The 144179-nt window shown below is 41.4% G+C and overlaps 6 non-coding genes across 6 annotated transcripts; 1 reads left to right on the top strand and 5 right to left on the bottom strand.

The window, feature by feature from the left end:
* Positions 1-14450: 14450 nt before the first annotated feature.
* Positions 14451-14558, bottom strand: LOC112798944 (small nucleolar RNA R71). The gene has a single exon (XR_003200538.1). It is a non-coding gene; the product is annotated as a small nucleolar RNA R71 (small nucleolar RNA).
* Positions 14559-44348: 29790 nt separating this feature from the next.
* LOC112798476 (small nucleolar RNA R71) lies at positions 44349-44456 on the bottom strand. Its single transcript, XR_003200086.1, has one exon. It is a non-coding gene; the product is annotated as a small nucleolar RNA R71 (small nucleolar RNA).
* An 11793-nt stretch (positions 44457-56249) lies between these two features.
* Positions 56250-56357, bottom strand: LOC112798544 (small nucleolar RNA R71). The gene has a single exon (XR_003200153.1). It is a non-coding gene; the product is annotated as a small nucleolar RNA R71 (small nucleolar RNA).
* Positions 56358-75243: 18886 nt separating this feature from the next.
* On the bottom strand, positions 75244-75351 carry LOC112799364 (small nucleolar RNA R71). Its single transcript, XR_003200941.1, has one exon. It is a non-coding gene; the product is annotated as a small nucleolar RNA R71 (small nucleolar RNA).
* A 9592-nt stretch (positions 75352-84943) lies between these two features.
* Positions 84944-85051, bottom strand: LOC112798771 (small nucleolar RNA R71). The gene has a single exon (XR_003200368.1). It is a non-coding gene; the product is annotated as a small nucleolar RNA R71 (small nucleolar RNA).
* A 6987-nt stretch (positions 85052-92038) lies between these two features.
* Positions 92039-92146, top strand: LOC112799026 (small nucleolar RNA R71). Its single transcript, XR_003200615.1, has one exon. It is a non-coding gene; the product is annotated as a small nucleolar RNA R71 (small nucleolar RNA).
* The last annotated feature ends 52033 nt before the right edge of the window (positions 92147-144179 follow it).

Consider the following 144179-nt stretch of genomic DNA (forward strand, 5'->3'; position numbering starts at 1 on the left):
TAGCTACCGAACATGTTGGGTTTGGCTGTATAACCGACAGATGATATCATCGGCCATAGGGCAGACATGTATCATATGCACTTGTATGTTTTGTTTGAGTATGCATTTGTTTGGCTTGCCTAATTGCTTATCTATAACTAACTGCTATTTGATCTATTTGCCGTATCTGTTTCTATATTTGTATTTCTCCTTGTTTGTGTTTGTTTTCTGAGAGATTCCTCATCATACTGGTGGAAGAGACGCTGAGGGTTGTTCCACATGGTAAAATAGAGGTCTGTAGAGAATAGGAAGTGAGGAATTAGATTAGATTCCATAGATATAGTTACCCTATTATGGTTTAGAGAAAACTTTAAGATATAAATATGGGTTGTTGGAGGTTTGGAATGCCTTTGGCTTTCCAAGACATTATTTATTATCAATGCAAACACCATCACCATACTGAGAACCTCTGGTTCTCATTCCATATGTATTTGTTATTTTTCAAATACAGGATGTGAGGCAGCACGCTAAGTGTGCTGGAAACTCTTCCAGAAGTAAAGATCTACTTTTGGAGTTTTTATATTATATACTTAGCTTTTATATACATGCATATTCTCCACTGTTGTATTAAAATTTGTATTGTCCCTCCTAGAGGTTGACTCGAAGAATCAGGAGTTGTATTTTCTATTTTTGGTTATCTTTTGCAGGTTGAGTCTATAGCTTGTTTATATGTCTTTTAGTTTTCTGTATAATCTTTCTGTCTTATTATATTTTCATACACAATGCATCTTCAGATTTGTTTTGATCATACCATTTTCTTTTAAGACTCCTAGCTATATTATCCTTGATATGTATGTATGTATGTATGTATGTATGTATGTATGTGTTTCACTTTTAGAGGTTGTAGTGCCTCGCCACCTCTGATTTATGTCCTAGGCGTAAAGTTCTGTGTGGTAGGTGTTCCGAGGGTTACTTGAAACTGTAGGTCGATCTCGGACGAGAACTTCTGTGCTGGTTGGAGCTGTTGTGTCCGACTTGATGATGGTGGCTGGAGCTGCCGTGTCCGACTTGTTGGACTTGGTGATGGTGCTGATCCTTCATCCCCGGAGGGTGGGGGGTACCTGCAAGGGACTCCGATGCTTAAGTTAGCAAGGGTATTAAGCAGGTATTGAGTAGAATCAGAGTATGCGTTATACCTGGGTGCTCCAGTGTATTTATAATGGTGTGGAGTGACCTTTTGGATAAGATAAGTTAGTTATCTTATCTTATCTTATCTTTTGAGTGAGGTCATCTTATCTTCAAGGGAACCGCCTTTTTCTTATAGGCTTGGGCTGCCTTAGGATCTGGGGCGTGTTCCTCTATTTGGGCCCTTTGTTTGGGCTTTCTCATGACTTGGTCGAGCTCTTTGAGAAGAGGTCGGATTGATCTGACCTGAAGAGGTCGGTCGCTTTGTCTGTTGAACATCCCGGGTCAGGTAGCTCGACCTTGGGTATGAACAGTGCCCCTGCTTGAGCTCGGTCTTTTTTGTTGAGGTCGAGTTTTTGACTTCGGTCCTTCTATGACGAAGCCGAACTCAAGCATTTTGTCGATTTCTTCCTTTTGTAGAATCTTTTTGAATGTAGAACGTTTTCCTCTAGAAGCGCGCGCTTTTATATCAGTGCTTTGCCTTTGGGAACGTGAGAGGGTTTAATACCTTCATTAATTGGTATTAATTGCCCCGTTTTCTCCTGGTTTTTATTTTGAATTTTCTTCAAAAAACCGTTTCTCTTCTTCGCTCTTCTTCGTAACTTCTCCCTTTACTCTCTCATTTTCTGTTTCTTTTGTGATTTCTTTCTGCAACGTCTGTTCCATCACTGCTTTTCGTGGAAGAGGGGTTATTTCCAGATTTTCTTCTTCTATCTCCGCAGTTTTCCGCTTCAAGGGGTTTGCTTTTGCTCTTCGGCTTTCTTTTGAGGGTTTCTTCTGTTTCTCCAGGTTCAATTTTTCTTCCTCTGTTTCTTTGTAGAAAGTTTGAATTTTGCTCAGAGAAAGTTTGGATCTTTCTATTTTTACTGTGCCTAATTGTTGCATGTTCTGGAATTTCTTTGTTTTTGGTGCGAGTCTTTTTGCTTTTCTCGTTGCTTGAATGTTGTCGCCGCTTCTGGTTGCGCTTTTGATGATGGTTTTTGCTTAATTCTGAAAAAGTTTGCGTCTTTGATGATTTTCTGCTTGGCATTTTTTATTTTCGACAGTGCTTTTTGCTGATAGACTGTAGAAAGGTGGTGTTTTTGCGTTTCTTGCTTCTTTTGTTTCTTTCAGGATTTTATTTTCTTTTTTATGGGTGCCGGGATGTAGGCTGTAGAAATAACTTGAAAACCTTGCCTGTTTACTGCCTCCAAGGGATGCCCCCAGACTTTCTTGAGTCTTGGGGTTTTCCCTTTCTGTTTGTCGAGATGTTTTGCTCCCCATCCAGGATGTTTTTAAGTAATCCATTCTTCTCTTCTTTTTGTAGGATTTAGTTGACCTTATGTCTTTTCGAAATAACGTTGTAAAGATGCCTTCCCAGGTTCCTGCGGGTATGGCCGATTGGGTGGACTCCATGGTTCTCATGTGTGTCTCGCTGGTTGATTCTGAGTTTTGTGCTCAGCTTAGGCAGTTTCATAGTGTCTGTAGTAGGTCTGGTGATGAGAAGAATTATGAACTTGTCCCTCCCTCTTCTGACGAGAGAGTCTGCTTTTCATCTCGGGTTATTGATGTTCGCCCTTTCTTTTATGCTTATGATTTTTTCTTTGGTCAGCTGGGTATTACCCTTCCTTTTACTCAATTTGAAACCGACCTGTTATGGTCTCGTAATGTTGCCCCTTCTCAACTTCACCCCAATTCCTGGGGTTTCATAAAAATTTTCCAATTGTTGTGCAATAGTTTTGGTATTCCTGCTTCCTAATCTCTCTTTTTCTACTTGTTTGTCTTGACTAAGCCCGGAGTGGTGAAAAAGAAGGCAGCTTGGGTCTCCTTTCATTCCACCCAGGGGAAGAAGGTCTTTTCCATGTTTGACGAGTCATTCCGTGATTTTAAAAACTACTTTTTCAAGGTCCAAGCTGTTGAAGGAATTCGGCCCTTTTTCTGGATGAAAATGATGAGCCTGACTTTCCCTTGGAATGGCAAAAAGACGTGAGGGTCTCCAGGTACTCTTGGGAAATATTGGATGAGGCTGAGCGAGCCTTTGTTACTATTTTGGAAGAACACTGGGGTCAACCTCCCCATCTTGATACAAAGAAATTTCTAACCAATCCTTCTCTTCTTCAAACTGAACTGGGTATCTTGTGTTTCTTTTATTATCTGTTGTTGCTTGTAGCTGTCTTTCCGACTTGTCCAACTTGTAGCTTAACTTTCTATTTTATTTGCAGAGGCAATGAAGAATAACGAATCTATGAAAGCTTTTAAGAGGGCGCAAAAGGCGACTGCTGCCAGAAATATTGCTGCCAAGGCGGCTGGGGAGGGGTCCTCCCAGGTGCGCGAGAAGCCATCAGTGCCGGGTTCCCCCGGGGTGAAGAAGGTGATCCCAACACCTCGGGTCCGCTTGGTGGATCCTCATCCTACTTCTGCCGCTCCCTCTGCTGTTCCTTCTGGTGCTCCTCCCAATAAAAAACGAAAGACCTCTGAGCCTTTTGACCTCAATTCTCCTGATTTTAATGCCATTGAATTTGTGGATCAGCAAATTGCTCCCTATGGTTCCCTTTTGATGGACGATGTGTCTATCCTCCACCATTTGGAATTTATGGCCTGAAATCATGTACAAATGGCGTTTATGTCGGCTGCTATACATCGGACTGCTCAGAATCTTCCTCTTCATGCCACCAAAGCCTTTATGGAAGAGGCGAAGCAGGAGTTCGACCGGATGAAGGGGCTGAAGGAGGAACTGAATCAAAGGTGACCAAGTTGGAGAAGGATCTAGAGAATGAGAAGGCGAGTTCCCTTTCACTGGCGGCTTCTTTGAGGTTGGCCGAAGACACAGCCCTGATGCATAAGGATAGTTATGTTACAACTTATCGGGAGGTGATGCGTCTGAGGGGGGAGTTGGACAGTGCTCGGGAGGATTATTCTGAACTCCAAGGTCATCTTGTCGGCAGCGTGACTGTTGCTTACGAGAACTTGAAGGAGCAAGTTCGGGTCATTGCTCCCGAGGCCGATCTCACCCTTTTCATTTTAGACAACGTTGTCAGAGATGGCAAGATTGTCCTTGATGACGAGGGTGATGCTGATGCTGATCCTCCTCCTGTGTCTTCTGCCAAAGTGTCGACCTCTTCTGTTCCTCTGGTTGCACCTGATTTGGATTGCCAAGTTCTGAACTGGGAGGATGGAACTATAGATGCCGTGCCTATTCAGACTCGTCCTCCTTCTCCTTGTCCTGATGATGCCCAGAAGGCTCCTGATGCTTGCTAATCTCTTTCTAGATATTTATGTAGTTGGCCCGGCTTGTGGGCTTTTTAAAACTTTGTTTGTTTTGTTGACGGTTTTTAGTTGCTTTGTTTTAGCAACTTTATTTTGATAAACAAAAAGTAGCAAGCTAAAGAGGTAGCTTTTCAGTTTTCTACTGATGTTTGAAATCTTGCATCTCGACCTCCTCGGATTGCTTTATTTTGTAGCTTGGATCCTTTTGAGGTTGTGACTTATGGGTCCAACTTGTTTCTTGGTGGTTCTTTTGCGCTGGTCCCCCTTTCAGTTATTTCTGTAATCCTCTTTCTTGGACCTTTTGTCAGGTCTCTTTCGGGGATTACTTTTATAACTTATTTGTGGGAGATCAATTTCGTTAGGTCGACCTCTTTCCAAGTTATTTTTGTAATCCTCTTTCTAGGACCTTTGTCAGGTCTCTTTCAGGGATTACTTTGATAACGTTTTAGTGGTAGGAGTCCGACTTGGTTATGTCGGTCTCCTTTAAGTTATTTTTTGTTAGTCCTCTTCTTGGATCTTTGTCAGATCTCTTTTAGGGACTACTTGTATAACTTTTTAATGGTAGGAGTCCGACTTGGTTATGTCGGTCTCCTTTAAGTTATTTTCTGTAGTCCTCTTTCTTGGATCTTTGTCAGATCTCTTTCAGGGACTACTTGTATAACTTTTTAATGGTAGGAGTCCGACTTGGTTATGTCGGTCTCCTTTAAGTTATTTTTTGTAGTCCTCTTTCTTGGATCTTTGTCAGATCTCTTTCAGGGACTACTTGTATAAATTTTTGTTTTGGGCTGACTTTGTTATGTCAGGCCCTTCTAAGTTAAAGTAATCCTCTTTAATAGGGTTGGCCAGACCTCTTTCCAGGGTTTACTTATAACTTGGGTTGACTTGGTTCGTTCAACCAGTCCTTAAGTTATTATTTTAGCGATCCGTAAGACCTTGTCAAGTTCTTTTTTAGATCACTTTTGATAACTTCTTACATTATTCTGTGTTCATCTTTGCTGATTTGTAGAAAGTGGTTGGCATCTTTAGATCGTCCTTTGGGTGAATCGCGTTTTCACCTTTATCGGACGATTTATCTTTATCGTGGTCGTGCAGTGAAATTGTTTTTCACTTTCTGCCGACCTATCGCTTTATAATCGGACGATGAATACTTCAGATTAATGCGTCTTGGATTCTTTGTAGAATATCTAAATAGACTTTATTCAAAGAAAAAATGCAAATATATACATGCGGGAATTTTCTTATTCCTTTAAGTCGGGCATGACCTAGATCTCAACATGGTGCCTCATTAAAAAACCTTTTTCAGGAAAAAGAGTGCATCAAATGATGAGATCTTTTGTCTTTTCTAACTGTAGTACCTTCTTAGGTTGCAGGCGTGCCATGACCTAGGAAGCTCTCGTCCATCGAGTTCAGACAGTCTGTAGTAGCCTTTTCCAAGTACTTTTATGACTCGGTAGGGTCCTTTCCAGTTTGCTGCCAGCTTTCCTTCTCCTGGTCGAGTTGTTCCAATATGATTTCGGATTAGGATGAGATCATTCTCTGCAAAACTTCTCGGCACTACCCTTTGATTGTATCTGGAAGCCATTCGGTGCTTTAGAGCTTCTTCCCTGATCCAAGCTTTTTCTTGGATTTCGGGTAACAAGTCGAGCTCTTCTCTCTGAAGTTGGGAGTTTGCTTCCTCATTGTCGTGAACTACTCTAGGCGACCCTTCCTCAATCTCTACTGGAATCATTGCCTCTATTCCGTATGCTAATCGGAAGGGGGATTCCTTCGTGGTGGAATGTGGCGTTGTTCGATATGCCCATAGGACTTGTGGGCTTCCTCCGCCCAGGCTCCCTTTGCGTCTTGTAATCTCCATTTTAATCCGGCCAATATGACTTTGTTAGCAGCTTCAGCCTGTCCATTGGCTTGCGGATGTTCAAAGGAGGTGTACTGGTGCTTTATATTCAAGTCTGCCGCTAGTTTTCTGAAGCCTGCATCTGTGAATTGAGTGCCATTGTCTGTGGTTATTGAATATGGAACCCCGAACCTTGTGACAATGTTTCTATATAAGAATTTCTGGCTTCTCTGAGCGGTGGCATTGGCTAGGGGTTCTGCCTCGATCCACTTTGTAAAGTAATCTACCCCTACTATGAGGAATTTAACTTGTCCTGATCCCTGTGGGAAGGGGCCGAGAAGATCGAGTCCCCATTTTGCAAATGGCCAAGGCGAGGTCACGCTAATGAGCTCTTCTGGCGGGGCGATGTGAAAGTTGGCATGTTTCTGACATGGTGGACATGTCTTTACAAATTCTGTAGCTTCTTTCTATAGAGTTGGCCAATAAAATCTGCCCGGAGTACTTTTTTGACGAGAGCTCGTGCTCCGAGATGATTGCCACAGATGCCGCCGTGTATTTCTTCTAGCACTTCCCTTGTGTTGGAGTTTGGCACATATTTTAGTAAAGGTGTTGAGATTCCTCTTTTGTACAGGATGTTGTTTATGATGGTGTAGTACTGTGCCTCCCTTTTTAACTTCTTTGCCTCCTTTTCTTCTGCGGGGAGCGTTCCTGTTTTGAGGTAGTTGATTATGGGGGTCATCCATCCTTGGTCCTAACTTGTTATAGTCAGGACTTTTTCTTCTTCCGAGATTGACGGTTTTTGTAACATTTCCTGGATGAGGCTCCTATTGTTGCCCCCTGGTTTGGTGCTGGCTAGTTTTGAGAGTGCATCAGCTCGGGCGTTTTGTTCACGGGGTATGTGGCAGATTTTATACTCCCCGAGTTGTCCGAGCTATTCCTTGGTTTTATCCAAATATTTTTTCATGGTAGGATCTTTGGCTTGGTAGCTCCCTGTTATTTGTGATGTGACCACTTGTGAATCACTGTAAATGTTGAGTTTTTGAGCTCCGACCTCTTTAGCCAGCTTCAAACCAGCTAATAATGCTTCATATTCTGCCTGATTGTTTGAGGCCGGGAACCCAAATTTGAGGGAGAGCTCAACTTGGGTTCCTTGGTCGCTTTCTATTATTACGCCCGTGCCGCTTCCAATTTTATTTGAAGAACCGTCCACGTAAAGATTCCATTCTGTGGGGGTTTCTAGGGCATCTGTGAATTCTGCGATAAAGTCGGCCAGATACTGTGATTTGATGGCCGTCCGAGCTTCATATTGGAGGTCGAACTCTGACAACTCGACTGCCCATTGTAGAATTCTGCCTGCCAGATCTGTTTTCTGTAATATTCCTTTTATGGGCTGGTTAGTTCGAACCTTAATGGTGTGAGCCTGGAAGTTCGGGCGGAGTCGTCGAGATGTTAGAATGAGGGTATAGGCAAAATTTTCTATTTTCTAGTAGTTCAGCTCGGATCCCTGTAGCGCTTTGCTAATGAAGTAGACGGGTTGTTGCCCATGTTCGTCTTCTCTGACTAGTGCTGAGGCTATTGCCCGGCTCCCTACTGCGAGATATAATATGAGCGGTTCTCCTTCTCGTGGTCGAGATAGGATAGGTGGCCGTCCTAAGAATTCCTTGAAGTCTTGGAAGGCTGGCTCACATTCTGTCATCCATTTGAACTATTTTCCCTTTCTTAAAGTACCATAGAAGGGGAGAGATCTTATTGCAGCTCCTGCTAAGAATCGGGATAGGGCGGCCAACCTGCCATTGAGTTGTTGTACTTCTTTGACACAGGTTGGGCTCTTCATGTTGAGTATGGCTTGGCATTTGTCTGGATTTGCTTCAATTCCCCTTTGTGTGAGCATGAAGCCTAAGAATTTTCCTGCTTCTACTGCGAAGGTGCATTTTGCGGGATTGAGCCGTATGTTGTGCTTCCTTATAGTGTAAAATACTTGAGTCAGGTCGGATAATAATGTATCATCGCTTTGTGTCTTTATCAACATGTCGTCCACATAAATTTCCATAATTTTTCCGATGTGATTTGAGAAGACTTTATTCATTAGCCTTTGATAAGTAGCTCCTGCGTTCTTAAGACCGAAAGGCATTACGATGTAGCAGTAGTTTGCTTTCAGTGTTAGGAACGAGGTCTTTTCTTGATCTGGTGGATACATGGGGATTTGATTGTATCCCGAGTATGCGTCCATAAACGATAGATATTTGTACCCGGAGGAAGCATCTACTAAAGCGTCAATACTTGGGAGTAGGTATGGATCTTTTGGACAAGCCTTGTTGAGATCGGTGTAATCGGTGCACATTCGCCACTTCCCATTTGATTTTTTCACCAAGACAACGTTGGCTAGCCATAGCGGGTATTTGACTTCTCTTATGAATCCGGCTTCCAATAGTGCCTGTACTTGCTCGTCCACAGCTTGGGATCGCTCTGGCCCAAGTTTTCTTTGTCTCTATTGCACCGGTCGAGATCCTGGATAAACTGCCAACTTATGACACATTAGCTTAGGGTTTATGCCTGGCATGTCTGTGGCTTTCCATGCAAAGAGATCGGCGTTATCTCGCAAGAATTGTATTAGTAATTCTTTTAAATCTCCTTTTAGAATTGTGCCGATATTGGTCATTTTTTCCGAGGTATCCCCGATTTGAATCTTTTCTATCTCGCCTTCTGGCTGGGGACGAAGTTCTTCTCGTCGGTGAACTCCGCCCAACTCGATTGTATGGAATTCTTCTCCTTTGCCTCTGAGGTTTAGGCTTTCGTTATAACAGCGACGTGCTGTCTTTTGGTCTTCTTTTATCGTGGCTATCCCTTTTGGGGTTGGGAACTTCATACATAGGTGTGGGGTCGAGACTATTGCGCCGAGTTGGTTGAGTGTTGTCCGTCCTATGAGAGCGTTGTAAGCCGAACTTACATCGACTACGATGTAGTCTATTTTGAGGGTCCTGGATTGGTCCCCTTTTCCAAAGGTTGTATGTAGTGGTATGTATCCGAGTGGTCGAACCGGGGTATCTCCTAGCCCAAACAGGCTGTTTGGATATGCTTTAAGTTCTTTTTCTTCCAAGCCGAGCTTATCAAAGGCTATTTTGAATAAAATGTCGGTAGAGCTCCCTTGGTCTATTAAGGTGCGGTGTAGGTTGGCGTTTGCCAATATGATGGTGATAACCATGGGATCATCGTGTCCTGTGATAACGCCGGATGCGTCTTCTTTAGTGAATGTAATTGCCGGAATGTTGAGTGTTTTATCCTCTCCTTCGACATGATATACTTCTTTGAGATATCTTTTGCGAGAGGATTTGGAGATCCTACCTGCTGTGAATCTGCCGTGTATCATGTGGACATGTCTTTCTGGTGTCCGAGGTGATCGTTCTGTTCGTTCGGTATCTTCATCCCTTCGTCTCTTTCTTTGATCATCATCTCGGGTGGCCAGGAATCGATCTAATTTTCCTTCTCTCACCAATTTTTCTATGATGTTTTTTAGGTCGAAGCATTCATTTGTGGAGTGTCCACGGACTCGATGGTATTCACAATATTCCTTTCGGTTTCCTCCTCCCCTTTTGCCTTTGAGTGGCCGTGCTGGGGGGATTTTTTCCGTATGGCAGACTTCTTTGTATATCTCGACCAGGGATGCCCTGAGAAGGGTGTAGTTATGGTATTTTTTGATTTTCTCCCCTTGTCGATCTTCTTTCTTTTGGATTCCTTGTCTTTGTCTCGGTAGGAGGCCCCCGATTTTGAGGTTTCTCCTAACCAAGCGTTCTCCTCCATGTTGATATACTTTTCTGCTCGTTCCTGCACTTCGTCTAAGGAGGTCGGGTATTTTTTTGATATACATTGGCTGAAAGGTCCCTCTCGTAGGCCATTGATGAGTCCCATGATGGTGGCCTCCGTTGGTAAACTTTGTATGTCCATGCATGTTTTGTTGAATCTCTCCATGTAGCTGCGGAGGCTCTCCCGATCTCCTTGTTTGATCCCTAGTAAACTGGGGGCGTGCTTGGCTTTATCTTTCTGAATGGAGAATCTGGCTAGGAATTTTTTAGCTAAGTCATCAAAGCTTGAGATGGACTTCGGGGGTAGGTTGTCGAACCATCGGATCGGTGTCTTTGTGAGAGTTGTTGGAAAAGCCTTGCAGCGAACAGCATCAGGGGCGTCGGTGAGGTACATTCTACTTCTGAAGTTGCTGAGGTGATGGTTGGGATCCATGGTGCCATCATCATACAGGGTCATATCCGGGAGTTTGAAGTCTTTTGGAATTTTGGTTTTCATGATTTCCCGGGTGAACGGGTCTTGCTCTTTGTGTGAATTTTCCTCGAGATTAGCCCGCGGGGCTTTTGATTTGAGATCGGCTTCTAATTGCTGTAGTTTTTCTTCCAACTCCCGACGTCGCCACACCTCTCTTTGGAGATCTTTTCCAATTTCCTGTTGTTGTTGGGTTTCTTTTTCCAGTTGTTTTAGATGATCCAGGAGCGCTTCTATTGCCCCTGAATTTGGTGAGTCTTTGTCTTTGTTGGTTTTCGGAGTGTTTTGCAGCGTGACATCCGCATTTTTGTGCGGCGTCCGATCCTCTAGACCTGAATCGTGGTCGTTGTCATGGTCGTCTCCCATGGTGATGGGATGACTTCCAGGTCCCCGGCAACGGCGCCAATTGATGAGCGGATAATTTGTACGCTTTTTGGCATTGTTTTTAGAATGTTTTAGTTAGTTTTTATTATATTTCTATTAGTTTTTAGTTAAAATTTACTTTTTTGGACTTTACTATGAGTTTGTGTGTTTTTCTATGATTTCAGGTATTTTCTGGCTGAAATTGAGGGACCTGAGCAAAAATCTGATTCAGAGGCTGAAAAGGACTGCAGATGCTATTGGATTCTGACCTCCCTGCACTCGAAGTGAATTTTCTGGAGCTACAGAAGCCCAATTGGCGCACTCTCAACTGCGTTGGAAAGTAGACATCCTAGGCTTTCCAGCAATGTATAATACTCTATACTTTGCCCCAGATTTGATGGCCCAAACCGGCGTTCCATATCAGCTCAAAACTGCCCGGCGTTAAACGCCGGAACTGGCACAAAAGCTGGCGTTTAACTCCAAGAAGAGTCTCTACACGAAAATGCTTCAATGCTCAGCCCAAGCACACACCAAGTGGGCCCGGAAGTGGATTTTTATGTCATTTACTCATCTTTGTAAACTCTAGATACTAGTTCTCTATAAGTAGGACCTTTTGCTATTGTATCTGGCAATCTTTAGATCTTTGAATCTTTTGATCACATTTTGGGGGCTAGCCTCTCGGCCATGCCTAGACCTTGTTCTTATGTATTTTCAACAGTAGAGTTTCTACACACAATAGATTAAGGTGTGGAGCTCTGCTGTACCTCGAGTATTAATGCAATTACTATTGTTCTTCTATTCAATTCGGCTTATTCTTGTTCTAAGATATCACTTGTTCCTCAACTTGATGAATGTGATGATCTGTGACACTCATCATCATTCTCACCTATGAACGTGTGCCTGACAACCACCTCCGTTCTACCTTAGATTGAGTGGATATCTCTTGGATCCCTTAATCGGAATCTTCGTGGTATAAGCTAGAATTAATGGTGGCATTCAAGAGAATCCGGAAGGTCTAAACCTTTTCACTGAATAGCCGTGCTGTGACAGAGCGCGTTGAACATTTTCACTGAGAGGATGGGAGGTAGCCACTGACAACGGTGAAACCCTACATACAGCTTGCCATGGAAAGGAGTAAGAAGGGTTGGATGAAGATAGTAGGAAAGCAGAGAGACAGAAGGGACAAAGCATCTCCACACGCTTATCTGAAATTCTCACCAATGAATTACAAAAGTATCTCTATCTTTATTTTATGCTTTATTCATAAATCATTCATAACCATTTGAATCTGCCTGACTGAGATTTACAAGATGACCACAGCTTGCTTCATACCAACAATCTCCGTGGGATCGACCCTTACTCGCGTAAGGTTTATTACTTGGACGACCCAGTGCACTTGCTGGTTAGTTGTGCGAAGTTGTGGTAAAGAGTTGAGATTGCAATTGTGCGTACCATGTTGATGGCGCCATTGATGATCACAATTTCGTGCACCAAGTTTTTGGCGCCGTTGCTAGGGATTGTTTGAGTTTGGACAACTGACGGTTGATCTTGATGCTTAGATTAGGTACTTTTCAGAATTTTTAAGAATGAATTCTAGTGTTTCAAGGTAATATTCTTATCATCACCAAAGCTGATTGATCTTCATCAATTTAGCTCTTGAATGCAATGTCCTGCTGAAGCTTGGCTAGCCATGTCTAATTCCTTTAGACTGAAGCTTTAGACTAACATTGCATGATTCCTGGAATTCTTATTAAAAAATTTGAATCTCTTTATTTTCTTTTTCCACATAATTTTCGAAAAAAAAAACCAAAAAAATTACAAAATCATAAAAACCAAAAATATTTCTTGTTTGAGTCTAGTGTCTCATTTTAAGTTTGGTGTCAATTGCATGTTTCTGTTCTTCTTGCATTTATCATGTGTCTTCATTGATCTTCAAGTTGTTATTGATGATTTACTTGCTCTGATCTTTAAATTCTCTTGTTTTGTGTGTTTTGTTGTTTCTCATATGCATTCTCAATTTGTTAGTGTCAGTAGTATACAAACTTTTAAGTTTGGTGTCTTGCATGCATTGTTTATTTGATTTTAGTTGCATTTTGATTATTCCTCATTACTAAAAATCCAAAAAATTTTTAATTTGTGTCTTTTCAAGTCAATAATACAGAGAATTGAAGATTCAAAACATACAGTAGAGGAATTACACAGAAAAAGCTGGGCGTTCAAAACGCCCAGTGAGGAAGGAAAACTGGCGTTTAAACGCCAGCCAGGGTGCTTGGCTGGGCGTTTAAATCCCAAAAGGGTAGTGTTTTGGGCTTAAACACTAGAATGTGCACCATTCTGGGCGTTTAACGCCAGGATGGCACAAGAGGGAAGATTTTGTTTTCAATTCAAATTTTTTCAAGTTTTCATAATTTCTCAAAATCAAATCTTTTTCAAATCATATCTTTTTCAATCATGTGTTTTCAAAATTAATTTCTTTCCATTTTCAAAAATACTTGCTAACAATTAATGATTTGATTCAACATTTCAAGTATGTTGCCTTTTCTGTTGAGAAAGGTTTAATGTTTGAATCATATCTTTTCTTGTTAGCCAAGTCATTGATTTTAAAAATCAAATCTTTTTAAATTGTTTTTCAAATCATATCTTCTCAATCATATCTTTTTAAAACTATATATTTTCAATCATATCTTTTTAATCACATCTTTTTCAAAATAAGTTTTCAATCATATCTTTTTTATTTCTAATTTCAAAATCTTTTTCAAAAATCAGTTTATCTCTTTCCCAATCATATTTTTCGAAAATCATTCCTCAATTTTTCAAAATGTTTTTAAAATCCTTTTAAATTTATTTTCGAAAATCTCGTCCCCTCTTCTCACATCCTTCTATTTATGGACTAACATGTACAATTCGAACTCTATCTTTCTAAGTTCGAATTCTTCTACCTCTTCCTTCTATTTTTCTATTCCTCTGACACCTCAAGGAATCTCTATACTGTGACATAGATGAATCCATATTTTCTTGTTCTCTTCTCTTTCATATGAGCAGGAGCAAAGACAAAAGCATTCTTGTTGAGGCTGACCCTGAACCTGAAAGGACCTTGAAGCAAAGGCTAAGAGAAGCTAAGGCACAACTCTCTGTAGAGGACCTAGCAGAATTCTTCAAAGAAGAAGACATGGCAGCCAAAAACAACAACAATGGCAACAATGCAAGGAACGTGCTGGGTGACTTTACTGCACCTACTCCCGACTTCTATGGGAGAAGCATCTCTATCCCTGCCATTGGAGCAAACAACTTTGAGCTTAAGCCTCAATTAGTTTCTCTAATGCAACAGAATTGCAAGTTCCATGGACTTCCATTGGAAGATCCTCATTAGTTTTTATCTGAGTTCTTGCAGATCTGTGACACTGTCAAGACCAATGGGGTTGACCCTGAGGTCTACAGACTTATGCTATTCCCTTTTGCTGTAAGAGACAGAGTTAGGATATGGTTGGACTCACAACCTAAAGAAAGCCTGAACTCTTGGGAAAAGCTAGTCAATGCCTTCTTGGCAAAGTTCTTTCCACCTCAAAAATTGAGTAAGCTTAGAGTGGAAGTCCAAACCTTTAGACAGAAGGAAGGTGAATTCCTCTATGAAGCTTGGGAAAGATACAAACAATTGATCAGAAAGTGTCCGTCTGACATGCTTTCTGAATGGAGCATCATAGGTATCTTCTATGATGGTCGGTCTGAACTGTCCAAGATGTCATTGGACATCTCTGCTGGAGGATCTCTTCATCTGAAGAAGACGCCTGCAGAAGCTCAAGAACTCATTGAAATGGTTGCAAATAACCAATTCATGTACACTTCTGAAAGAAATCCTGTGAACAATGGGATGAATCAGAAGAAAGGAGTTCTTGAGATTGATACTCTGAATGCCATATTGGCTCAGAACAAAATATTGACTCAGCAAGTCAATATGATTTCTCAAAGTCTGTCTGGAATGCAAGCTGCACCAGGTAGTACTAAGGACGCTTCATCTGAAGAAGAAGCTTATGATCCTGAGAACCCTTCAATGGAAGAGGTGAATTACATGGGAGAACCCTATGGAAACACCTATAATCCTTCATGGAGAAATCATCCAAATCTCTCATGGAAGGATCAACAGAGACCTCAACAAGGTTTCAACAACAATAATGGTGGAAGAAACAGGTTTAGCAATGGCAAGCCTTTTCCATCATCTTCTCAGCAACAGACAGAGAATTCTAAGCAGAGCCACTCTGACTTAGCAACCATGGTCTCTGATCTAATCAAAATCACTCAAAGTTTCACGACTGAAACAAGGTCCTCCATTAGAAACTTGGAGGCATAAGTGGGTCAGCTGAGTAAGAAAGTTACTGAACTCCCTCCTAGTACTCTTCCAAGCAATACAGAAAAGAATCCAAAAGGAGAGTGTAAGGCCATAAACATGGCCGAATTTGGAGAGGAGGAAGAGGCAATGAGCACCACTGAGGAAGACCTCAATGGACGTCCACTGGCCTCCAATGAGTTCCCTAATGAGGAACCATGGGAATCTGAGGCTCACACTGAGACCATAGAGATTCCATTGGATTTACTTCTGCCATTCATGAGCTCTGATGAGTATTCTTCCTCTGAAGAGGATGAAGATGTCACTGAAGAGCAAGTTGCTAAGTACCTTGGAGCAATCTTGAAGCTAAATGACAAGTTATTTGGTAATGAGACTTGGGAGGATGAACCTCCTTTGCTCACCAAAGAATTGGATGACTTGTCTAGGCAGGAATTACCTCAAAAGAGACAGGACCCTGGGAAGTTCTCAATACCTTGTACAGTAGGCACCATGACCTTCAAGAAGGCTCTGTGTGACCTAGGGTCAAGCATAAACCTCATGCCTCTCTCTGTAATGGAGAAGCTAGGGATCTTTGAGGTGCAAGCTGCAAGAATCTCACTAGAGATGGCAGACAATTCAAGAAAACAAGCTTATGGACTTGTAGAGGATGTTCTGGTAAAAGTTGAAGACCATTACATCCCTGCTGATTTTATAGTCCTAGAGATTGGGAAGTGCATGGATGAATCCATCATCCTTGGCAGACCCTTCCTAGCCACAGCAAAGGCTGTGATTGATGTTGACAGAGGAGAATTGATCATTCAAGTGAATGAAGAATCCTTTGTGTTTAAGGCTCAAGGATATCCCTCTGTAACCATGGAGAGGAAGCATGAAGAGCTTCTCTCAAAATAGAGTCAAACAGAGCCCCCACAGTCGAACTCTAAGTTTGGTGTTTTGGAGGCCACAACCAAATTCTAAGTTTGGTGCTGAACCCCCACATTCAAACTCTAAGTTTGGTGTTGGGAGGTTCCAACATTGCTCTGAGTATCTGTGAGGCTCCATGAGAGCCCACTGTCAAGCTACTGACATTAAAGAAGCGCTTGTTGGGAGGCAACCCAATGTTATATTTATCTATATTTCCTTTGTTATTTTATGTTTTCTGTAGGTTGATGATCATGGAAAGTCATAAAATCAATTGAAAAAGAAAAAACAGAATGAAAAATAGAAAGAAAAACAGCACACCCTGGAGGAAAACTTTGCTGGCGTTTAACGCCAGTAAGGGCAGCAAATGGGCGTTTAACGCCCAGTCTGGCACTATTCTGGGCGTTTAACGCCAGAAAGGAGCACCAGACTGGCGTTAAACGCCAGGAAGGGGCAAGAAGTTGGTGTTAAACGCCAGAAATGGGCACCAGCCCGGCGTTTAACGTCAGAATTGGCATAAAGAGCATTTTTGCTTGCCACTTGGTGCAGGGATGACGTTTCCTTGACACCTTAGGATCTGTGGACCCCACAGGATCCCCACCTACCCCACCACTCTCTCTCTTCTTTACCCATTCACCAATCACCTCAACACCTCTTCCCCAAAAACTCCTCACCTATCAAATCCCATTATCCCCTTCACCACTCACATCCATCCTTCATAAAATCCCACCTACCTCACCATTCAAATTCAAACCACTTTCCCACCCAAACCCATCCTCACATGACCGAACCATACACCCCCTCTCCACTCCTATATAAACCCATCTTCACTCCTTCATTTTCACACAACCTAAACACTACTTCTCCCCCTTGGCCGAACCACAAAGCCACCTCCATCTCCTCTATTTCTTCTTCTTCTACTCTCTTCTTTCTTCTTTTGCTCGAGGACGAGCAAATCTTCTAAGTTTAGTGTGGTAAAAGCATTGCTTTTTGTTTTTTCATAACCATTTATGGCATCTAAGGCCGGAAAAACCTCTAGAAAGAGGAAAGGAAAGGCAAAAGTTTCCACCTCCGAGTCATGGGAGATGGAGAGATTCATCTCAAGGGTGTATCAAGACCACTTCTATAAAGTTATGGCCATAAAGAAGGTGATCCCCGAGGTCCCTTTCAAACTCAAAAAGAGTGAATATCCGGAGATCCGAAGAAGAGGTTAGGAAGTTCTTACCAACCCCATTCAACAAGTCAGAATCTTAATGGTTCAAGAGTTCTATGCCAATGCATGGATCACTAAGAACCATGATCAAAGTGTGAACCCGGACCCAAAGAATTGGCTCACAATGGTTCGGGGGAAATGCTTAGATTTTAGTTCAGAAAATATAAGGTTGGCATTCAACTTGCCCATGATGCAAGGAGATGAACACCTTTACACTAGAAGGGTCAACTTTGATCAAAGGTTGGACCAAGTCCTCATAGACATTTGTGAAGAGGGCGCTCAATGGAAGAGAGATTCAAGAGGAAAGCCGGTTCAACTGAGAAGGCATGACCTCAAGCCCATGGCTAGAGGATGGTTGGAGTTTATCCAACGCTCAATCATTCCCACTAGCAACCGGTCTGAAGTTACTATAGACCGGGCTATCATAATTCATAGCATCATGATTAGAGAGGAAGTAGAAGTTCATGAGGTTATATCCCAAGAACTTTATAAGGTGGCGGACAAGTCCTCTACCTTGGCAAGGTTAGCTTTCCTTCATCTCATTTGTCACCTTTGTTATTCAGTTGGAATTGACATAGAGGGAGACATCCTCATTGATGAAGACAAGCCCATCACTAAGAAGAGGATGGAGTAAACAAGAGATCCCACTCACCATGAAATCCCTGAGATGCCTCAAGGGATGCACTTTCCTCCACAAAACTACTAGGAGCAAATCAACATCTCCCTAGGAGAATTGAGTTCCAACATGGGACAACTAAGGGTGGAGCACCAAGAACATTCCATTCTCCTCCATGAAATTAGAGAAGATCAAAGAGTCATGAGAGAGGAGCAACAAAGGCAAGGAAGAGGCATTGAGGAGCTCAAGCACTCCATAAGATCTTCAAGAGGAAGAACAAGCCGCCATCACTAAGGTGGACCCGTTCTTTAATTTCCTTGTTCTTTATTTTTCTATTTTTCGAATTTTCATGCTTATGTTTATCCATGTTTGTGTCTTATGATCATTAGTGTCTTAGTGTCTATGCCTTAAAGTTATGAATGTCCTATGAATCCATCACCTTTCTTAAATGAAAAATGTTCTTAATTAAAAAAGAGAAGAATTGCATGAATTTTAAATTTTATAACAGATTAATTATTTTGATGTGGTGGCAATACTTTTGATTTCTGAATGTATGCTTGAATAGTGCATATGTCTTTTGAATTTGTTATTCATGAATGTTGGCTCTTGAAAGAATGATGAAAAAGGAGACATGTTACTGAGGATCTGAAAAATCATACAAATGATTCTTGAAGCAAGAAAAAGCAGTAAAAAAAAAAAAAAAAAAAAAAAAGAAATCAGAGAAAAAGAAATAATAAAGTTGTGATCCAAGGCAAAAAGAGTGTGCTTAAGAACCCTGGACACCTCTAATTGGGGACTCTAGCAAAGCTGAGTCACAATCTGAAAAGGTTCACCCAGTTATGTGTCTGTGGCATGTATGTATCCGGTGGTAATACTGGAAGATAGAGTGCTTTGGGCCATGGCCAAGACTCACAAAGTAGCTATGTTCAAGAATCACCATACTTAACTAGGAGAATCAATAACACTATCTGGATTCTGAGTTCCTAGAGAAGCCAATCATTCTAAATTTCAAAGGATAAAGTGAGATGCCAAAACTGTTCAGAGGCAAAAAGTTAAAGCCCCGCTCATCTAATTAATACTGATCTTCATAGATGTTTTTAGAGTTCATTGCATATTCTCTTCTTTTTATCTTATTTAGTTTTTAGTTGCTTGGGGACAAGCAACAATTTAAGTTTGGTGTCGTGATGACCGGATAATTTGTACGCTTTTTGGCATTGTTTTTAGTATGTTTTAGTTAGTTTTTATTATATTTCTATTAGTTTTTAGTTAAAATTCACTTTTCTGGACTTCACTATGAGTTTGTGTGTTTTTCTATGATTTCAGGTATTTTCTGGCTGAAATTGAGGGACCTGAGCAAAAATCTTATTCAGAGGCTGAAAAAGACTGCAGATGCTGTTGGATTCTGACCTCCCTGCACTCGAAGTATATTTTCTGAAGTTACAGAAGCCCAATTGGCGCGATCTCAACTGCGTTGGAATGTAGACATCCTGGGCTTTCCAGCAATGTATAATAGTCCATACTTTGCTCGATATTTGATGGCCCAAACCGGTGTTCCAAATCAGCTCAAAACTGCCCGGCGTTAAACGCCGGAACTGGCACAAGAATGGGAGTTAAACGCCCAAACTGGCACAAAAGCTGGCGTTTAACTCCAAGAAGAGTCTCTACACATGAAAGCTTCAATGCTCAGCCTAAGCACACACCAAGTGGGCCCGGAAGTGGATTTTTATGTCATTTACTCATCTTTGTAAACCCTAAGCTACTAGTTCTCAACAAATAGGACCTTTTGCTATTGTATTTTCATCTTTTGATCACTTGAATCTTTTGATCATGTTTTTATGATTGAACCCTCTTTGGGGGGGGGAGGGGGCTGGCCATTCGGCCATGCCTAGACCTTGTTCTTATGTATTTTCAACGGTGGAGTTTCTACACACCATAGATTAAGGTGTGGAGCTCTGCTGTACCTCGAGTATTAATGCAATTACTATTGTTCTTCTATTCAATTCAACTTATTCTTGTTTTAAGATATCACTTGTTCCTCAACTTGATGAATGTGATGATCTGTGACACTCATCATCATTCTCACCTATGAACGTGTGCCTGACAACCACCTCTGTTCTACCTTAGATTGAGTGGATATCTCTTAGATTCCTTAATCAGAATCTTCGTGGTATAACCTAGAATTGATGGCGGCATTCAAGAAAATCTGAAAGGTCTAAACCTTGTCTGTGGTATTCTAAGTAGGGTTCAAGGATTGAATGACTGTGACAAGCTTCAAACTCGCGATTGTGGGGCGTTAGTGACAGACGCAAAAGAATCACTGGATTCTATTCCAACATGATCGAGAACCGACAGCTGAATAGCCGTGCTGTGACAGAGTGCGTTGAACATTTTCACTGAGAGGACGGGACTGTAGCCACTGACAATGGTGAAACCCTACATACAGCTTGCCAAGGAAAGGAGTAAGAATGGTTGGATGAAGACAGTAGGAAAGCAGAGAGACGGAAGGGACAAAGCATCTCCATATGCTTATCTGAAATTCTCACCAATGAATTACATGAGTATCTCTATCTTTATTTTATGCTTTATTCATAAATCATTCATAACCATTTGAGTCTGCCTGACTGAGATTTGCAAGATGACCATAGCTTGCTTCATACCAACAATCTCTGTAGGATCGACCCTTACTCGTGTAAGGTTTATTACTTGGACGACCCAGTGCACTTGCTGGTTAGTTGTGCGAAGTTGTGATAAAGAGTTGAGATTGCAATTGAGCGTACCATGTTGATGGCGCCATTGATGATCACAATTTCGTGCACCAAGTTTTTGGCGCCGTTGCCGGGGATTGTTTGAGTTTGGACAACTGATGGTTCATCTTGTTGCTTAGATTAGGTATTTTTCAGAATTTTTAAGAATGAATTCTAGTGTTTCAAGGTGATGTTCTTATCATCACCAAAGCTGATTGATCTTCATCAATTTAGCTCTTGAATGCAATGTTCTGCTGAAGCTTGGCTAGCCATGTCTAATTCATTTAGACTAAAGCTTTAGACTAACATTGCATGATTCCTGGAATTCTTATTAAAAATTTTGAATCTCTTTATTTTCTTCTCCATATAATTTTCGAAAAAAAACCAAAAAAATTACAAAATCATAAAAATCAAAAATATTTCTTGTTTGAGTCTAGTGTCTCACTTTAAGTTTGGTGCCAATTGCATGTTTCTGTTCTTCTTGCATTCATTCATGTGTCTTCATTGATCTTCAAGTTGTTCTTGATGATTTACTTGCTCTGATCTTTAAATTCTCTTGTTTTGTGTGTTTTGTTGTTTCTCATATGCATTCTCAATTTGTTAGTGTCAGTAGTATACAAACTTCTAAGTTTGGTGTCTTGCATGCATTGTTTATTTGATTTTAGTTGCATTTTGATTTTTCCTCATCATTAAAAATCCAAAAAATTTTTAATTTGTGTCTTTTCAAGTTAATAATACAGAGAATTGAAGATTCAGAACATTCAGCAGAGGAATTACACAGAAAAAGCTGGGCGTTCAAAACGCCCAGTGAAGAAGGAAAACTAGCATTTAAACGCCAGCCAGGATACCTGGCTGGGCGTTTAACGCCCAAAAGGGTAGCATTTTGGGCATTAAACACCAGAATGTATACCATTCTGGGCGTTTAACGCCAGGATGGCACTAGAGGGAAGATTCTCTTTTTAATTCAATTTTTTTCAAGTTTTCATAATTTTTCAAAATCAAATTTTTTTCAAACATATATTTTCAAAATCAATTTCTTTCCATTTTCAAAACTACTTGCTAACAATTAATGATTTGATTCAACATTTCAAGTATGTTGCCTTTTCAGTTGAGAAAGGTTTAATGTTTGAATCATATCTTTTCTTGTTGGCCAAGTCATTGATTTTTAAAAATAAAATCTTTTTAAATTGTTATTCAATCATATCTTCTCAATCATATCTTTTTAAAACCATAACTTTTCAATCATATCTTTTTAATCACATCTTTTTCAAAATAAGTTTTCAATCATATCTTTTTGATTTCTAATTTCAAAATCTTTTTCAAAAAAAAAAACACTTTCTCTCTTTCCCAATCATATTTTTCGAAAATCATTCTTCAATTTTTCAAAATATTTTTAAAATATTTTTAAATTTATTTTCAAAAATTTCTTCCCCTCTTCTCACATCCTTCTATTTGTGGACTAACATGTATAATTCGAACTCTATCTTTCTAAGTTCGAATTCTTCTACCTCTTCCTTCTATTTTTCTTTTTCCTCTGACACCTCAAGGAATCTCTATACTGTGACATAGAGGATTCCATATTTTCTTGTTCTCTTCTCTTTCATATGAGCAGGAGCAAAGACAAAAGCATTCTTGTTGAGGCTGACCCTGAACCTAAAAGGACCTTGAAGTGAAAACTAAGAGAAGTTAAAGCACAACTCTCTGTAGAGGACCTAACAGAAATCTTCAAAGAAGAAGACATGGCAGCCGAAAACAACAACAATGCCAACAATGCAAGGAACGTGCTGGGTGACTTTACTGCACCTACTCCCGACTTCTATGGGAGAAGCATCTCTTTCCCTGCACTATTCTGGGCATTTAACGCCAGGATGGCACAAGAGGGAAGATTTTGTTTTCAATTCAAATTTTTTCAAGTTTTCATAATTTCTCAAAATCAAATCTTTTTCAAATCATATTTGATGACAAGTCATCATATACCCATTTTTCAAGCTAATTTCACTTGTTTTATTAGTCTTTATGCACTTTCTTGCATCCTAAGTAAGTGATTTGGAGTGAAAATGCATAACTTCTTTAAATCAAACAACCACCATGAAATTAATGTTAAATCATGAGGTTTAAGCTAATTTTAATTGAATTTTAATTGATTTATAAGCCTTGTGAATTTAGTGATACTTGGAGTGGTTGTTTTGGTTTAATGTAGGTGAAGAAAAGAATAAAAGAGAAAAGCGTGGCCTAAGAAAGCGTGACCAAAGGAGAAGAAAACATGGTCAAAGGAAGGAGAAGTGTGCCGCATGTAAAGAGGGGAGGCAAGCATTGCCCTCCACAAGGGCACACTGCCCTTTAGGAGGGCAACATAAGGGAACAAAGCATAAAAGGCAACTCTGCCCTGCCCACTACAAGGGCAGAGCACAAATCTGTGCCTTGGAACCAAGAAGAAGAAAATGTTGCCCTGCCCTCCACAAGGGCAGTATCGGGCTCACAAGGGAAGAAAATCAAAGGAAAATATCTACCAATGCTTGCCACAAGAGTTGAACACGGGACCATGAGGAAGTAAGGAATTAAGCCTCACTTTGGTACCAAGAAAGCCAAGGAAAATGGGTAGCGTGTGTAGCATCCAAGTTTCGAACTTGGGACATCAAAGTGGAAACACTGCCCTGCCCTCCGTGAGGGCAGGGTAGCATTTTGTTGTGGCATGAATCTGGCGCACCAAGGCACGATTCTGGCGCACCAAGGCACGGGTCTGGCAGCACCAGCAGCGCACCACAGCACAATTCTGGCACACCAATTTTTTCTGCCCTGCCCTCCGCGAGGGCAGGGCAGCATTCTGCGCACCAAGCCTGCACCACGCCGCACCACGCACGCACCAAGCACCAAATCCTGCCCTGCCCTCCACAAGGGCAGGGCAGCCTCCTGGAAGCTATTATTTTTGGGCTAAAAATTGAATTAAAAATCCAATTTAATTCATTTCTTCACCAAATCAAAAGCCCATCCAAATCCCAAAATCCAAGAATAGAAAGTGTATAAATAGGAGCTAGTTTGATGTAATTAGGACCTTTTACTTGATTTTTGAATTTTGCATTTTCTTGGAGCTTTGAATTTTATTTTTGCACTTGGGAACTTCTCTTGGTGTCTTCACTGAGATTTCAGAGAATTGGGGAGGAGAATTGATCTCTCTTCTTCCTCGTTCTTGCTTAGGCCATTTTAATTTCCTTGCTTTTGAGTTTTAGCTGTGAAGAATTGAGGAAATTCTGTCTCAATCTCCATTCAAAATCTCTTTAAACATTTTTCTGCATAATTGAGTTTAATTTCAATTTTCTTTACTGCTTCTTCTTTTATTTCTTGTCAATTGCTTTGAGAACTTGGATCTAGGAAGGTAATTGAGATCTAGGCTCTGCTACCTAGTCTCTGGAGTCCTGAGATCCCAATTTTCTTTTGGTTCTTCTGTGAACCCTGCTGCACTTAACTTTCAATTTCTGTTTGAGTTCTACTTGCTTCTAATTCAATTTCTGCTCTATTAACTGTGGCAATTCAATTCCTCTTTGTTTAGCTTCTGCAATCCCAGTCCTCAATTCCCTTTTACTTTTAAGTAATTTACTTTTCTTGCTATTTAAGTTACTGCAATTTACATTTCTTGCACTTTAAGTTTCAGTTATTTAATTTCTTGTCCTTTAAGATTCAGCAAGTTTATTTTCCTGCCCTTTAATTTACTGCAAATTCCCCCTCTCCCTTTACATTCCAAGCAATTTAGCTTCTGTTAAATACAACCCACTCAACCAAAACTTGATTCGCTGGACTAAATCAACCACTAAACTAAAATTGCTCAATCCTTCAATCACTGTGGGATCGACCTCACTCATGTGAGTTATTATTACTTGATGCGACCCGGTACACTTGCCGGTGAGTTTTGTGTTGGATCGTTTTCCACACATCAAGTTTTTGGCGCCGTTGCAGGGGATTGAAATAGATTGACATTGATTAAGTGAAGTGGAGATCTAGATCAAGCACTTTTTCTTTTCTGTTATTTTAATTTTGACTAACACACTAACTGTTTGAATTTTTGCTTAAACTAACTAAAACTTCATTCTAGCTATAGATTGAAGTTTCATTGGTTTTCTGGATCTGTGTGTTTATTGTTGTGTGTTTGTACGTCAGGTATAGGAAGATCTTCCCCTGTCCTCTCTGAAATTGACCAAAGAACTCTTCGGAGAATAAGAAGAGCCGAAAGAGGGAAGAACGTTATTGGAGAGGAAGAATCTGAGGAGGAATTCCAAGAAATAGAAGGAGATCTCAATTAACCAGGAGGAGGGGCCAACAATAACCAACAACAACGAAGAGTCCTGGCTTCATATACTTTTGCAAATGCTAGACACTGTGGAAGTAGCATTCTTCCTCCTAATGTCAATGCAAACAATTTTGAACTAAAGCCACAACTCATCACTTTGGTTCAAAACAACTGTTCTTTTGGAGGAGGGCCTTTGGAGGACCCAAATCAACATTTATCCACCTTCTTGAGAATCTGTGACACTGTGAAAACCAATGGTGTGCCTCCTGATAGCTACAAGTTGTTGCTCTTTCCATTTTCTCTCAGAGATAAAACCACTCAATGGCTAGAGACCTTTCCAAAAGAAAGGATCAACACTTGGGATGACTTGGTAAGCAAGTTTCTTGCCAAATTTTATCCCCCTCAAAGAATCCTAAGATTGAAGACTGAGGTGCAGACATTCACTCAAATGGAGGCTGAAAACTTATATGAAGCATGGGAAAGATATAAGGCACTATTGAGGAAATGTCCACCAGAGATGTTCACTGAGTGGGACAAGTTGCAGAACTTCTATGAGGGACTCACTCTTAAGGCTCAAGAAGCACTTGATCATTCAGCTGGAGGCTCTTTGCAACTCATGAAAACTACAGAGGAAGCTCAAAACCTCATTGATATGGTGGCCAATAATCAATATTTCTTTGCTCATCAAAGACAACGCCAACCTTCACAAAGAAGAGGAGTAATAGAGTTGGAAGGAGTGGATTCAATTCTAGCTCAGAACAAGATAATGTAGCAGCAGATTCAACAACAGTTTGAGCAAATGGCCAAAAGAATTGATGGCTTGCAAGTGGCATCAGTGAGCGCCACAAGCCAACCACCAACTACTTGGGTGCAAAGTGAAGAAACTCAAGAGGAGCAACAGCAAGAGCAAGTCCAGTACATGTATAACCAAAATCCTGGAACAAATGAAGTCTATGGTGATACTTACAATCCATCTTGGAAGAACCATCCCAACCTCAGATGGGGAGACAACCATAATCAAAACCAACAACCATGGCAAAGAAACTCAAGTCAGAACAATTGGAAAAGCACAAACCACAACCCCCAGCCAAACACTAACCAAAATACATACAGAAAACCACAAAATAATTACCCCAACTCTAACCATTATTCACCTAATAACCACCCAACAAATCAAAACACCTATTGTTCCGAGGGTTACCTGAAGTGAGTAGCTCGGTCGTCTTGGTGAGGCCCGAGGTGGGGGTCAGGAACCCGAGCTTGATATGTGGAGTGGTTGGTGGTTGTACCTGCAATGACACTCCGATGCTTAAGTTAGCATGGGTCCAAGCAGATATTGAGTAGAATTAGAGTATGAGTTATACCTGGGTGCTCCAGTGTATTTATAATAGTTGGCCGTGATCTTCCCTGATAAGATATTCTTATCTTATCTTATCTTTTGGGAGTTTTATCTCTATCTTTGTGGAACCGCCTTTCCCAGGCCTTTTCGGCCTTTAGGTTTTGGGCTGTGTTCCTTTTGATGGGCCTTCTTAGCTTTTGCTATCCGAGGTCCGACCTCAGGTGTGGGCCTTGGGACGAGGTCGGACCTTTCATGGATTTCGCCGAGTTTGGAGGAGCTCGGTCAGGGTATGAACAGTGCCCCTGCCCGAGTTCGTCCTTTTTGAGAGGTCGAGCTCGGGCATAGTAGTTTTTCAAATTTCAAAAGGTGGCCGTTCCTGCATTTATTGCATTTTACCGTTTCTCCTCGATTTCCGTTCGGGCTTTGGTGAAGGTACTATTTATTTGCCCCTTTCCTCCTTTTCTTCGTTTATTCTGTTCCCTTCCTGTTTTCTGAGTTTTCGTCATCTCTTTTTCGAGCATCGCTTCTTCTTTCTCTTTGTTCTTCTTCCCCGAATCTTTCTGTGCGTTTTTTCCGGGGTTCCCTCTGCGCCGCCGTTTTCGTTCTCCTTGCATCGGAGCTCGTCGTCTTCTTCCTTTCTTCCAGGTTTGTTCCCGTTTTTATCTTCTTTGTGTGCATATGCTTCTGTTTTTGTGTGGCTCTTTGTTTGTTTCTTTTTTCTCTATGCCTGGGTTGCCCTGAAAAGAGGCGCCGCCATTTGCTTTGTTCGTTTGTACATGGGGGGGGGGACTCTTTTTTGTTCTCTGGTTTTTTGCTCCGGGTTGCTGTATTTTCTTCTAAAAGATTTTTGTTTTCTTGCTTTGCTGGATGGGTTTTCGCTGTCTGCTTTTATGTGATTTTTGCTTTGCTGTTGTATTCTTCTTTGTAGGCAAGAATTTTATGTCTCGAAAGGTTCTTCAAGCGATGTCGACCAAGATTCCAAGTGGTCTTGGTTGGGTAGATCCTGTTCCTCTAAGAGTCCCTTCTGTGGTAGATTCTGAGTATTTAGCTAGGTTTCGTAGGCAATGTAGCATATGTGAAGATAGAGAGTCTGAGAGGGATTATGAATTAGTAGCCCCGGATTCCGAGGAGAGAGTTTGCTTCCCGCCCTTAGATAGTTCCGAGAAGCTCTTCTTTTACGCTTATGATTGTTTTTTCTCTAAGCTGAGTGTCCGACTTCCTTTTACCGACCTGGAGTCCGAGGTGTTGTGGTCTTGTAACCTTGCCCCTACGCAGCTCCATCCAAATTCTTGGGCATTTTTGAAGCTGTTTCAACTTTTGTGTCAGTTTTTGGGTGTTGCTCCCTCTATTTCTCTTTTTTCCTACTTGTTTGTGTTGACGAAGCCGGGGTCGGGTGGAGGGAAGGTATCTTGGGTCTCTTTTAGGGCTAACCAGGGAAGAAAGTTTTGTACCCTGTATGATGAGTCCTTTCACGATTTTAAGAACTTTTATTTCAAGGTCCGGGCTACTGGAGACGTCCGACCTTTCTTTCTAGATGAGAGTGGGGAGCCTTCTTTTCCTCTTTGTTGGCAGGAGAATGTAGTGTCTGTTAAGTATACCTTTGAGAGTCTAGATGAGGTGGAGCAGGCCTTTGTGGGTGTGGTGAGCAGTTTATGGGGTCGGGCACCTCACTTGGACACGAAGAAAATGTTGGGGGATCCAAGCCTTCTCCGTTCCGAGTTAGGTAGTTCCCGACCTCTTCCGAGATTCATCTTTTTAGTACTTTTAGTTTTGCTTGTTTTTGCTGGAATTTCTGTTGTGGTAATCCCTTTCTTTATTTCTTGTAGAGATGTCTTCTCAGGCGGATTCCATGAAGTTCCTTCGTCGGACGAAGAAGTCTGTGGCTGCTCGGAATATCGAGGCCGGGGAGGCTTCTGCCCGATCTTCTCCGCAGAAGACTACTGGGGGTGTTCAGACTCGGTCGAAGACTATTCCGACTCCCCAGTTCCGAGCTATAAGTCAAGATCCTCCGACCTCTGGGCCTGTTCCTTCTTCTCCTCTTTCGACTTCGGGTCCTCCTCCCAAGAAGCAGAAGACCTCTCAAGAGCTTGCGGGTTTTAACGATAAGGATTTCGATGCTCTTGGTTGGATTGAACAGCATATTCTCCCTCAGACTTTCATTTCTACTGACGATGTGTCTATGGAGCACCATTTTCAGTATATGGCGCGGAGCTGTGTCCGGATGGCCAGTCTTCATGCTGCTATTGCCCGGGAGTTCAAGAAATCCCCCCTTGGGGCGACCAGCTCCCGACTTGAGAAGGCTCAGTCCGAGCTTGATAAGATTAGTCAACTGAAGGCTGCCAGGATTACTGAGCTGGAGGCCTTGTTGGAGAAAGAGAAAACTAAAGCTACCGCGGCTGTGGCGGCGGCGAAGACGTCTGAGGAGATGGCGAAGGCGGCTACGGAGAATTATACTCGGCTATATGCCGAGCTTGTGGAGACGAAGGAGAAGTTGCAATCTGCTCGGGATGATTTTTACGAGCTAGAAGGTCATGTGGCCAAGGGTATGGATGCTATGTTTGAGAATTTGAAGGCTCAGGTCTGGGTTCTTGCTCCCGACCTGGATCTGAGCTTATTCAGTACGGATAACATTGTTGTGGAGGGAAAGATTGTTCTTGCTCCTCCCGAGGATGAGGTTCCGATGTCCGACCCCAAAGTTCCGATTGAGAACCCGACTTCACCTTTGGTCGGGGATGGGTCTGGTGTGGAGGTTCCAAACCGGGATGACGTTGCCGTCGATGCAGTCCCGATCTCTATGTTTCCTCCGCAGTCTGCTGTTGATGTGGAGTCCGGAAAGGACCTCGATCCTCTGTAATCTTTTTGGTGTTTTGCCCGGCTTGTGGGCTTTTTTTGTTTTTGGATGGTTTCTGTGAACGCTTTGGACACCTTTTGCTTTATTTAGCTACTTGAAGTAACTTTATTATGCGGTGTTTTTGTTCGCGTTTTGACTTTTTTGTTTCCGCTTTTGTGCTTTTTAGTTGTTTTCGGATAACAACTTTTTAGCTAGCGTCTCGAAACTTCCTTTGCTTTCGTTCTTTTGCTTGTACTTTTTAGTTGCTTTTTGTAAAGCAACTTTTTTAGTAAGCATTTTCCGAACTTCCTTTGATTTCGTTCTTTCGCTTGTACTTTTTAGTTGCTTTTTGTAAAGCAACTTTTTTAGTAAGCGTTTTTCGAACTTCCTTTGATTTCGTTCTTTCGCTTGTACTTTTTAGTTGCTTTTTGTAAAGCAACTTTTTTAGTAAGTGTTTTTCGAACTTCCTTTGATTTCGTTCTTTCGCTTGTACTTTTTAGTTGCTTTTTTGTAAAGCAACTTTTTTAGTAAGCGTTTTTCGAAATCTTGGTTTCCTTTCGTTTTAAGGCTTCTTTCTTGGATCCGAGCTTTTTCTCGGTCCTCGGGCGCTCGAGTACCTCCTTTTGGTTGGGTCCGACTTTGTCGTTGGTCGGCCCTTTTGAGTTATTTTTGTAATCTCTTTTTATTTGGCTTTTTGAGCCATTTCAGAGTTACTTTATAACTTTCCCTTTGTTGGGTCCGACCTTGTTGTTGGTCGGCCTTTTAAGTTATTTTTGTAATCTCTTTTTATTTGGCCTTTTGAGCCTTTTCAGAGTTACTTTATAACTTCTCACATTAATTTGAACCTCGTCGCTTCATCTTTGCCGACCTTGTGTGGTCTCTTGGCAAATGATTTTTTGCGTTTTGCCGAGCATAAATTAATGCGCCTTGGTGGGGTACTTTCTAGGATTCGTTTCATCATGAGGAAAAGGAAAAGAAAATAGAGAAATTTGATTAGTATTAAAAAAGAAAGAATGTTTACAGAGTGTTTACCCTTTTGACTAGGTCGGGTGTCTTACTTAACCGGGTGTCTCATTAAAAAACCCTTGTAGGGAAAAAGAGTACACCTCGGGTTAAGGTTTTCTAGCTGTAGTACCGTCTTAGATTACAGGCGTGCCAGGCCCTGGGCAGCTCATTGCCTTCTAGGTCGGATATTTTGTAGTAGCCTGTCCCTAAGACTTCTGTTACCTTGTAGGGTCCTTTCCAATTTGCAGCTAGCTTTCCTTCTCCCGACTTTTGTGTTCCGATGTCATTTCGGATTAGAATTAGATCGTGGATGGAGAAGCTTTGCTTTATTACCTTCTGATTGTATCTGAGGGCCGTTCGCCGTTTTAAGGCTTCTTCTCGGACTCGGGCTCTTTCTCGGACCTCGGGGAGGAGGTCGAGTTCTTCCTTTTGTGCCTGTGGGTTGCCTTCTTCGTTGTAGAAGATGACTCTGGGTGACCCTTCGTCTATTTCGATAGGAATCATTGCCTCCATCCCGTAAGCTAGTCGGAACGGTGATTCTCCTGTTGTAGAGTGTGGGGTTGTCCGATACGCCCATAGTACCTGGGGGAGCTCCTCGGCCCATGCCCCTTTGGCCTCTTGGAGTCTTCGTTTTAACCCTGCCAAGATGACTTTGTTTGCAGCCTCTGCTTGTCCATTGGCTTGTGGGTGCTCGACTGAGGTGAATTGCTATTTGATTTTTAGTTCGGCTACTAAGTTCTGAAAACTTGTGTCCGTGAACTGTGTTCCATTGTCCGTTGTGATGGAGTAGGGGACTCCGAACCTTGTGACAATGTTTTTGTATAGGAATTTGCGGCTTTTCTGAGCCGTAATGGTGGCTAAAGGTTCAGCTTCGATCCACTTTGTGAAGTAGTCGACCCCTACTATGAGGTATTTGACTTGCCCCGGTCCTTGGGGGAACGGGCCGAGTAGATCAAGTCCCCATTTTGCGAAGGGCCATGGTGCGGTGATGCTGATAAGGTCTTCGGGTGGTGCCTTGTGGAAATTGGCGTGTTTTTGGCAGGGGGGCATATTTTCACGAATTCCGTCGAGTCTTTCTGCAAGGTCGGCCAGTAGAACCCGGCTCGGACTACCTTTTTGGACAATGCCCGAGCTCCGAGATGGTTCCCACACATGCCTCCGTGGACTTCTTCGAGGACGTTCTTTGTTTCTGAGGTCGGGACGCACCGAAGGAGGGGAGTTGTGAATCCTCTTCTGTATAATACGTCGTGAATTAGTGTATAATTCTGGGCGTCTTTCGTGAGTCTTTTGGCTTCCTTTCTTTCGGGGGGAAGAGTTCCCGACTTCAGGTAGTTGAGTATGGGGGTCATCCATCCTTGCTGTTGGTTGGATATGCTCAGCGTTTCTTCCTCTCTTAGCACGGAGGGGGATTGTAAGGTTTCCTAGAGGAGACTTCTGTTGTTGCCTCCGGGCTTGGTGCTGGTGAGCTTTGAGAGGGCGTCTGCCCGGGCGTTTTGTTCCCGAGGTATGTGCTGAATCTGTATCTCTGAAAAGTGGCGCAGTTGTGCCTGTGTTTGGTCTAGGTATTTTTTCATAGTTGGGTCTTTGGCCTGGTAGCTTCCATTCACTTGTGACGTGACGACCTGGGAGTCACTGAAGATTGTGATTCTCTGGGCTCCGACCTCTTCGGCTAGCTTTAGACCTGCTAGTAGGGCCTCGTATTCGGCTTGGTTGTTCGAAGCCTGCAACTCGAATTTTAGGGATAGTTCTATCCGCGTTCCTTGGTCGCTTTCGAGTATAACACCGGCTCCGCTTCCTGTTTTGTTTGAGGACCCGTCGACATATAGGTTCCACGAGAGTGGGTTTCCAGGGGTCTCAGTGTATTCTGCGATGAAGTCGGCTAGATACTGAGATTTTATGGCAGTCCGGGCTTCATAGTGGAGGTCGAGCTCGGACAGTTCCACCGCCCATTGTAGGATTCGTCCTGCCAGGTCTGTTTTTTGTAGGATGTGTCTCATGGGTTGGTTTGTCCGGACTTTGATGGTGTGGGCTTGAAAGTAGGGACGGAGCCTCCGAGCTGTGAACACTAGGGCGTAGGCGAATTTTTCTATTTTCTGATAGTTTAATTCGGCCCCTTGTAGTGCCTTGCTTACAAAGTATATGGGGTGTTGTCCTTGGTCATTTTCTCGTATTAATGCTGAAGTGACTGCCCGATGTCCGACCGAGAGGTATAGTACGAGCTCTTCCCCTTTTAAAGGTCGGGTTAGGATTGGTGGCTGCCCGAGGAATTCCTTGAATTCTTGAAAGGCTTTTTCGCACTCCGGGGTCCACGAGAAGGGTTTCCCTTTCTTTAGGAGTGAGTATAGAGGTAGTGATTTTATCGCTGATCCTGCCAAGAATCTTGATAGGGCGGCCAGCCTTCCATTTAGTTGTTGTACTTCTTTGACACACGTCGGGCTCTTCATATTGAGTATCGCTTGGCATTTGTCCGGGTTTGCTTCGATGCCCCTTTGAGTCAGCATGAAGCCTAAGAACTTTCCGGCTTCTGCGGCGAAGGTGCACTTTGCCGGGTTAAGTCTCATGTTGTGCTTTCTGAGGGTGCCGAAGACACTGGTAAGGTCGGTCAGCAAGTTTCCGTCTTCTTGTGTCTTTACCAGCATGTCGTCGACGTACACCTCTAATTGTAGTCCGATGTGCTCTGAGAACACTTTGTTCATTAGCCTCTGGTAGGTTGCCCCTGCGTTCTTCAACCCGAAGGGCATTACTACGTAGCAGTAGTTTGCCCTTGGGGTTATGAAAGAGGTCTTTTCTTGGTCGGGTCCGTACATCGGGATTTGATTGTATCCCGAGTATGCGTCCATGAAGGAGAGGTATCTATAGCCTGAGGCGGCGTCTACTAAGGCGTCGATGTTTGGTAGTGGATATGGGTCTTTGGGGCAGGCTTTGTTGAGATCCGTGTAATCGACGCACATCCTCCATTTTCCATTGGGCTTTTTTACCATGACCACGTTTGCGAGCCATAGGGGGTATTTTACTTCCCGAATGAACCCTGCATCTAGTAATGCTTGTACTTGTTCCTCTATTGCTTGCATGCCCTCAGGCCCGAGCTTCCGGCGTTTTTGTTGGACAGGTCTGGACCCCGGGTATACTGATAGCTTATGGCACATCAGGTCGGGGCTTATGCCTGGCATGTCGGAGGCTTTCCAGGCGAAGAGGTCGGAATTCTCCCTTAAGAGGTTTATGAGCTCCTCCTTTAGGCCTGCTTCGAGGTTTGCTCCTACGTTGGTTATTTTTTCAGGTGTGTTCCCGATCTGGACTTTTTCGGCTTCTCCCTCAGGTTGTGGCCGAAGGTCTTCTCGGGCTTGAACTCGCCCGAGTTCTATTGTATTGACCTCTTTCCCTTTTAGGCTCAGGCTTTCGTTATAGCATCGCCGTGCCAGTTTTTGGTCGCCTTTTAGGGTAGCGATTCCTTTTGTGGTAGGGAACTTCATACAGAGGTGTGGGGTTGAGACTATAGCTGCTAGTCTGTTTAGGGTTGGTCGCCCAATGAGGGCATTGTATGCTGAAGTGACGTCGACTATAATGTAGTCGATGCTTAATGTTTTAGATTGCTCGCCTCTTCCAAAGGTGGTATGTAGCGAGATGTATCCTAAGGGATGGATCGGGGTGTCCCCTAGTCCAAATAAGTCGGTGGGATAGGCCTTTAGCTCTTTTTCTTCAAGTCCGAGTTTGTCGAAGGCCGTTTTGAACAGGATATCTGCTGAGCTTCCCTGGTCAACCAGGGTTCGATGTAGGTTGGCATTTGCTAGGATGATGGTGATTACCATTGGATCGTCGTGCCCGGGTATTACCCCTTGAGCATCTTCTCGGGTAAACGAGATAGTAGGTAATTCGGGCAGGGGGCTGTCTTCTCGGACATGATAGACTTCTTTGAGGTGTCTTTTGCGCGAGGATCTGGATGTTCCTCCGCCTGCGAAACCTCCATTTATCATGTGAACATGTCTTTCAGGGGTTCGTGGGGTTTGTTCAGCCCGATCTTCATTATCTCCCCTCCTTCTCTTCTTGGTCTCTTCTCCTTTCTCTGCTATGTATCTGTCGAGTTTTCCTTCTCTGGCTAGCTTCTCTATAACATTCTTTAGGTCGTGGCAGTCGTTAGTAGAATGACCATAGAGCTTGTGATATTCACAGTATTCGGACCGATCTCTCCCCGCTCTCTTGTGTTTTAGCGGTCGAGGTGGTGGGATCTTTTCGGTGTGGCATACTTCTCTGTAGATGTCTACCAAGGAGACTCGGAGGGGGGTGTAACTGTGGTACTTCCGTGGCTTGTCCGAGTTGGTTTCTTCCTTCTTCCTCTGTTCCCGATCTCGATCTCGGAGTGGGTAGGTCGATTCCTTCCTAGAAGAGTCTCTTAACTGGGAGGTCTCCTCCATGTTGATATATTTTTCTGCTCGCTCCTGCACCTCGTATAGGGAGGTCGGGTATCGTTTGGATAGGGATTGGCTAAATGGTCCCTCCTTTAGGCCGTTTGCTAGTCCCATGATGGCTGCTTCAGTCGGCAAGTGTTGTATGTCCAGGCAGGCTCTGTTGAATCGCTCCATGTACTCTCGGAGAGTTTCTTGGTTACCTTGTTTGATCCCGAGTAGACTGGGGGCATGTTTCGTTTTGTCCTTTTGAATAGAGAACCTTGTCAGGAATTTTTTGGTTAGGTCTTCGAAGCTGGTGATTGATCTTGGTGGCAGGTTGTCGAACCATTTCATGGCCGACTTGGTGAGAGTGGTGGGGAAGGCTTTGCATCGAATCGCATCGGAGGCGTCGACTAGGTACATTCTGCTTCTGAAGTTGCTGAGGTGGTGACTTGGATCGGTGGTGCCGTCGTAGAGATCCATATCGGGTGGCTTGAAGTTTCGTGGTACCTTCTCCTTCATGATCTCTTGCGTGAAGGGATCATGGTTGCATTCGGGGTGGTGCCGCGTTCTGTCTGGTCTTTCAGATTGGCCTCTATTTTCCGTAGTTTTTCTTCTAGTTCTCTGCGCTTTCGAGCCTCTCTTCTCAGCTCTTGTTCAGTTTCCTTTTGCTTCTTTATATCCTCTTCGAGTTGTTTCAGTCGGTTTTGTTGTGCCCGAACTGCTTCTAGAATTTTCGAGCTCTTTTCTTTTTCGGGATTTTGTGGATCTTTGTTTTGGAGTGATGTCTTTGGGCGATTCTGTTTGTTTCCTCCTGGAGTGCGCGGTGATAGAGGGCTGTCCGGTCGTTCTCCGGTGTCAACTTCATCCTCTTGCTCTGATGCAGCGTGGTCATTGTCAAGAGGGTCGTCCGCCATGGTAAAGGGATGACTTCCAGGGTCCCCGGCAACGGCGCCAATGTTCCGAGGGTTACCTGAAGTGAGTAGCTCGGTCGTCTTGGTGAGGCCCGAGGTGGGGGTCAGGGACCCGAGCTTGATATGTGGAGTGGTTGGTGGTTGTACCTGCAATGACACTCCGATGCTTAAGTTAGCATGGGTCCAAGCAGATATTGAGTAGAATTAGAGTATGAGTTATACCTGGGTGCTCCAGTGTATTTATAATAGTTGGCCGTGATCTTCCCTGATAAGATATTCTTATCTTATCTTATCTTTTGGGAGTTTTATCTCTATCTTTGTGGAACCGCCTTTCCCAGGCCTTTTTGGCCTTTAGGTTTTGGGCTGCGTTCCTTTTGATGGGCCTTCTTAGCTTTTGCTATCCGAGGTCCGACCTCAGGTGTGGGCCTTGGGACGAGGTCGGACCTTTCATGGATTTCGCCGAGTTTGGAGGAGCTCGGTCAGGGTATGAACACCTATCATCATCCATCAACAACCCAAAACCAACCAATTTCACAAGAATCCCAGAGGATCACTAATCTAGAGCTGCTCATGGAGAAAATGATGAAGAACCAAGAATTGACAACAAAGAACCAAGAAGCTTCCATGAAGAACTTAGAAAGGCAAATTGGGCAAATCTCCAAACAGATTTCTGTTGAAAAACCATCAAGCTCACTACCAAGTGACACCATTCCCAACCCAAAGGAAGAATGCAAGGTCGTGCAACTAAGAAGTGGAAAAATGTTAGTGGATGGTAACCAAGGAGCAACCAAGAATAATGACAATGAGCCAACAAAGAATGATGAAGCCATCAACAAGGACATGATAAGCAAGAATGTCCCAGAAAAACTCACAGAGGAAAACAACGAACCACAGAATCTAAAGAAAGGAAAGCAGATCATGGAAGAACCAAATCCAAAACAACATCAAGTGGAGAAGAGCTCAACACCACCACTACCGTATCCACAGAGATTCCACAAAGAGACAAAGGATCAGCATTTCCATAAATTTCTTGAGACTTTCAAGAAGCTGGAAATCAACATACCTTTAGCTGAGGCATTGGAGCAAATGCCTCTGTATGCCAAGTTCTTGAAGGAGCTCATCAACAAGAAGAGAAGTTGGAATGAAAAGGAGACTGTAATGCTTAGTGAAGAATGCAGTGCACTCATTAAAAAGGGACTCCCTCCCAAGCTTGAAGATCCTGGAGGTTTCTTCCTACCCTGCACTATTGGAAACCTATTCATCAACAAGGGGATGTGTGATTTAGGAGCAAGCATAAATTTAATCCCATCTTCTTTAGTGAAAAAGCTTGGCATAGAGGAGGTGAAACCAATACAGATGTCCTTGGAGTTGGTGGACCAATCAGTAGTATATCCTAAAGGGCTGGTTGAGAACCTTTTAGTTAAGGTTGACAAGTTCATCTATCCTGCAGATTTTGTGATCCTGGATTCTTCAGAAAATGGAAATGACTCCATAATACTTGGTCGACCATTTTTGGCCACTGCTAGAGCCATTGTGGATATAGAGCAGGGAGAGTTAACCCTCAGGATGCATGAGGAGAGCATCACCTTGAAAGTTTTTCCAGAATTACAAAGGAATGAAGAAACAAGTAAGACGAGTGGTGACTTCCTTCCAAAGCAAGCAACCAACAAAATAAAAGAACAGAAGAGTGAGCTTGTACAATGAGAAAAAGGAATTCAAAAGGAAGCAGGGGTGATAAACAAGAAAGAAGGTATCACAACCCAAGTCACTGTCAAGAAAGAAAGATTAACAAGAAAGAAAAAGATGAAGAGCAAGAATAAGGCTCACAAAGGGTGGAAGAACAAGAAAATTCCAACTGAGGGATTTTCCAAAGGTGACAAAGTACAATTAGTATATCAACAGCTAGGAACAGAAGATTATTACACTGTCAACCAAGTACTTTCTCTGGAGCATATAGAAATTGAGCATCAAGGCACACAGAGAAAGCTTACAGTGAGAGGTGACAAGTTGAGACATCACCAACATCAACCACCCTAAAGGGAATTCAATGTCAAGCTAGTGACAATAAAAGAGCGCTTCATGGGAGGCAACCCATGATTTAAGATTTCTGTCTTCTCTTTCATTTAATAAGCTATGATTCCTCTGAGTATGATTTTGAATTTTCATGCCTGATAAATACATACATTGTTTTGAAGCACATGTCAAACTTCTAAGTTTGGTGTACCTTAAGGCACACCCAAGTTCATTTTTCAAAAAAAAAAAGGGGATTATTCTTAGAACATATGCATAATTCTTTTGATGAAGCATATGACCAAACACTAAGTTTGGTGTCTGCATGTGTAACAATGTTCAGAAGATCATTTCCCTATTTATGGAATCAGAACCATACAGAAAGGGATCATGCATCAAATTTTTATCATAAAATACATCAATTGTGAAGAATGGGTTGTATTGATAAGCCGTCCCCTCAACAAAAGAGAAGTTTGGTGTTCACCAACTTTTAGCATTTTCATTTAGGGACACAATTGATCACAAAAAAAATCAAATAACAGTTAAACAAAATAGAAAAAAAAAAAATTTCTTTATTTACAAGTCAATAGCTAACGTTTATATTAATATCTAAGACTAGTTGTTTTGGTTTATGTAGATCTTGACAAAAGCAAGGAGGGACCACGGCTAGGACAAGCTAAGAGAGGAATGGTCACATGTGCCTAGGGAGATGTGCCCCTTGGGAAGCAGAACATGCATGCATGCATCATTGAACGCCTAAATGCATGCAGCCAATGGGAGAAGGATCCTTGTCAAAGCCTCAACAATGCATGCAGACCGTCCATTCCATGAACCCCTTAGATGAACAACTCAATCTCAACCTTTCATGAGCACTAACGAGCTCCTTCTTCATTCATTGTGGTTTTGTTGGAAAGCTTGAAGAATCTGCCTATTAATAGCCGTAGCACTAAACGGTTCACACACTCATTCAAGCTACCTTCATATGAAAACCATAATCCCCTTTACTCCTAAAACCAACATAATTCCCTTATCTCACAACAGAACCGAACCAAAACTCTTCCCAAACACAACACATACTTCTTCTATTCTCACTTTTCCTTTCTTTTCACCTCAAATCCAATGGCCTCTTCAAGTTCAAAAAGAAGGCCGGGAAAGGAACCTATGGTAGCCGAACCTCCATCATTTGATGCAAACAAATTTAGATCCCAATTCCATGAAGGGAGATATCATAGGTTCATGAAGACAAAGAATGTCATCTATGAGAAGGGTCTTGATTTGAGGGAAGGAGAATACCCCATCATGAGGCAAATCACTAAAGAAAGAAGGTGGAAACTCTTATGTGCTCCTCTTGTTGACATCAGTGCAGTCATGATCAGGGAGTTCTATGCAAATGCTGTAAAAGAAAACAAAGATAGTGCCCCTTACACAAGTTATGTCAGAGGAGTTGAAGTGAGTTTTAGCCTAGCTGCCATCACAAGGGCCCTCAAGTTGAGAACCAAAGCTTATGCAGAGCCCAGTTATGAAACCAGATTGCAGATGGAAAACAATCCTGATGAGATCTTGCAAGGGTTATGTGTGGAGAATTCAGATTGGGAAAGAGATTCAAAGGGAGTTCCAAGTCACTTGAGAAGGATAAATCTTACTCCTGTGGCCAAGGGATGGTATGAAATAGTGAGGAGATCTATCCTTCCTACTGGAAACGCCTCTTGGGTCACAATCAAACGAGCATTCTTGACATATTGCATCTTACATGGAGGTGAAATCAACCTTGCACAAATCATAGCCGACAGCATTCAAGAGATGGCCAATAGCACAAGCAAATCAAGTGGTCTTGGACATCCAAGTACCATCCTCAGGCTATGTGACAAAGCTGGAGTAATCTTTGAAGATGAGGACACAAAAAAAGTGAAAAAGGGGAAAGGAATCACCAAGAAGAGTATGGAGGGAATGAATGAAGAAGAAGATCAAGAAGGGGTGGTAGCTCCTAGACAAAGGAGATCACAAAGAGAGGAAGGACGAAATCAAGCTCATGATGCCATAGATATGAGCCAATTACAAAGATCAATTGAAGAACTATCTCAGCAACTCATGCAGGCTCAACAAAGTCAAAATCAGGGGGGCCGAGAGAAATATCTAGAGCCCCATCCAGAATTTATAGAGCAATATTTGAAAGATAAAGAGGAACGAGAAGCTTGGCAGCATCAAATGGAGGAGAAACAAGAGAGATGGCAACAACAAATGATGACTCAGCAGCAAGAATTTCAAGCACAGATTCTTGAAGGACAAAAAGAGCAATATAAAGAATTCAAAGAATCATATGATAAGCTGTATTTTAGTCAAGCTAAAGCAGGGGAATATAGTCACAACCTGTATCAATGGAAGAATGTTCATCACACCATGGGAGAAGTTAGATACGCACAGAGAATGGAGAATGATGAAAACATGCAAGCAAGGTTGGAGTATTTGACCCATAATTTGCCAACACTCAATCCTGAGATCAAGCCATTTGAGCAATGCCCTGAATTTGTAGCCAAGCAACAGGCAAGATCTCATCAATATACCGAGGCAACTTTTAAAAGATTGGAAGAAGTTGGGCTCTCAGGACTCTTAGATTCTGTTTGGGGTAGAAGATGTCCTGGTGAAGAGATCCGAGATTATTCCAAGACAGGGAAGAGAAAGAAGAAAAAGGGAGAATCAAGTAGCAGCCACGACCATTAGAAGGTGGCAAAGTTCTTTCATACTCCCTCTTTCATATCTCTAATAAGGAGATGCATGTCTGAAACATGATATGCCTCCATCGTCTATTTCTTTTTACTTCATGCAATTTTTGTTCTTTGTTTTCATTTTAGTTATTTAATAAATAGCTAGAGAAATGCTAAATCTGCATAATGCTTGTTATCCATCACTTAGCTTGAAATTTGTTTTGTTTCCCATATGCTTAAATAAAAGAGAATTGTTTGAATTGAAAAGTGAAATATCCAATGTTGCATAAGTAAGAATGGAAGTTAGTGGTGGTATATGTGTTTGATTAAATGCATAACTCATGAAATAAATGTTGCATAATATCATTCTCATTCAAGTGTGAGTTAGCTTGCTGTTACAAAGACTCTTATCAATAATGAAAAAGCCCTTGGGAACAAAAACAGAAAGAAAAGGAAGAAGAAAAAGCCAAAATGGCAAGAAAAACAAAGAATAAAGGTTGGACACCAATAGCTTGGACCCTAGGACATATGCCTGTGGTGTTCTTGTACTAAGATATGCTTGGATGAGTAAATTCTAAGGGGTATTTCAAAACCCGGTCACTTAGATCAACTGATTTGGGATGGCCAATTGAAAGTCCACAATAAAGAGCAACTTAGATACAGAACATTTAGTTATCCAAAGAGAGGCTGGGCATCAATGATCCTAGGAAGAATTAGTGAGCCATGTGTCTGTGGTGGAAAGATGTTGAGTAAAAGAAAAAAATAAAGCCAAAGGCTACTACTGCAACATTAGACACCAAACCTCTAAAAGAATAATAAGCTTGTAAAGCATTATAAGCCAAGAAAAGTTAGCAAGGGAGTAATTAAAAAGTGAGTCTTCTAACAGCAAGATTAATAAGCTTTTGAGGAAAGATGTACATTATGTAACAGCAATAATAGTTGAGTTATCATTGTCTGCATAAAGATCCCATAAATCAAGTTCTGCTATATGCCTAATAAGGATATGTATTCTTTTCTTATTCATTTCAATTGCTCTTAATTTTGATGCTTGCTTGGGGACAAGCAAGATTTAAGTTTGGTGTTGTGATGACAAGTCATCATATACCCATTTTTCAAGCTAATTTCACTTGTTTTATTAGTCTTTATGCACTTTCTTGCATCCTAAGTAAGTGATTTGGAGTGAAAATGCATAACTTCTTTAAATCAAACAACCACCATGAAATTAATGTTAAATCATGAGGTTTAAGCTAATTTTAATTGAATTTTAATTGATTTATAAGCCTTGTGAATTTAGTGATACTTGGAGTGGTTGTTTTGGTTTAATGTAGGTGAAGAAAAGAATAAAAGAGAAAAGCGTGGCCTAAGAAAGCGTGACCAAAGGAGAAGAAAACATGGTCAAAGGAAGGAGAAGTGTGCCGCATGTAAAGAGGGGAGGCAAGCATTGCCCTCCACAAGGGCACACTGCCCTCTAGGAGGGCAACATAAGGGAACAAAGCATAAAAGGCAACTCTGCCCTGCCCACTACAAGGGCAGAGCACAAATCTGTGCCTTGGAACCAAGAAGAAGAAAATGTTGCCCTGCCCTCCACAAGGGCAGTATCGGGCTCACAAGGGAAGAAAATCAAAGGAAAATGTCTACTAATGCTTGCCACAAGAGTTGAACACGGGACCATGAGGAAGCAAGGAATTAAGCCTCACTTTGGTACCAAGAAAGCCAAGGAAAATGGGTAGCATGTGTAGCATCCAAGTTTCGAACTTGGGACATCAAAGTGGAAACACTGCCCTGCCCTCCGCGAGGGCAGGGCAGCATTTTGTTGTGGCATGAATCTGGCGCACCAAGGCACGATTCTGGCGCACCAAGGCACGGGTCTGGCAGCACCAGCAGCGCACCACAGCACAATTCTGGCGCACCAATTTTTTCCGCCCTGCCCTCCGCGAGGGCAGGGTAGCATTCTGCGCACCAAGCCTGCACCACGCCGCACCACGCACGCACCAAGCACCAAATCCTGCCCTGCCCTCCACAAGGGCAGGGCAGCCTCCTGGAAGCTATTATTTTTGGGCCAAAAATTGAATTAAAAATCTAATTTAATTCATATCTTCACCAAATCAAAAGCCCATCCAAATCCCAAAATCCAAGAATAGAAAGTGTATAAATAGGAGCTAGTTTGATGTAATTAGGACCTTTTACTTGATTTTTGAATTTTGCATTTTCTTGGAGCTTTGAATTTTATTTTTGCACTTGGGAACTTCTCTTGGTGTCTTCGCTGAGATTTCAGAGAATTGGGGAGGAGAATTGATCTCTCTTCTTCCTTGTTCTTGCTTAGGCCATTTTAATTTCCTTGTTTTGAGTTTTGGGTGTGAAGAATTGAGGAAATTCTGTCTCAATCTCCATTCAAAATCTCTTTAAACATTTTTCTGCATAAATGAGTTTAATTTCAATTTTCTTTACTGCTTCTTCTTCTATTTCTTGTCAATTGCTTTGAGAACTTGGATCTAGGAAGGTAATTGAGATCTAGGCTCTGCTACCTAGTCTCTGGAGTCCTGAGATCCCAATTTTCTTTTGGTTCTTCTGTGAACCCTGCTGCACTTAACTTTCAATTTCTGTTTGAGTTCTACTTGCTTCTAATTCAATTTCTGCTCTATTAACTGTGGCAATTCAATTCCTCTTTGTTTAGCTTCTGCAATCCCAGTCCTCAATTCCCTTTTACTTTTAAGCAATTTACTTTTCTTGCTATTTAAGTTACTGCAATTTACATTTCTTGCACTTTAAGTTTCAGTTATTTAATTTCTTGTCCTTTAAGATTCAGCAAGTTTATTTTCCTGCCCTTTAATTTACTGCAAATTCCCCCTCTCCCTTTACATTCCAAGCAATTTAGCTTCTGTTAAATACAACCCACTCAACCAAAACTTGATTCGCTTGACTAAATCAACCACTAAACTAAAATTGCTCAATCCTTCAATCCCTGTGGGATCGACCTCACTCATGTGAGTTATTATTACTTGATGCGACCCGGTACACTTGCCGGTGAGTTTTGTGTTGGATCGTTTTCCACACATCAATATCTTTTTCAATCATGTGTTTTCAAAATTAATTTCTTTCCATTTTCAAAAATACTTGCTAACAATTAATGATTTGATTCAACATTTCAAGTATGTTGCCTTTTCTGTTGAGAAAGGTTTAATGTTTGAATCATATCTTTTCTTGTTAGCCAAGTCATTGATTTTAAAAATCAAATCTTTTTAAATTGTTTTTCAAATCATATCTTCTCAATCATATCTTTTTAAAACTATATATTTTCAATCATATCTTTTTAATCACATCTTTTTCAAAATAAGTTTTCAATCATATCTTTTTTATTTCTAATTTCAAAATCTTTTTCAAAAATCACTTTATCTCTTTCCCAATCATATTTTTCAAAAATCATTCCTCAATTTTTCAAAATGTTTTTAAAATCCTTTTAAATTTATTTTCGAAAATCTCGTCCCCTCTTCTCACATCCTTCTATTTATGGACTAACATGTACAATTCGAACTCTATCTTTCTAAGTTCGAATTCTTCTACCTCTTCCTTCTACTTTTCTATTCCTCTGACACCTCAAGGAATCTCTATACTGTGACATAGATGATTCCATATTTTCTTGTTCTCTTCTCTTTCATATGAGCAGGAGCAAAGACAAAAGTATTCTTGTTGAGGCTGACCCTGAACCTGAAAGGACCTTGAAGCGAAAGCTAAGAGAAGCTAAGGCACAACTCTCTGTAGAGGACCTAGCAAAATTCTTCAAAGAAGAAGACATGGCAGCCAAAAACAACAACAATGGCAACAATGCAAGGAACGTGTTGGGTGACTTTACTGCACCTACTCCCGACTTCTATGGGAGAAGCATCTCTATCCCTGCCATTGGAGCAAACAACTTTGAGCTTAAGCCTCAATTAGTTTCTCTAATGCAACAGAATTGCAAGTTTCATGGACTTCCATTGGAAGATCCTCATCAGTTTTTAGCTGAATTCTTGCAAATCTGTGACATTGTCAAGACCAATGGGGTTAACCCTGAGGTCTATAGACTTATGCTATTCCTTTTTGCTTTAAGAGACAGAGCTAGGATATGGTTGGATTCACAACCTAAAGGAAGCTTGAACTCTTGGGAAAAGCTAGTCAATGCCTTCTTGGCAAAGTTCTTTCCACCTCAAAAATTGAGTAAGCTTAGAGTGGAAGTCCAAACCTTCAGACAGAAGGAAGGTGAATCCCTCTATGAAGCTTGGGAAAGATACAAACAATTGATCAGAAAGTGTCCTTCTGACATGCTTTCTGAGTGGAGCATCATAGGTATCTTCTATGATGGTCTGTCTGAACTGTCCAAGATGTCATTGGATAGCTCTGCTGGAGGATCTCTTTATCTGAAGAAGACGCCTGCAGAAGCTCGAGAACTCATTGAAATGGTTGCAAATAACCAATTCATGTACACTTTTGAAAGGAATCCTGTGAATAATGGGACGAATCAGAAGAAAGGAGTTCTTGAGATTGATACTCTGAATGCCATACTGGCTTAAAACAAAATATTGACTCAGCAAGTCAATATGATTTCTCAAAGTCTGTCAAGAATGCAAGATGCACCAGGCAGTACTAAGGACGCTTCATCTGAAGAAGAAGCTTATGATCCTAAGAACCCTTCAATGGAAGAGGTGAATTACATGGGAGAACCCTATGGAAACACCTATAATCCTTCATGGAGAAATCATCCAAAGCTCTCATGGAAGGATCAACAGAGACCTCAACAAGGTTTCAACAACAATAATGGTGGAAGAAACAGGTTTAGCAATGGTAAGCCTTTTCCATCATCTTCTCAGCAATAGACAAAGAATTCTAAGCAGAGCCACTCTGACTTAACAACCATGGTCTCTGATCTAATCAAAACCACTCAAAGTTTCATGATTGAAACAAGGTCCTCCATTAGAAACTTGGAGGCACAAGTGGGTCAGCTGAGTAAGAAAGTTACTGAACTCCCTCCTAGTACTCTTCCATGCAATACAGAAGAAAATCCAAAAGGAGAGTGTAAGGCCATCAACATGGCCGAATTTGGAGAGGAGGAAGAGGCAGTGTGATGAGCGGATAATATATACGCTTTTTGGCATTATTTTTAGGTAGTTTTTAGTAAGTTCAAGCTACTTTTAGGGATATTTTCATTAGTTTTTTTGATAAATTCACATTTCTGGACTTTACTATGAGTTTGTGTGTTTTTCTGTGATTTTAGGTAATTTCTGGCTGAAATTGAGGGACTTGAGCAAAACTCTAATAGGAGGCTGACAAAAGGACTGCTGATGCTGTTGGAATCTGACCTCCCTGCACTCGAAATGGATTTTCTGGAGCTACAGAATTTCAATTGGCGCGTCTCAATGGTGTTGGAAAGTAGACATCTAGATCTTTCCAGCAATATATAATAGTCCATACTTTATTCGGAAATTGACGACGTAACTTGGCGTTGAACGCCAAGTACATGCTGTCATCTGGAGTTAAACGCCAGAAACACGTCATGATCCGGAGTTGAACGCCCAAAACACGTTATAACTTAGAGTTCAACTCCAAGAAAAGCCTCAGCTCGTGGATAGATCAAGCTCAGCCCAAGCATACACCAAGTGGGCCCCGGAAGTGGATTTATGCATCAATTACTTACTCATGTAAACCCTAGTAGCTAGTTTATTATAAATAGGACTTTTTACTAGTGTATTAGGGATCTCTGGATGCCTAGTCCTTAGACCATGGGGGCTGGCCATTCGGCCATGCCTGAACCTTTTACTTATGTATTTTCAATGGTGGAGTTTCTACACACCATAGATTAAGGGGTGTGGAGCTCTGCTGTACCTCAAGTTTCAATACAATTACTATTATTTTCTATTCAATTCTCTTTATTCCTATTCTAAGATATACATTGCACTTCAACTTGATGAATGTGATGATCCGTGACACTCATCATCATTCTCACCTATGAACGCGCGTGATTGACAACCACTTCCGTTCTACTTTAGGCCGAGCGCATATCTCTTAGATTCCCCAACAGAATCTTCGTGGTATAAGCTAGATAGATGGCGGCATTCATGGGAATCCGGAAAGTCTAACCTTGTCTGTGGTATTTCGAGTAGGATTCCAGGAATCCGGAAAGTCTAACCTTGTCTGTGGTATTCCGAGTAGGATTCTGGTATTGAATGACTGTGACGAGCTTCAAACTTCTGAAGGCTGGGCGTTAGTGACAGACGCAAAAGAATCAAGGGATTCTATTCCAACCTGATTGAGAACCGTCAGATGATTAGCCGTGCTGTGACAGAGCATTTGGACCATTTTCACTGAGAGGATGGGATGTAGCCATCAACAAGGGTGATGCCTCCAGACGATTAGCCGTGCAGTGACAGCGCATAGGACCTTTTTCCAGAGAGGAAGAAAAGTAGTCATTGATGATGGTGATGCCCTACATACAGCTTGCCATGGAAAGGAGTAAGAAGGATTGGATGAATGTAATAAGAAAGTAAAGATCCAAGAGGAGCACAGCATCTCCATATGCCTATCTGAAATTCCCACTATTGATTTACATAAGTATTTCTATCCCTTTTTATTTTATTTATCTTTATTTCTCCAATCTAATCACATTTGACTTTATGAGTCCACTTAACTGGGATTTACAAGATGACCATAGCTTGCTTCATACCAACAATATCCGTGGGATCGACCCTTACTCACGTAAGGTATTACTTGGACGACCCAGTGCACTTGCTGGTTAGTTGAACGGAGTTGTGACTTCAAATAGAGCCAATTATTAAATTTCATAAAATACAAAGAGTATGTGATCACAATTTCGTCCACCACAGTGATCGCCACTGAGGAAGACCTCAATGGACGTCTACTGGCCTCCAATGAGTTCCCTAATGAGGAACCATGGGAATCTGAGGCTCACACTGAGACCATAGAGATTCCATTGAATTTACTTCTGCCATTCATGAGCTCTGATGAGTATTCTTCATCTGAAGAGGATGAAGATGTCACTGAAGAGCAAGTTGCTAAGTACCTTGGAGCAATCTTGAAGCTAAATGACAAGTTATTTGGTAATGAGACTTGGGAGGATGAACCCCCTTTGCTCACCAAAGAATTGGATGACTTAACTAGGCAGAGGTTACCTCAAAAGAGACAGGACCCTGGAAAGTTCTCAGTACCTTGTACCATAGGCACCATGACCTTCAAGAAGGCTCTGTGTGACCTAGGGTTAAGCATAAACCTTATGCCTCTCTCTGTAATGGAGAAGCTAGGGATCTTTGAGGTACAAGCTGCAAGAATCTCACTAGAGATGGCAGACAATTCAAGAAAACAAGCTTATGGAATTGTAGAGGATGTTCTGGTAAAAGTTGAAGACCATTACATCCCTGCTGATTTCATAGTCCTAGAGACTAGGAAGTGCATGGATGAATCCATCATCCTTGGCAGACCCTTCCTAGCCACAGCAAAGGCTATGATTGATGTTGACAGAGGAAAATTGATCATTCAAGTGAATGAAGAATCCCTTGTGTTTAAGGCTCAAGGATATCCCTCTGTAACCATAGAGAGGAAGCATGAAGAGCTTCTCTCAAAACAGAGTCAAACAGAGCCCCCACAGTCAAACTCTAAGTTTGATGTTGGGAGGCCACAACCAACTTCTAAGTTTGGTGTTGAACCCCCACATTCAAACTCTAAGTTTGGTGTTGGGAGGTTCCAACATTGCTCTGAGTATCTGTGAGGCTCCATGAGAGCCCACTGTTAAGCTACTGACATTAAAGAAGCGCTTGTTGGGAGGCAACCCAATGTTATATTTATCTATTTTTCCTTTGTTATTTTATGTTTTCTTCAGGTTGATGATCATGGGAAGTCACAAAATCAATTGAAAAAGCAAAAACAGCATGAAAAACAGAAAGAAAAATAGCACACCCTGGAGGAAAACTTGCTGGCGTTTAAACGCCAGTAAGGGCAGCAAATGGGCGTTTAACGCCCAGTCTGGCACCATTCTGGGCGTTTAACGCCAGAAATGGGCACCAGCCCGACGTTTAACACCAAAATTGGCATAAGGGAGCATTTTTGCTCGCCACTTGGTGCAGGGATGAATTTTCCTTGACACCTCAGGATCTGTGGACCCCACAAGATCCCCACCTACCCCACCACTCTCTCTTTTCTTCACACATTCACCAATCACCTCAACACCTCTTCCCCAAAAACCCCTCACCTATCAAATCCCACTATTCTCCTCACCACTCACATCCATCCTTCACAAAACCTCACCTACCTTACAATTCAAATTCAAACCACTTTCCCTCCCAACCCACCCTCACATGACCGAACCCTACCCCTCTCTCCGCCCCTATATAAACCCATCTTCACTCCTTCATTTTCACACAACCAAAACACTACTTTTCCCCCTTGGCCGAACCACAAAGCCACCTCCATCTCCTCTATTTCTTATTCTTCTACTCTCTTCTTTCTTCTTTTGCTCGAGGACGAGTAAACCTTCTAAGTTTGGTGTGGTAAAAGCATTGCTTTTTGTTTTTCTATAACCATTTATGGCATCTAAGGCCGGAGAAACCTCTAGAAAGAGGAAAAAGAAGGCAAAAGCTTCCACCTCCGAGTCATGGGAGATGGAGAGATTCATCTCAAGGGTGCATCAAGACCACTTCTATGAAGTTGTGGCCATAAAGAAGGTGATCCCCGAGGTCCCTTTCAAACTCAAAAAGAGTGAATATCCGGAGATCCGACATGAGATCCGAAGAAGAGGTTGGGAAGTTCTTACCAACCCCATTCAACAAGTCAGAATCTTAATGGTTCAAGAGTTCTATGCCAATTCATGGATCACCAAGAACCATGATCAAAGTGTGAACCCAAACCCAAAGAATTGGCTTACAATGGTTCGGGGGAAATGCTTGGATTTTTGTCCAGAAAATGTAAGGTTGGCATTCAACTTGCCCATGATGCAAGGAGATGAACACCCTTACACTAGAAGGGTCAACTTTGATCAAAGGTTGGACCAAGTCCTCATAGACATTTGTGAAGAGGACGCTCAATGGAAGAGAGATTCAAGAGGGAAGCCGGTTCAACTGAGAAGGCATGACCTCAAGCCCGTGGCTAGAGGATGGTTGGAGTTTATCCAACGCTCAATCATTCCCACTAGCAACCAGTCCGAAGTTACTATAGACCGGGCTAGCATGATTCATAGCATCATGATTGGAGAGGAAGTAGAAGTTCATGACGTTATATCTCAAGAACTTTATAAGGTGGCGACAAGTCCTCTACCTTGGCAAGGTTAGCTTTCCCTCATCTCATTTGTCACCTCTGTTATTCAGTTGGAATTGACATAGAGGGAGACATCCTCATTGATGAAGATAAGCCCATCACTAAGAAGAGGATGGAGCAAACAAGAGATCCCACTCACCATGAAATCCCTGAGACACCTCAAGGGATGCACTTTCCTCCACAAAACTATTGGGAGCAAATCAACACCTCCCTAGGAGAATTGAGTTCCAACATGGGACAACTAAGGGTGGAGCACCAAGAACATTCCATTCTCCTCCATGAAATTAGAGAAGATCAAAGAGTCATGAGAGAGGAGCAACAAAGGCAAGGAAGAGACATTGAGGAGCTCAAGCACTCCATAAGATCTTCAAGAGGAAGAACAAGCCACCATCACTAAGGTGGACCCGTTCTTTAATCTCCTTATTCTTTATTTTCCTGTTTTTCGAATTTTCATGTTTATGTTTATCTATGTTTGTGTCTTATGATCATTAGTGTCTTAGTGTCTATGCCTTAAAGTTATGAACGTCCTATGAATCCATCACCTTTCTTAAATAAAAAAAATGTTCTTAATTGAAAAGGAGAAGGATTGCATGAATTTTGAATTTTATAGCAGATTAATCATTTTGATGTGGTGGCAATACTTTGACTTCTGAATGTATGCTTGAATAGTGCATATGTCTTTTGAATTTGTTGTTCATGAATGTTGGCTCTTGAAAGAATGATAAAAAAGTATACATGTTACTGAGGATCTGAAAAATCATAAAAATGATTCTTGAAGCAAGAAAAAGCAGAGAATTCAAAAAAAAAGAAGAAGAAAAAGAAAAAATAAAGTTGTGATCCAAGGCAAAAAGAGTGTGCTTAAGAACCCTGGACACCTCTAATCGGGGACTCTAGCAAAGCTGAGTCACAATCTGAAAAGGTTCACCCAGTTATGTGTCTGTGGCATGTATGTATCCGGTGGTAATACTGGAAGACAGAGTGCTTTGGGCCACGACCAAGACTCATAAAGTAGCTATGTTCAAGAATCATCATACTTAACTAGGAGAATCAATAACACTATCTGGATTCTGAGTTCCTATAGAAGCCCATCATTCTGAATTTCAAAGGATAAAGTGAGATGCCAAAACTGTTCAGAGGCAAAAAGCTAAAAGCCCCGCTCATCTAATTAATACTGATCTTCATAGATGTTTTTGAAATTCATTGCATATTCTCTTCTTTTTATCTTATTTGATTTTCAGTTGCTTGGGAACAAGCAACAATTTAAGTTTGGTGTTGTGATGAGCGGATAATTTGTACGCTTTTTGGCATTGTTTTTAGTATGTTTTTAGTATGTTTTAGTTAGTTTTTATTAAATTTTTATTAGTTTTTAGTTAAAATTCACTTTTCTGGACTTTACTATGAGTTTGTGTGTTTTTCTGTAATTTCAGATATTTTCTGGCTGAAATTGAGGGACCTGAGCAAGAATCTGATTCAGAGGCTGAAAAGGACTGCAGATGCTGTTGGATTCTGACCTCCCTGCCCTCAAAGTGGATTTTCTGGAGCTACAGAAGCCCAATTGGTCTGCTCTCAACTGGTTGGAAAGTAGACATCCTGGGCTTTCTAGATATTTGATGGCCCTAACAGGCGTTCCAAGTCAGCTCAAGAATTCTGGCGTAAAACGCCGGAACTGGCACAAGAATGGGAGTTAAACGCCCAAACTGGCACAAAAGCTGGAGTTTAACTCCAAGAAAAGTCTCTACACATGAAAGCTTCAATGCTTAGCCTAAGCACACACCAAGTGGGCCCAGAAGTGGATTTTTATGTCATTTACTCATCTTTGTAAACCCTAAGCTACTAGTTCTCAACAAATAGGACCTTTTGCTATTGTATTTTCATCTTTTGATCACTATCTTTTGATCATGTTTTTATGATTGAACCCTCTTTGGGGGGGCTGGCCATTCGGCCATGCCTAGACCTTGTTCTTATGTATTTTCAACAGTGGAGTTTCTACATACCATAGATTAAGGTGTGGAGCTCTGCTGTACCTCGAGTATTAATGTAATTACTATTGTTCTTCTATTCAATTCGGCTTATTCTTGTTCTAAGATATCACTTGTTCCTCAACTTGATGAATGTGATGATCCGTGACACTCATCATCATTCTCACCTATGAACGTGTGCCTGACAACCACCTCCGTTCTACCTTAGATTGAGTGGATATCTCTTGGATTCCTTAATCAGAATCTTCGTGGTATAAGCTAAAATTGATGGCGGCATTCAAGAGAATCCGGAAGGTCTAAACCTTGTCTGTGGTATTCTAAGTAGGATTCAAGGATTGAATGACTGTGACAAGCTTCAAACTCGCGATTGTGGGCGTTAGTGACAGACACAAAAGAATCACTGGATTCTATTCCGACATGATCGAGAACCGACAGCTGAATAGCCGTGCTGTGACAGAGCGCGTTGAACATTTTCACTGAGAGGACGGGACTGTAACCATTGACAACGGTGATGCCCAACATACAACTTGCCATAAAAAGGAGTAAGAAGGATTGGATGAAGACAGTCGGAAAGCAGAGAGACGGAAGGGACAATGCATCTCCATACGCTTATCTGAAATTCTCACCAATGAATTACATAAGTATCTCTATCTTTATTTTATGCTTTATTCATAAATCATTCATAACCATTTGAGTCTGCCTGACTGAGATTTACAAGATGACCATAGCTTGCTTCATACCAACAATCTCCGTGGGATCGACCTTTACTCGCGTAAGGTTTATTACTTGGACGACCCAGTACACTTGCTGGTTAGTTGTTGATGAGCGGATAATTTGTATACTTTTTGGCATTGTTTTTAGTATGTTTTTGGTATGATCTAGTTAGTTTTTAGTATATTTTTATTAGTTTTTAGTTAAAATTCACTTTTCTGGACTTTACTATGAGTTTGTGTGTTTTTCTGTGATTTCAGGTATTTTCTGGCTGAAATTGAGGGACCTGAGCAAAAATCTGATTCAGAGACTAAAAAGGACTGCAGATGCTGTTGGATTCTGACCTCCCTGCACTCGAAGTGGATTTTCTGGAGCTACAGAAGCCCAATTGGCGCGCTCTCAACGGCGTTGGAAAGTAGACATCCTGGGCTTTCCAGCAATATATGATAGTCCATACTTTGCCCAAGATTTGATAGCCCAAACCGGCGTTCAAAGTCACCTCAAGAAATCCCAGCGTTAAACGCTGGAACTGGCACCCAAATGGGAGTTAAACGCCCAAACTGGCACCAAAGCTGGCGTTTAACTCCAAGAAGAGTCTCTACACGAAATTTGCTTCATTGCTCAGCCCAAGCACACACCAAGTGGGCCCGGAAGAGGATTTTTATGTCATTTACTCATTTCTGTACACCTTAGGTTACTAGTTTCTTATAAGTAGGACCTTTTGCTATTGTATTAAAAATCTTTGGATTATCTTTTGATCTTTTGATCTTTATATCTTTGAACAATTTTAGTTCTTAGATCATTGGGAGGCTGGCCATTTGGCCATGCCTAGACCTTATGCTTATGTATTTTCAACGGTGGAGCTTCTACACACCATAGATTAAGGTGTGGAGCTCTGCTGTACCTCGAGTATTAATGCAATTACTATTGTTCTTCCATTCAATTCCGCTTGTTCTTGTTCCAAGATATCACTTGTTCTTCAACTTGATGAAGGTGATGATTGACGCCCATCACCATTCTCACCCATGAACAAAGTGACTGACAACCACTCTTGTTCTACAAGCATTCGAGGCTTAGTGAATATCTCTTGGATTCCTGATTGCACGATGCATGGTTGATCGCCTGACAACCGAGTGCTCGCCTGACAAACGAGCCAGCCATTCCGTGAGGTCAGAGTCTTCGTGGTATAGGCAAGAACTGATGGCAACATTCAAGAGAATCCGGAAGGTCTAACCTTGTCTGTGGTATTCTGAGTAGGATTCAATGACTGAATGATTGTGACGTGCTTCAAACCTGTAACTTACTGGGCGTTAGTGACAGACGCAAAAGAATCACTGGATTCTATTCCAGTAGGGGAGGGAACCACACCGGTGATTGGCAGCACTGTGACAGAGTGTGTGCATTAGCTTTCACTGCGAGGATGGGAGGTAGCTGCTGACAACAGTGAAACCCTACACGAGCTTGCCATGGAAAGGAGTAGGAAGGATTGGATGAAGGCAGTAGGAAAGCAGAGAGACGGAAGGGAAGGCATCTTCATGCGCTTATCTGAAGTTCCCACCAATGAATTACATAAGTATCTCTATCTTTACCTTTGTGTTATTTTCGTTCATCACCATTATCAATTGAGTCTGCCTGACTAAGATTTACAAGATGACCATAGCTTGCTTCAATACTAACAATCTCCGTGGGATCGACCCTTACTCACGTAAGGTTTATTACTTGGACAACCCAGTGCACTTGCTGGTTAGTTGTGCGAAGTTGTGTAATGCCATGGTATTGAGCTACCACGTTTTTGGAGCCATTACCGGGGATTATGAGAGTTGTGAAAAAGTAATGTTCACAATTTCGCGCACCAAGTTTTTGGCGCCGTTGCCGGGGATTGTTCAAGTTTTGAGCAAGCTTTGGTAACATCAGTGCCAAGATCCGGCAACAACATCAAGTTTTTGGTGTTATTGCCCGGGATTGTTTAGGCTGGACAACTGACGGTTCATCTTGTTGCTTAGATTAGGTATTTATTTTTTTTTCGAAATTCTTGAAGATGAATCCCAGAGTTTCATGATGATTTGTTGAAATCTGGCTGGCTGAGAAGCCATGTCTAATTTCATTGGACCGAGGTTTCAACTCATCACCACAAGAGCTTGTTGATTTCGTATCAATCTTGCTTTTGGAGCAGTGATTTGCTAAGGCTTGGCTGGCCTCTGGCCATGTCTAGTGTTTTGGACCGAAGCTTTCTATGAAAGCTTGGCTGGCTGTGAAGCCATGTCTAATTCCTGGACTGGAGTCTTAGACTAGCATTGCACTGATTCCTGGAATTCTCATCAAAGAATTTTGATTTCTTTTTCCCATTTAATTTTCGAAAAACACAAAAAAAATTACAAAATCATAAAATCCAAAAATATTTCTTGTTTGAGTCTAGAGTCTCATCATAAGTTTGGTGTCAATTACATGCATTCATGTGTCTAAGTGATCTTCAAGATGTTCTTGATGATTTACTTACTCTGATCTTTGAATTCAATTTGACTTGATTGTTTTGAGTGTCTCATATGCATTTTCATTTTGTTAGTGTCAGTAGTTTACAAACTGCTAAGTTTGGTGTCTTGCATGCATTGTTATTTGATTCTTGTTGCATTTTGGTTTGTCTTTATTATTAAAAATCCAAAAATATTTTTAATTTGTGTCTTTTCAAGTCAATAATACAGAGAATTGAAGATTCAGAACATACTGCAGAGGAATCACACAGAAAAAGCTGGGCATTCAAAAATGCCCAGTGAAGAAGACAGACTGGCGTTTAAACGCCAGCCAGGGTGCCTGGCTGGGCGTTTAACGCCCAAAAAGGTAGTAGTTTGGGCGTTAAACGCCAGAATGTGCACATTCTGGGCGTTTAACGCCAGGATGGCAAAGGGGGAAGATTTTGTTTTCAAATCAAATTTTTTTTTTCAAGTTTTCAAAATCTTTTCAAAATCAAATCTTTTTCAAATCAATTTTCAATCAAATCCTTTTCAAAATTAACTCCTTTCCTTTTTCAAAGATACTTACTATCAATTAATGATTTGATTCAACATTTCAAGTATGTTGCCTTTTCTGTTGAGAAAGGTTTAATGATTGAATCATATCTTTTCTTGATAGTCAAGTTTTTAATTTTCAAATCATCTTTTTAAAAAGGTTTTCAAATCATATCTTTTAAAGTTGTTTTCAAATCATATCTTTTTAATCATATTTTTTTTTCTTCAAAATAAGCTTCCAATCAAATCTTTTTGATTTCTAATTTCAAAATCTTTTTCAAAAAATCACTTGATTTCTTTTCCAATTTCATTTTCGAAAATTAAGTGATGTTTTTCAAAAATGTTTTCAAATTTCCCACTTATGTTTCGAAAATCACTTCCCTCCTTCTCACATCCTTCTATTTATGGACTAACACTATCCCTTAATGCAAAATTCGAACTCCATTCTCTCTGACAAGTTCGAATTTTCCCACTCCTGTCTTCTACTCTTCTTTTCCTCTGACACCTAAAGGAATCTCTATACTGTGACATAGAGGATTCCACATTTTCTTGTTCTCTTCTCTATCTTATGAGCAGAAGCAAGGACAAAGGCATTCTTGTTGAGGCTGATCCTGAACCTGAAAGGACCTTGAAGAGAAAGCTAAGAGAAGCCAAAGCACAACTCTCTTTAGAGCACCTGACCGAATTCTTCAAGGAAGAAGAACACATGGAAGCCGAAAACAACAACAATGCCAACAATGCAAGGAAGGTGCTGGGTGACTTTACTGCACCTACTCCCGACTTCTACGGGAGAAGCATCTCTATCCCTGCCATTGGAGCAAACAACTTTGAGCTTAAGCCTCAATTAGTTTCTCTAATGCAACAGAATTGCAAGTTCCATGGACTTCCAATGGAAGATCCTCATCAGTTTTTAGCTGAGTTCTTGCAAATCTGTGACACAGTCAAGACTAATGGGGTTGACCCTGAGGTCTACAGACTGATGCTATTCCCTTTTGCTGTAAGAGACAGAGCTAGAACATGGTTGGATTCTCAACCTAAAGAAAGCCTGGACTCTTGGGAAAAGCTAGTCAATGCCTTCTTGGCAAAGTTCTTTCCACCTCAAAAATTGAGTAAGCTTAGAGTGGAAGTCCAAACCTTCAGACAGAAGGAAGGAGAATCCCTCTATGAAGCTTGGGAAAGATACAAACAATTGATCAGAAAGTGCCCCACTGATATGCTTTCTGAATGGAGCATCATAGGTATTTTCTATGATGGTCTCTCTGAACTGTCCAAGATGTCTTTGGATAGCTCTTCTGGAGGATCTCTTCATCTGAAGAAGACGCCTACTGAAGCTCAAGAACTGATTGAAATGGTTGCAAATAACCAATTCATGTACACTTCTGAAAGAAATCCTGTGAACAATGGCACTAGTCAGAAGAAAGGAGTTCTTGAGATTGACACTCTGAATGCCATTTTGGCTCAGAATAAAATATTGACCCAACAAGTCAATATGATTTCTCAAAGTCTGTCTGGAATGCAAAATGCACCGAGCAGTACTAAGGAAGCTTCATCTGAGGAAGAAGCTTATGATCCTGAGAACCCTTCAATAGAAGAGGTGAATTACATGGGAGAACCCTATGGAAACACCTACAACCCTTCATGGAGGAATCATCCAAATCTTTCATGGAAGGATCAACAGAGACCTCAACAAGGTTTCAATAACACTAATGGTGGGAGAAACAGGTTTAGCAATAGCAAGCCTTTCCCATCATCTTCTCAGCAACAGACAGAGAGTTCTAAGCAGAATACCTCTGACTTAGCAACTATGGTCTCTGATCTAATTAAGACCACTCAAAGTTTCATGACTGAAACTAGATCTTCCATTAGGAATTTGGAAGGACAAGTGGGTCAGCTGAGCAACAAAATTACTGAACTTCCTCCAAGCACTCTCCCAAGCAATACTGAAGAAAATCCAAAAGGAGAGTGCAAGGCCATCAATATGGCCGAATTCTGGGAGGAAGAAGAGGCAGTGAACGCCACTGAGGAAGACCTCAATGGACGTCCACTGACCTCCATTGAGTTCCCCAATGAGGAACCTTGGGAATCTGAGGCTCAAACTGAGACCATAGAGATTCCTTTAGACTTACTACTGCCATTCATGAGCTCTGATGAGTATTCCTCCTCTGAAGAGGATGAGTATGTCACTGAGGAGCAAGTTGCTAAATATCTTGGAGCAATCATGAAGCTAAATGACAAGCTATTTGGAAATGAGACTTGGGAGGATGAACCCCCTCTGCTCACCAAAGAACTGGATAACTTGTCTAGGCAGCAATTGCCTCAAAAGAGGCAGGATCCTGGGAAGTTTTCTATACCTTGCACCATAGGCACCATGACCTTCAAGAAGGCCCTGTGTGACTTAGGGTCAAGTGTGAACCTCATGCCCCTCTCTGTAATGGAGAAATTAGGGATCTTTGAGGTGCAAGCTGCAAAAATCTCACTAGAGATGGCAGACAACTCAAGAAAACAAGCCTATGGACTTGTAGAGGATGTTCTGGTTAAAGTTGAAGACCATTACATCCCTACTGATTTCATAGTCCTAGAGACTGGGAAGAGCATGGATGAATCCATCATCCTTGGCAGACCCTTCCTAGCCACAGCAAAGGCTGTGATTGATGTTGATAGAGGAGAGTTGATCATTCAAGTGAATGAAGAATCCTTGGTGTTTAAAGCTCAAGGATATCCCTCTGTCATCATGGAGAGGAAGCATGAAGAGCTTCTCTCAAAACAGAGCCAAACTGAGCCCCCACAGTCAAACTCTAAGTTTGGTGTTGGGAGGCCACAACCAAACTCTAAGTTTGGTGTTGAACCCCCACATTCAAACTCTAAGTTTGGTGTTGGGAGGGTCCAACACGGTTCTGAGCACTTCTGAGGCTCCATGAGAGTCCTCTGTCAAGCTAATGACATTAAAGAAGCGCTTGTTGGGAGGCAACCCAATGTTTTATAATTAATTATTTTCCTTTGTTATTTTATCTTTTTTGTAGGTTGATGATCATAAGAAGTCACAAAAACAATGAAAAAAGCAAAAACAGAATGAAAAACAGGAAGAAAAACAGCACACCCTAGAGGAAGATGCTGCTGGCGTTTAAACGCCAGTCAGCCTAGCAGTTGGGCGTTTAACGCCCAGTCTGGCACCCATCTGGGCGTTTAACGCCAGAAAGGGGCACCAGACTGGCGTTAAACGCCAGTAAAGGGCAAGAACCTGGCGTTAAACGCCAGGAATGGGCACCAGCCCGGCGTTTAACGCCAGAAATGGCTCAAAACGTGGATTTTGATGCCATTTGGTGCAAGGATGCCTTTTCCTTGACACTACAGGATCTGTGGACCCCACAGGACCCTACCATCACTCTCTCTCTTCTTCCCCCATTCACCAATCACCTCAACACCTCTTCCCCAAAAACCCCCCACCTATCAAATCCTACCCTTCTCTTCACCACTCACATCCATCCTTCATAAATCCCCACCAACCTCACCCTTCAAATTCAAACCACTTTCCCTCCCAAAACCCACCCATAATGGCCGAACCTTTACCCCCCTCTCTCCTATATATACCCTTCTTCAACCCTTCATTTTCACACAACCTAAACACTACTTCTCCCCCTCTTTGGCCGAATTCACCACCATCTCCCTCTTCCTCATTTCTTCTTCATCTACTCTCTTCTTTCTTCTTTTGCTCGAGGACGAGCAAACATTTTAAGTTTGGTGTGGTAAAAGCGTTGCTTTTTCGTCTTTCCATAACCATTATGGCATCCAAGGCCGGAGAAACCTCTAGAAAGAGGAAAGGGAAGGCAAAGGCTTCCACCTCCGAGTCATGGGAGATGGATAGATTCCTCTCAAGGGTGCATCAAGTCCACTTCTATGAAGTTGTGGCCTTGAAGAAGGTGATCCCCGAGGTCCCCTTTTCACTCAAAAAGGGTGAATATCCGGAGATCCGACATGAGATCCGAAGAAGAGGTTGGGAAGTTCTTACCAACCCCATTCAACAAGTCGGAATCTTGATGGTTCAAGAGTTCTATGCCAATGCATGGATCACCAAGAACCATGACCAAAGTGTGAACCCGAATCCAAAGAATTATCTTACTATGGTTCTGGGGAAATACTTGGATTTTAGTCCGGAGAGTGTGAGGGTGGCGTTCAACTTGCCTATGATGCAAGGAGATGAACATCCTTACACTAGAAGGGTCAACTTTGATCAAAGGTTGGACCAAGTCCTCACAGTCATATGTGAAGAGGGCGCACAATGGAAGCAAGATTCAAGAGGAAAGCCGGTCCAATTGAGAAGGCATGACCTCAAGCCCGTGGCTAGAGGATGGTTAGAGTTCATACAACGCTCAATCATCCCCACTAGCAACCGGTCCGAAGTTACCATAGACCGGGCTATCATGATCCATAGCATCATGATTGGAGAAGAAATAGAGGTTCATGAGGTTATAGCCCAAGAACTCTATAAGGTGGCGGACAAGACCTCCACCTTGGCAAGGTTAGCCTTTCCTCATCTCATCTGTCACCTCTGTTATTCAGTTGGAGTTGACATAGAGGGTGACATCCCCATTGATGAGGACAAACCCATCACCAAGAAAAGGATGGAGTACACAAGAGATCCCACTCATCATGAGATCCCTGAGATTCCTCAAGGGATGAATTTTCCTCCACAAAACTATTGGGAGCAACTAAACACCTCCCTAGGAGAGTTGAGTTCCAACATGGGACAACTAAGGGTGGAGCACCAAGAACACTCCATCATCCTTCATGAGATTAGAGAAGATCAAAGAATCATGAGGGAGGAGCAACAAAGACAAGGAAGAGACATTGAGGAGCTCAAGCACTCCATAGGATCTTCAAGAGCAAGAAAGAGCCGCCATCACTGAGGTGGACCCGTTCTTTGATTTCCTTGTTCTTTATTCTTCTGTTTTTTTTTTTTCGAATTTTATGCTTATGTTTATCCATGTTTGTGTCTTGTGATCATTAGTGTCTTAGTGTCTATGCCTTAAAGTTATGAATGTCCTATGAATCCATCACCTTTCTTAAATAAAAATGTGCTTAATTGAAAAAGGAAGAATTGCATGAATTTTGAATTTTATAACAGTTTAATTATTTTGATGTGGTGGCAATATTTTTGTTCTCTGAATGTATGCTTAAACAGTGCATATGTATCTTGAATTTGTGGTTCATGAATGTTGGCTCTTGAAAGAATGATGAAAAAGGAGACATGTTACTGAGGATCTGAAAAATCATTAAAATGATTCTTGAAGCAAGAAAAAGCTATTCAAAAAAAAAAAGGAAGAAGAAAACGAAAAAAAAAAAAGAGAGAAATAAGAGTTGTGATCCAAGGCAATAAGAGTGTGCTTAAGAACCCTGGACACCTCTAATTGGGGACTTTAGCAAAGCTGAGTCACAATCTGAAAAGGTTCACCCAATTATGTGTCTGTGGCATGTATGTATCCGGTGGTAATACTGGAAGACAGAGTGCTTTGGGCCACAGCCAAGACTCAATAAATAGCTATGTTCAAGAATCATCATACCTTACTAAGAGAATCATTAACACTATCTGGACTCTGAGTTCCTAAAGAAGCCAACCATTCTGAATTTCAAGGGATAGATTGAGATGCCAAAACTGTTCAGAGGCAAAAAGTTAAAAACCCCGCTCATCTAATTAGTACTGATCTTCACAGATGTTTTTGGAATTCATTGCATATTCTCTTCTTTTTTATCTTATTTGATTTTCAGTTGCTTGAGGACAAGCAACAATTTAAGTTTGGTGTTGTGATGAGCGGATAATTTGTATACTTTTTGGCATTGTTTTTAGTATGTTTTTGGTATGATCTAGTTAGTTTTTAGTATATTTTTATTAGTTTTTAGTTAAAATTCACTTTTCTGGACTTTACTATGAGTTTGTGTGTTTTTCTGTGATTTCAGGTATTTTCTGGCTGAAATTGAGGGACCTGAGCAAAAATCTGATTCAGAGACTAAAAAGGACTGCAGATGCTGTTGGATTCTGACCTCCCTGCACTCGAAGTGGATTTTCTGGAGCTACAGAAGCCCAATTGGCGCGCTCTCAACGGCGTTGGAAAGTAGACATCCTGGGCTTTCCAGCAATATATGATAGTCCATACTTTGCCCAAGATTTGATGGCCCAAACCGGCGTTCAAAGTCACCTCAAGAAATCCCAGCGTTAAACGCTGGAACTGGCACCCAAATGGGAGTTAAACGCCCAAACTGGCACCAAAGCTGGCGTTTAACTCCAAGAAGAGTCTCTACACGAAATTTGCTTCATTGCTCAGCCCAAGCACACACCAAGTGGGCCCGGAAGAGGATTTTTATGTCATTTACTCATTTCTGTACACCTTAGGTTACTAGTTTCTTATAAGTAGGACCTTTTGCTATTGTATTAAAAATCTTTGGATTATCTTTTGATCTTTTGATCTTTATATCTTTGAACAATTTTAGTTCTTAGATCATTGGGAGGCTGGCCATTTGGCCATGCCTAGACCTTATGCTTATGTATTTTCAACGGTGGAGCTTCTACACACCATAGATTAAGGTGTGGAGCTCTGCTGTACCTCGAGTATTAATGCAATTACTATTGTTCTTCCATTCAATTCCGCTTGTTCTTGTTCCAAGATATCACTTGTTCTTCAACTTGATGAAGGTGATGATTGACGCCCATCACCATTCTCACCCATGAACAAAGTGACTGACAACCACTCTTGTTCTACAAGCATTCGAGGCTTAGTGAATATCTCTTGGATTCCTGATTGCACGATGCATGGTTGATCGCCTGACAACCGAGTGCTCGCCTGACAAACGAGCCAGCCATTCCGTGAGGTCAGAGTCTTCGTGGTATAGGCAAGAACTGATGGCAACATTCAAGAGAATCCGGAAGGTCTAACCTTGTCTGTGGTATTCTGAGTAGGATTCAATGACTGAATGATTGTGACGTGCTTCAAACCTGTAACTTACTGGGCGTTAGTGACAGACGCAAAAGAATCACTGGATTCTATTCCAGTAGGGGAGGGAACCACACCGGTGATTGGCAGCACTGTGACAGAGTGTGTGCATTAGCTTTCACTGCGAGGATGGGAGGTAGCTGCTGACAACAGTGAAACCCTACACGAGCTTGCCATGGAAAGGAGTAGGAAGGATTGGATGAAGGCAGTAGGAAAGCAGAGAGACGGAAGGGAAGGCATCTTCATGCGCTTATCTGAAGTTCCCACCAATGAATTACATAAGTATCTCTATCTTTACCTTTGTGTTATTTTCGTTCATCACCATTATCAATTGAGTCTGCCTGACTAAGATTTACAAGATGACCATAGCTTGCTTCAATACTAACAATCTCCGTGGGATCGACCCTTACTCACGTAAGGTTTATTACTTGGACGACCCAGTGCACTTGCTGGTTAGTTGTGCGAAGTTGTGTAATGCCATGGTATTGAGCTACCACGTTTTTGGAGCCATTACCGGGGATTATGAGAGTTGTGAAAAAGTAATGTTCACAATTTCGCGCACCAGTTGTGCGAAGTTGTGATAAAGAGTTGAGATTGCAATTGAGCGTACCATGTTGATGGTGCCATTGATGATCACAATTTCGTGCACCAACAACCCGAGATTTAAATACTTCAGTTATTATTTTTATTGGATTTGCTTTAGTGACAAACAAATTTTTGTATGAAAGGATTATTGTTGGTTTAGAAACTATACTTGCAACGAGAATTTATCGTGAATTCTTTACCATCAAAAAAACCGATCATCAAAATGGCGCCGTTGTTGGGGAATCGCAAACGTGTGCCTTATTATTGGTTATTGTAAATATTTGCTTTTTGCTTGTTTGTTTGTTTTTTGTTTTTAATTTTTATTAGCTACTATGAATTCTCACCCCCTGTCGCTATGAGTTTGGTTCAAATAATGTTGTAGGGAATGGAAGCTATAATGAGAACATGCATCAAAGTTAGAGCAATCAAAGATGGGAGGAGCCACAAGGATTTGATCAACCCTCTTGGCGACAACCCCCTCCAATGCGCTATAACCAATACCATTCTATAATGCATACCAAGACGATAGTTATGGTGGACCTTTTCGTGGCAACCAACCTCCACCAAATTACTATGGTCAAGAGCCATTCCAGGGTGCGTACCAAGATGATGAATATGGTGGACCCCCTTGTAGTTACCAACAAGCCCCACCATATGCCTATGAACCACCTTCTCAATATAACTCTAAACCACCATACTCATAAGCCCCCTATTACCAAACACCCTCATATAATCCTAACCCATATCCACCATACCAATCACCCTATGAGCCATATGAACCATATATGGAACCACCCCAATTCCAACCCAATTACTCCTAAGAACCACCACCTCCATATATACCATGTCCATATCCATCAATCCAAGAGCCATATGATCCTAATCATGCAATTCAAGCTGGACAAGAGTCAAGAGATCATCTCAAGAAAATAATAGATCGCTTCCTCCATAAATTAGAGCGAGTGGTAAGCCGAATAGCACCTGAAGCTCTCGTGGTTAAGGAATCTCAACTTGAGAACAGGGAATTGAAGTGTGTGGTACAACAAGTGGACAAGATGGAGAGTGATGAACCACCACATCCTTATCATGAGAAACCACCCTCTTATCATGAACCTTTCCTCCCAAGTAATGAGCCCTCATATCCATCTCAATCTCCAATGCATAACACTCTTGATGTTCCTCTTCAAGGGCAAAGAGAGACGAAAAGGGAAGTACTAAAATTCACGGCTGCCTTAACCGAGGCAGTAAATCGATTAGCTTCCCAACATTTGGACACTCAAAGTACTCCCATGGCTGCATGTGGAGAATCATTACAAGAGCCTAGCACGAAAGAGACACTAGAAACTCCGGTGGACAATGAGGAACGTGGCTTTGTATTTAAACAAGTGGAGAAAGCCATAATAGTTGAAGAGGAGGAAGTGGTTGAAGACTTAGGAGACACTGAACCTCCATGGGAATTTAGAGTTGTAGAGTATTCCTCCAATAAGCTTGAAATTGATGTTGAGGAGGATAGTGCACAACCTCCAAGGCATGTTCCTTATAAAGAATTGGACAGAATAGATCAAGAGGCAAGTTTCCTTGGTGATGATGATCATGAATCAAGCCCTCCTAGTGATGAACTTGCATCCGCAATTGAACCCCTTGAGTTTAAAGAACCTTCTCCAAGTGAATCTGAAGATGATGTGGAGGTAGACTTTTCTCAACCTCCAAATTATGACCTGAGTGACGGGGAAGAATTAGAAGAATTTGATGAGGTTGTGGTTGAAGTTGAACAGACTTGCAAATAGGTGGAAGAATTCAAAGAAGAGCACAAGGGAGTGGAGCCTGCAAGGTTATTAGAAACACCCTCCCCAAAGCCATCACCATCCAATACAACATTCAAGTGGGTAAAATTCATGTCCTTAACCTTTACTTTCCCACTTGAATATGGGCTACTTGAGACAGATGGTCAGCTTAGAGCTCTTTGTGGCTTTAAGAGTAAGAGGGAGATGGTTAGTGGTTGGCAACACAATCTTAAGTTCGTTAAGGTTGGAAGCTCAAAGTCTAAGTGCAATGGTTGGTATAAGCCTCAATTGAATGGGTCTCGGAGGTTGCTTGAATGTTTCATTGAGAATTTAGATTGCTTGCCACCCGGTTGGAACATTGATATCAAAACAAAGACAGGAGCAAAAGCAAGGTTTGGGACCCCGGAATTTAGTCTAGCAATCAACACTCTTGGGGCCTTGTCACTTGCTTAAACATGCTTGAAGGCTCTTTGCGCCTAGTTTGGGATCCCGGAGGCCATTAGAATTACAAACATTGGTGGGGATTCCTGGACGAGTTCAAGCACAAGCCACCATAACAAGGAGCTCACCAGATGTCCAACTTAAGGACTTTAACTAAAAGTGCTACGTGGGAGACAACCCACCATGGTATGATCGTTCTATTTCATTCCTAATTTTATTTTATTTTGTTTTCAAAGTATTCATTCATAATTTCTGCATAATCATCTATATTCTGCATTCTGCATATAAAAAAGGGAGGATCAACGCGCAAGCGTCTACGACGCGCACGCGTCGTCTGTATATTCGCACCTGAACAGAGAGTTGCGCGAGAGACGCGCGGGAGGGGTGCGTGGCGCACAAACCACCCCACGCGTATGCGTACCTCATGCGTATGCGTCCCCTGCAAAAAGTTCAACCCACGCGTAAGCGTCAGCGACGCGTACGCATGGGCATGAAAATCGGTGTAAAAGCATGCTGAACAAAGAGTTGTGATGGTCTGGGGCTGGTACTGTGCTAGAGGCACAACATCACTCACGCATACGCATCTTTGACGCATGCGCGTCCCTTCGCTTTCAGACCACCCACGCGTACGCGTGGGCGATGCGTACGCGTCACATGATTGATGCAGTTTTCACACGCACGCGTGCCCTGCGCGCGCGTCGCTTCCTGTTTTTCAATTATTACCTCTCTCTTCTCTCCTTTGAACTTCTTTCTTCCTCCTTTCTCCTTTCTTCCTTCATTCTTCTTTCAATTATTGCATTTAATTACTTTTCTTCCTTCTAAAATTCTTTCTCTTTCATGCTTAGTTATTTATGGTTTCTTTTTCATTCTTTTCTTTTTCTTCATGCATTTTTTTATGTTGGTGTTAGAGCTTTATCAGGGTCTTATATTATTATACTCGAGCTTGTGGATATTTTAGGGAGTGATTGGACAATTAATATTAATTTTTGGGTTGCATGCATGTTTGGAGTCCTTACTTTCCCTAACATATTTTACATGCATACCAAGTGTTTGTGAAAAGCCCGTATGACACTGTGAATTCTTAATTATTCTATTCTTCTACTCTACTGCCTGTTTTTCACAAAACCCTTGCAATCTTTTATTGATTAAATATAATTATCAACACAAACGTAGTTGTTAGTTTGTTACATTTGATAATCAAATTGAGCTACTAATGCTTGATCTATGCTACTCATGCCTTTGCCGGCATGCTGATAAACATCTTGCATCTAATTACCTTAATAGATCATGCTATATTTCCATTGATGTCCTAATTACATGGAGTCATGACCATGTGTTTACGACATTCTTCTTTACCTTGGCATTGATTATCACTTGTATTTTCCTCCTCCCGGTTCTAGTTATTTGATTTCATGTCCCTTTCTTTTCTCCCTTTTCAGGATGGCCACCAGGAAGGGTACAGAGAAAGCCTCTAACAAGCCACCGGCAAGGAGAGAAACGAAAATAGCACTGGCTACGGAACCACTACCAGCCAGACTGCAGGCCCGACCGGGGATATTCCTTCTCCTTCCACATCACAAGCACCTTCAACAAATCAGCTGCTCCTTCAGATACTTTAGAGGTTGGACCGACTAGACCGGCAGGCAAAGCGAATGGAGCGCCGTAACAAGCGCCGATTTACATACCTCAAGGAGCTGATTGTTGACAACCACCCACCTGAGGAAGATCCAGAAACTTCGGACTCCACCTCACCTACCAGCACTGGGAGCCATGACGACCCCGATTGTGGAGATGCTGTTACCAGCCCCCCTGTGTTCCTGACTGATGGCACCAAGGACGGTGCCAAGCTTTAAGTGTGGGGAGGTTGGTCAGTACCTGACTTCTGGAGGTAATTGCTTTTTCTTAACACCAATAGGTTATATTTTTTCTTTCTTTTGTCAGATAGGATAAATTGCATAGTAATAAGTGTTTGCATGTATGTTCTACTTGGTTGAAAAATAATAAGTTTCTTTTCAAGACCCTATTTTTGAAAATTTAACTAATTCAAATTTAAATTATATGTTAAACTTGTCTGAAGATTGTAATTTGGAATATGGTATAGAGCTAGAACACACAACCCAGTGAGATTTTGAGCTTAATTACATGGTTACATTATTTAACCATAATATTTTATTCTTGTGTGTTTCCTTCTCTATAATTGCAATCTATATTTTGTTCCATTCTATATGTCCATTGTTTAATGTATGCATGCATATGTATGATTGAGGCCATCATTTGTTATTAGCTCACTATCCCAAATGGCTTACCATTCTAATTACCTTTGTTCGCCACTTTGAGCCTTCTCTATTCCCTTTTGTTCTTTATGTTACCACATCACTAGGCTTAAGCGGAAAAATAATTAACTACCCCAATTGAATCTTTGGCTAGCTTAAGATAGGGATTGTGTGTCAAATTAAGTATGGGAAACTATGGGAACTCTGGTTAATAAGAATGTGTGTTGCTTAATTGAGAAATATTAAGAATTTGAATGCTACTCATGTGAAACTATGAAAACCAAATGCATTGATGTTGTAATGCTTTCAAAAAAATCCAAATTTAGGGGAATGAAAGCACCCCAATGTTAAGTTCAATAAAAAGATCAATGCATGTGAGATAAAATAGAAGAACATTTAAATACATGAGTAGGTGAAAAGCACAAAAGTGAGACTATGGGTAGTTAGGAATAATTTTAGAAGCATAGAGGGTGTGTGTGTGTTAGGTGAGAGCTTAGGTTAGTCAAAGATTCAATTTATAGCTCACTTAGCCATACATATATATCCTCACCCTTACCTAAGCCCCATTACAACCTTGAAAAGACCTCATGATGTTTGCATTGGTGCATTAAACATTTGTTGATTGGTTAGATGAAGAACAAAGTTTTAGAAAGCATGACTAGAGAAGAGTAGAGTGATCAACCCTAAACACTTGAGAGATTAGAGTGCATATACACTACCAGTGAGGGTTCAATGCTTGATTCTGTGTTCCCTGCTTTCATGAGCTATCTTCTTACAAGTTTACTTGCTTCTTATTGCATGATTTGAATTAGTGGAATCTGATTTATGTTTATCTTGGAGAACTTGTTTACTTTTAACCAAGTAGATAGAAACATCTTAGTATATAGTTGCATTCATTCATAGGTTGGATTGCATTGCATGAGTCTTACTTTTCCCTATTCATTCTTTCTATCTCCTTGAGCTTAGCATGAGGACATGCTAATGTTTAAGTGTGGCGAGATTTGATGCACCACTATTTCGTGGTACATCTTGTGCTTAATTGAGTGGATTTTACCCACTATTCTCACATTTATTCATTGAATTTGCATGGTTTTACAATTCCTTCCCAATTTTATTCTATGATTGAAAACTTGCTTCCTAAGCCTTTAAATTGTGTATTTTTAATGTCCTTTTATCCCATTCGATGCCGTGATCCGTGTGTTAAGTGTTTTCAGGCTTTATGGGGGCAGGAATGGCTTAGAGGATGAAAAGGAAGCTTGTGAAAATGGAAGGAACACAAGAAACTAAGGAGCTGACCAGCGAGGAATGACGCGTGCGCGTACCTGACGCGTACGCGTGATTCGGAGCTTTCCATGGTGACGCGTGCGCGTACCTGACGCGTACGCGTGAAAAGCGAGTTTGCACAGCGACGCATGTGCGTACTTGACGTGTACGCGTGACACGCAAAGATGACCAACGACGCGTACGCGTGACTGACGAATACGCGTGACATACGCCACGGGCAAAAATTACAGAAAATGCTGGGGGCGATTTTGGCCTGAGTTTTAACCCAATTTTTAGCCTAGAAACACAGACTAAAGCCAGGGGACAAGCAGAGACTCAACACACAATTCATACATGTCTCATTATTCACAATTTTAGGTTTTAGATGTAGTTTCTAGAGAGAGAGGCTCTTTCCTCTCTCTTAGGTTTTAGGATTTTAGGATTATCTTTTCTTAATTTCAGATTCTATCTTAGTTTAATTAGTTTCTCTTCTACTTTTATTTGTCTTAGCAGTCTAGTTTATCTATTTCCCCTATTGATTACTCTCTGTTGCTATCTGATTTATGAATTCTCATGCTTTAATTTGATTTTTTATTTAATGCAATTTGAGGTATTTCAGATTTATGATTGCTTTCTTTAATTTACGTTATTGATGCTTTCAATTTAATTTAGATTTCTCTCTTTTTTGCTTTGGTTGAGTCATTGGAGACTCTTGAGTTATCAAACTCCTTTGTTGATTGGTAATTGTTATGTTTGCTAGTTGATTTGGATCCCTCTAAAGCTAGTCTTTCCTTAGGAGTTGACTAGGACTTGAGAAATCAAATTGATTGGTCCACTTGACTTTCCTTCATAGTTAGTGGTTGACAAAGTGGGAGCAATGAACAATTCTCATCACAATTGATAAGGATAACTAGGATAGGACGTCCAGTTCTCATACCTTGCCAAGAGTTTTCTTAATCATTAGTTTATTTTCTTGTCATTTACATTCCTTGTTCAACCTTTCAAAAATCCAAAAATATACTTTTTCCATAACCAATAATAACTACACCTCCCTGCAATTTCTTGAGAGATGATTCGAGGTTTAAATACTTCGGTTATTATTTTTATTGGGTTTGCTTTAGTGACAAACAAATTTTTGTATGAAAGGATTATTGTTGGTTTCGAAACTATACTTGCAACGAGAATTTATTGTGAATTCTTTACCATCAAAAAATCCGATCATCAAGTAGTAATAATTAACAAGAGTGAGGTTGATCCCACAGAGATTGATGGATTGAGCAACTTTAGTTAGGTGATGAATTTAGTTAAGCGAATATTTGATGATTTGAGGGAAACTTGACTAATAGAAGTAAAATTGCAAGTAAACTAAAGTGCAAAATGAAAATTGGCTGAATCTTAAAGTGCAGAAGAAGTAAATTGCAGAAACTTAAAGTGCAAGAAAGTAAACAAGCTGAAACTTAAATTGCAACAAAGGTAAATGACTGAAACTTAAAGTGCAAGAAATTTAAATTGCTGAATCTAAATTGCTAGGAAACTTAAATTGCATGAAGAATAAAAAGGATTTGGGTATTGGGATTCAAATTGAACTAGTAAATGTAAATTGCAGTAGATTAGAGAAGTATAAGATTAAGAGATTTAGATCAGAGTCTCAATAGCAAAACAGAAATGGCAAATTGCAGATGAATTCAAAACAGCAAGGAAACTTAGATTAATTCTGAAACCCTAAAGAGAAATTGACGAATTCAGTGAAGTAACAAAAACAGAAAGAAAGCCTAGAGCTCAATTGCTCTCTTGTCAAAACAGAAAAGATAAAATTGAAGAAGAAAGAAAATAAAACTCAGAAGAAAAGGAAACCCAGATCTGATCTCAAACTCTAAAATTCTTAAAGGAAAATTTCAAGAGAAAAAGAAAAGTAAAAGAGAAGTGTGAAGTAAAAAAGGTCCTTCTCAAATCAAAATTGCTCCTATTTATACACTTTCTATTTTCAGTCATCAAAACTTGGAGTAGGCTTTTTGATTTGGATTTGGCCGTGAATAAGTGGGTCAAGGGTGGCTTGGTTCTCCTTCCAGTAGAGGGCTCCGTGCACTTCACGAGCGCTACGTTCATTAGCCTAGGCGTGCCCCTTCACGTGCGCTTTGGTGCGCGCCTCTCCTCACTAGCGTTGCCTCAGGGAATGCTACGTTGGGACAATGAGCGCTGCCTAATGCGTGGCCTCCTTGGTGCGTTCAATTCCTTGCCCAGCGCTCTCCTCACTGGCGCTCTCTATTTGAGCGGTACGTTTGCTTCTTTGAGCGCAGCACCATTTAGTGTGCTTATTTCCTCACTAGCGTTCACTTAGTGAGCACTGTGTTACCATTTTGAGCGCCACCTACGCTGTACGGACAGCTGATGAGCGGATAATTTATACGCTTTTTGGCGTTGTTTTTAGTATGTTTTTAGTATGTTTTAGTTAGTTTTTATTATATTTTTATTAGTTTTTAGTTAAAATTCACTTTTCTGGACTTTACTATGAGTTTGTGTGTTTTTCTGTAATTTCAGGTATTTTCTGGCTGAAATTGAGGGACCTGAGCAAAAATCTGATTCAGAGGCTGAAAAGGACTGCAGATGCTGTTGGATTCTGACCTCCCTGCACTCGAAGTGGATTTTCTGGAGCTACAGAAGCCCAATTGGCGCGCTCTCAATTTCGTTGGAAAGTAGACATCCTGGGATTTCCAGCAATGTATAATAGTCCAAACTTTTCTCGAGATTTGATGGCCTAAACAGGCGTTCCAAGTCAGCTCAAGAATTCTGGCGTAAAACGCCAGAACTGGCACAAGAATGGGAGTTAAACGCCCAAACTGGCACAAAAGCTGGCTGATGAGCGGATAATTTGTACGCTTTTTGGCATTGTTTTTAGTATGTTTTTGGTATGATCTAGTTAGTTTTTAGTATATTTTATTAGTTTTTAGTTAAAATTCACTTTTCTGGACTTTACTATGAGTTTGTGTGTTTTTCTGTGATTTCAGGTATTTTCTGGCTGAAATTGAGGGACCTGAGCAAAAATCTGATTCAGAGACTGAAAATGACTGCAGATGCTGTTGGATTCTGACCTCCCTGCACTCGAAGTGGATTTTCTGGAGCTACAGAAGCCCAATTGGCGCGCTCTCAACGGCGTTGGAAAGTAGACATCCTGGGCTTTCCAGAAATATATGATAGTCCATACTTTGCCCAAGATTTGATGGCCCAAACTGGCGTTCAAAGTCACCCTCAGGAATTCCAGCGTTAAACGCTGGAACTGGCACCAAAATGGGAGTTAAACGCCCAAACTGGCATAAAAGCTGGCGTTTAACTCCAAGAGAAGTCTCTGCACGAAAATGCTTCATTGCTCAGCCCAAGCACACACCAAGTGGGCCCGGAAGTGGATTTTTATGTCATTTACTCATTTCTGTAAACCTTAGGCTACTAGTTTTCTATAAGTAGGACCTTTTACTATTGTATTTACATCTTTTGATCACTTTAGATCTCTAGATCATCTTTGGACGTCTAGTTCTTAGATCATTGGGAGGCTGGCCTCACGGCCATGCCTAGACCTTGTTCTTATGTATTTTCAACGGTGGAGTTTCTACACACCATAGATTAAGGTGTGGAGCTCTGCTGTACCTCGAGTATTAATGCAATTACTATTGTTCTTCTATTCAATTCCGCTTGTTCTTGTTCTAAGATATCACTTGTTCTTCAACTTGATGAATGTGATGATCCGTGACACTCATCATCATTCTCACCTATGAACGTGTGACTGACAACCACCTCCGTTCTACCTTCGATTGGGTGAATATCTCTTGGATTCCTGATTGCACGATGCATGGTTGATCGCCTGACAACCGAGTGCTCGCCTGACAACCGAGCCAACCGTTCCGTGAGATCAGAGTCTTCGTGGTATAGGCTAGAACTGATGGCGGCATTCAAGAGAATCCGGAAGGTCTAACCTTGTCTGTGGTATTCTGAGTAGGATTCAATGATTGAATGACTGTGACGTGCTTCAAACTCCTAGCAGGCGGGGCGTTAGTGACAGACGCAAAAGAATCACTGGATTCTATTCCGGCCTGACCGAGAACCGACAGATGATTAGCCATGCTGTGACAGAGCATAGGAACATTTTCACGGAGAGGATGGGAGGTAGCCACTGACAACGGTGAAACCCTTGCATAAGCTTGCCATGGAAAAGAGTAAGAAGGATTGGATGAAGACAGTAGGAAAGCAGAGAGATGGAAGGGAAGGCATCTTCATGCGCTTATCTGAAGTTCCTACCAATGAATTACATAAGTATCTCTATCTTTATCTCTATGTTTTATGCGTTTATCACTATACCCATTTGAGTTTGCCTGACTAAGATTTACAAGGTGACCATAGCTTGCTTCATACCAACAATCTCTGTGGGATCGACCCTTACTCGCGTAAGGTTTATTACTTGGACGACCCAGTACACTTGCTGGTTAGTTGTGCGAAGTTGTGTTTATGCCATGGTAGTGAGCACCAAGTTTTTGGGGCCATTACTAGGGATTATGAGAGTTGTGAAAAGTATTGTTCACAATTTCGCGCACCAAGTTTTTGGCGCCGTTGCCGGGGATTGTTGAGTTTGGACAACTGACGGTTCATCTTGTTGCTTAGATTCGGTATTTATTTTTTTTTTCGAAATTCTTGAAGAAGAATTCTAGAGTTTCATGATGATTTGTTGAAGTCTGGCTGGCTGAGAAGCCATGTCTAATCTCATTGGACCGAGGTTTCAACTTATCATCACAAGAGCTTGTTGATTTTTATCAATCTTGCTTTTGGAGCAGTGATCTGCTAAGGCTTGGCTGGCCATTGGCCATGTCTAGTGTTTTAGACCGAAACTTTCTTTGAAAGCTTGGCTGGCTGTGAAGCCATGTCTAATTCCTGGACCGGAGTCTTAGACTAGCATTGCACTGATTCCTGGAATTCTCATTAAGAATTTTGATATCTTTTTCCACTTAATTTTCGAAAAAGCAAAAAAAAAATTACAAAATCATAAAATCCAAAAATATTTCTTGTTTAAGTCTAGTGTCTCATCTTAAGTTTGGTGTCAATTGCATGCATTCATTCATGTGTCTTAAGAATCTTCAAGTAATTCTTGATGATTTTCGTGCTCTGATCTTTAAATTCAATTGACTTGAGTGTTTTGTGTGTCTCATATGCATTCTCATTTTGTTAGTGTCAGTGGTATACAAACTGCTAAGTTTGGTGTCTTGCATGCATTGTTATTTGATTCTTGTTGCATTTTAATTTATCCTTATCATTAAAAATCCAAAAATATTTTTAATTTGTGTCTTCTCAAGTCAATAATACAGAGAATTGAAGATTCAGAACATACAGCAGAGGAATTGCACAGAAAAGCTGGGCATTCAAAACGCCCAGTGAAGAAGGACAGACTGGCGTTTAAACGCCAGCCAGGGTACCTGGTTGGGCGTTTAACGCCCAAAAGGGTATAGTTTTGGGCGTTAAACGCCAGAATGTGCACCATTCTGGGCGTTTAACGCCAGGATGGCTAAAGGGGGAAGATTTTGTTTTCAAATCAGATTTTTTTTTCAAGTTTTCAAAGTTTTTCAAAATCAAATCTTTTTTTTTCAATTCAATTTTTCAATCAAATCTTTTTCAAAATCAATTTCTTTCTATTTTCAAAGATACTTGCTACCAATTAATGATTTGATTCAACATTTCAAGTATGTTGCCTTTTCTGTTGAGAAAGGTCTAATGTTTGAATCATATCTTTTCTTGTTAGTCATGTTTTTAATTCTCAAAATCAAATCTTTTTTTTTAAAAAATGTTTTTCAAATCATATCTTCTCAATCACATCTTTTTAAAACTAATCATAACTTCTTAATCACATTTTTTTTAAAGTAGTTTTCAATCAAATCTTTTTGATTTCTAATTTCAAAATCTTTTTTCAAAAATCACTTTATTTCTTTCCCACTTTCATTTTCGAAAATTAAGTAATGTTTTTCAAAAATGTTTTCAAAATTTTTTTTACTTAATTTTCGAAAATCACTTCCCTCCTTCTCACATCCTTCTATTTATGGACTAACACTATCCCTTAATTCAAAACTCGAACTCCATCTCCTTTGATAAGTTCGAATTTTCTACTTCTGTCTTCTACTTTTCTTTTCCTCTGACACTTCAAGGAATCTCTATACTGTGACATAGAGGATTCCACATTTTCTTGTTCTCTTCTCTTTCTTATGAGCAGGAGCAAAGACAAAGGCATTCTTGTTGAAGCTGATCCTGAACCTGAAAGGACCTTGAAGAGAAAGCTAAGAGAAGCCAAAGCACAACTCTCTGTAGAGGACCTAACCGAAATCTTCAAAGAAGAAGAACACATGGCAGCCGAAAACAACAACAATGCCAACAATGCAAGGAAGGTGCTGGGTGACTTCACTGCACCTACTCCCGATTTCTATGGGAGAAGCATCTCTATCCCTGCCATTGGAGCAAACAACTTTGAGCTTAAGCCTCAATTAGTTTCTCTAATACAACAGAATTGCAAGTTCCATGGACTTCCACTGGAAGATCCTCATCAGTTTTTGGCTGAGTTCTTGCAAATCTGTGACACTGTCAAGACTAATGGGGTTGACCCTGAGGTCTACAGACTTATGCTATTCCCTTTTGCTGTAAGAGACAGAGCTAGGACATGGTTGGACTCACAACCTAAAGAAAGCCTGGACTCTTGGGAAAAGCTAGTCAATGCCTTCTTGGCAAAGTTCTTTCCACCTCAAAAATTGAGTAAGCTTAGAGTGGAAGTCCAAACCTTCAGACAGAAGGAAGGAGAATCCCTCTATGAAGCTTGGGAAAGATACAAACAATTAATCAGAAAGTGTCCTTCTGATATGCTTTCTGAATGGAGCATCATAGGTATTTTCTATGATGGTCTCTCTGAACTATCCAAAATGTCTTTGGATAGCTCTGCTGGAGGATCTCTTCATCTGAAGAAGACGCCTACTGAAGCTCAAGAACTGATTGAAATGGTTGCAAATAACCAATTCATGTACACTTCTGAAAGAAATGCTGTGAACAATGGGACTAGTCAGAAGAAAGGAGTTCTTGAGATTGACACTCTGAATGCCATATTGGCTCAGAATAAAATATTGACTCAACAAGTCAATATGATTTCTCAAAGTCTGTCTGGAATGCAAAATGCACCAAGCAGTACTAAGGAGGCTTCATCTGAGGAAGAAGCCTATGATCCTGAGAACCCTTCAATGGAAGAGGTGAATTACATGGGAGAACCCTATGGAAACACCTATAATCCTTCATGGAGAAATCATCCAAATTTCTCATGGAAGGATCAACAGAGACCCCAACATGGTTTCAACAATAATAATGGTGGAAGAAACAGGTTTAGCAATAGCAAGCCTTTTCCATCATCTTCTCAGCAACAGACAGAGAGTTCTAAGCAGAATAACTCTGACTTAGCAACCATGGTCTCTGATCTGATCAAAACCACTCAAAGTTTCATGACTAAAACAAGGTCCTCCATTAGAAATTTGGAGGCACAAGTGGGTCAGCTGAGCAAGAAAATTACTGAACTCCCTCCTAGTACTCTTCCAAGCAATACAGAAGAAAATCCAAAAGGAGAATGCAAGGCCATCAACATGGCCGAATTTTGGGAGGAAGAAGAGACAGTGAACGCCAATGAGGAAGGCCTCACTGGGCGTCCACTGGCCTCCAATGAGTTCCCCAATGAGGAACCATGGGAATCTGAGGCTCAAACTGAGACCATAGAGATTCTATTGGACTTACTTCTGCCATTCATGAGCTCTGATGAGTATTCTTCCTCTGAAGAGGATGAGTATGTCACTGAAGAGCAAGTTGCTAAATACCTTGGAGCAATCATGAAGCTAAATGACAAGTTATTTGGAAATGAGACTTGGGAGGATGAACCCCCTTTGCTCACCAAAGAACTGGATGACTTGTCTAGGCAGAAACTACCTCAAAAGAGACAGGATCCTGGGAAGTTTTCAATACCTTGTACCATAGGCACCATGACCTTCAAGAAGGCCTTGTGTGACTTAGGGTCAAGTGTAAACCTCATGTCTCTCTCTGTAATGGAGAAGTTAGGGATCTTTGAGGTACAAGCTGCAAAAATCTCACTAGAGATGGCAGACAACTCAAGAAAACAAGCCCATGAACTTGTAGAGGATGTTCTGGTTAAAGTTGAAGACCATTACATCCCTACTGATTTCATAGTCCTAGAGACTGGGAAGTGCATGGATGAATCCATCATCCTTGGCAGACCCTTCCTAGCCACAGCAAGGGCTGTGATTGATGTTGATAGAGGAGAGTTGATCATTCAAGTGAATGAAGAATCCTTGGTGTTTAAGGCCCAAGGATATCCCTCTGTCATCATGGAGAGGAAGCATGAAGAGCTTCTCTCAAAGCAGAGCCAAACAGAGCCCCCACAGTCAAACTCTAAGTTTGGTGTTGAGAGGCCACAACCAAACTCTAAGTTTGGTGTTGAACCCCCACATTCAAACTCCAAGTTTGGTGTTGGGAGGTTCCAACATGGCTCTGAGTATCTGTGAGGCTCCATGAGAGTCCTCTGTCAAGCTACTGACATTAAAGAAGCACTTGTTGGGAGGCAACCCAATGTTATATTTTATCTATTTTCTTTTGTTACTTTATCTTTTTTTTGTAGGTTGATGATCATAAGAAGTCACAAAATCAATGAAAAAAGCAAAAACAGAATGAAAAACAGGAAGAAAAACAGCACACCCTGGAGGACGCATCTACTGGCCTTTAAACGCCAGTGAGGCTAGCTGTTGGGCGTTTAACGCCCAGTCTGGCACCATTCTGGGCGTTTAACGCCAGAAAGGGGCACCAGACTGGCGTTAAACGCCAGAAAAGGGCAAGAAGCTGGCGTTAAACGCCAGAAATAGGCACCAGCCCAGCGTTTAACGCCAGAATTGGCACAAAACGAGATTTTGCTTGCCATTTGGTGCAGGGATGACTTTTCCTTGACACCTCAGGATCTGTGGACCCCACAGGATCCCCACCTACCCCACCACTCTCTCTCTTCTTCTTCACCCATTCACCAATCACCTCAACACCTCTTCCCCAAAAACCCTTCACCTATCAAATCCTATCTTTCTCTTCACCACTCACATCCATCCTTCATAAAACCCCACCTACCTCACCATTCAAATTCAAACCACTTTCCCACCCAAACCCACCCTCAAATGACCGAACCCTACCCTTCCCCCTCTCCTATATAAACCCTCCTTCACTCCTTCCTTTCCACACAACCTAAACACCATTTCTCTCCCCTTTGGCCGAACACAAAGCCATTCCCTTTCTCCTCATTTCTTCTTCTTCTCCTCTCTTCTTCCTTCTTTTGCTCGAGGACGAGCAAACCTTTTAAGTTTGGTGTGGTAAAAGCATTGCTTTTTGTTTTTCCATAACCATTTATGGCATCCAAGGCCGGAGAAACCTCTAGAAAGAGGAAAGGGAAGGCAAAAGCTTCCACCTCCGAGTCATGGGAGATGGAAAGATTCATCTCAAGGGTGCATCAAGACCACTTCTATGAAGTTGTGGCCTTGAAGAAGGTGATCCCCGAGATTCCTTTTTCACTCAAAAAGAGTGAATATCTGGAGATCCGACATGAGATCCGAAGAAGAGGGTGGGAAGTTCTTACCAACCCCATTCAACAAGTCGGAATCTTGATGGTTTAAGAGTTCTATGCCAATGCATGGATCACCAAGAACCATGATCAAAGTGTGAACCCGGATCCAAAGAATTATCTTACTATGGTTCGGGGGAAATACTTGGATTTCAGTCCGGAAAGTGTAAGGTTGGCATTCAACTTGCCTATGATGCAAGGAGATGAACACCCTTACACTAGAAGGGTCAACTTTGATCAAAGGTTGGACCAAGTCCTCACAGTCATATGTGAAGAGGGCGCCCAATGGAAGAGAGATTCAAGAGGGAAGCCGGTTCAATTCAGAAGGCATGACCTCAAACCCGTGGCTAGAGGATGGTTGGAGTTTATCCAACGCTCAATCATTCCCACTAGCAACCGGTCCGAAGTTAGCATAGACCGGGCTATCATGATTCATAGCATCATGATTGGAGAAGGAATAGAAGTTCATGAGGTTATAGCTCAAGAACTTTATAAGGTGGCGGACAAGTCCTCTACCTTGGCAAGGTTAGCCTTTCCTCATCTCATTTGTCACCTCTGTTATTCAGTTGGAGTTGACATATAGGGAGACATCCCCATTGATGAGGACAAGCCCATCACTAAGAAGAGGATGGAGCACATAAGAGACCCCACTCATCATGAGATCCCTGAGATTCCTCAAGGGATGCACTTCCCTCCACAAAACTATTGGGAGCAACTAAACACCTCCCTAGGAGAATTGAGTTCCAACATGGGACAACTAAGGATGGAGCATCAAGAACACTCCATCATCCTCCATGAAATTAGAGAAGATCAAAGAATCATGAGGGAGGAGCAACAAAGACAAGGAAGAGACATTGAGGAGCTCAAGCACTCCATAGGGTCTTCAAGAGGAAGAAAGAGCCGCCATCACTAAGGTGGACCCGTTCCTTGATTTCCTTGTTCTTTATTCTTCTGTTTTTTTCGAATTTTAGTGTTTATGTTTATCTATGTTTGTGTCTTGTGATCATTAGTGTCTTAGTGTCTATGCCTTAAAGTTATGAATGTCCTATGAATCCATCACCTTTCTTCAATAAAAATGTGCTTAATTGAAAAAGGAAGAATTGCATGAATTTTGAATTTTATAACAGTTTAATTATTTTGATGTGGTGGCATTACTTTTGTCTTCTGAATGTATGCTTAAACAGTGCATATGTATCTTGAATTTGTGGTTCATGAATGTTGGCTCTTGAAAGAATGATGAAAAAGGAGACATGTTACTGAGGATCTGAAAAACCATTAAAATGATTCTTGAAGCAAGAAAAGCATTTCTATTCAAAAAAAAAAAGAGAAGAAAAACGAAAAAAAATAATAAAGTTGTGATCCAAGGCAAAAAGAGTGTGCTTAAGAACCCTGGACACCTCTAATTGGGGACTCTAGCAAAGCTGAGTCACAATCTGAAAAGGTTCACCCAATTATGTGTCTGTGGCATGTATGTATCCGGTGGTAATACTGGAAGACAGAGTGCTTTGGGCCACAGCCAAGACTCAATAAGTAGCTTTGTTCAAGAATCATCATACTCTACTAGGAGAATCAATAACACTATCTGGATTCTAAGTTCCTAAAGAAGCCAATCATTCTGAATTTCAAAGGATAGAGTGAGATGCCAAAACTGTTCAGAGGCAAAAAGCTAAAAGCCCCGCTCATCTAATTAATACTGATCTTCATAGATGTTTTTGGAATTCATTGCATATTCTCTTCTTTTTATCTTATTTGATTTTCAGTTGCTTGAGGACAAGCAACAATTTAAGTTTGGTGTTGTGATGAGCGGATAATTTGTACGCTTTTTGGCATTGTTTTTAGTATGTTTTTGGTATGATCTAGTTAGTTTTTAGTATATTTTTATTAGTTTTTAGTTAAAATTCACTTTTCTGGACTTTACTATGAGTTTGTGTGTTTTTCTGTGATTTCAGGTATTTTCTGGCTGAAATTGAGGGACCTGAGCAAAAATCTGATTCAGAGACTGAAAAGGACTGCAGATGCTGTTGGATTCTGACCTCCCTGCACTTGAAGTGGATTTTCTGGAGCTACAGAAGCCCAATTGGCGCGCTCTCAACGGCGTTGGAAAGTAGACATCCTGGGCTTTCCAGCAATATATGATAGTCCATACTTTTCCCAAGATTTGATGGCCCAAACCGGCGTTCAAAGTTACCCTCAGGAATTCCAGCGTTAAACGCTGGAACTGGCACCAAAATGGGAGTTAAACGCCCAAACTGGCATAAAAGCTGGCGTTTAACTCCAAGAGAAGTCTCTGCACGAAAATGCTTCATTGCTCAGCCCAAGCACACACCAAGTGGGCCCGGAAGTGGATTTTTATGTCATTTACTCATTTCTGTAAACCTTAGGCTACTAGTTTTCTATAAGTAGGACCTTTTACTATTGTATTTACATCTTTTGATCACTTTAGATCTCTAGATCATCTTTGGACGTCTAGTTCTTAGATCATTGGGAGGCTGGCCTCACGGCCATGCCTAGACCTTGTTCTTATGTATTTTCAACGGTGGAGTTTCTACACAGCATAGATTAAGGTGTGGAGCTCTGCTGTACCTCGAGTATTAATGCAATTACTATTGTTCTTCTATTCAATTCCGCTTGTTCTTGTTCTAAGATATCACTTGTTCTTCAACTTGATGAATGTGATGATCCGTGACACTCATCATCATTCTCACCTATGAACGTGTGACTGACAACCACCTCCGTTCTACCTTCGATTGGGTGAATATCTCTTGGATTCCTGATTGCACGATGCATGGTTGATCTCCTGACAACCGAGTGCTCGCCTGACAACCGAGCCAACCATTCCGTGAGATCAGAGTCTTCGTGGTATAGGCTAGAACTGATGGCGGCATTCAAGAGAATCCGGAAGGTCTAACCTTGTCTGTGGTATTCTGAGTAGGATTCAATGATTGAATGACTGTGACGTGCTTCAAACTCCTAGCAGGCGGGGCGTTAGTGACAGACGCAAAAGAATCACTGGATTCTATTCCAGCCTGACCGAGAACCGACAGATGATTAGCCATGCTGTGACAGAGCATAGGAACATTTTCACTGAGAGGATGGGAGGTAGCCACTGACAACGGTGAAACCCTTGCATAAGCTTGCCATGGAAAAGAGTAAGAAGGATTGGATGAAGACATTAGGAAAGCAGAGAGATGGAAGGGAAGGCATCTTCATGCGCTTATCTGAAGTTCCTACCAATGAATTACATAAGTATCTCTATCTTTATCTCTATGTTTTATGCGTTTATCACTATACCCATTTGAGTTTGCCTGACTAAGATTTACAAGGTGACCATAGCTTGCTTCATACCAACAATCTCTGTGGGATCGACCCTTACTCGCGTAAGGTTTATTACTTGGACGACCCAGTACACTTGCTGGTTAGTTGTGCGAAGTTGTGTTTATGCCATGGTAGTGAGCACCAAGTTTTTGGGGCCATTACTAGGGATTATGAGAGTTGTGAAAAGTATTGTTCACAATTTCGCGCACCACTGGCGTTTAACTCCAAGAAAAGTCTCTACATGAAAAAGCTTCAATGCTCAGCCCAAGCACACACCAAGTGGGCCCGGAAGTAGATTTTTATGTCATTTACTCATCTTTGTAAACCCTAAGCTACTAGTTCTCTACAAATAGGACCTTTTGCTATTGTGTTATACATCTTTTGATCACTTTAGATCTCTAGATCATCTTTGGACGTCTAGTTCTTAGATTATGGGAGCTGGCTTCTCAGCCATGCCTAGACCTTGTTCTTATGTATTTTCAACGGTGGAGTTTTTACACACCATAGATTAAGGTGTGGAGCTCTGCTGTACCTCGAGTATTAATGTAATTACTATTGTTCTTCTATTCAATTCAGCTTATTCTTGTTCTAAGATATTCATTCGCACCCAAGAACATGATGAATGTGATGATTATGTGACGCTCATCATCATTCTCACTTATGAACGCGTGCCTGACAACCACTTCCGTTTTACAAGCAAACAAGGCTTGAATGTTTATCTCTTGGATTTCTTAATCGGAATCTTCGTGGTATAAGCTAGCATTGATGGCGGAATTCAAGAGAATCCGGAAGGTCTAAACCTTGTCTGTGGTATTCTGAGTAGGATTCAAGGATTGAATGACTATGACGAGCTTCAAACTCGCGATTGTGGGGCGTTAGTGACAGACGCAAAAGAATCACTGGATTCTATTCCGACATGATCGAGAACTGACAGCTGAATAGCCGTGCTGTGACAGAGCGCGTTGAACATTTTCACTGAGAGGACGGGACTGTAGCTATTGACAACAGTGATGCCCAACATACAGCTTGCCATGGAAAGGAGTAAGAAGGATTGGATGAAGACAGTAGGAAAGCAGAGAGACGGAAGGGACAAAGCATCTCCATACGCTTATCTGAAATTCTCACCAATGAATTACATAAGTATCTCTATCTTTATTTTATGTTTTATTTATCTTTTAATCATTAATCCTCCAAAATCATTTGAATCCGCCTGACTGAGAGTTACAAGATGACCATAGCTTGCTTCATACCAACAATCTCCGTGGGATCGACCCTTACTCGCGTAAGGTTTATTACTTGGACGACCCAGTGCACTTGCTGGTTAGTTGTGCAAAGTTGTGATAAAGTGTTGAGATTGCAATTGAGCGTCCCATGTTGATGGCGCCATTGATGATCATAATTTCGTGCACCAAGTTTTTGGCGCCATTGCCGGGGATTGTTTGAGTTTGGACAACTGACGGTTCATCTTGTTGCTTAGATTAGGTATTTTTCAGAATTTTTAAGAATGAATTCTAGTGTTTCAAGGTGATGTTCTTATCATCACCAAAGCTGATTGATCTTCATCAATTTAGCTCTTGAATGCAATGTCCTGCTGAAGCTTGGCTAGCCATGTCTAATTCCTTTAGACTAAAGCTTTAGACTAACATTGCATGGTTCCTGGAATTCTTATTAAAAATTTTGAATCTCTTTATTTTCTTCTCCATATAATTTTCGAAAAAAAAAACCAAAAAAATTACAAAATCATAAAAACCAAAAATATTTCTTGTTTGAGTCTAGTGTCTCATTTTAAGTTTGGGGTCAATTGCATATTTCTATTTTTCTTGCATTTATCATGTGTCTTCATTGATCTTCAAGTTGTTCTTGATGATTTACTTGCTCTGATCTTTAAATTCTCTTGTTTTGTGTGTTTTGTTGTTTCTCATATGCATTCTCAATTTGTTAGTGTCAGTAGTATACAAACTTCTAAGTTTGGTGTCTTGCATGCATTGTTTATTTGATTTTAGTTGCATTTTGATTTTTCCTCATCATTAAAAATCCAAAAAAAATTTTAATTTGTGTCTTTTCAAGTCAATAATGCAGAGAATTGAAGATTCAGAACACACAGCAGAGGAATTACACAGAAAAAGTTGGGCGTTCAAAACGCCCAGTGAAGAAGGAAAACTGGCGTTTAAACGCCAGCCAGGGTGCCTGGCTGGGTGTTTAACGCCCAAAATGCTGTTTAACGCCCAAAAGGGTAGCATTTTGGGCATTAAACGTCAGAATGGATATCATTCTGGGCGTTTAACGCCAGGATGGCACAAGAGGGAAGATTTTGTTTTTAATGCAAATTTTTTTCAAGTTTCCATAATTTTTCAAAATCAAATCTTTTTCAAATCATATCTTTTCAATCATATATTTTCAAAATCAATTTATTTCCATTTTCAAAAATACTTGCTAACAATTAATGATTTGATTCAACATTTCAAGTATGTTGCCTTTTCTGTTGAGAAAGGTTTAATGTTTGAATCATATCTTTTCTTGTTAGCCAAGTCATTGATTTTAAAAATCAAATCTTTTTAAATTGTTTTTCAATCATATCTTTTTAAAACTATATATTTTCAATCATATCTTTTTAATCACATCTTTTTCAAAATAAGTTTTCAATCATATCTTTTTGACTTCTAATTTCAAAATCGTTTTCAAAAAAAACACTTTATCTCCAATCATATTTTTCGAAAATCATTCTTCAATTTTTCAAAATGTTTTTAAAATCTTTTTAAATTTATTTTCGAAAATTTCTTCCCCTCTTCTCACATCCTTCTATTTATGGACTAACATGTACAATTCGAACTCCATCTTTCTAAGTTCGAATTCTTCTATCTCTTCCTTCTATTTTTCTTTTCCTCTGACACCTCAAGGAATCTCTATACTGTGACATAGAGGATTCCATATTTTCTTGCTTTTTTCTCTTTCATATGAGCAGGAGCAAAGACAAAAGCATTCTTGTTGAGTCTGACCCTGAACCTGAAAGGACCTTAAAGCGAAAGCTAAGAGAAGCTAAAGCACAACTCTCTGTAGAGGACCTAGCAGAATTCTTCAAAGAAGAAGACATGGCAGCCAAAAACAACAACAATGCCAACAATGCAAGGAAGGTGCTGGGTGACTTTACTGCACCTACTCCTGACTTCTATGGGAGAAGTATCTCTATCCCTGCTATTGGAGCAAACAACTTTGAGCTTAAGCCTCAATTAGTTTCTCTAATGCAACAGAATTGCAAGTTCCATGGACTTCCATTGGAAGATCCTCATTAGTTTTTAGCTGAATTCTTGCAAATCTGTGACACTGTCAAGACCAATGGGGTTGACCCTGAGGTCTACAGACTTATGCTATTCCCTTTTGCTGTAAGAGACAGAGCACGGATATGGTTGGACTCTCAACCTAAAGAAAGCCTGAACTCTTGGGAAAAGTTAGTCAATGCCTTCTTGGCAAAGTTCTTTCCACCTCAAAAATTGAGTAAGCTTAGAGTGGAAGTCCAAACCTTCAGACAGAAGGAAGGTGAATCCCTCTATGAAGCTTGGGAAAGATATAAACAATTGATCAGAAAGTGTCCTTCTGACATGCTTTCTGAGTGGAGCATCATAGGTATCTTCTATGATGGTCTGTCTGAACTGTCCAAGATGTCATTGGATAGCTCTGCTGGAGGATCTCTTAATCTGAAGAAAACGCCTGCAGAAACTCAAGAACTCATTGAAATGGTTGTAAATAACCAATTCATGTACACTTCTGAAAGGAATCCTGTGAACAATGGGACGAATCAGAAGAAAGGAGTTCTTGAGATTGATACTCTGAATGCTATATTGGCTCAGAACAAAATATTGACTCAGCAAGTCAATATGATTTCTCAAAGTCTGTCTGGAATGCAAGCTGCACCAGGCAGTACTAAGGACGCTTCATCTGAAGAAGAAGATTATGATCCTGAGAACCCTTCAATGGAAGAGGTGAATTACATGGGAGAACCCTATGGAAACACCTATAATCCTTCATGGAGAAATCATCCAAATCTCTCATGGAAGGATCAACAGAGACCTCAACAAGGTTTCAACAACAATAATGGTGGAAGAAACAGGTATAGCAATGGCAAGCCTTTTCCATCATCTTCTCAGCAACAGACAGAGAATCCTAACCAGAGCCACTCTGACTTAGCAACCATGGTCTCTGATCTAATCAAAACCACTCAAAGTTTCATGACTGAAACAAGATTCTCCATTAGAAACTTGGAGGCACAAGTGGGTCAGCTGAGCAAGAAAGTTACTGAACTCCCTCCTAGTACTCTTCCAAGTAATACAGAAGAGAATCCAAAAGGAGAGTGCAAGGCCATTAACATGACCTACATGTCTGAATTTAGAGAGGAGAAAGAGGCAGTGAGCGCCACTGAGGAAGACCTCAATGGTCGTCCACTGGCCTCCAATGAGTTCCCTAATGAGGAACCATGGGAATCTGTGGCTCACACTGAGACCATAGAGATTCCATTGGATTTACTTCTGCCATTCATGAGCTCTGATGAGTATTCTTCCTCTGAAGAGGATGAAGATGTCAGTGAAGAGCAAGTTGCTAAATACCTTGGAGCAATCATGAAGCTAAATGACAAGTTATTTGGTAATGAGACTTGGGAGGATGAACCCCCTTTCCTCACCAAAGAACTGGATGACTTGACTAGGCAAATATTACCTCAAAAGAGACAGGACCCTGGGAAGTTCTCAATACCTTGTACAGTAGGCACCATGACCTTCAAGAAGGCTCTGTGTGACCTAGGGTCAAGCATAAACCTCATGCCTCTCTCTGTAATGGAGAAGCTAGGGATCTTTGAGGTACAAGCTGCACGAATCTCACTAGAGATGACAGACAATTCAAGAAAACAAGCTTATGGACTTGTAGAGGATGTTTTGGTAAAAGTTGAAGACAATTACATCCCTGCTAATTTCATAGTCCTAGAGACTGGAAAGTGCATGGATGAATCCATCATCCTTGGCAGACCCTTCTTAGCCACAGCAAAGGCTGTGATTGATGTTGACAGAGGAGAATTGATCATTCAAGTGAATGAAGAATCCTTTGTGTTTAAGGCTCAAGGATATCCCTCTGTAACCATGGAGAGGAAGCATGAAGAGCTTCTCTCAAAACAGAGTCAAACAGAGCCCCCACAGTCAAACTCTAAGTTTGGTGTTGGGAGGCCACAACCAACTTCTAAGTTTGGTGTTGAACCCCCACATTCAAACTCTAAGTTTGGTGTTGGGAGGTTCCAACATTGCTCTGGACATCTGTGAGGCTCCATGAGAGCCCACTGTCAAGCTACTGACATTAAAGAAGCGCTTGTTGGGAGGCAACCCAATGTTATATTTATCTATTTTTCCTTTGTTATTTTATGTTTTTTACAAGTTGATGATTGGTGCGCGAAATTGTGAACTATACTTTTTCACAACTCTCATAATCCCCGGTAATGGCTCCAAGAACTTGGTGGCTCAATACCATGGCATTACACAACTTCGCACAACTAACCAGCAAGTGCACTGGGTCGTCCAAGTAATAAACCTTACGTGAGTAAGGGTCGATCCCACGGAGATTGTTAGTATTGAAGCAAGCTATGGTCATCTTGTAAATCTTAGTCAGGCAAACTCAAATGATAATGGTGATGAACGAAAATAACATAAAGATAAAGATAGAGATACTTATGTAATTTATTGGTAGGAACTTCAGATAAGCGCATGAAGATGCCTTCCCTTCCGTCTCTCTGCTTTCCTACTGTCTTCATCCAATCCTTCTTCCTCCTTTCCATGGCAAACTCGTGTAGGGTCTCACTGTTGTCAGCAGCTACCTCCCATCCTCGCAGTGAAAGCTAATGCACACACTCTGTCACAGTGCTGCCAATCACCGGTGTGGTTCCCTCCCCTACTAGAATAGAATCCAATGATTCTTTTGCGTCTGTCACTAACGCCCAGTAAGTTACAGGTTTGAAGCACGTCACAGTCATTCAGTCATTGAATCCTACTCAGAATACCACAGACAAGGTTAGACCTTCCGGATTCTCTTGAGTGCCGCCATCAGTTCTTGCCTATACCACGAAGACTCTGATCTCACAGAATGGTTGGCTCGTTTGTCAGGCGAGCACTCGGTTGTCAGGCGATCAACCATGCATCGTGCAATCAGGAATCCAAGAGATATTCACTAGAGCCTCGAATGCTAGTAGAACAAGAGTGGTTGTCAGTCACTTTGTTCATGGGTGAGAATGATGATGGGCGTCAATCATCACCTCCATCAAGTTGAAGAACAAGTGATATCTTAGATAAAGAACAAGCGGAATTGAATGGAAGAACAATAGTAATTGCATTAATACTCGAGGTACAGCAGAGCTCCACACCTTAATCTATGGTGTGTAGAAACTCCACCGTTGAAAATACATAAGCATAAGGTCTAGGCATGGCCGAATGGCCAGCCTCCCAAAGATCTAAGATAGCATAAAAATGAAGATAGCTACCCCGATATATCTATACAATCATAAAAGGTCCTACTTATATGAAACTAGTAGCCTAAGGTGTACAGAAATGAGTAAAAGACATAAAAATCCTTTTCCGGGCCCACTTGGTGTGTGCTTGGGCTGAGCAATGAAGCAAATTTCGTGTAGAGACTCTCCTTGGAGTTAAACGCCAGCTTTGGTGCCAGTTTGGGCGTTTAACTCCCATTTGGGTGCCAGTTCCAGCGTTTAACGCTGGGATTTCTTGAGGTGACTTTGAACGCCGGTTTGGGCCATCAAATCTTGGGCAAAGTATGGACTATCATATATTGCTGGAAAGCCCAGGATGTCTACTTTCTAACGCCGTTGAGAGCGCGCCAATTGGGCTTCTGTAGCTCCAGAAAATCCACTTCGAGTGCAGGGAGGTCAGAATCCAACAGCATCTGCAGTCCTTTTTGGTCTCAGAATCAGATTTTTGCTCAGGTCCCTCAATTTCAGCCAGAAAATACCTGAAATCACAGAAAAACACACAAACTCATAGTAAAGTCCAGAAAAGTGAATTTTAACTAAAAACTAATAAAAATATACCAAAAACTAACTATATCATATCAAAAACATACTAAAAACAATGCCAAAAAGTATACAAATTATCCGCTCATCACAACACCAAACTTAAATTGTTGCTTGTCCCCAAGCAACTGAAAATCAAATAAGATAAAAAGAAGAGAATATACTATAGACTCCAAATTATCAATGAAACTAAGCTCCAAATTAGATGAGCGGGACTAGTAGCTTTTTGCCTCCGAACAGATTTGGCATCTCACTTTATCCTTTGAAATTCAGAATGATTGGCTTCTTTAGGAACTCAGAATCCAGATAGTGTTATTGATTCTCCTAGTTAAGTATGATGATTCTTGAACATAGCTACTTTATGAGTCTTGGCCGTGGCCCAAAGCACTCTGTCTTCCAGTATTACCACCGGATACATACATGCCACAGACACATAATTGGGTGAACCTTTTCAGATTGTGACTCAGCTTTGCTAAAGTCCCCAATTGGAGGTGTCCAAGGTTCTTAAGCACACTCTTATTGCCTTGGATCACAACTTTATTTCTTTCTTTTCTTTTTCTCCCCCTTTTTTTTCGTTTTTCTCCTTCTCTCTTTTTTTTTTTTTGTATTCACTGCTTTTTCTTGCTTCAAGAATCATTTTTATGATTTTTCAGATCCTCAGTAACATGTCTCCTTTTTCATCATTCTTTCAAGAGCCAACAATTTTAACATTCATGAACCACAAATTCAAAAGACATATGCACTGTTTAAGCATACATTCAGAAAACAAAAAGTATTGTCACCACATCAATCTAATTAAGCTAGTTTTAAAGATGAATTTGAAATCCTGTACTTCTTGTTCTTTTGTAATAAAAACAGTTTTCATTTAAGAAAGGTGATGGATTCATATTCATAGCTTTAAGGCATAGACACTAAGACACTAATGATCATAAGACACAAACATAGATAAACATAAGCATAAATTTTCGAAAAACAGAAGAATAAAGAACAAGGAAATCAAGGAACGGGTCCACCTTAGTGATGGCGGCTCTTCCTTGCTCTTGAAGATCCTATGGAGTGCTTGAGCTCCTCAATGTCTCTTCCTTGTCTTTGTTGCTCCTCCCTCATGATTCTTTGATCTTCTCTAATCTCATGAAGGATGATGGAGTGTTCTTGATGCTCTACCCTTAGTTGTCCCATGTTGGAACTTAACTCTCCTAGGGAGGTGTTTAGTTGCTCCCAATAGTTTTGTGGAGGAAAGTGCATCCCTTGAGGTATCTCAGGAATCTCATGATGAGTAGGATCTCTTGTGTACTCCATCCTTTTCTTGGTGATGGGTTTGTTGGGGAAGAGGTGTTGAGGTGATTGGTGAATGGGGGAAGAAGAGAGAGAGTGATGGTAGGGTCCTGTGGGGTCCACAGATCCTGTAGTGTCAAGGAAAAGGCATCCCTGCACCAAATGGCATCAAAATCCACGTTTTGAGCCATTTCTGGCGTTAAACGCCGGGCTGGTGCCCATTCCTGGCGTTTAACGCCAGGTTCTTGCCCTTTACTGGCGTTTAACGCCAGTCTGGTGCCCCTTTCTGGCGTTAAACGCCCAGATGGGTGCCAGACTGGGCGTTAAACGCCCAACTGCTAGGCTGACTGGCGTTTAAACGCCAGCAGCATCTTCCTCCAGGGTGTGCTGTTTTTCTTCCTGTTTTTCATTCTGTTTTTGCTTTTTTCATTGTTTTTGTGACTTCTTATGATCATCAACCTACAAAAAAGATAAAATAACAAAAGAAAATAATTAATTATAAAACATTGGGTTGCCTCCCAACAAGTGCTTCTTTAATGTCATTAGCTTGACAGAGGACTCTCATGGAGCCTCAGAAGTGCTCAGAACCGTGTTGGACCCTCCCAACACCAAACTTAGAGTTTGAATGTGGGGGTTCAACACCAAACTTAGAGTTTGGTTGTGGCCTCCCAACACCAAACTTAGAGTTTGACTGAAGGGGCTCTGTTTGGCTCTGTTTTGAGAGAAGCTCTTCATGCTTTCTCTCCATGATGACAGAGGGATATCCTTGGGCCTTAAACACCAAGGATTCTTCATTCACTTGAATGATCAACTCTCCTCTATCAACATCAATCACAGCCTTTGCTGTGGCCAGGAAGGGTCTGCCAAGGATGATGGATTCATCCATGCACTTCCCAGTCTCTAGGACTATGAAATCAGTAGGGATGTAATGGTCTTCAACTTTAACAAGAACATCCTCTACAAGTCCATAGGCTTGTTTTCTTGAGTTGTCTGCCATCTCTAGTGAGATTTTTGCAGCTTGCACCTCTAAAATTCCTAACTTCTCCATTACAGAGAAGGGCATGAGGTTTACACTTGATCCTAAGTCACACAAGGCCTTCTTGAAGGTCATGGTGCCTATGGTACAAGGTATAGAAAACTTCCCAGGGTCCTGCCTCTTTTGAGGTAGTTTCTGCCTAGCCAAGTCATTCAGTTCTTTGGTGAGCAAAGGGGATTCATCCTCCCAAGTCTCATTTCCAAATAACTTGTCATTTAGCTTCATGATTGCTCCAAGGTATTTAGCAACTTGCTCTTCAGTGACATACTCATCCTCTTCAGAGGAAGAATACTCATCAGAGCTCATGAATGGCAGGAGTAAGTCCAATGGAATCTCTATGGTCTCAGTTTGAGCCTCAGATTCCCAAGGTTCCTCATTGGGGAACTCATTGGAGGTCAGTGGACGCCCAGTGAGGCCTTCCTCAGTGGCGTTCACTGCCTCTTCTTCCTCCCAGAATTCGGCCATATTGATGGCCTTGCACTCTCCTTTTGGATTTTCTTCTGTGTTGCTTGGAAGAGTACTCGGAGGGAGTTCAGTAATTTTCTTGCTCAGCTGACCCACTTGTCCTTCCAGATTCCTAATGGAAGATCTAGTTTCAGTCATGAAACTTTGAGTGGTTTTGATTAGATCAGAGACCATGGTTGCCAAGTCAGAATTATTCTGCTTGGAACTCTCTGTCTGTTGCTGAGAAGATGATGGAAAAGGCTTGCTATTGCTAAACCTGTTTCTTCCACCATTATTGTTATTGAAACCTTGTTGGGGTCTCTGTTGATCCTTCCATGAAAGATTTGGATGATTCCTCCATGAAGGATTGTAGGTGTTTCCATAGGGTTCTCCCATGTAATTCACCTCTTCTATTGAAGGGTTCTCAGGATCATAAGCTTCTTCCTCAGATGAAGCTTCCTTAGTACTGCTTGGTGCATTTTGCATCCCAGACAGACTTTGAGAAATCATATTGACTTGTTGAGTCAATATTTTATTCTGAGCCAATATGGCATTCAGAGTGTCAATCTCAAGAACTCCTTTCTTCTGACTAGTCCCATTGTTCACAGGATTTCTTTCAGAAGTGTACATGAATTGGTTATTTGCAACCATTTCAATCAGTTCTTGAGCTTCAGTAGGCGTCTTCTTCAGATGAAGAGATCCTCCAGAAGAGCTATCCAAGGACATCTTGGACAGTTCAGAGAGACCATCATAGAGAATACCTATGATGCTCCATTCAGAAAGCATATCAGTGGGACACTTTCTGATCAATTGTTTGTATCTTTCCCAAGCTTCATAGAGGGATTCTCCTTCCTTCTGTCTGAAGGTTTGGACTTCCACTCTAAGCTTACTCAATTTTTGAGGTGGAAAGAACTTTGCCAAGAAGGCATTGACTAGCTTTTCCCAAGAGTCCAGGCTTTCTTTAGGTTGAGAGTCCAACCATGTTCTAGCTCTGTCTCTTACAGCAAAAGGGAATAGCATCAGTCTGTAGACCTCAGGGTCAACCCCATTAGTCTTGACTGTGTCACAGATTTGCAAGAACTCAGCTAAAAACTGATGAGGATCTTCCATTGGAAGTCCGTGGAACTTGCAATTCTGTTGCATTAGAGAAACTAATTGAGGCTTAAGCTCAAAGTTGTTTGCTCCAATGGCAGGGATAGAGATGCTTCTCCCATAGAAGTCGGGAGTAGGTGCAGTAAAGTCACCCAGCACCTTCCTTGCATTGTTGGTATTGTTGTTGTTTTCGGCTGCCATGTGTTCTTCTTCCTTGAAGAATTCGGTCAGGTGCTCTAAAGAGAGTTGTGCTTTGGCTTCTCTTAGCTTTCTCTTCAAGGTCCTTTCAGGTTCAGGATCAGCCTCAACAAGAATGCCTTTGTCCTTGCTCCTGCTCATAAGATAGAGAGGAGAACAAGAAAATGTGGAATCCTCTATGTCACAGTATAGAGATGCCTTTAGGTGTCAGAGGAAAAGAAGAGTAGAAGACAGAAGTGGAAAATTCGAACTTAACAAAGAAGATAGAGTTCGAATTTTGCCTTAAGGGATAGTGTTAGTCCATAAATTGAAGGATGTGAGAAGGAGGGAAGTGATTTTCGAAAATTAAGTGGGAAATTTGAAAACATTTTTGAAAAACATCACTTAATTTTCGAAAATGAAAATGGAAAAGAAATCAAGTGATTTTTGAAAAAGATTTTGAAATTAGAAATCAAAAAGATTTGATTGAAAGCTTATTTTGAAAAAAAATATGATTAAAAAGATATGATTTGAAAACAATTTTAAAAAGATTTGATTTGAAAATTAAAAACTTGACTAACAAGAAAAGATATGATTCAATCATTAAACCTTTCTCAACAGAAAAGGCAACATACTTGAAATGTTGAATCAAATCATTAATTGATAGTAAGTATCTTTGAAAAAGGAAAGGAGTTAATTTTGAAAAAGATTTGATTGAAAATTGATTTGAAAAAGATTTGATTTTGAAAAGATTTTGAAAACTTAGAAAAAATCTGATTTGAAAACAAAATCTTCCTCCCCTAGCCATCCTGGCGTTAAATGCCCAGAATGGTATACATTCTGGCGTTTAACGCCCAAAATGCTACCCTTTTGGGCGTTAAACGCCCAACCAGGTACCCTGGCTGGCGTTTAAACGCCAGTCTGTCCTTCTTCACTGGGCGTTTTGAACGCCCAGCTTTTTCTGTGCAATTCCTCTGCTGTATGTTCTGAATCTTCAATTCTCTGTATTATTGACTTGAAAAGACACAAATTAAAAATATTTTTGGATTTTTAATAATAAGGACAAACCAAAATGCAACAAGAATCAAATGAAAATGCATGCAAGACACCAAACTTAGCAGTTTGTATACTACTGACACTAACAAAACGAAAATGCATATGAGACACACAAAACACTCAAGTCAATAGAATTCAAAGATCAGAACAAGGAAATCATCAAGAACAACTTGAAGATCAATGAGGACACATGCATGAATGCAATAAGAACAGAAACATGCAATTGACACTAAACTTAAGATGAGACTCTAGACTCAAAAAAAGAAATATTTTTGGATTTTATGATTTTATAATTTTTTTTTTTGGATTTTTCGAAAATTATGTAGAAAAAGAAAATAAAGGTATCAAAATTCTTAATGAGAATTCCAGGAATCATGCAATGTTAGTCTAAAGCTTTAGTCTAAAGAAATTAGACATGGCCGGCCAAGCTTCAGCAGGACATTGCATTCAAGAGCTAAATTGATGAAGATCAATCAGCTTTGGTGATGATAAGAACATCACCTTGAAACACTAGAATTCATTCTTAAGAGCTCTGAAAAAAAATACCTAATCTAAGCAACAAGATGAACCGTCAGTTGTCCAGCCTAAACAATCCCGGGCAATAACACCAAAAACTTGATGTTGTTGCCGGATCTTGGCACTGATGTTACCAAAAGCTTGCTCAAAACTTGAACAATCCCCGGCAACGGCGCCAAAAACTTGGTGCGCGAAATTGTGAACTATACTTTTTCACAACTCTCATAATCCCCGGTAATGGCTCCAAGAACTTGGTGGCTCAATACCATGGCATTACACAACTTCGCACAACTAACCAGCAAGTGCACTGGGTCGTCCAAGTAATAAACCTTACGTGAGTAAGGGTCGATCCCACGGAGATTGTTAGTATTGAAGCAAGCTATGGTCATCTTGTAAATCTTAGTCAGGCAAACTCAAATGATAATGGTGATGAACGAAAATAACATAAAGATAAAGATAGAGATACTTATGTAATTTATTGGTAGGAACTTCAGATAAGCGCATGAAGATGCCTTCCCTTCCGTCTCTCTGCTTTCCTACTGTCTTCATCCAATCCTTCTTCCTCCTTTCCATGGCAAACTCGTGTAGGGTCTCACTGTTGTCAGCAGCTACCTCCCATCCTCGCAGTGAAAGCTAATGCACACACTCTGTCACAGTGCTGCCAATCACCGGTGTGGTTCCCTCCCCTACTGGAATAGAATCCAATGATTCTTTTGCGTCTGTCACTAACGCCCAGTAAGTTACAGGTTTGAAGCACGTCACAGTCATTCAGTCATTGAATCCTACTCAGAATACCACAGACAAGGTTAGACCTTCCGGATTCTCTTGAGTGCCGCCATCAGTTCTTGCCTATACCACGAAGACTCTGATCTCACAGAATGGTTGGCTCGTTTGTCAGGCGAGCACTCGGTTGTCAGGCGATCAACCATGCATCGTGCAATCAGGAATCCAAGAGATATTCACTAGAGCCTCGAATGCTAGTAGAACAAGAGTGGTTGTCAGTCACTTTGTTCATGGGTGAGAATGGTGATGGGCGTCAATCATCACCTCCATCAAGTTGAAGAACAAGTGATATCTTAGATAAAGAACAAGCGGAATTGAATGGAAGAACAATAGTAATTGCATTAATACTCGAGGTACAGCAGAGCTCCACACCTTAATCTATGGTGTGTAGAAACTCCACCGTTGAAAATACATAAGCATAAGGTCTAGGCATGGCCGAATGGCCAGCCTCCCAAAGATCTAAGATAGCATAAAAATGAAGATAGCTACCCCGATATATCTATACAATCATAAAAGGTCCTACTTATATGAAACTAGTAGCCTAAGGTGTACAGAAATGAGTAAAAGACATAAAAATCCTTTTCCGGGCCCACTTGGTGTGTGCTTGGGCTGAGCAATGAAGCAAATTTCGTGTAGAGACTCTCCTTGGAGTTAAACGCCAGCTTTGGTGCCAGTTTGGGCGTTTAACTCCCATTTGGGTGCCAGTTCCAGCGTTTAACGCTGGGATTTCTTGAGGTGACTTTGAACGCCGGTTTGGGCCATCAAATCTTGGGCAAAGTATGGACTATCATATATTGCTGGAAAGCCCAGGATGTCTACTTTCCAACGCCGTTGAGAGCGCGCCAATAGGGCTTCTGTAGCTCCAGAAAATCCACTTCGAGTGCAGGGAGGTCAGAATCCAACAGCATCTGCAGTCCTTTTTGGTCTCAGAATCAGATTTTTGCTCAGGTCCCTCAATTTCAGCCAGAAAATACCTGAAATCACAGAAAAACACACAAACTCATAGTAAAGTCCAGAAAAATGAATTTTAACTAAAAACTAATAAAAATATACCAAAACCTAACTATATCATATCAAAAACATACTAAAAACAATGCCAAAAAGTATACAAATTATCCGCTCATCAATGATCATGGGAAGTCACAAAATCAATTGAAAAAAAATCAAAAAATAGAATGAAAAACAGAAAGAAAAACAGCACACCCTGAAGGAAAACTTGCTAGCGTTTAAACGCCAGTAAGGGCAGCAAATGGGCATTTAACGCCCAGTCTGGCACCATTCTGGGCGTTTAACACCAGAAAAGGGCACCAGACTGGCGTTAAACGCCAGGAAAGGGCAAGAAGCTGGCGTTAAATGCCAGAAATGGGCACTAGCCCGGCGTTTAACGCCAGAATTGGCATAAAGAGCATTTTTGCTCGCCACTTGGTGCAGGGATGAATTTTCCTTGACACCTCAGGATCTGTGGACCCCACAGGATCCCCACCTACCCCACCACTCTCTCTTCTTCGGCCATTCACCAATCACCTCAACACCTCTTCCCCAAAAACCCCTCACCTATCAAATCCCACTATTCTCCTTACCACTCACATCCATCTCCTCTATTTCTTCTTCTTCTACTCTCTTCTTTCTTCTTTTGCTCGAGGACGAGCAAACCTTCTAAGTTTTGTGTGGTAAAAGCATTGCTTTTTGTTTTTCCATAACCATTTATGGCATCTAAGGCTGGAGAAACCTCTAGAAAGAGGAAAGGGAAGACAAAAGCTTCCACCTCCGAGTCATGAGAGATGGAGAGATTCATCTCAAGGGTGCATCAAGACCACTTCTATGAAGTTGTGGCCATGAAGAAGGTGATCCCCGAGGTCCCTTTCAAACTCAAAAAGAGTGATTATCCGGAGATCCGACATGAGATCTGAAGAAGAAGTTGGGAAGTTCTTACCAACCCCATTCAACAAGTCAGAATCTTAATGGTTCAAAAGCTCTATGCCAATGCATGGATCACCAAGAACCATGATCAAAGTGTGAACCCGGACCCAAAGAATTGGCTTACAATGGTTCGGGGGAAATGCTTGGATTTTAGTCCAGAAAATGTAAGGTTGGCATTCAACTTGCCCATGATGCATGGAGATGAACACCCTTACACTTAAAAGGTCAACTTTGATCAAAGGTTGGACCAAGTCCTCATAGACATTTGTGAAGAGGGCGCTCAATGGAAGAGAGATTCAAGAGGGAAGCCGGTTCAACTGAGAAGGCATGACCTCAAGCCCGTGGCTAGAGGATGGTTGGAGTTTATCCAACGCTCAATCATTCCCACTAGCAACCGGTCCGAAGTTACTATAGACCGGGCTATCATGATTCATAGCATCATGATTAGAGAGGAAGTAGAAGTTCATGAGGTTATATCCCAAGAACTTTATAAGGTGGCAGACAAGTCCTCTACCTTGGCAAGGTTAGCTTTCCCTCATCTCATTTGTCACCTCTGTTATTCAGTTGGAATTGACATAGAAGGAGACATCCTCATTGATGAAGACAAACCCATCACTAAGAAGAGGATGGAGCAAACAAGAGATCCCACTCACCATGAAATCCCTGAGATACCTCAAGGGATGCACTTTCCTCCACAAAACTATTGGGAGCAAATCAACACCTCCCTAGGAGAATTGAGTTCCAACATGGGATAACTAAGGGTGGAGCACCAAGAACATTCCATTCTCCTCCATGAAATTAGAGAAGATCAAAGAATCATGAGAGAGGAGCAACAAAGACAAGGAAGAGACATTGAGGAGCTCAAGCACTCCATAAGATCTTCAAGAGGAAGAACAAGCCGCCATCACTAAGGTGGACCCGTTATTTAACTTCCTTGTTCTTTATTTTCCTGTTTTTCGAATTTTTATGCTTATGTTCATCATCTGTGTTTGTGTCTTGTGATCCTTAGTGTCTTAGTATCTATGCCTTAAAGTTATGAATGTCCTATGAATCCATCACCTTTCTTAAATGAAAAATGTTCTTAATTGGAAAAGAGAAGAATTGCATGAATTTTAAATTTTATAACAGATTAATTATTTTGATGTGGTGGCAATACTTTGACTTCTGAATGTATGCTTGAACAGTGCATATGTCTTTTGAATTTGTTGTTCATGAATGTTGGCTCTTGAAAGAATGATGAAAATGGAGACATGTTACTGAGGATCTAAAAAATCATAAAAATGATTCCTGAAGCAAGAAAAAGCAGTGAATTCAAAAAAAAAGCAGATTATGTGCGAAAAAAAAGAAAGAGGAAAAAGAAAAAGAATAATAATAATAATAATAATAAAGTCGTGATCCAAGGCAAAAAGAGTGTGCTTAAGAACCCTGGACACCTCTAATTGGGGACTCTAGCAAAGCTGAATCACAATCTGAAAAGGTTCACCCAATTATGTGTCTGTAGCATGTATGTATCCGGTAGTAATACTGGAAGACAGAGTGCTTTGGGCCACGGCCAAGACTCATAAAGTAGCTGTGTTCAAGAATCAACATACTTAACTAGGAGAATCAATAACACTATCTGGATTCTGAGTTCCTATAGAAGCCAATCATTCTGAATTTCAAAGGATAAAGTGAGATGCCAAAACTGTTCAGAGGCAAAAAGCTAAAAGCCCCGCTCATCTAATGAATACTGATCTTCATAGATGTTTTTGGAATTCATTGCATATTCTCTTCTTTTTATCTTATTTAATCTTCATTTGCTTGGGGACAAGCAACAATTTAAGTTTGGTGTTGTGATGAGCGGATAATTTATACGCTTTTTGGCGTTGTTTTTAGTATGTCTTTAGTATGTTTTAGTTAGTTTTTAATATATTTTTATTAGTTTTTAGTTAAAATTCACTTTTCTGGACTTTACTATGAGTTTGTGTGTTTTTTTGTGATTTCAGGTATTTTCTGGCTGAAATTGAGGGACTTGAACAAAAATCTGATTCAGAGGCTGAAAAGGACTGCAGATGCTGTTGGATTCTGACCTCCTTGCATTCAAAGTGAATTTTCTGGAAGTACAGAAACTCAATTGGTGTGCTCTCAATTGCGTTAGAAATTAGACATCCTGGGCTTTCCAGCAATGTATAATAGTCCAAACGTTTCTCGAGATTTGATGGCCCAAACAGGCATTCCAAGGCAGCTCAAGAATTCTGGCGTAAAACGCCGGAACTGGCACAAGAATGGGAGTTAAACGCCCAAACTGGCACAAAAGCTGGTGTTTAACTCCAAGAAAAGTCTCTACACGAAAAAGTTTCAATGCTCAGCCCAAGCACACACCAAGTGGGCTCGGAAGTGGATTTTTATGTCATTTACTCATCTTTGTAAACCCTAAGCTACTAGTTCTCTACAAATAGGACCTTTTGCTATTGTATTATACATCTTTTGATCACTTTAGATATCTAGATCATCTTTGGACGTCTAGTTCTTAGATTATGGGGGCTGGCCTCTCGGCCATGCCTAGACCTTGTTCTTATGTATTTTCAACGGTGGAGTTTCTACACACCATAGATTAAGGTGTGGAGCTCTGCTGTACCTCGAGTATTAATGCAATTACTATTGTTCTTCTATTCAATTTAGCTTATTCTTGTTCTAAGATATTCATTCACACCCAAGAACATGATGAATGTAATGATTATATGACGCTCATCATCATTCTCACTTATGAACGCGTGCCTGACAACCACTTCCGTTCTACAAGCAAACAAGGCTTGAATGTTTATCTCTTGGATTTCTTAATCGGAATCATCGTGGTATAAGCTAGAATTGATGGCGGCATTCAAGAGAATCCGGAAGGTCTAAACCTTGTCTGTGGTATTCTGAGTAGGATTCAAGGATTGAATGACTGTGACGAGCTTCAAACTTGCAATTGTGGGGCGTTAGTGACAGATGCAAAAGAATCACTGGATTCTATTCCGACATGATCGAGAACCGACAGCTGAATAGCCGTGCTGTGACAGAGCGCGTTGAACATTTTCACTGAGAGGACGGAACTGTAGCCATTGACAACGGTGATGCCCAACATACAGCTTTCCATGGAAAGGAGTAAGAATGATTGGATGAAGACAATTGGAAAGCAGAGAGACGAAAGGGACAAAGCATCTCCATACGCTTATCTGAAATTCTCACCAATGAATTACATAAGTATCTCTATCTTTATTTTATGTTTTATTTATCTTTTAATTATTAATCCTCCATAACCATTTGAATCCGCCTGACTGAGAGTTACAAGATTACCATAGCTTGCTTCATACCAATAATCTCTGTGGGATCGACCCTTACTCGCGTAAGGTTTATTACTTGGACGACCTAGTGCACTTGCTGGTTAGTTATGCGAAGTTGTGATAAAGAGTTGAGATTGCAATTGAGCGTACCATGTTGATGGCGCCATTAATGATCACAATTTCGTGCACCAACAGCACAAGTCCTTTGCTCAAATCTGAAATTCACGAAAAAGTTAAGAAAGTGAACGTGGCGCTCACTTCCAAAGTGAACGCTAGCTGTTTGTATTCCTAAGCGTGGCGTTCTCTATTTGAACGTAACGCTTCCCTGATTGCTTCCCTTTTTCCTTCATTTCTTCACTTGCAAGCAATCAAACAAGAAATCAAAGTCTCACCAAAATCACAAGGTCCTTGCACCATTCATAAAATCAATTAATTCTAGCATAAACCTAATGATTTTGTGTAAAATAAATGATGTTTGATTGATTCCAAATAATCATGAAATTCCACTCCAATCACTTACTCATTGTGCAAGAAAGTGCATAAAACCTAATGAAACAAATGGAAAATGCTTGTAAAACTAGCATAAGATGACTTGTCATCACAACACCAAACTTAAATCTAGCTTGTCCCTAAGCAAGCACTAAAACATGAGAAGAAATGAAACAAAATAGAAAAGCATACATGTCCTTATTTAGTAGATAATTGAATTTGGTTCATGGGGTTTTATGCAGACAGAATGTAACTCAATTATTATCAGCTTCCAAATGTGAAATGTCTCTTTGATAGTTAACTAGAGTTGCTGCTATAATGCCTTATTCTTTTATTGATCCCTGTTAGATTTTTCCTTCTTTCTTTTGCTTCGGAAGCTTATTTCTTAATGTTAGCTCAGTGTCAAGTGTTGCAGCAGCCTTTTGGCTCAATTTTTTCTCAACACCTCTTCACTACAGACACTTGGCTCACAATTCTTCTTAGGAACATTGATGCCCAGCACCTCTTTGGGTTACTAAATGCTTTGTAACTAGGTTGCTCTTGATAATAGACTTTCAGTTGGTAATCCCGGATTAGCTAATCCAAGTTACCAAGTTTTAAAATACTCCACAGAACCTAATTGTCCAAGCAGATCCTAGTACAAAAAGCACCACAGGCATATGTCCTAAGGTCCAAGCTATTGGTGTCTAGCCTTATTTGTTTCTTTTATTTTTGTTGCCAATTCTTGGCTTTTCTTTTCTTTCCTTCTTACTTCTTCTCTTTTTCCAGGGATACTTATTGATTGAAGGCTTTTCAACAGCAACTAAGTTTACACTACAAGAGACATTCTAACCTGCAGCTTTTATTATTGAGCTTATCATCTAATTAAGCAATTACCACCACTGAACTTGATTATTATTCCTACCACATTGGACAATTACTTTCTGTTTCAATCATTTTCTCTTATTCATGCCAGGGTACAAGACATACATTCAAGATGGATGAAAATAAGACAGACACTTATAGCTAGATTACTTAATTGAATAATAACAAGACAGTAAACTAGCAGGGTGCAAATAAGGGTAAACTCATCAGAAAGCAGAACAATTAAACTTCCAACTAAAGCATAGCAGATTCAAACAGTTGAGTAATAATACAACCTTTTGGTCTCTTCTTGCTTAGTCTTTCATCTTTCTTCTTAGCTTTTGTGCTTTTCTTTCTTATGATGTACAGTCCTTCCAAAAGGTTGAATAATTTTCTACACTGATAGTGGAAGTTGCTTGTCCTCCAAGCACTTGAAAAATAGTTATCATGCATGAATGTTTGTAGGTTTTGAACTTACTTTAGTGTGTGAACACCAAACTTAGTTCCTTGCCACTGTCTGTTATGCAAACCTTGTGCTCTTAAAGAAAACAAACTATAACTAGAAAACAATCAGTGGTTAAATAGTTTCCCTGATTGTTTGGAGCCAGTGACCATTTTATGCAGAGGGTTGAAGTGTGTTTTTAATGAGATTCTTGGTGGAACATCAAACTTAGCTTCCTTTATTCACCCTTAAATTTCTTTGGTGTGCAACACCAAACTTAGCTCCTTTCAATGCAGAGAAATCTACTAAACTTTCTTATTAAAATAGTAAATGAAAAGAAAACTACCTTTGGTTGGGTTGCCTCCTAACAAGCGCTCGTTTAGTGTCATTAGCTTGACATCTTGTCCTTTAATCACGGAGGCCGAAAATCTTAGTGCCATAGCTTTTCTCCTCTTACTGTGAACTTCCTTCTGTTTTCCTCTTTGATGATCTCTAGGTGTTCAAGTGAAAGGATTCGATTCACAGTGTAGTACTCAGACAATTGTGGAGACACCTTCATGGTTGGGTGTTTAACATCACTTTATCCCCTGGTGAGAAGCCTTCAGTGGGGATCTTCTTGTTTCTCTATCCTCTTGGCTTCTTCTTCTTTTCTTTCTCAGAAGATGATTCATGCCTTGGTGGTTCTTTATCAGGGGGCTTCTTGTTGGAGATCTCAGCTGGAGATTTTGGATCTAGTTCCTCCTTGACTTCTTTGGTCTGTTGCACCATTTCTACTTCTTTTAAGAATGGGTTTAGAAGCCTTAGAGTAATCTCATTAAATGTCTCCTTTAAGCTATAATCTCTGGACTTATCCTTCTTGCATTATTCTTCTTGAGTGGGCTCATGTAGGGTCTTGAAGACATGAAATGCTAGGTGCTCATCATGCACTCTTAGCAACAATTTCCCTTTTTCAACATCTATCAATGCTCTGCCCGTAGCTAGAAAAGGCCTCCCCAGGATGATGGGGGTGTTGGGGTATTCTTCCATATCTAAGATAACAAAGTCAGCAGGGAGAAAAAATTTTCCGACTTTTATTAGCATATTCTCCACAACTCCTAGTGCTTGCTTAATGGATTTGTCAGCCATTTGGAGAGCTATTCGAGTGGATTTCAGCTCAAGAATTTGAAGTTTCCTCATGAGAGACAAAGGCATCAAGTTTATGCTTGCACCAAGGTCACAGAATGACTTCTCAATAGTTATGTTTCCTATGGTGCAGGTGTTCATACCCTGGGTTGAGCTGTCTGACCCGGGTTGTTTGGCGACAAGTCAACCGACCTCTTCAGGACAAAACTACCCGACCTCTTCTCAAAGAGTTTGGCCAAATCACCAGGAAAGCCCAAAAAAGGGCCCAAACAGAGGAACACAACCCAAATCCTAAGGCAGTCCAAGCCTATAGAGAGACGGTTCCCTTGAAGATAAGATAACTCTACCCAAAGATAAAGATAAGATAACTATCTTATCTCCAGAAAGATCACTCTACCACATTATAAATACACTGGAGCACCCAGGTATAACTCATACTCTGATTCTGCTAAAAACCTACTTAATACCCTTGCTAACTTAGGCATCGGAGTCCCTTGCAGGTACCACCACCCTCCGGTGACGAAGGATCAGTAACATTGTCGGTCCAACAAGTCGGACACGACAGCTCCGGCCACCACGCACCAGCCAGACACGTCATCTCCGATCAACACAGAAGATCTCGTCCGAAGATCGACCTACAGTTTCAGGTAACTCTCGGAACATTGGCACCGTTGCCGGGGAACCTGGAAGTCATCCCATCACCATGGCGGACAACCAGGACAACGATCATAACTCTGATTTGGAAAACCGAACACCACACAAGAACATGGAGGTTACACTAGATGATACTTCTCAACCTAACAAAGACAAGAACTCCCCAAGCACGGGAGCCATGGAAGCACTTCAGGATCGCCTGAAACAACTCGAAAAAGAGGTTGAATATCAACGGGAAGCCGAAAGAGATTTGCGAAGAGAAGCTAGGTGACGTCGCAAACTAGAGGACAAGCTCCTAAAGATCGAAGCTGACCTTAAAACTAAAATAACCAGATCCAGCCACGAAGATAGCTCCCGCAAAGACCAAGACCCATTCACCAAAGAGATCATGAAGGCCAAAATCCCAAAAGATTTCAAACCTCTCGACATGACTCTATACGATGGCACAACAGACCCTGGCCATTATCTTAGTAATTTTCGAAGCAGAATGTATCTTCCTACAGAAGCAGCCATTATGGGCCTCATCAATGATCTACAAGAGGGACCCTTTAGTCACTCAATATCAAAAAAAACATCCCACATCTCTAAATGAAGTCCAAGAACGAGCAGAAAAGTACATCAACATGGAGAAAAACTCCCGACAAGGTGAGACCTCAAAATCCAGATTCTTCTATAAAGACAAAGAGTCCAAGAAAAAAGAAGATCAGCACGGGGAGAAGATTAAAAAATACCACAATTAGACCCCTCTTCGGGTGTCTCTTGTGGATGTCTATCGAGAAGTATGCCACACTGAAAAGATACCCCCACCTCGCCCACTCAAAAGCAAGAAAGGAGGAGGAAACCGAACAGAATACTATGAATACCATCGAATCTATGGACATCCCACCAACGAGTGCTTCGACTTAAAGAACATCATAGAAAAATTGGTAAGAGAGGGGAGGCTAGATCGGTACTTGGCTAACAAAGTAGATGAGCCAAGAAAAAGAAGAAGGGACGAAGAGGTCGGACGAAATGAACGACCACCTCGTACCCCGGAGAGACATGTCCACATGATACATGGAGGATTTGCAGGAGGAGAAGTCTCTAAATCATCTCGCAAAAGACACCTGAAAGAGATATATCACGTTGAAGGAGGAGAAGGAACACCCGAACTCCCCACTATCACCTTCACTAAAGAAGACACAGCTGGCATAATCTCAAGACACGACGACCCCATGGTCATCACTATCATACTAGCCAACGCTAATCTCCACCGCACGTTGATAGACCAGGGAAGCTCGGCGGACATTCTGTTCAAAACGGCCTTCGACAAACTCGGCCTAGATGAAAAAGAGCTCAAAGCATATCCGAATAGCCTATTTGGGCTAGGAGACACTCCAATCCAACCACTTGGATATATCTCCTTGCACACCACCTTTGGAAAAGGAAATCGGTCAAGGACACTCAGCATAGATTACATCGTGGTCGACGTAAGTACAGCTGGTGCACGAAATTGCAATCACACTTTTGCAACTCCGCACAACTAACCAGCAAGTACACTGGGTTGTCCAAGTAATACCTTACGTGAGTAAGGGTCGATCCCACGGAGATTGTCGGCTTGAAGCAAGCTATGGTTATCTTGTAAATCTTAGTCAGGATATCAGAAATTATCAGGATTAATTGTGAAAAGTAAAAGAACATGAAATAAGTACTTGTTTTGCAGTAATGGAGAATAGGTTGAGGTTTTGGAGATGCTCCATCTTCTGAACCTCTGCTTTCCTACTGTCTTCTTCTTCAAGCACGCAAGGCTCCTTCCATGGCAAGCTGTATACAAGGGTTTCACTGTTGTCAGTGGCTACCTCCCATCCTCTCAGTGGAAATGTTCAACTCACCCTGTCACGGCACGGCTATCCATCTGTCGGTTCTCAATCAGGCCGGAATAGAATCCAGTGATTCTTTTGCGTCTGTCACTAACGCCCCGCCTTCAGGAGTTTGAAGCTCGTCACAGTCATTCAATCATTGAATCCTACTCAGAATACCACAGACAAGGTTTAGACCTTCCAGATTCTCTTGAATGCCGCCATCAGTTCTAGCTTATACCACGAAGATTCCGGTCAAAGAATCCAAGAGATATCTACTTAACCTAAGATAGAACGGAGGTGGTTGTCAGGCACACGTTCATAGTTGAGAATGATGATGATTGTCACGGATCATTACATTCATCCGATTTAAGAACAAGTAGTATCTTAGAATGGAAGCAAGCATGATTGAATGAGAAACAGTAGTAATTGCATTAATCCATCAAGACACAGCAGAGCTACTCACCCCCAACCATGGGATTTAGAGACTCATGCTGTGGAGGGTACACAAAGAAACATGTAAAGTGTCATGAGGTACTGATACAATGTCAAAAGATCCTATTAATAGTAAACTAGTAACCTAGGGTATACAGAAATGAGTAAATGATGTAAAAATCCACTTCTAGGTCCACTTGGTGTGTGCTTGGGCTGAGCAATGAAGCATTTTCGTGTAGAGACCTTTTCTGGAGTTAAACGCCAGCTTTTATGCCAGTTTGGACGTTTAACTCCAAGTTTTATGCCAGTTCCAGCGTTAAACGCTGGAATTTCTGAGGCTGTTTTGCCACGCCGGTTTGGGCCATCAAATCTCGGGCAAAGTATGGACTATTATACATTGCTGGAAAGCCCAGGATGTCTACTTTCCAATGCCGTTGAGAGCGCGCCAGTTGGGCTTCTGTAGCTCCAGAAAATCCACTTCGAGTGCAGGGAGGTCAGAATCCAACAGCATCTGCAGTCCTTTTCAGTCTCTGAATCAGATTTTTGCTCAGAACCCTCAATTTCAGCCAGAAAATACCTGAAATCACAGAAAAATACACAAACTCATAGTAAAGTCCAGAAAAGTGAATTTTAACTAAAAACTAATAAAAATATACTAAAAACTAACTAGATTATACTAAAAATATACTAAAAATAATGCCAAAAAGCGTATAAATTATCCGCTCATCACAACACCAAACTTAAATTGTTGCTTGTCCCCAAGCAACTGAATATTAAAATAGGATAAAAAGAAGAGAATATACTATAGACTCCAAAATATCAAGGAAACTTAGCTCCAATTAGATGAGCGGGACTAGTAGCTTTTTGCCTCCGAACAGTTTTGGCATCTCACTCTATCCTTTGAAGTTCAGAATGATTGGCATCTATAAGAACTCAGAACTCAGATAGTGTTATTGATTCTCCTAGTTAAGTATAATGATTCTTGAACATAACTAATGTATGAGTCTTGGCTGTGGCCCAAAGCACTCTGTCTTCCAGTATTACCACCGGATATATACATGCCACAGACACATAATTGGGTGAACCTTCTCAGATTATGACCCAGCTTTGCTAGAGTCCCCAATTAGAGGTGTCCAGGGTTCTTAAGCACACTCCTTTTGCCTTGGATCACAACTTTATTTCTTTCTTTTCTCTTTTTTTCGTTTTTTTTTTTGAATCACTGCTTTTTCTTACTTCAAGAATCAATTTGATGATTTTTCAGATCCTCAATAACAGTTCTCTTTTTCCTCATTCTTTCAAGAGCCAACAATTTTAACATTCTTAAAACAACAAATTCAAAAGACATATGCACTGTTCAAGCATTCATTCAGAAAACAAAAAGTATTGTCACCACATCAAACTAATTCAACTAGTTTCAAGGATAAATTTCGAAATCCTGTACTTCTTGTTCTTTTGTGATTAAAGCATTTTTTCATTTAAGAGAGGTGATGGATTCATAGGATATTTATAGCTTTAAGACATGAATTTTAAATTTTATTAATTATGAATTAAGAACAAGACTCAAAAATAGATATAAGATAAGACTAAAAACAAAAATAGAAAACAAAAATTTAAATAGGCTCCTAATGATAGAGGTTTTCACAGAGTTAGGACTCAACAACCTTGATTTTGAGAAGTGGATGCTCCCTCAACTTGAGATGAGAGCTTTTGGCGTTTCAACTCTTGGAGTTCACGCCCCTGCTTCTCTTGTTCCTTCAGCAATTTGCAGAGCATGCAGTTCTGATTCTGCTGTTCTTCCTTAAGTTGCTCCATAGTCTCTTGCAACTTGTTGATAGATGCTTCTAGGCTGGCCCAGTAGCCAATTTCAGGGAATTCAGGGAGGAACTCCTGCGCCCTCCTTTTGATAGAGTTGTCTTGCATTTGTCCTTCCATTGACTTCTTGGTGATTGGATGTTCAATGGGTATGAATTCATCTACTCCCATCTTTACCCCAGCCTCTTTACAGAGCAAGGAGATCAAGCTTGGGTAAGCTAGTTTGGCTTCAGTGGAATTATTATTTGCAATTGTGTAGATCTCACAAGCAATCACATGATGAACCTCCACTTCTTTTCCAAGCATAATGCAATGAATCATCACTGCTCTCTTGATAGTGACCTCAGAACGGTTGCTAGTGGGCAATATGGAACGCCCAATAAAGTCTAGCCAACCTCTTGCAATTGGTTTGAGGTCTCCCCTCTCGAGTTGGTTTGGGACACCCTTTGAATTGGTTATCCACTTAGTTCCAGGGAGGCATATGTCCTCTAGAACTTGATCCAACCTTTTATCTGCTCTCACCATTCTCCTATTAAAGGATTCAGGATCATCTTGTAGTTGAGGTAATTTGAAGATTTCTCTTATTTTGTCCAGATGGAAGTACATAACTTTCCCTCTGACCATGGTTCTGTAGGTATGGTAAGCAGTTCCAGTCATTCTCTGCTTATCTGTTAACCACAGATTTGAGTAGAATTCCTGAACCATATTCCTTCCAACCTTTATCTCAGGATTGGTTAGAACTTCCCATCCTCTGTTTCGAATTTGCTCTTGGATCCCCGGATATTCATCTTCTTTCAGATCAAATTTAACTTCCGGGATCACTGACCTCAGACCCATTATTTTGTGATAATGGTCTTCATGTTCTTTGGTTAAGAACTTCTCTTGATTCCAAAGACTCTTTGGATTATTCTCTTTCTTTCCTCTTAAATTGGTTTGTTTTCCCTTAGGAGCCATGATCTTGATGAATCTTGGCTTAGTGATCACGGAAAAGCACACCAAACTTAGAGGTTTGCTTGTCCTCAAGCAAAAGAAAGGAAAGAAGAGAGAGAGAGGAAGAGCAAATTCGAATGGTGTGGGGAATGAGGGGGGCCAAACGTGTATTTATAAAGTGGGGAGGAGAGATTTCGAAAAAAAGAAAAATTTGAAAGGAGATTTGAGAAGATATGGAAAGAAATTGAGAGAAGGGTGAGTTTTTGAACAAAATTTGGGAATGATTTGAGAGATTTGAAGAATGATTTTAGATTTTTGAAAATTTGAAAGTGAATGATGAGAGATTGAAATGTGTTTTTGTAGAAAAGTATGGGTAAGAAAAGGAAAGTTTGAAAAAATCTGATTTGAAAACAAAATTTTACTCCCCCCACCTTTCTGGCGTTAAACGCCCAGAATGGCACCCATTCTGGCGTTTAACGCCCATTTGTTGCCCCTTTTGGGCGTTTAACGCCCAGCCAGGTGCCCTGGCTGGCGTTAAACGCCAGAATTCCTTTATCACTGGGCGTTTTTCTAAACGCCCAGGATGCTGCACACCTGGCGTTAAACGCCCAGAATGGTGCCCATTCTGGCGTTTAACGCCCAAAATGGCACCATTCCTGGCGTTAAACGCCCAGAATGGTACCCATTCTGGCGTTTAACGCTCAAAATGCCCCTTACTGGCGTTTTTTCGCTAGTAAGCTCTTTTTCTCTGCTTTTTGAGCTGAATCCTTCTATAACTCTGTGAATTCCTTCATTTTTGATACTTGCCTCTGTAAGAACAAATCATATAACCTCCTAATGACTGGGTTGCCTCCCAGCAAGCGCTTCTTTACTGTCTTTAGCTGGACCTTTACTGAGGATCACTCAAGTCTCAGTTTTGAGCATTCCTGCTCAAAATTGCCTTCAAGATAATGCTTGATCCTCTGTCCATTAACAATGAACTTTTTGTCAGAATCAATATCCTGAAGCTCAACATATCCATATGGTGACACTCTTGTAATCACATACGGACCCCTCCACCAGGATTTAAGTTTTCCTGGAAACAGTCTGAGCCTAGAGTTGAAGAGCAGAACTTTTTGTCCTGGCTCAAAGACTCTGGTTGACAACTTCTTGTCATGCCATTTCTTTGCCTTTTCCTTATAAATTTTTGCATTTTCAAAGGCATTGAGTCTGAACTCCTCTAGCTCATTTAGCTGGAGTAATCTTTTTTCACCAGCTAATTGAGCATCCATGTTTAGGAATCTGGTTGCCCAGTAGGCTTTATGTTCCAGTTCCACGGGCAGATGACAGGCCTTCCCATACACCAGTTGGTATGGAGAGGTTCCTATAGGAGTCTTGAATGCTGTTCTGTATGCCCACAGAGCATCATCCAAGCTCTTTGCCCAATCCTTTCTTCGGGCTATCATAGTCCGTTCCAGGATTCTTTTTAGCTCTCTGTTAGAGACCTCAGCTTGCCCATTTGTCTGTGAATGATACGGAGTTGCCACTTTGTGGCTAATTCCATATCTAACCATAGCAGAGTATAGCTGTCTATTGCAGAAATGAGTGCCCCCGTCACTGATCAGTACTCTGGGAACACCAAACCTGCTGAAGATGTGTTTCTGGAGGAATTTTAGCACGGTCTTGGTATCATTAGTGGGTGTAGGAATTGCTTCTACCCACTTAGATACATAGTCCACTGCCACCAGAATGTAAGTGTTTGAGTATGATGGTGGGAATGGCCCCATGAAGTCAATGCCCCATACATCAAACAATTCTATCTCTAATATCCCTTGTTGAGGAATGGCATATCCGTGAGGCAAGTTACCAGCTCTTTGGCAACTGTCACAGTTACGCACAAACTCTCGGGAATCTTTATAGAGAGTAGGCCAGTAGAAGCCACATTGGAGGACTTTAGTGGCTGTTCGCTCACTTCCAAAATGTCCTCCATACTGTGATCCATGGCAGTGCCATAGGATCCTTTGTGCTTCTTCTCTGGGTACACATCTGCGGATCATTCCGTCTGCACATCTCTTAAAGAGATATGGTTCATCCCAGAGGTAGTACTTAGCATCTGAAATTAATTTCTTTCTTTGCACTCTGCTGTACTCTTGGGGTATGAACCTCACAGCTTTATAGTTTGCAATATCTGCAAACCATGGAGCTTCCTGAATGGCAAAGAGTTGCTCATCTGGGAAAGTCTCAGAGATCTCAGTAGAAGGGAGGGACGCCCTGGCTACTAGTTCTATTCGGGACAGATGATCAGCTACTTGGTTCTCTGTCCCTTTTCTGTCTCTTATTTCTATATCAAACTCTTGCAGAAGCAACACCCATCTTATAAGTCTGGGTTTTGAATCCTGCTTTGTGAGTAAGTATTTAAGAGCAGCATGGTCAGTGTACACAACCACTTTGGATCCCACTAGATAGGATCTAAACTTGTCAATGGCATAGACCACTGCAAGTAACTCTTTTTCTGTGGTTGTGTAATTCTTCTGTGCGTCATTTAGAACACGGCTGGCATAATAAATGACGTGCAGAAGCTTGTTATGCCTCTGTCCCAACACTGCACCAATGGCATGGTCACTGGCATCACACATTAGTTCAAATGGCAATGTCCAATCTGGTGCAGAGATGACTGGTGCTGTGACCAGCTTAGCTTTCAGGGTCTCAAATGCCTGCAGACACTGTGTGTCAAACACAAATGGTGTGTCAGCAGCTAACAGGTTACTCAAAGGTTTTGCAATTTTCGAAAAATCCTTTATGAACCTTCTGTAGAATCCTGCATGCCCCAGAAAGCTTCTGATTGCCTTAACATTGGCAGGTGGTGGTAATTTTTCAATTACCTCTACCTTTGCCTTATCCACCTCTATTCCCCTGCTTGAAATTTTGTGCCCAAGGACAATTCCTTCAGTCACCATAAAGTGACATTTCTCCCAATTTAAAACCAGGTTAGTCTCTTGGCATCTTTTCAGGACAAGTGCTAGGTGATTAAGACAGGAGTTGAATGAGTCTCCGTATACTGAGAAGTCATCCATGAAGACTTCCAGAAATTTCTCTACCATATCTGAGAAGATAGAGAGCATGCACCTTTGAAAGGTTGCAGGTGCATTGCATAGACCAAAAGGCATCCTTCTATAGGCAAACACGCCAGAAGGGCAAGTAAATGTTGTTTTCTCTTGGTCCTGAGGGTCTACTGCAATTTGGTTGTAGCCTGAATAGCCATCCAAAAAGCAGTAATAATCATGACCAGCTAGTCTTTCTAGCATTTGGTCTATGAATGGTAAAGGAAAATGATCCTTTCTGGTAGCTGTATTGAGCCTTCTGTAGTCAATACACATACGCCACCATGTGACTGTTCTTGTAGGAACCAGTTCATTTTTTTCATTATGAACCACTGTCATGCCTCCCTTTTTGGGGATAACTTGTACAGGGCTCACCCAGGGACTATCAGAAATAGGATAAATAATCCCAGCCTCTAGTAATTTAGTGACCTCTTTCTGCACCACCTCCTTCATGGCTGGATTTAGCCTCCTTTGTGGTTGGACCAATGGTTTGGCATTATCCTCCAACAGGATCTTGTGCATGCATCTAGCTGGGCTAATGCCCTTGAGATCACTTATGGACCACCCAAGAGCTGTCTTGTGTGTCCTTAGCACTTGAATCAGTGCTTCCTCTTCCTGTGGATTTAAAGCAGAGCTTATAATCACTGGAAAAGTGTCACCCTCTCCCAGAAACGCATACTTCAGGGATGGTGGTAGTGGTTTGAGTTCAGGTTTGGGAGGCTTATCCTCCTCCTGAGGAATTTTCGAAAATTCCTTTGTTTCCACTGATTCTTCTTGATCAGGTTGAGCATCTTTGAAGATGTCCTCAAGCTCTGATTCTAGGCTTTCAGTCATATTGATCTCTTCTACCAAAGAGTCAATAATGTCAGTGCCCATGCAGTCATTTGGTGTGTCTGGATGCTGCATAGCTTTTACAGCATTCAACTTGAACTCATCCTCATTGACTCTCAGGGTTACTTCCCCTTTTTGTACATCAATGACAGTTCGTCCAGTTGCTAGGAAAGGTCTTCCTAGAATGAGAGTTGCACTCTTGTGCTCCTCCATTTCCAGCACCACAAAGTCAGTTGGAAAGGCAAATGGCCCAACTTTGACAATCATGTCCTCTATTATGCCTGATGGATATTTAATGGAGTCATCAGCAAGTTGGAGGCATATCCGGGTTCGTTTGACTTCTCCAGTCAACCCAAGCTTTCTGATAGTGGATGCAGGTATTAGATTGATGCTTGCTCCAAGATCACATAGGGCTGTCTTGGTGCAGGCACCTTCTAATGTGCATGGTATCATAAAGCTTCCTGGATCTTGAAGCTTTTCTGGTAAGCTTTTCAGAATGACTGCACTGCATTCTTTAGTGAGAAACACTTTTTCAGTTTCTCTCCAATCCTTCTTATGACTTAAGATTTCTTTCATGAACTTAGCATAAGAAGGTATTTGCTCAAGTGCCTCTGCAAACGGAATCTTTATTTCAAGAGTCCTTAGATAGTCTGCAAAGCGGGCAAATTGCTTATCCTGTTCCGCTTGGCGGAGTTTTTGAGGATAAGGCATCTTGGCTTTATATTCTTCAACCTTAGATGCTGCAGGTTTATTCCTTACAGAAGTGGTTGAAGAAGCCTTGTTAGAGGGATTACTGTCAGCACTCTCAGGTGTCTGATCCTCCCTTGGCGTCTGAACGCCAGGATTGGGTGGAAAATGGTCGTTTAACGCCAACTTTTCCCCCTTTTCTGGCGTTTGAACGCCAGAACTGGGCAAGGAATGGGCGTTTAACGCCAGCTTTCCTTCCCTCTCTGGCGTTTGAACGCCAAAAGTATTCCTCTCCGGGCTCTTACTGTCCTCAGAGGGATTTTGAACAGTGGGTTGGTTATCCTCTGTCAATTGTTCCTTATTTGGACTTTTGCTCTTTTGAGCAGTGTTATTCAGTGTCTTCCCACTCCTCAGTTGAACTGCTTGACATTCCTCTGTTATCTGTTTAGATATCTGCTGTTTTGCTTGATTCAACTGCAGTTCTATGTTCTTGTTAGCAACTTTAGTTTCATGGAGCATCTCTTTAAATTCTGCTAATTGTTCTGTCATCAGGAGCAACTGTTGATTAAGCTCAATCATCTATTCTTGAGGATTAGGATCAGTGACTACTGTCATGACTTCCTCTTTTGGAGAGAACTCATTGCTAGAGTACAAATATTGATTTCTAGCAACAGTGTCTATAAGCTCTTGAGCTTCTTCAATTGTCTTCCTCATGTGGATAGATCCACCAGCTGAGTGGTCTAAAGACATCTGAGCTTTTTCTGTAAGCCCATAGTAGAAGATGTCTAACTGTACCCACTCTGAAAACATTTCAGAGGGGCATTTTCTTAGCATACCTCTATACCTCTCCCAGGCATTATAAAGGGATTCATTATCCTCTTGTTTAAAGCCTTGGATGTCTAGCCTTAGCTGTGTCATCCTCTTTGGAGGGTAAAAGTGATTCAGGAATTTGTCTGATAACTGTTTCCATGTCTTTATGCTTGCTGTAGGTTGGTTATTCAACCACCTTTTAGCTTGATCTTTTACAGCAAATGGAAACAGTAATAGTCTGTAGACATCCTGATCCACCTCTTTATCATGTACTGTGTCAGCAATCTGTAAGAACTGTGCCAGAAACTCAGTAGGCTCTTCCTGTGGAAGACCGGAATACTGGCAATTTTGCTGCACTATGATAATGAGTTGAGAATTTAGCTCAAAGCTGCTTGCTTTGATGGGAGGTGTACAGATGCTACTCCCATATGCAGCTGTAATGGGGTTAGCATATGACCCCAGAGTCCTTTTGGACTGATCAATCCCACTTAAGTCTATAATGGATAAAGGGAAATGATATGGATTGCAAATAGATAAAAATATCTTTTTATATATAGATATATTATTTTTTTTTAATTAACCGAAAAAATAAAATAGAACAAAAGGAAATTAAAATAAAAAATCAAAAATCAAAAAGAAAATAAGATCAAAGCAAATTGAGAACTGAATCAATTAGCCAATTAAAAAGATTTTGAAAATAGCAATTAAAAAGATATGATTGAAAAATTTTTATGAAAAAGATTTGATTTTTGAAATGAGGAAAGAGAAAAACAACAAAATGACACCAAACTTAAAATTTTTAGAAAATCAAACACAAATTTTTCGAAAATTTTAAGGGAAAAACACAAAGAGGACACCAAACTTAGAACTTTTACGGATCAAAAAGGGACTAAAGACATGCAAATTCGAAAATTAAAAGAAAAACAAAAGCATGCAATTGACACCAAACTTAAAATATGAAACTAGACTCAACTAAAAGACTCTAAACCAACAAAAATAAAACAGTCCTAATCTAAGCAACAAGATAAGCCGTCAGTTGTCCAAACTCGAACAATCCCCGGCAACGGCGCCAAAAACTTGGTGCACGAAATTGCAATCACACTTTTGCAACTCCGCACAACTAACCAGCAAGTGCACTGGGTCGTCCAAGTAATACCTTACGTGAGTAAGGGTCGATCCCACGGAGATTGTCGGCTTGAAGCAAGCTATGGTTATCTTATAAATCTTAGTCAGGATATCAGAAATTATCAGGATTAATTGTGAAAAGTAAAAGAACATGAAATAAGTACTTGTTTTGCAGTAATGGAGAATAGGTTGAGGTTTTGGAGATGCTCCATCTTCTGAACCTCTGCTTTCCTACTGTCTTCTTCTTCAAGCACGCAAGGATCCTTCCATTGCAAGCTGTATACAAGGGTTTCACCGTTGTCAGTGGCTACCTCCCATCCTCTCAGTGGAAATGTTCAACGCACCCTGTCACGGCACGGCTATCTATCTGTCGATTCTCAATCAGGCCGGAATAGAATCCAGTGATTCTTTTGCGTCTGTCACTAACGCCCCACCTTCAGGAGTTTGAAGCTCGTCACAGTCATTCAATCATTAAATCCTACTCAGAATACCACAGACAAGGTTTAGACCTTCCGGATTCTCTTGAATGCCGCCATCAGTTCTAGCTTATACCACGAAGATTCCGGTCAAAGAATCCAAGAGATATCTACTTAACCTAAGATAGAACGGAGGTGGTTGTCAGGCACACGTTCATAGTTGAGAATGATGATGATTGTCACGGATCATTACATTCATCCGATTTAAGAACAAGTAGTATCTTAGAATGGAAGCAAGCATGATTGAATGAGAAACAGTAGTAATTGCATTAATCCATCAAGACACAGCAGAGCTCCTCACCCCCAACCATGGGGTTTAGAGACTCATGCTGTGGAGGGTACACAAAGAAACGTGTAAAGTGTCATGAGGTACTGATACAATGTCAAAAGATCCTATTAATAGTAAACTAGTAACCTAGGGTATACAGAAATGAGTAAATGACGTAAAAATCCACTTCTGGGTCCACTTGGTGTGTGCTTGGGCTGAGCAATGAAGCATTTTCGTGTAGAGACTTTTTCTGGAGTTAAACGCCAGCTTTTATGCCAGTTTGGGCGTTTAACTCCAAGTTTTATGCCAGTTCCAGCGTTAAACGCTGGAATTTCTGAGGCTGTTTTGCCACGCTGGTTTGGGCCATCAAATCTCGAGCAAAGTATGGACTATTATACATTGCTGGAAAGCCCAGGATGTCTAATTTCCAATGCCGTTGAGAGCGCACCAATTGGGCTTCTGTAGCTCCAGAAAATCCACTTCGAGTGTAGGGAGGTCAGAATCCAACAGCATCTGCAGTCCTTTTCAGTCTCTGAATCAGATTTTTGCTCAGAACCCTCAATTTCTGCCAGAAAATACCTGAAATCACAGAAAAACACACAAACTCATAGTAAAGTCCAGAAAAGTGAATTTTAACTAAAAACTAATAAAAATATACTAAAAAATAACTAGATTATACTAAAAACATACTAAAAATAATGCCAAAAAGCGTATAAATTATCTGCTCATCAACAGCCTACAATGCCTGATAGGTCGGACAACGCTGAATCGGCTCGGCACAGTGGTCTCGACTCCACACCTGTGCATGAAGTTCCTAACCAAAGAAGGAATCACAACAGTAAGAACAGACCAGAAGACAGCACGCCGCTGCTACAACGAGAGTCTGAACCTCAGAGGCAAAGGAGAAGAAATCTACACCATCGAGCTCAGGAAAGTTCGAGGACGAGAAGAACTTCGCCCACAACCTGAAGGCAAAACAGAAAAAGTTCAAATCGGAGATACTCCGGATAAAACAACCAATATTGGCACAATCTTAAAAGAAGACAAAAAGGAGTCCCTTATACAGTTCCTGCGAGATAATGTCGATCTCTTTGCATGGAAAGCCGCAGACATGCCGGGCATAGACCCTAAATTAATATGCCACAAGTTGGCAATTTATCCAGGATCTCGGCCAGTACAGCAGAGACGTAGAAAGCTTGGACCAGAACGATCCCAAGCTGTGGAAGAGCAGGTACAAGCTCTGCTGGAGGCAGGATTCATAAGAGAAATCAAGTACCCACTATGGCTAGCTAACGTCATCTTGGTGAAAAAATCAAATGGGAAGTGGCGGATGTGCACTGACTACACTGATCTCAACAAAGCCTGCCCAAAAGACCCCTATCCACTCCCAAGTATCGACGCTCTGGTGGATGCCTCCTCCGGATACAAATACCTCTCGTTTATGGGCGCCTATTCAGGATACAATCAAATTCCGATGTACCCACCTGATCAAGAAAAAACTTTATTCTTAACCCCAAAAGCGAACTACTGTTATATCGTCATGCCATTTGGGCTCAAAAACACAGGAGCTACTTACCAAAGATTAATGAATAAAGTCTTCGCCGACCACATCGGAAAAGTCATGGAAGTCTACGTGGACGACATGTTAATAAAGACACAAAGTGAAGAGTTGTTATTGTCCGACCTCACTTAAGTATTCGACACTATAAGAAGGCATGGCATGCGACTCAATCTGGCAAAATGCACCTTCGCAGTAGAAGCCGGTAAATTCTTGGGTTTTATACTCACACAAAGAGGAATCGAGGCAAACCCAGATAAATGCCGGGCTATACTCGACATGAAGAGTCCAACCTTTATCAAAGAGGTACAACAACTCAATGGAAGGCTGGCAGCATTGTCCAGATTCCTAGCTGGATCGGCAATAAGATCTCTACCCTTCTACGCCACTCTAAGGAAGGGAAAGAAGTTCGAATGGACAACGGAGTGCGAGCAGGCCTTCCAGGATTTCAAGAGGTTCTTGGGACAACCACCCATTCTAACTCGGCCACAGGAAGGAGAACCACTGATATTGTACCTTGCAGTAGGAAACCGGGCAGTAGCCTCAGCACTGGTCTGAGAAGATAACAACGGACAACAACCTATATACTTTATTAGCAAAGCACTACAAGGATCCGAACTAAACTACCAAAAAATAGAGAAGTTTGCCTATGCCCTTATACTAACATCTCGATGACTTCGCCCATATTTCCAAGCCTACATTATCAAGGTTCGGACCAACCAGCCAATAAAAGGCATTCTGTAGAAAATAGATTTAGCAGGAAGAATCTTGCAATGGGCAGTCGAGTTGTCCGAATTCGACCTTCAGTATGAAGCTCGAACAGCCATCAAATCACAGTATCTGGCTGACTTCATTGCAGAGTTTACGGATACCCCAAAAATCCCAACAGAATGGAATCTCTATGTAGACGGTTTCTCAAACAAAACTGGAAGTGGCGCAGGCGTGATAATAGAAAGCGACCAGGGAACCCAAATTGAACTTTCCTCAAATTCGGGTTCCCCGCTTCCAACAACCAGGCCGAGTATGAGGCACTACTAGCTGGTTTGAAGCTGGCTAAAGAGGTTGGAGCTCAAAAGCTTATCATCTTCAGTGACTCACAAGTAGTCACCTCACAAATAACAGTGAGCTACCAAGCCAAGGATCCCACAATGAAAAAGTACTTGGACAAAACCAAGGAATAGCTCGGACAACTTGGGGAATATGAGATCCGCCATATACCTCGGGAACAAAATACTCGAGCTGATGCACTCTCAAAACTAGCCAGCACCAAACCAGGGGGCAACAACAGAAGCCTCATCCAAAAGGTACTACAGAACCCGTTAATCTCGGAGGAAGAAAAGATCCTGGCCATAACAAGTTTGGATTAGGGATGGATAACTCCTATAATTAACTACCTCAAAACAGAAACACTTCCCATAGATAGGAAGGAGGCAAAGAGGTTAAAACGGGAGGCACAATACTATACCATTATAAACAACACTCTATACAAAAGAGGAATTTCAACACCATTGTTAAAATATGTACCGACTTCCAACACAAAGGAAGTTTTAGAGGAAATACACAGTGGCATTTGTGGCAACCATCTTGGAGCACAAGCACTTACCAAAAAAGTACTTCGGGCCGGATTCTATTGGCCGACTCTACAAAAAGAAGCAACAGAATTTGTAAAAACATGTCCACCATGTCAGAAACATGCCAACTTCCACATCGCCCCACCAGAGGAGCTTATCAGCGTAACCTCACCCTGGCCATTCGCAAGATGGGGACTCGACTTTCTCGGTCCTTTCCCTCAGGGATCCGTACAAGTCAAATTCCTCATCGTAGGGGTAGACTATTTCACAAAATGGATTGAGGCTGAACCCTTAGCTAACGCCACTGCTCAAAGAAGTCGAAAATTCCTATATAGAAACATTGTCACAAGATTTGGGGTTCCATACTCCATTACCACAGACAATGGCACTCAATTTACAAACACAGGCTTCAGAAAGTTAGTGGCGGACCTGAACATAAAGCACCAATTCACATCCGTAGAACACCCCCAGGCCAATGGACAAGCAGAAGCCACTAACAAAGTCATATTAACCGGGTAAAAACGGAGATTACAGGATGCAAAGGGAGCCTGGGCTGAAGAGCTCCCACAAGTCCTATGGGCATATCGAACAACTCCACACTCTACCACAAAGGAATCACCCTTTCAATTAGCTTACGAAATAGAGGCAATGATCCCAGTGGAGGTCGAAGAGGGATCACCCAGAGTAATCTACTACAGTGAAGAGGTCAACTCCCAACTTCAAAAGGAAGAACTCGACCTACTTCTAGAAATCCGAGAAAGAGCTCGGATCAGGGAAGAGGCATTAAAACGTCGAATGGCTTCAAGATACAATCAAAAGGTAGTGCCACAAAGTTTCACCGAGAACAACCTCGTCCTAATCCAAAATGACATCGGAACAACTCGACCTGGGGAAGGAAAGCTGGCAGCAAACTTGAAAGGACACTATCAAGTCGTAGAAGTACTTGGAAAGGGCTACTACAGGCTGTTCGAACTCGAAGGGCGAGAGCTGCCAAGATCATGGCACGCTTGCAACCTAAGAAGGTATTATAGTTAAAGGTAATAAAGATCTTAGGACAAGGTGCACTTTTTTTCCTAAAAAAGTTTTTTAATGAGGCACCAAGCCAAGATCTACAAACTACCCAACTTAGAAGGAAAAACGCCTACATGTATATGTTTGCATATCTTCTATCTTGAATAAAGTTTTTCAGATTTTCTACAAATCCTTTTACTAAGACGCATTAATCTAAAATGCAAAATTCATCACCCGACTATAAAGCTACAGATCGGCAAAAGTGAAAATCAAATTCACTGCCCGATCACAATAGAGACCAACAAAGATGAAAACCGAATTCATCAAAGGTCGATCAAAGTGAGGATTAAACTCAATTTCTACAAATCGGCAAAGATGAAAAGCGACAAAACAGATTAAATGCAATAAGTTATCGAAAGTGACCTATGGAAAGGACCTGACGAGGTCTTAATAAAAATGGGTTGCTAAAAAATAACTTAAAAGACGGACCGACGTGAAGAAGTCGAACCAGTCGACCACAAAAGTTATAAAAAGTAAATCCCAAGAAAGAGGCCTAACCAGCCCTAAAAAAGAGGATTACTAAAAATAACTTAGAAGGGACCGACATGACGAAGTCGGCCTCCCAAAAAACAAAAAGTTATAAAAGTAATTCACAAAAGAGATTGGTGCACGAATTTGCAATCCGTACAACTGACCAGCAAGTGCACTGGGTCATCCAAGTAATACCTTACGTGAGTAAGGGTCGATCCCACGGAGATTATTGGTTTGAAGCTAGCTATGTTTATTTTATTATTCTTAGTCAGGATGTCAATCAAAATTATCAATGGGAATTATTAGATTGGAAAAAATAAAAGAGAATAAAATCGTTACTTGTTGTGCAGTAATGGGGAATATGTTGGAGTTTTGGAGATGCTTTGTCCTCTGAATTTCTGCAATGTAATATTCAACTCAATTGTTTGTAAAGCCCGTCTACGGCAAGCTATATGTAGGGTGTCACCATTGTCAGTGGCTACCTCCCATCCTCTCAGTGAAAACGGTCCAGATGCTCTGTCACAGCACGGCTAATCAGCTGTTGGTTCTCGATCATGTTGGAATAGGATCCATTGATCCTTTTGCGTTTGTCATCACACCCAGCAATCGCGAGTTTGAAGCTCGTCACAGCCATTCAATCCTTGAATCCTACTCGGAATACCACAGACAAGGTTTAGACTTTCCGGATCCTCAAGAGTGGCCGCCATCAGTTCTAGCTTATACCACGAAGATTCTGATTAAGGAATCTAAGAGACGCTCATTCAGTCTGATGTAGAACAGAGGTATTTGTCAGGCACACGTTCATGAGTTGAGGAAGGTGATGAGTGTCACGGATCATCACCTCCTTCACAGTTAAGCGCGAATGAACATCTTAGATAGGAACACACACACGTTTGAATGAAATAGAAACAATTACATTAATTCATTGAGACGCTGCAGAGCTCCTCACCCCCAACAATGGAGTTTAGAGACTCATGCTGTCAAAGTGTATAAAATTCAGATCTGAAAATGTCATGAGGTACAAGATAAGTCTCTAAAAGTTGTTTAAATAGTAAACTAGTAACCTAGGTTTACAGAATATGAGTAAACTAAGATAATTGGTGCAGAAATCCACTTCTGGGGCCCACTTAGTGTGTGCTGGGGCTGAGACTAAAGCTATCCATGAGCTGAGGCTTTTCTTGGAGTTGAACTCCAAGTTATAACGTGTTTTGGGCGTTCAACTACAGATCATGACGTGTTTCTGGCGTTTAACTCCAGACAACAGCATGTACTTGGCGTTCAACGCCAAGTTATGTCGTCTATCTTCGCGCAAAGTATGGACTATTATATATTGCTGGAAAACCCTGGATGTCTACTTTCCAACGCCATTGAGAGCGCGCCAATTGGACTTCTGTAGCTCCAAAAAATCCATTCCGAGTGCAGGGAGGTCAGGATCCAATAGCATCAGCAATCCTTTTTCAGCCTAACTCAGATTTTTGCTCAGCTCCCTCAATTTCAGCCAGAAATTACCTGAAATCACAGAAAAACACACAAACTCATAGTAAAGTCCAGAAATATGATTTTTGCCTAAAAACTAATAATATTCTACTAAAAACTAATTAAAACATACTAAAATCTACATGAAATTACCCCCAAAAAGCGTATAAAATATCCGCTCATCAGAGATCTGACAAAGATCCAAAATGGATTACTAAAAATAACTTAGAAGGGACCGACATGACGAAGTCGGCTTCCCAAAAAACAAAAAGTTATAAAAGTAATCCACAAAAGAGATCTGACAAAGATCCAAAATGGGTTACTAAAAATAACTTAGAAGGGACCGACATGACGAAGTCGGCCTCCCACCAGCTACAAAAAGTTATAAAAGTAATCCATAAAAGAGATCTGACACAGATCCAAAATGGATTACTAAGAAATAACTTAAAAAGGACAGACATGATGAGGTCGTCCCGACAAAATCACACAAGTTATAAAAAGTAAGCCATAAGAAGAGACCTAATAAAGGCCCAAACAAAATGGATTACTAGAAATAACTTGTGTCCAAGACAAAGAGGTCGGCCGACAGAAGGCATGCGAAATGAAACTAGGAATCCACGACCTCAAAAGAATCAAGCTACAAGTATAAAAGTATGAAGGCAATCAAAAGAGGTCAGACAACAAGGTTCCAACGCCCCAAAGAACCTAGAAGGTGTCAGACAAGCATATCACGAAAGAAACAAGGTTATAATAATAACAAGACTCAAGAAGCCACCTGAAGTCGACCCCAAAAACCTGAGAAAATACTTTGTTTTTCCCAAAGAGTAAAAGTTGCTAACGGAAAAGCAACTATAAGTATCCAGCAGTTAAAAACAAACAAACTAGAAACCAAAAAAGAGTTTAAGGCCCACAGATCGGGCTATACACATCAAAAGTTCATAAACAAGAACTACAACGGATTCAAAGATTCTCCAGTGGTAGCATCCCGGGGTGAAGGAGGACGAGTCTGAAGAGGCACCGCATCTACTGTCCCATCATCCCGGTTCAAAATTTGAACAACTGGATCAGACTCTGGTTGAGCGACTTCAGCTGAAGTAGAGGAGGGTGGAATATCAGAGGTTTTGGCAGAAGATACAATAGGAGGGCCGACATCATCATCATCATCAGGATCATCAGGGACAATCTTACCATCCCTAACAATGTTGTCCAAACTAAAGGGGGAAAGGTCATGCTCGGGCGCAAGAACTCAAACGTGCTCCTTCAAATTCTTGTAAGCAGCATTAATACTGCCTACAAGATGACCTTGAAGCTCTGCATAATCAGCTTGGATAGACTCCAAACTTTCCCTGAGATCCATCATCTCCTTATACGTGGTAACATAGCTCTCCTTATGCCTCAAAGCCGTATCCTCAGCCAACTTTGTAGAGGCCGCCAAACCAATAGCTCTAGCCTTCTCACCCTCCAACTCCTTCTCCAACCTGGTCACCTTCACCTCGAGCTCCTCCTTCAAACCCTTAATTCGGTCAAACTCTGATTTGGCCATCTCCATAAAAGGCCTTCGTTGCATGGATAGGAAGATCTTGGGTGGTTCGATACAGAGCTGTCCCCATATGTGCCATCTTGATGCTGCTCCGAGTTATAAAATCCAAATGACAAAGAAGAGAGACATCATCAGTAGGGATGACACCATAAGGAGCAATCTGCTGATCGACAAATCCAATAGCGTCTAAATCAGGAGCATCTATATTGAAGGGCTCAATAGTCTGAGGTCTCTTGGAAGGAGGAACAGCCGTAGGAGAAGAGACAGCAGCAGAAGCCTAGAGAGGATCGAGCACATGGACCCGAGGGGTAGGAATCACCCTCTTGGTCCAGGAGAGCTCGGCACAGGCTGTTTAAGAGGAACCCGGGAAGACCCTTTCCCAGCCATTTTGGCCAAGATATTTTGGGCCGTCGTAGCCTTCCTCACCTTTTTAAAGGCTTTCATAGAATCGTTATTCTTGGCCATCTCTGAAAAACAAAATCAACCAAAGAAGCAAGTTACAAACTGGAGAAAGAAGGAAGCAAAGTAAAAACAGAGCAAAATATATTGATCAATACCCAGCACAGTTTGGACAAGGGATGGATCCCCCAAAAACTTCTTAGTATCAAGATGGGGAGGTTTCCCCCAAATATCCTCCAAGACATTTACAAAATACTGCTCAACCTCGTCAAGCATTGGTGCACGAAATTGCAATCACACTTTTGCAATTCCGCACAACTAACCAGCAAGTGCACTGGGTCGTCCAAGTAATACCTTACGTGAGTAAGGGTCGATCCCACAGAGATTGTCGGCTTGAAGCAAGCTATGGTTATCTTGTAACTCTTAGTCAGGATATCAATAATTATCAGGGTTGACTGCAAAAAGTAAAAGAACATGAAATAAGTACTTGTTTTGCAGTAATGGAGAACATGTTGAGGTTTTGGAGATGCTCTATCTTCTGAATCTCTGCTTTCCTACTGTCTTCTTCTTCAAGCACGCAAGGCTCCTTCCATGGCAAGCTGTATGTAGGGTTTCACCGTTGTCAATGGCTACCTCCCATCCTCTCAGTGAAAATGTTCAACGCACCCTGTCACGGCACGGCTATTCATCTGTCGGTTCTCAATCAGGTTGGAATAGAATCCAGTGATTCTTTTGCGTCTGTCACTAACGCCCAGCCTTCAGGAGTTTGAAGCTCGTCACAGTCATTCAATCATTGAATCCTACTCAGAATACCACAGACAAGGTTTAGACCTTCCGGATTCTCTTGAATGCCGCCATCAGTTCTAGCTTATACCACGAAGATTCTGATTAAGGAATCCAAGAGATATCTACTCAATCTAAGGTAGAACGGAGGTGGTTGTCAGGCACACGTTCATAGGTGAGAATGATGATGAGTGTCACGGATCATCACATTCATCAGGTTTAGGAACAAGTGATATCTTAGAATAAAAGCAAGCGTGTTTGAATGAAAAACAGTAGTAATTGCATTAATCCATCAAGACACAGCAGAGCTCCTCACCCCCAACCATGGGGTTTAGAGACTCATGCTGTATAAGATACAATGAGAAACGTGTAAAGTGTCATGAGGTACAGATACAATGTCAAAAGATCCTATTAATAGTGAACTAGTAACCTAGGGTATACAGAAATGAGTAAATGACGTAAAAATCCACTTCCGGGTCCACTTAGTGTGTGCTTGGACTGAGCACTGAAGCTTTCATGTGTAGAGACTTTTTCTGGAGTTAAACGCCAGCTTTCATGCCAGTTTGGGCGTTTAACTCCCATTTTGGTGCCAGTTCCAGCGTTTAACGCTGGAATTCCTGAGGGTAACTTTGAACGCCGGTTTGGGCCATCAAATCTTGGGAAAAGTATGGACTATCATATATTGCTGGAAAGCCCAGGATGTCTACTTTCCAACGCCGTTGAGAACGCGCCAATTGGGCTTCTGTAGCTCCAAAAAATCAACTTCGAGTGCAGGGAGGTCAGAATCCAACAGCATCTGCAGTCCTTTTCAGCCTTTGAATCAGATTTTTGCTCAGGACCCTCAATTCCAGCTAGAAAATACCTGAAATCACAGAAAAACACACAAGCTCATAGTAAAGTCCAGAAAAGTGAATTTTAACTAAAAACTAATAAAAGTATACTAAAAACTAACTAAAATATACTAAAAACATACTAAAAATAATGCCAAAAAGCGTATAAATTATCCGCTCATTACAACACCAAACTTAAATTGTTGCTTGTCCCCAAGCAACTGAAAATCAAAGTAGGATAAAAAGAAGAGAATATACTATAGACTCCAAAATATCAAGGAAACTTAGCTCCAATTAGATGAGCGGGATTAGCAGCTTTTTGCTTCCGAACAGTTTTGGCATCTGACTTTATCCTTTGAAGTTCAGAATGATTGGCATCTATAGGAACTCAGAACTCAGATAGTGTTATTGATTCTCCTAGTTAAGTATAACGATTCTTGAACATAGCTAGTGTATGAGTCTTGGCTGTGGCCCAAAGCACTCTGTCTTCCAGTATTACCACCGGATACATACATGCCACAGACACATACTTGGGTGAACCTTTTCAGATTGTGACCCAGCTTTGCTAGAGTCCCCAATTAGAGGTGTCCAAGGTTCTTAAGCACACTCTTTTTGCTTTGGATCACAACTTTATTTATTTATTTTTTTCTTTTTTTTTGAATTCACTGCTTTTTCTTGCTTCAAGAATCAATTTGATGATTTTTCAAATCCTCAATAACAGTTCTCCTTTTCCTTCATTCTTTCAAGAGCCAACAATTTTAACATTCTTAGAACAACAAATTAAAAAGACATATGCACTGTTCAAGCATTCATTCAGAAAACAAAAAGTATTGTCACCACATCAAACTAACTTAACTAGTTTCAAAGATAAATTCGAAATCATGTACTTCTTGTTCTTTTGTGATTAAAGCACTTTTCATTTAAGATAGGTGATGGATTCATAGGACATTCATAGCTTTAAGACATGAATTTTAAATTTTATTAATTATGAATTAAGAACAAGACTCAAAAATAGATATAAGATGAGACTAGTAAAAAAAATAGAAAACAAAAATTTAAATAGGCTCCTAATGATAGAGGTTTTCACAGAGTTAGGAGTCAACAACCTTGATTTTGAGAAGTGGATGCTCCCTCAAATTGAGGGGAGAATTTTTGGCGTTTCAATTCTTGAAGTTCACGCCCTTGCTTCTCTTGTTCCTTCAGCAATTTGCAAAGCATGCAGTTCTGATTCTGCCGTTCTTCCTTAAGTTGCTCCATAGTTTCTTGCAACTTGGTGATAGATGCTTCTAAGCTGGCCCAGTAGTCAATTTCAGGAAATTCAGGGAGGAACTCCTGTGCCCTCTTTTTGATAGAGTTGTCTTGCATTTGTCCTTCCATTGACTTCTTGGTGATTGGATGTTCAATGGGTATGAATTCATCTACTTCCATCTTTACCCCAGCCTCTTTACAGAGCAAGGAGATCAAGCTTGGGTAAGCCAGTTTGGCTTCAGTGGAATTCTTATTTGCAATTGTGTAGATCTCACAAGCAATCAGATGATGAACCTCCACTTCTTTTCCAAGCATAATGCAATGAATCATCACTGCTCTCTTGATAGTGACCTCAGAACGGTTGCTAGTGGGCAATATGGAACGCCAAATAAAGTCTAGCCAACCTCTTGCAATTGGTTTGAGGTCTCCCCTCTTGAGTTGGTTTGGGACACCCTTTGAATTGGTTATCCACTTAATTCCAGGGAGGCATATGTCCTCTAGAACTTGATCCAACCCTTTATCTGCTCTCACCATTCTCCTATTAAAGGATTCAGGATCATCTTGCAGTTGAGGCAATTTGAAGATTTCTCTTATTTTGTCCAGATGGAAGTAGATAACTTTCCCTCTGACCATGGTTCTGTAAGTATGGAAAGCAGTTCCAATCATTCTCTGCTTATCTGTCAGCCACAGATTTGAGTAGAATTCCTGAACCATATTTCTTCCAACCTTTATCTCAGGATTGGTTAGAACTTCCCATCCTCTGTTTCGAATTTGCTCTTGGATCCCCGGATATTCATCTTCTTTCAGATCGAATTTGACTTCCGGGATCACTGAACTCAGACCCATTATTTTATGATAATGGTCTTCATGTTCTTTGGTTAAGAACTTCTCTTGATTCCAAAGATTCTTTGGATTATTCTCTTTCTTTCCTCTTAAATTGGTTTGTTTTCCCTTAGGAGCCATGATCTTGATGAATCTTGGCTTAGTGATCACGGAAAAGCACACCAAACTTAGAGGTTTGCTTGTCCTCAAGCAAAAGAAAGGAAAGAGGAGAGAGATGAGAAGAGCAAATTCGAATGGTGTGGGGAATTAGGGAGGCCGAACGTGTATTTATAAGGCGGGGAAGAGATTTCGAAAAATTAGAAGGAGAATTGAGAAGATATAGAAAGAATTTGAGAGAAAGTTGAGTTTTTTTGAACAAGATTTGGGAAGGATTTGAGAGAGATTTGAAGAATGATTTTAATTTTTGAAGATTTGAAGGTGAATGATGAAAGTTTGAAATGTGTTTATGTAGAAAAGTATGGGTCAAAAAAAAGAAAGTTTGAAAAAAAATTTAATCGGAAAGCAAAATCTCATTCCCCCACCTTTCTGGCATTAAACGCCCAGAATGGCATCCATTCTGGCGTTTAACGCCCATTTGCTAGCCATTGTAGGCGTTTAACGCCCAGCCAGGTACCCTGGCTGGCGTTAAACGCCAGAATCCCCTTTGTCACTGGGCGTTTTGTTAAATGCCCAGGATGCTGCACACCTGGTGTTAAACGCCCAGAATGGTGCCCATTCTGGCGTTTAACACCCAAAATGGCACCTTTACTGGCGTTAAACGCCCAGAATGGTGCCCATTCTGGCGTTTAACGCCCAAAGTACCCCTTACTGGCGTTTTTTCGCCAGTAAGCTCTTTTTATCTGCTTTTTGCACTGAATCCTTCTGTAACTCTGAATTCCTTCAATTTTGATAATTGCCCTTGTAGAAACAAAACATATAACCTGCTAATGACTGGGTTGCCTCCCAGCAAGCGCTTCTTTACTGTCTTTAGCTGGACCTTCACTGAGAATCACTCAAGTATCAGTTTTGAGCATTCTTGCTCAAAATCGCTTTTAAGATAATGTTTGATCCTCTGTCCATTAACAATGAACTTCTTGTCAGAGTCAGTATCCTAAAGCTCAACATATCCATATGGTGACACTCCTGTAATCACAAATGGACCCCTCCACCGGGATTTAAGTTTTCCTGGAAACAATCTGAGCCTAGAGTTGAAGAGCAGAACTTTTTGTCCTGGCTCAAAGACTCTGGATGACAACTTCTTGTCATGCCACTTCTTTGCCTTTTCCTTATAAATCTTTGCATTTTTAAAGGCACTGAGTCTAAATTCATCTAGCTCATTTAGCTGGAGTAATCTCTTTTCACCAGCTAACTTAGCATCCAAGTTTAGGAATCTGGTTGCCCAGTAGGCTTTATGTTCCAGTTCCACGGGCAGATGACAGGCCTTGTCATACACAAGTTGGTATGGAGATGTTCCTATTGGAGTCTTGAATGCTGTTCTGTATGCCCACAGAGCATCATCCAAGCTCTTTGCCCAATCCTTTCTACGGGCAATTATAGGTCGTTCAAGGATTCTTTTTAACTCTCTGTTAGAGACTTCAGCTTGCCCATTTGTCTGTGGATGATACGGGGTCGCCACTTTGTGGCTAATTCCATATCGGACCATAGCAGAGTACAGCTGTTTATTGCAGAAATGAGTACCCCCATCACTGATTATGACTCTGGGAACACCAAATCTGCTGAAGATGTGTTTCTGGAAGAATTTCAGCACGGTCTTAGTATCATTAGTGGGTGTGGCAATTGCTTCTACCCACTTAGATACATAGTCCACTGCCACCAGAATGTAAGTGTTTGAGTATGATGGTGGGAATGGACCCATGAAGTCAATCCCCCATACATCAAACAACTCAATCTCTAAGATCCCTTGTTGAGGCATGGCGTATCCGTGAGGCAAGTTACCAGCTCTTTGGCAGCTGTCACAGTTACGCACAAACTCTCGGGCATCTCTATAGAGAGTAGGCCAGTAGAAGCCACATTGGAGGACCTTAGTGGCTGTTCGCTCAGTTCCAAAATGCCCCCCATACTGTGATCCATGGCAGTGCCATAGGATCTTTTGTGCTTCCTCTCTGGGTACACATCTACGGATCATTCCGTCTGCACATCTCTTAAAGAGATATGGCTTATCCCATAGGTAGTACTTGGCATCTGAAATTAATTTCTTTCTTTGCACTCTGCTGTACTCCTGTGGTATGAACCTCACAGCTTTATAATTTGTAATATCTGCAAACCATGGAGCTTCCTGGATGGCAAAGAGTTGCTCATCTGGGAAAGTCTCAGAAATCTCAGTAGAAGGGAGGGACGCCCCAGCTACTGGTTCTATTCGGGACAAATGATCAGCTACCTGGTTCTCTGTCCCTTTTCTGTCTCTTATTTCTATATCAAACTCTTGCAGAAGCAACACCCATCTTATAAGCCTGGGTTTTGAATCATGCTTTGTGAGTAAGTATTTAAGAGCAGCATGGTCAGTGTACACAATCACTTTGGATCCCACTAGATAGGATCTAAACTTGTCAATGGCATAGACCACTGCAAGTAACTCTTTTTCTGTGGTTGTGTAATTCTTTTGTGCATCATTTAGAACACGGCTGGCATAATAAATGACGTGCAGAAGCTTGTTATGCCTCTGTCCCAACACTGCACCAATGGCATGGTCACTGGCATCACACATTAGTTCAAATGGCAATGTCCAATCTGGTGCAGAGATGACTGGTGTTGTGACCAGCTTAGCTTTCAGGGTCTCAAATGCCTGCAGACACTGTGTGTCAAACACAAATGGTGTGTCAGCAGCTAACAGGTTACTCAAAGGTTTTGCAATTTTCGAAAAATCCTTTATGAACCTTCTGTAGAATCCTGCATGCCCCAGAAAGCTTCTGATTGCCTTAACATTGGCAGGTGGTGGTAATTTTTCAATTACCTCTACCTTTGCCTTATCGACCTCTATTCCCCTGCTTGAAATTTTGTGCCCAAGAACAATTCCCTCAGTCACCATAAAGTGACATTTCTCGCAGTTTAAAACCAGGTTAGTCTTTTGGCACCTTTTCAGGACAAGTGCTAGGTGGTCAAGACAGGAGCTGAATGAGTCTCCATATACTGAGAAGTCATCCATGAAGACTTCCAGGAATTTCTCCACCATATCAGAGAAGATGGATAGCATGCATCTCTGAAAGGTTGCAGGAGCATTACATAGACCAAAAGGCATCCTCCTGTAGGCAAACAAGCCAGAAGGGCAAGTAAATGCTGTTTTCTCTTGGTCCTGAGGATCTACTGCAATTTAGTTGTAACCTGAATAGCCATCCAAAAAGCAGTAATAATCATGACCAGCTAGTCTTTCTAGCATTTGGTCTATGAATGGTAAAGGAAAATGATCCTTTCTGGTAGTTGTATTGAGCCTTCTGTAGTCAATACACATACGCCACCCTGTGACTGTTCTTGTAGGAACCAGTTCATTTTTTTCATTATGAACCACTGTCATGCCTCCATTTTTGGGAACAACTTGGACAGGGCTCACCCAGGGGCTATCAGAAATAGGATAAATAATCCCAGCCTCTAGTAATTTAATGACCTCTTTCTGCACCACCTCCTTCATGGCTGGATTTAGCCTCCTCTGTGGTTGGACCACTGGTTTGGTATTATCCTCCAACAGGATCTTGTGCATGCATCTAGCTGGGCTAATGCCCTTAAGATCACTTATGGACCACCCAAGAGCTGTCTTGTGTGTCCTTAGCACTTGAATCAGTGCTTCCTCTTCCTGTGGATTTAAAGCAGAGCTTATAATCACTGGAAAAGTGTCACCCTCTTCCAAGAATGCATACTTCAGGGATGGTGGTAGTGGTTTGAGTTCAGGTTTGGGAGGCTTATCCTCCTTCTGAGGAATTTTCAAAAATTCCTTTGTTTCCTCTGGTTCTTCTTGATCAGGCTGAGCATCTTTGAAGATGTCCTCAAGCTCTGATTCCAGGCTTTCAGTCATATTGATTTCTTCCACCAAAGAGTCAATAATGTCAGCGCCCATGCAGTCATTTGGTGTGTCTGGATGCTGCATAGCTTTTACAGCATTCAACTTGAACTCATCCTCATTGACTCTCAGGGTTACTTCCCCTTTTTGAACATCAATGAGAGTTCGTCCAGTTGCTAGGAAAGGTCTTCCTAGAATGAGAGTTGCACTCTTGTGCTCCTCCATTTCCAGCACTACAAAGTCAGTTGGAAAGGCGAATGGCCCAACCTTGACAATCATGTCCTCTATTATGCCTGATGGATATTTAATGGAGCCATCAGCAAGTTGGAGGCATATCCGAGTTGGTTTGACTTCTTCAATCAACCCAAGCTTTCTGATAGTGGATGCAGGTATTAAATTGATGCTTGCTCCAAGATCACACAGGGCTGTCTTGGTGCAAGCACCTTCTAATGTGCATGGTATCATAAAGCTCCCTGGATCTTGAAGCTTTTCTGGTAAGCTTTTTAGAATGACTGCACTGCATTCTTCAGTGAGAAATACTTTTTCAGTTTCTCTCCAATCTTTCTTATGACTTAAGATCTCTTTCATGAACTTAGCATAAGAAGGTATTTGCTCAAGTGCCTCTGCAAACGGAATCTTTATTTCAAGAGTCCTTAGATAGTCTGCAAAGCGGGCAAATTGCTTATCCTGTTCCGCTTGGCGGAGTTTCTGAGGATAAGGCATCTTGGCCTTATATTCTTCAACCTTAGTTGCTGCAGGTTTATTCCTTACAGAAGTGGTTGAAGGAGCCTTTTTAGAGGGATTACTGTCAGCACTCTCAGGTGTCTGATCCTTCCTTGGCGTCTGAACGCCAAGATTGGGTGAAGATTGGGCGTTTAACGCCAACTTCTCTCCCTTTTCTGGCGTTTGAACGCCAGAACTGGGCAGGGAATGGGCGTTTAACGCCAGCTTTCCTCCCTTTTCTGGCGTTTGAACGCCAAAAGTGCTCCTCTCTGGGCTCTTACTGTCCTCAGAGGGATTGTGAACAGTGGTTTGGTTATCCTCTGTCAATTGTTCCTTATTTGGCTTTTTGCTACTTTGAGCAGTGTTATTCAATGTCTTTCCACTCCTCAGTTGAACTGTTTGACATTCTTCTGTTATCTGTTTAGATATCTGCTATTTTGCCTGATTCAACTGCAGTTCTAAGTTCTTGTTAGCGATTTTAGTTTCTTGGAGCATCTCTTTAAATTCTGCTAACTGTTTTGTCATTAGTTGTAATTACTGATTAAGCTCAACCATCTGTTCTTGAGGATTAGGATCAGTGGCTACTGCCATAACTTCTTCTTTTGTAGAGGACTCATTGCTAGAGTACAAATATTGATTTCTAGCAACAGTATCTATAAGCTCTTGAGCCTCTTCAATCGTCTTCCTCATATGTATAGATCCACCAGCTGAGTGATCTAAAGACATCTGAGCTTTTTCTGTAAGCCCATAGTAGAAGATGTCTAACTGTACCCACTCTGAAAACATTTCAGAGGGTCATTTTCTTAGCATACCTCTATACCTCTCCCAGGCATTGTAAAGGGATTTATTATCCTCTTGTTTAAAGCCTTGGATGTCCAGCCTTAGCTGTGTCATCCTCTTTGGAGGGTAAAATTGATTCAGGAATCTGTCTGATAACTGTTTCCATGTCTTTATGCTTGCTGTAGGTTGGTTGTTTAACCACCTCTTAGCTTGATCTTTTACAGCAAATGGAAACAGTAATAATCTGTAGACATCCTGATCCACCTCTTTATCACGTACTGTGTCAGCAAGTTGTAAGAATTGTGCCAGAAACTCAGTAGGTTCTTCCTGTGGAAGACCGAAATATTGGCAATTTTACTGCACCATAATAATGAGTTGAGGGTTTAGCTCAAAGCTGCTTGCTTTGATGGGAGATATACAGATGCTACTCCCATATGCAGCTGTAATGGGGTTAGCATATGACCCCAAAGTCCTTCTGGACTGCTCAATTCCACTTAGGTCCATGATGGAGAAAGGGAAATGATATGGATTGCAAGTAGATTAAAAAAAATTTTTTTTGACCGAAAATAATAAAATAAAACAAAAGGAAAATAAAATAAAATGTCGAAAACTAAAAGAAAAATAAAATTAAAGCAAATTGAAAACTAAATCAATTAGTCAATTAAAAAGATTTTGGAATTAGCAATTGAAAAGATATGATTGAAAATTATTTTGAAAAAGATTTGATTTTTTTTTTTTTGAAATGAGGAAAGAGAAAAACAACAAAATGACACCAAACTTAAAATTTTTAGAAAATCAAACACTAATTTTTCGAAAATTTTAAGGGAAAAACACAAAGACGACACCAAACTTAGAATTTTTAAGGATCAAAAAGGGACTAAGGACATGCAAATTCGTAAATTAAAAGAAAAATAAAAGCATGCAATTGACACCAAACTTAAAATATGAAACTAGACTCAACTAAAAGACTCTAAACTAACAAAAACAAAACAGTCCTAATCTAAGCAACAAGATAAGCCGTCAGTTGTCCAAACTCGAACAATCCCCGGCAACGGCACCAAAAACTTGGTGCACGAAATTGCAATCACACTTTTGTAATTCCGCACAACTAACCAGCAAGTGCACTGGGTCGTCCAAGTAATACCTTACGTGAGTAAGGGTCGATCCCACGGAGATTGTCGGCTTGAAGCAAGCTATGGTTATCTTGTAACTCTTAGTCAGGATATCAATAATTATCAGGGTTGATTGCGAAAAGTAAAAGACCATGAAATAAGTACTTGTTTTGCAGTAATGGAGAACAGGTTAAGGTTTTGGAGATGCTCTATCTTCTGAATCTCTGCTTTCCTACTGTCTTCTTCTTCAAGCACGCAAGGCTCCTTCCATGGCAAGCTGTATGTAGGGTTTCACCATTGTCAATGGCTACCTCCCATCCTCTCAGTGAAAATGTTCAACGCACCCTGTCACGGCACGGCTATTCATCTGTCGGTTCTCAATCAGGTTGGAATAGAATCCAGTGATTCTCTTGCGTCTGTCACTAACGCCCAGCCTTCAGGAGTTTGAAGCTCATCACAGTCATTCAATCATTGAATCCTACTCAGAAAACCATAGACAAGGTTTAGACCTTCCGGATTCTCTTGAATGCCGCCATCAGTTCTAGCTTATACCACGAAGATTCTGATTAAGGAATCCAAGAGATATCTACTCAATCTAAGGTAGAACGGAGGTGGTTGTCAGGCACACGTTCATAGGTGAGAATGATGATGAGTATCACGGATCATCACATTCATCAGGTTTAGGAACAAGTGATATCTTAGAATAAAAGCAAGCGTGTTTGAATGAAAAACAGTAGTAATTGCATTAATCCATCAAGACACAGCAGAGCTCCTCACCCCCAACCATGGGGTTTAGAGACTCATGCTGTAGAAGATACAATGAGAAACGTGTAAAGTGTCATGAGGTACAGATACAATGTCAAAAGATCCTATTAATAGTGAACTAGTAACCTAGGGTATACAGAAATGAGTAAATGACGTAAAAATCCACTTCCGGGTCCACTTAGTGTGTGCTTGGGCTGAGCACTGAAGCTTTCATGTGTAGAGACTTTTTCTGGAGTTAAACGCCAGCTTTCATGCCAGTTTGGGCGTTTAACTCCAATTTTTATGCCAGTTCCAGCGTTAAACGCTGGGAATTCTGAAGCTGATATGCAACGCCAGTTTGGGCCATCAAATCCCGGGCAAAGTATGGACTATTATACATTGCTGGAAAGCCCAGGATGTCTACTTTCCAACGCCGTTGAGAGCGCGCTAATTGGGCTTCTGTGGCTCCAGAAAATCCACTTCGAGTGCAGGAAGGTCAGAATCCAACAGCATCTGCAGTCCTTTTCAGCCTCTGAATCAGATTTTTGCTCAGGACCTTCAATTCCAGCCAGAAAATACCTGAAATCACAGAAAAACACACAAGCTCATAGTAAAGTCCAGAAAAGTGAATTTTAACTAAAAACTAATAAAAGTATACTAAAAACTAACTAAAATATACTAAAAACATACTAAAAACAATGCCAAAAAGCGTATAAATTATCCGCTCATCAAGCATCTCCCAAGTGTATCGAGACACTACCACATTCTTTTGCCAACACAAGGGGAAGGCAGGCTCATTATTTGCTTCTATGAAGAATGGTCGAGCTCCTTCAACAGCTCGGACCTTAAAAAAGTAATTCTTAAAATCCCTAAAGGATTCATCATATATAGCAAAAACTTTATGTCCCTGGACAGACCTAAAAAAACCCAAGAGGCTTTCTTTTTGGTGGTCCCAGGCTTGGTCAAAACAAGGAGATATAAAAAGAGAGTCTAAGAAGGTGTAACGTCTAGCTCTTGGCAAAGCAACTGGAAAATCTTGATAAAACCCCAGGAGTTCGGATGAAGTTGGAATGGAGCTACATTACACGCCCACAACAAGTCGATCTCAAAAGAAGTGAAAGGAAAAGTAATATTCAACTGACTGAAAAAATAGTCATAGGCATAAAAGAAAGGGCGCTCCCCCTGGGTCAGAACAGGGAAGCAGACTCTCTCCTCAGAATCAGGTGCTACCAATTCATAGTTCTTTTCCTGATCTCTACTCTTGCAGAGACGATGATGTTTCCTAAGTTCCACACAAAACTCAGCATTCACCACGGAAACACACATTAACACAAGGGAGTCAAACCAGTCGAACATCCCCTCAGGAACCTTAGAAGGCGTCTCGACAATATTTTTACGAGAAGACATGGCCAACTAGTCCTACAAACAAGAAAAGAAAATGAATTACTAACCAAAAATAGCTCGGGCGAAATCAAAACAACTCGGACAAACATGACGCAGAGCAATACAGACAGTAAAAGGAAACCCCAAGACGCACACCAAGGTCCAGGGGCATCCTTTGAAGGCAAAGACAGAGTAAGGAGGACTCAGAAAAAGTCTATGAGGCTACACCCCAAAACTCTCGGCAAAGAAAAATCCCCTTCCAGACAAAGAACAATACAATTACAAACCAGATAAGGCATCAAATAGCCACCTCTCAAACTACAGTTTCAGTCTATAAGCAGAGGAACTACCAAAGCAACAAAACATGCCAGGTGGAAATCATCAAAGACACAACCTTTTCTCAGAATCAAACAAAGCCATTATCCCAAAAAGCTACAAAATCAAATAAAAAAGGCAGCAACCATGCAAAGCCCTAAAAAGCTTCAACCAATCAGGAGAAAGGCCAGGAGTATACATAAGGACGAAAAGGAAGCCAGAAAAAATACATCACAGTGACAAACAAGCACAAGAATACGAAAAGGTTCAAGCTTTCCAACATACATTCAAGCAAAATCAAAACTTTACCAAGAAATAAGAACAATGCAAAGGAAGAACGACGAAAGCAACAACCAACCTGAAAAAAAGAGAAAGCTCCGAAGAAATTGAAGATAGAAAGACAGAATCCAGAGTCGCCTTTCGAGCAAAGAAAGCACCAACAACCACTAAACGGCATCGCAAGGAGAAACGCGAAAATGCAAGTCTCAGGCAAAACAGAAAGGTAGAAAGAAAAGGGGAAGTTACAGCAAGTGAGAAACAGAGAAGAGAAAACCGTTTTTTGTGTAAAGTTCAAAAATGAAAGAGGCAAAAGAAACAGAGCATTAAAGGAATTAATGAGGTTATTAAAACCCTCGAACATTCCCAAAGCAAGGGGACGCGCATTTTTTCAAAAGATAAAGGAAAAGAAAGACGTTCCGCATTCAAAGGAATCACTACATAGAAGAAGTCGACAAATGCTCGAGTTCGGCTACACCCAAGAAGGATTGAAGTCCTAAAACAAAGAACTCGACCTCAAGGGGAAGACCACACTCGAGCAGGGGCACTGTTCATACCCTAGGTCGAGCTGTCCGACCCAGGTTGTTTGGCGACAAGTCAACCGACCTCTTCAGGACAAAACTACCCGACCTCTTCTCAAAGAGTTCGGCCAAATCACCAAGAAAGCCCAAAAAAGGGCCCAAACAGAGGAACACGACCCAAATCTTAAGGCATCCCAAGCCTATAGAGAGACGGTTCCCTTGAAGATAAGATAACTCTACCCAAAGATAAAGATAAGATAACTATCTTATCTCCAGAAAGATCACTCTACCACATTATAAATACACTGGAGCACCCAGGTATAACTCATACTCTGATTCTACTAAAAACCTGCTTAATACCCTTGCTAACTTAAGCATCAGAGTCCCTTGCAGGTACCACCACCCTCCGGTGATGAAGGATCAGTAGCATTTCCGGTCCAACAAGTCGGACACGACAGCTCCGGCCACCACGCACCAGCCGGACACGTCATCTCCGATCAACACAGAAGATCTCGTCCGAAGATTGACCTACAGTTTCAGGTAACCCTCAGAACATTGGCGCCGTTACCGGGAAACCTGGAAGTCATCCCATCACCATGGCGGACAACCAGGACAACGATCACAACTCTGATTTGGAAAATCGAACACCACACAAGAATGCGGAGGTTACACTGGATGATACTTCTCAACCTAACAAAGACAAGAACTCCCCAAGCACGGGAGCCATGGAAGCACTTCAGGATCGCCTGAAACAACTCAAAAAAGAGGTTGAATATCAACGGGAAGCTGAAAGAGATTTGCGAAGAGAACCTAAGCGACGTCGCGAAGAGAAGCTTGGCATATAATGGCATCTGTTCAAGTGCTTCTAAGAAGGGAATATTGATGCTGAGTGTCTTGAATATGTCCAGGAATTTTAAATATTGCTTATCCTCGTTCTCTTTCTTGGACCTTTGAGGATATGGAAGTTTGGGGACATATGGCTTCACCCCTTCCTTCTTCTTTTGTAGCTGTGGTTCAAGGATGTTCTTGTCTCCCTTTGAACTTTTTGCATTCTTGGATTTCTGGCCCTCTTTCCTTCTCTTCTCTGTCTCTTCTTGTGGAACTTCTCTGTTGTGTTCTTCCTGATTGATGACTCCCTTTTCTATAGTCTTCTCACTTTCCACTATGGTTATTTTGCACTCCTCTCACTTTGTAGCTTTTCCTTTGTCTCTTGGGTTGTCTTCAGTGGCACTAGGGAAGGCATTTGCTCTTTTCTCACCTATTTCTGAAATTTGCTTAGCCATTTGCCCTATGTGTCTTTCAAGGTTTTTGATTGAGGCCTCTTGGTTTTTGAATGCCAAGCTTAATCTTTCCTCGTAGCTTCCCGATCTTGTCTTGCCATCTCTTGATTTTTCATGAGTTTCTCCATCATTATATCTAGACTAGAGATTCTTTGAAAGTCTGGAGTTGGTGGTGGTTGTGTGAGATCAGATGGTTGTTGTTGGAAGTTGTTTGAACTATTTGCGGGGGGTATTTTGTGGGTAGAATGTGGATGTGGAAAAGTTATTCTGGTGGTTTTGTGAGTTGTTATGGGGTTGGTGATATGTGTTTTGTGGGTTTTTGAATTGGTTAGTGTTCATACCCTGGGTCGAGCTATCCGATCCAGGATGTTCTACAAGACAAAAGCGACCGACCTCTTCAGGTCAGGACAACCCGACCTCTTCTCAAAGCGCTCGGCCAAGTCGACAGGAAAGCCCAATAAAGGGCCCAAATAGAGGGACACGACCCAAATCCAGAGGCAATCCCAGCCTACAGAGATAAAGGCGGTTCCGTTGAAGATAAGCTGACCTCACCCAAAGATAAGATAAGATAAGATAACTAACTTATCTTATCTAGAAAGGTCACTATTATAAATACACTGGAGCACCCAGGTATAACTCATACTCTGATTCTACTCAATACCTGCTTAATACCCTTGCTAACTTAAGCATCGGAGTCCCTTGCAGGTACCCCCCACCCTCCGGGGACGAAGGATCAGCACCACCACCAAGTCCAACAAGTCGGACACACCAGCTCCGGCCGCCGTACACCTGCCGGACACGTCGGCTCCGACCAACACAGAAGATCTCGTCCGAGATCGACCTACAGTTTCAGGTAACCCTCGGAACATTGGCGCTGTTGCCAGGGAACCTGGAAGTCATCCCATTAACATGGCGGATGACCATGACAAGGACCACGATTCAGGTTTGGAAGACAGAACGCCGCATAAAAATGCGGACACGATACTCAAAGATACTCCAGAAACCAACGGAGACAAAAATTCATCAAATCCAGGAGTAATAGAAGCACTTCAAAATCGATTGGAGCAACTTGAGAAAGAAGCCCAACATCAACGTGAAAAAGAAGAAGATCTACGCCGGGAAATAAGGCGACGCCGAGAATTAGAAGATAAGCTTATAAAACTCGAAGCTGATCTCAAAACTAAAGCTACTCGACCATCCACGGAGGATAGTTCTCAGAAAGATCAAGATCCATTTACCAGAGAAATTATGAAAACCAAAATCCCGAAAGATTTCAAGCTTCCGGATATGACTCCATATGACGGTACCTCCGACCCCAACCATCATCTCAGCAACTTCAGAAGTAGAATGTACCTCACCGATGCTTCAGATGCAGTTCGTTGCAAAGCCTTTCCAACAACTCTCACCAAGACAGCCATTAAATGGTTCGACAACCTACCTCCAAAATCCATCTCGAGTTTCGACGACCTGGCCAAAAAGTTCCTGGCTTGATTCTCCATACAAAAGGACAAAACCAAACACGCACCCAGCTTACTCGGGATCAAGCAAGGAGACCGAGAAAGTCTTTGCAACTAGATGGAGAGATTCAACAAAACATGCATGGACATACAAAATCTGCCAACAGAAGCTGCCATCATGGGCCTCATAAATGGCCTGCGAGAAAGACCATTCAGCCAATCTATATAAAAAAGATACCCGACATCCCTAGATGAAGTACAAGAGCGAGCGCAAAAGTACATTAACATGGAGGAAAATTCTCGACTTGGCGAAGCCTCAAGGTCCGGTTCTGCCTACCGAGATAAAGAATCCAAGAAAAAGGAAGATCGCTCTGGAGAGAAAATCAAGAAATATCACAACTACACCCCTCTTAGGGTATCCTTGGTAGACATTTACAAAGAAGTCTGCTATACGGAAAAAATCCCTCCAGCTCGGCCACTTAAAGGCAAAAGAGGAGGGGGAAATCGGAATGAGTACTGTGAATATCACCGACTTCGAGGGCATTCCACCAACGAATGTTTCGACTTGAAAAACGTCATAGAAAATTAGTTCGAGAAGGAAAGTTAGATCGGTTCTTGGCCAACCGGGACGAAGAACCAAGGAAAAGAAGGAGGGATGAGGACGTCGGACGATCTGAGCGATCGCCTCGCACACCAAAAAGGCATGTCCACATGATACACGGCAGATTTGCTGGGGGAGGAATCTCCAAATCATCCCGCAAGCGACACCTCAAAGAGGTATATCATATCGAAGGACAGAAGGAGATGCCAGACATCCCGGCAATCACGTTTACCAAAGAGGATGCATCCGGAATCATCTCGGGACATGACGACCCCATGGTCATCACGATCATATTGGCAAACGCCAACCTCCACCGCACACTAATCGACCAGGGAAGCTCTGCCGACATCTTATTCAAAACTGCCTTCGACAAACTCGGCCTAGAAGAAAAAGAGCTAAGAGCATACCCAAACAGTCTGTTCGGACTGGGAGATGTCCCATTTCAACCACTGGGATACGTATCGCTGCATACAACCTTCAGAAAGGGGAACAAATCCAAAACACTCAAGATAGACTACATCGTGGTCGACGTAAGCTCAGCCTACAATGCCTTAATAGGTCGGACAACGTTAAATCAACTCGGTGCAATAGTTTCAACTCCACATCTATGTATGAAATTCCCAACTGCGGAAGGGATAGCTACAATAAAGGCAGATCAAAAGATGGCACGTCGCTGTTATAACGAAAGCCTAAACCTCCGAGGTGAAGGAGGAGAGTTCCACACAATCGAGCTCGGTGGAGTTCAGAGGCGAGAAGAACTCCGACCACAACCTGAAGGAGAAGTAGAAAGAATCCAGATCGGAGACACCTCGGATAAAACAACTAATATTGGCACGATCCTAAAAGGAGACATAATGGAATCACTAATATGGTTCCTATGAGATAATGTTGATCTCTTCGCATGGAAAGCCGCCGACATGCCAGGTATTGATCCTGAACTAATGAGCCACAAATTGGCAGTCTATCCGGGATCCCGGCCGGTACAACAAAGACGAAGAAAACTTGGACCAGAACGAGCTCAGGCTATAGAAGAACAAGTACAAGCACTACTTGAGGCCGGGTTCATAAGGGAAGTCAAATATCCACTATGGCTAGCAAACGTCGTCTTGGTGAAAAAGTCAAATGGGAAGTGGCGAATGTGCACCGACTACACCGACCTCAACAAAGCCTGCCCGAAAGACCCCTACCCACTCCCAAGCATCGACGCTCTAGTAGATGCTTCATCAGGATACAAGTATCTCTCATTCATGGACGCATACTCAGGGTACAACCAGATATCAATGTATCCGCCAGACCAAGAAAAAACCTCGTTTCTTACACCTAAGGCAAATTATTGCTACATTGTGATGCCTTTCGGCCTGAAAAACGCAGGAGCCACTTATCAAAGGCTAATGAATAAAGTCTTCTCAGATCACATTGAAAAAATCATGGAGGTCTACGTGGATGACATGTTGATAAAGACGCAAAGCGAAGAGACATTGCTAACCGATTTGATTCAAGTATTCAATACCATAAGGAAGCACGGCATGCGACTCAACCCGGCTAAATGCACCTTCACAGTAGAAGCAGGTAAATTTTTAGGATTTATGCTCACACAAAGGGGAATTGAGGCAAATCCAGATAAATGCCAGGCCATACTTAACATGAAGAGCCCAACCTGCGTCAAAGAGGTACAACAGCTCAATGGAAGGTTGGCAGCCTTGTCCAGATTCCTAGCAGGATCAGCGATAAGATCCCTCCCTCTCTACGTTACCTTAAAGAAGGGAAAGAACTTCGAATGGACAGCGGAATGTGAACAAGCCTTCAAAGACTTCAAAAGATTCTTAGGGCAACCACCTATCCTATCTCGACCACAAGAGGGAGAATCGCTCATACTATACCTCGCAGTAGGAAGTCGGGCAATAGCCTCAGCGCTGATTCGAGAAGACAAAAGAGGACAGCAACCCGTCTACTTCATTAGTAAAGCACTACAGGGATCCGAGCTGAACTACCAGAAAATAGAAAAGTTTGCCTACGCTCTGATCCTCACATCCCGGCGGCTTCGCCCATATTTCCAAGCGCATACCATTAAAGTTCGAACTAACCAACCCATAAAAGGGATATTGCAGAAAACAGATCTAGCAGGAAGAATCCTACAATGGGCAATCGAGTTGTCCGAATTTGACCTCCAATACGAGGCGCGTACAGCAATCAAATCGCAACACCTGGCCGACTTCATCGCGGAATTTACAGACGTCCCAGAAATCCCCATAGAATGGAACATATACGTGGACGGATCCTCGAATAAAACAGGAAGCGGTGCGGGTGTGATAATTGAAAGCAACCAAGGAACTCAACTTGAGCACTCCCTTAAATTCGGATTCCCAGCCTCAAACAACCAGGCAGAATACGAAGCACTACTAGCTGGTCTGAAGCTGGCTAGGGAGGTTGGACCTCGGAAACTCAACATCTACAGTGACTCACAAGTCATCACCTCACAAATAACAGGAAGTTACCAAGCCAAAGATCCGACCATGAAAAAATATTTGGATAAAACCAAAGAACAGCTCGGACAACTCGGGGAATATAGGATCCACCACATACCTCGTGAGCAAAATGCCCGAGCTGACGCCCTTTCAAAATTAGCCAGCACCAAACCAGGGGGCAACAACAGAAGCCTCATCCAGAAGGTACTACAGAATCCGTCAATAGCGGAAGAAGAAAGAATCCTAGCCATAATAGGTCGGGATCAAGGATGGATGACCCCCATAATAAACTACCTCAAAATAGAAGAACTCCCTACAGTTGAAAAAGAGGCAAAGAGGCTGAAAAGGGAGGCACAGTACTACACTATCATAAACAACACGTTGTACAAAAGAGGGATATCAACACCTTTACTAAAATGCGTACCAACTTCCAACACAAAGGAAGTCTTGGAGGAAGTACACAGCGGCATTTGTGGTAATCATCTCGGAGCGCAAGCTCTCACCAAAAAGATACTCCGGGCGGAATTCTATTGGCCAACTCTACAAAAAGAGGCTACAGAATTTGTAAGGATATGTCCACCATGCCAGAAGCATGCCAACTTTCACATTGCCCCACCAGAAAAGCTCATCAGCGTGACCTCACCCTGGCCATTTGCGAAATGGGGACTCGACCTTCTCGGACCCTTCCCACAGGGATCGGGACAAGTAAAATTCCTCATAGTAGGAGTAGACTATTTCACAAAATGGATCGAGGCAGAACCTCTGGCCAACGCCACCGCTCAAAGAAGTCAAAAA

This window comes from Arachis hypogaea, chromosome 4 (genome assembly GCF_003086295.3).
Source record: "Arachis hypogaea cultivar Tifrunner chromosome 4, arahy.Tifrunner.gnm2.J5K5, whole genome shotgun sequence".
NCBI lineage: Eukaryota > Viridiplantae > Streptophyta > Magnoliopsida > Fabales > Fabaceae > Arachis > Arachis hypogaea.